Here is a 144179-nt window from a genome sequence, read left to right as displayed (position 1 = left end):
TTAAAGTTTATATCATTTCAAATTTCAAACATGTGGCATTGAACAAAACATTCATGATTTGTTTACACTTATGTGGGTGATTTTGTGAGATTCCAAGCTTTCATTATGCTTCTTTAGTTGATAAAAGCTGAACATTTATATCAGCTAAATGGATTGGTGTATAGATTCCTTGTTTAGTTGCTGTATAGTCATGCCTGATAAAATACTCGAAGTGTATTTTGAAAACAGAAGGGGGGGGTGGCAATTCTTGGCCTTGGCTAGCATTTGATAATTATAATTTTATTGTTTGTTGACAAATTTGAAACAATTTTTTTTTTTCTTTCCATGATTTGATAAATAAGCCGCCATTTCTACCATATTGTCTCTTTCAATGCAGGGCGCCTACCAAAATGGAAGGAACATCTGCAAAAGCTGTACGTAATCAGACCTGGTGGTATCTTTCCCATTTCCATTTTCACTTTTAAAGAAATTGCAAGTATTGAATGTAAAACATTCGGTCAGGTGAGGTGCACATTATGTCATGTTTAGCCGAAGTCCCCTTATCTTTTCTTTTTTTCTTCTTCATATTTGAACAAGTCATAAATTTTGATATGAAGTGGATGTGAAATTCTACAAACTATATTCCAAATGTTTAACATGTTGGTTTTTGTGTATGATAGCGGTGTCATATTTTTGTACTTGATTTGGAAGATGAACATTGTCGCACAATAGTTAGATAAGTGGGTGTTTAAATTGGGAAATGTCTTTTTGGATTATTAGATTTTTATCATATTATACATGTATCTTGCATTTTTATATGAAATACAAATGTTAGGAATAGTGTGGATGCTATTGGCATGTGGCAAATAAACTGGTAAGAACATCCAACTGACATCCCCCTCTTTTTTAGGGAGGGGGGGGGGGCGGCATTGGCATGCATTATGCTTCCGATATGTTTGTGGTAATTCTGCCCAAAGTGCTTATACTGATTATATCAAGAAAAACGCATCTACGAGACATTTATTGACCTCATATATTACTAATGATTTTTCCTTGGAGTTTTTAAAGATTAATAAAAAAAGACATGTATTTTATTTATTTATCAATTATTATTATTTTGTTGTTTGTTTGTAGTTTTGTGTCATGTGTATGAAATGCACCTGATCATTTAACTGAACCTCTTGCTGTTTTAAGCAAGTCTAGTCTAGTCCAGTCTTGTCTTATATCAAGTTTGGGATGAAAATTTTCACTGTTCTAAGTGAATATTTCGCAAAAATATATGATAAAAACTATTCAAGTTATGAATTTTCACTATGTATCACTGTTTTAAGTGAAAACTATTAGTAAATATGGGTATTCCTCAGGTCATTTTCTTTTGTAAGGTTAAACTACAACTTTCACTGTTACTATCACATCAGATCGTTGTTCTCATTTGATCTTGTAACATGATCATTTTCAATATACAATATGTGATAAACATTTATTTTATTGATCTCCAATATTAATCAATAAAATACAAAACTTGTGTTGTGTTTTCATTCAACCTGATATTACTTTTGGTATACCGGTAATGGTCATCGATAATGGGTGCATTGGTCATGAAATGGTGTGTTAGACTATTCAACTTGTATTGTTTGGAGCATTTGCCATATTTTCTTCAGAGACGATCAAGGTTAAGTTATGAGGGGGGGGGGGATTGTTATTGCTTGAATTTTTTGTGGAGGAAAAGGGAGAGGGTGGGTGAGATTTAAGATTTTACTTCTCTAGTATTGTGATAAACAAACAATGTACATGTACATATATATGTAGATGTGAAAATGTAAAGTACAAAATCAAGTATTTTTAACATAAACACAATGAATATGTAAACCAAGTTATTTCTGAATTTTCTTATGTGCGTCTACGGGCCATTTTCAATCATTTTGTTTCTTTGTTAATTTTTTCAAATTGTAATTTGTATGAAATGCATTAAAAAATGCAGTATTTTGATTGTGCCAGCCCAGGAGTTGGGTCATTGCTTTGTGGAAATTTGTTTTCTTATCGCTAAACTGATAATATTGAAACATTAGAAAAAGGTGTTCCATATGATTGTTGGTGTGAAAGCCTCAGAAAGGGTTTAAAAAACTGGGGTGTTCTTGGAATTGTAAAAAATATCTATATTTTCCTTTTGAAGGGATTTACTTTTTGAATACTGTTGATTGTGATGTTAACTCCTTGTGTTTACTTCTTTTGCCACACTGAATCCTTGATTCTGTGTGCAGTTTTCGTATGCACAATTTGATCATATCGAATGCTTCAAATGGTATTGTTGTGCAATCTTGTGAACTTTGATTAAGTATATATGATAGAATTATTTAAACGTCTGAAAACCGATTTATGTAACAAAGAGCAGATGCAGAACTTCTTTGACCTGTGGATATCGCATGTTCTAAGCCGTGGATCAACAAGGAGAATTCTAAGAAAATAAATTTATAAAAGGAATGAACGCCCGTGAAGCAATGAGCAGTGCGTAAATGGAGAATGTTTGAAGAAGCACAATGCGATTGGAACCTGAACGACATCGTTATTTAACTGTTGATCATGATGCACCATATAGTAAACATTATGTACCTTTATCTTGTGTTTAATCTTAACTTTTCTCTTTATCTCGCACACCTCATTTGTTTGTAATCAATCCTAAATGCCAGTACATCATGGCATGAAATAAATGGAGTATGTTGACATCGTATATTTTCGTTATGCTGCATGAAATTACTACTTGTCATGTACTTATGTAATTAGTAATGAAAGAAACTAGATGAGAATAGAAGATTTGATGTAGAAACCTCTTGAGACACAAGCAGTTGTAAGGAAAGGTCTTTAAATATTTTATTGATCAAAGATGCTTTCTTTCTTCATGGTATTTCATTTTGGCATGTGATAATGCCTGCCCCTAATAATTAGATTGAAATTAACACTAATAATACAATTAAACTATAAGCTAAAGGAAATTAATAAACCAATTGTTGTAATAAGCTATTAATAGAAAAAAATAGATGGGATGTGAGTGAAGAATTAATTTCATGCATATTTTGTTAGCTTCATAGCAATGTTAATGGTTGACATGAAATGTACATGTACACGATTCATATATTTATGCATGTGTACATGTACAAATGAATGCCATCTTTTTTCAACTTATTCTGTTGGCACTACATTTCTGAGATCTTCATTCAATTTGGCTTACATTAGAATGATTCATGAACAAAGTAATTGTGGAAGAAGTTTGATTCAATACATGATTATTTTTACATTGATTTTTTCATGAAAACTTGTTGACAATAAAATGAGAAATCTATTTGTAGGCGATGTTATGTTCAAGTTTCAAACCTTGTTCTCATTCCCCCCCCCCCCCCTTTCTTATGGACTTTGTTCATTGACAGTAAAGATAATTTCAATGGCAGGATGACTTAAAAAGCTGTTCATAAATGCAATCTTTCAGAAAATATGATGACCTGCAAATAATGTATTTATGAGGCTTCTTCTTGTTTGTTTGGTTTAAAACAAAAATTGCAACATGCACATTTTTATTTCAAGATTAACATCAATGAACGTGTATGCACAACCCTTCCCAAAATAATATCATGAATTCGAACTTGATAATGGCAGAAAGTAAAATGGTATTCTACTACATAACTTACAGATTGCTCATTGAAAATGTGATGTTTTATTTTGTTTTGAAACTCATTGAGGGAAGGGGGTGGGTGTGTAATTATGTAATGAAATTTTACGCTATGCAGTAATTTTCCAGGATGTTTGCATACTGAACTTTTGTTTCGTGAGATGTAGCCAAATCATTGCGTAAACTCTCATGTACTTATTAGATTGTACTCTTCACATGTTTATGGTTTTTGTTCATTGCATATCATTAATTTTGATGAAGATGACTTATTACAGATATTGATATCATTAAAGTTTGAACCTTTATAAAAAGTTGTTTTACATGTACCTTTGTGCTGTAAATCATTGATAATTTCTATTCAAAGCATTGATACTATTTTATGGATGCGCTAATCAATAAGGGTCACTATTTTCAGTGGTCACTTGTACATGTTAATGTTTTGTAATTACCTGTACATGTACTTGCTCAACTCTTTATAATATTATCACCATTGAACCTTTATTTTCATCTTTTGCTGCATTTCCATTCATAATAATGATGATGCACCATGCAAAGTTCCTAGTGTATTTTCTCCCCCAAATATCTTGATCTAATTAACTATACGGATGATAAAGTGACTGCATTTGACATTACATGCATTATTCCATGTATTTGTGTTCGTCTTTTAATTAATTTACACTTTTAATAAATAATCATTGAAAACAATGCTACTTGAAGACCATTTTTGTTGATAAGTTTTGCGCAGGCAGGCAGAGCTAGTTGACATGCCTTGCTAGAAGTATTCCATCCCAAGACTCCAAGTACTTCTATAGGCTCATGAAGGGTTCATGGCAACATCAATTATAAAAACCTCTGCCATTTCTGTTTTCTTTCCCCATAATATAGCTATTTATGAAACTATGCCCATCATTTTCTGAATTCTTTGAACATAAATGAACGTCTGTGTGTATGTGTGTTGGTTGTCTGTGAATTTAACATGCTTTCATTAGGGTTCCTGTGCCATTAGGAAATTTGTAGAATAATACCAGTGTCCCATCCACGCATCTTAAAAGGTGATTAATTTTTGTCCATCATTGAAAAGGGTATCCAAGCCTTTTGAAAAACTAACCTATTGAGTGCTGTTGGTATCTCTTTTCCATCCATTGCAAAAAAAGCACTCTGTTTTTATGTAATCCAGCTTGTGTCAACTTTAAATCAGTTGTGAATTTCCCTTCAATATTTTTAATTATCCTCAAAAGACAGTTGTTCGTTCTAGCCCTGGATCTAATCAAGATTCAGAGATATGTAGGTACAACATGTTTTTATTGAGCAGATTTTATTAGCACAATGATAAAAAACAGCTTGTGCAACTTGCAGTTTTGAGCGACAGAGAAAGAACATTACAAGGGATTATGTTTTTTCCCCAATTTTCTGCTTTAGAAACTTCTTTAGTTGATGAGAAATTGTACCTCTACTTGGGATAGACCTTTACCAGAAACGACTAAGTATGAGTTCTGCAAAGGCATCCCACAAGATATGAGCTGGTGATATTACCAAATTTGCAAAAATGTTGTTATAAGAGATGAAAACCACAATTTTAAAATCAAAATCTTCCTGGCTCAAAGTCCAAATTTTGGTGATATTTTCTAAAGTCAGATTGGCAACCCTCTTTCAACACTTATTTTCTCCTAACACCATTATACTCAACATATGACATTGAAGACAAAATACACCAATATATACATGGGATATACAGAGCTGCCAAGTGCCAACTATATGTTTTGCCCGGAATTATTCTGTTTTTTCTCAAAATTACGGTAGTATGTTTTTGATTTCATTAAACCTTTTTTTTTAAAATCAACTTTTTTGATTTTTTAAACATCCTGCACGTCAACCAAATGCCCTAAAACCTCTACTAGTCTACTTCAATAGAAAAATAAGGTTAAAACATACTTGATGAGAAAAATGTTCTCAAAAAGAATTCGACACCATATACCAACTAAAAAAAAAACTACTTACTGGTACTTGTAAATAAACTATAGGTCCCAATATGAAATTAACAGCATGAGGAATGGACATTTCTGCATTGGAAGTGTGTCACGCTTTTAAGTTGTAAGTTTTGTTTTAATGAATTCCCTTTTTTAGTTGCACAAGGTTGGCAGCTCTGGAAGCGCGATAGCTCAGTTGGTAGAGCAGTGGTCTCGTAATCCGGGGACCCGGGCTCGAACCAAGTCGATGCGCTAGTGCCCTTTGGTAAGGCATTAATCCTCATTACCAGGTCCCGCATTTATGCTTTCTTAGCAGTCTGGTAAAATGACCACCAATAAAATAACATATGCGGTATCCTGTCAGTATTGTCTTGGGAGCGACTGCCAAGTTTTATTTGTATTGTTCTTTACATGGTCTTTGATTCTGAGTCTAATGACTCCACTTGACAATTGTATTACTTGATAAAGTGCAACTTTTCAATTCTGTTTTTGGCAGCATTTGATTTGTTGCGCTCTATCATGCTCAACAATCCCCTAAAACCTGTAACATACATGTCCTGTTATGTAATAAAAACCCCTCTTTCAACACTCATTTTCTCTGTACACCACTATACACAACACATACGTCATTGAAGACAAAATAATTTGAAAAATACACCGACATATACAGTATGGCATATAGCCCGTCAGTATCAGCTAGAGTAAATAAAGAACTGGAAAAATGCTTTGATACTATGATAGGTTATCAGGGTTGCCTGAAATATTTAAATTAATCCTTTGCAACTGATCAAAGCTTTAGCACCTTTGTGATCTTGAACTTGTTTTCCAAAGGTTCAACGTAACCATCTTTAGCAGTGTAGGTTTTCTATCTGCCATTAATTTCCCATAATCTGTCATAGTGGAAGCTATGGCTGCCGTAGAGGCCCCGCCTCCCCTCATGTGCAAAGATATGTGAGATTCATAAATTGAAATGTCCCTGCATTTCATCCCTCTTGCTTTGTTGAATCTTAATACAACTGCAAAACATAAAACGATGAATGCTAGATCTCTCAAAAAAGCGATGTCCATGCATTCTGAGTATTCTCACATAACAAAACAATTTGCTCTGACATTATGGCGTCTTTCTTGTTGGTTGCTTTCTTACATTGACGCTTGGCAGATTCCACTAAATTTTTAATAAAGAAATTGTCGGTTAGGTCTTTGAGCCCCCTCAATTTGTGAGCCCTCTTTATCGCGTATACAGCTTCTTAACCTGATGAACTACCCTTACCGATTAGATGTGTGATGTATAAAGCAACGCGGATAGCTTCCACTGGTAGAGAGTAGAGACAAACAATTCTACGGACGAATGAAGCTCTCACATCTTTTGAAGGCTCTGTAGTATTTTTTTCTGGTTGTGTTATCGCTCTTGGATTTCACTAGATGTGTAGTGATACTCTAGGCCAACTGACCGAACTTTCCTGATGGGATACCTGCAGCTGCTACCTCCCCGTGCACAGCTGCCATGACATAAAAATACAATCTTCAATGCAATCATCTTCACTTTACACTTCAGTTCCAAAAATACAATTTTTTCCCATTCCTCTCATAATTGAGTATCTTTAATAATTCGGTCTCACGGACAAAGAAAAGAAAATCTCCCTGAATAATTTAGACTCGTTTTTTCATCCAAATTACGTTTTTTTTCTTCACATAATGTTTTTAAATTAATTGTGATATTTTTTTTTTAAATTTACATCCTGTACGTCAAACAACTGCCTTAAAATGTTATTTTGATCACAAAGTCAAAAGAAAACTAAGGTTAAAACATTCTAGAAGGAAAAGTATTCTCAAAAAGAATGAAATGCCGATAATACTAAAATAACAACAACAAAATTCCTACTTGTAAATACACTGTAGGTCCTAATATGGAAAAAAACTGCACATGGAATTGGCATTTCTTCATTGGAAGTATCTTGGGCGTGGTTGTAAGTTACGCTTTAATGAATTCCTCTTTTTGCCACCATGGTTCCTTTTTTCGTTCGCACAAGGTTAGCAGCTCTGAATGAGGGTGCTGTACCTCTCTCTACCACCAATTTGTGCCAAATGTCCACCTCTAACAAAAATGCGTTAATTCTACTTGTGTTTTGGCACCAATCATTTGAATTGAACTCAAAGCACTTTGCGTTGTACTATGACGCAAACCGGTCTAAATTGTATGGACCCGCGATATCCTAAATTTTATGCGTCAGTAAAGCTGGAAAGAGGAAAATTGCATACTGACTTGATATCAATATCGATATTCTTTGTGCAACCAGTAAATCTTGTTTTTTTCACCTAACATCACTGGTGCGTCCCAACTTGCTCTTGTGTTAATGCAATAGAAAATCTCTCTTGTTTTCAAATACACAATTCTTCCCATGCCTGTGTTTTTGATGGAATTATGCAGTGTAGTTAGTCTTGTAAACGGACTGGCAACATAATTTAAAATATATATCTGGCCCACCTGACAAAACGATTAAAGAACCACTTGCAAACAGGAATCCTTTTTGATACAGGAGACATTGAGATAACACCTTATTGAAGCATGGATGTGCATAGATTATTGTTTTCAACTGTTACGGTCACACGTTCATGCAAATCTCAGCCGAAAGCATGGTGTATGATTAATTTTGATTTGATCAAATGATGGCACCGTAAACATATAGTAGGAGCCCCATAGTTGCCGTCGAGCCAAATTATTTCCCAGCAATCGCCCCTTTTGCTTTTAGAGATTGGCCATATGTGCCAAGTAGTGCCATGTCTTCTTATACAATTGCCATGTAGTGCCACTCTATAGCATTGGGAAGGACTGTCTTCACATGGTAACAATTTATACATTTTTACATTCTTACTCCTCGGGTGGTCTACAAATAAAAATTCAAACATGTAAGTTGAAACTTTGAAGTAGATTGAACCGATGTGTTCTAATCTAAGTGCATTGTCTCGTCCCCGGGTTCCATTACTCAAAAAGAAAAGCAGAAGAAATTCATGATATTTAGTCTCGCCAAACGGGGGAGTTGTTTGTACATCACTATCGACCAAACCAATTTTAGATAATCATTTTCTCTGAATTTTTTCTCCTTTCATGAAAATGACTCATTTAAAGAACAAGGTTGGACTGCCCCTAGCATAAATCAAATGTTTTAGCAAAGTCCTTCACAAAATATTTTTATTTTCAAGTGCTATGGAAAGGAAAACAAATTATTTAGATGGAGCCAAAACGTGAAACTATTTTCTAAAACTCAACTTGCTTTTTGACTAATTATTTCTCTTCAAATCTAGACTACCGTGGATGGCAGTCAAGTTGAAATATTAGATGTAACAATTTGTACATTACCTGTGTAACGTTCTTGAGAATTCAATACACCAGTTATTGGAATACATATTGAAGATTTCCTCTTTTGAGATCTCTCTTCATAAATCTGATTGGTGGCTGTGTGACTGTTTTGTTGATGTTACTGTGCCCGAGGACGTGTGATGTTAAGTTCATCTTTGACCATATTCTCCGCTGATGTGTGAGGTTGTTCGAGAGTGAGAAAGCCAGGGTTTATTCATTTTCCATGGGTATGGCTGCTGGCATGATAGTTAACTCTGCAAATCTTGCACAAGTTAAAGTTTCCCCAAGTCAAATAAATTTTGGGCCCAAACTGCAAAACGTGCTATTTACACTTTGTAAGTCAAATTTTGCTTAAGTGTGACTATTTTTTGCCATCCCAACAGATTCCACTTATGCAGAGTTTATTGTATTTCTCTTAAATGACAAAACACATTGTGCTTGTGTTTTGCTTGCTTTTTTAGATATAAAACTAAATTGGGTCATCCATGTGGAGCATCGACCTGCTTGAAATTTCAGACAAATCACTTGTAAAAATTTTGAGATGGGTATCTATCTTATAAGGATGCTGCGCATGTATTTTGTGTGCACCTTAGCCGCGCAGGGCCAGCTGGTTATGTATTCACTATGCACAACGCCTGGAGTTCCTGGTATTGTGCAGTATAAATTAGTGCTGTAGTCAAACGTTTAACCGTCCGGTATCCGACCGCCCATGGCGGATTCCGTTTTCAATTGGACGGTTTCGTTTTCCCTTTTTTTTTTCTTTTTTTTTTTTTTTTTTTTTAATAATTTTCTTTTTTCATTTTTTTTTTTTAAAGTTTCGATTTATGCCCCTCCACCTGGCACTATGCCTGGCAATGTCTCCCAGCTCAGTAATCTCCTAGGTCCTCTACTGTTTTTAATTTACATCAATGATCTTACACATTCTTCTAAAAACGACATTGTTACTATTATTTGTGACAAGTTCACAAGCACAAATCGGCGCCTTCAAATGCACCTCGCAGTTAAATGAAAGTCCTTCCCGCTTTTTCACGCGAACCTGGCTTGCTGCCGACAGAGTTGGTCAAAAAAAAAAAAACGATATTTAAAAAAAAAATTTTTTTAATCGTTTAACCAAAAACCGTCCGGTTTTGCCTGGCGGTTAAACGGAATTGGAGATATCCGTGATGTTACAGCACTAGTATAAATACATGATCAGCTGGCCCTGCGTAGCTAAGGTGCGCACGACCATTGCTGCAGAATGTTCTCAATTCTTTACATATTCCTAACCTCATAAGGCATGTCTTCATAAGCTCGAGATTGCCAAATAACCCGGCATTATAACTATCCCAATCGCAAATTATCCAGCTAATTTGCGTTTTCATCAGCCCGAAGTTGCAATTAGTGGGATATTTGGTCAAGATAATCATCCCAATATATCCTGGGCTAGTTTGTAAAATATCCCGCTATTTGTCCGGTGCGTCCTCACCAGCCTGAAGACTAGCACTATGCGCGAACGCTGAGCAAAATATCTTGAGCTTATAGCTTGAGTTTAGAGGTCGAGTCTCCAGGTGATGAAGACGCAATTTGTAACTTCAGTCTTATTTCCCAAATCAGAAATAGCAGGCTATTTGGCAATCTCGAGTTGATGAAGACATACCTAATAAGTACCGAAGTGTGACGTCATATTGGCCAAGTTGTCAAGGTTGATGGTTCCAACAATTCTATGCTAGCTAACCCCCTGGCATGGTGATCACACCAGGGACCTGTTTCACAAACCCTTTTTTCAATGACAAATCTGCTGATAACCAATCAGAAGCAAGGATTTCTGTGGCTTATAACAAAAACTGTCATTTGTCACTGATGACAAGTTTTGTGAAACGCCTGCCAGCACCGGACACTGGATTCACCATACTCCAGCCTGTTACTTGAACGATGTCGCCTTGAACCCCATGTGCCAGCTCTGTTCTTTGGAACCAGTAAGCTGGGCAGCGTCTCATGAAACGGTCATAGGTACAAGTCTACCGAAATCCCATTGAAATGCGTGTTAAAATTAATACATGCATTTCAATGGGATGTTGGTGAACTTGTACTTATGACGGTTTTGAGAGTAGCTGCCCTCGACGCCGAGGAAAAAATGACGTTAGCACTTTGGTACTCTATTGAGTTATGGAAGAGGTAGATTTACGATGCCTTATTACCTATGGATAGGGAAATAACCTTGGCTTTAATGACAGAGAGGTAATCAAAGACAGAGCAAGAGAGAGAGGTTGTTGGAGTTATGGTTGCTATGTTTGAAGAGTGCTTCACAAAGCCAGAGTGAACATTTAATCTACCAATTGTTACTCACTACATTTTTACTCACTTTGTTGATGTTTTCTAAAGCATCCAAATTTCTTTTTTTATCCCCCTTTTTTCTGGGAACTCCTTCCAAATCTTTAGCAAAATAGAAATCTCTGTCGTCATAGATTTAAGTACCGGTACAGGTACACAATACAGGGACTACCGGGTATTTAGGAAGGCCTCGGGGGGCTATTGCAGTATCTGTAGGGTAAAATCACCCTGATCCCCCTGTGTAGTCTTCTGTTTCTCCCTCCTTCCTGACCCCACACTGGGCCTGATTTTGCTCCCTCTGTCAATCTCAGAAGTGCTTTCTTGTCTCCGAGCATATTCTGACCTTTGGCAACCCCTTGTGCCACTGTTGACCTCACCCATCCCCACACTCCCCCGTCAATCTCAGAAACAGAATTTATTTTGAAACTACTGTATCCACCCCAGCCCCTCAAACATGCACGTATCCCTGAACCTTTGCCAATTAAATTTTTAGATTGTATTGAAATTCCCTTGTTTTGGCGTAACTTTCTAAGGAGAGCAATCTTGGTAAGATCCTCTGAGGTAAGTATTATTAGGCTTTAGGGGATTAGTAATACTCCCAGGCAGCATGCCATACTGCAAATTTTACTCTATAGCTGTTCCTCAAAGGAAACTATCAGGAAAGATGAGGGTTTTTGTGGGTTTTTTTCATATTTGTTCTTTGGGTCAACCTATGATACATTTTTAGGTTTTTTTTCAAAGTTTATTTCATTTATCTGACACGACAGTATCAATCTTTCTTTCCTATTGCATTTCCGCTTTTGGTAATTACCAAATGCATTTTTCATCTGTGTAATCAACATTTTATTTACTTCATACAGGGTCTAAAGATGACTATAGCACAACTAAGCAAGGTGAGAATAATATTTCTTTGAAATAATTTTAATGAAAACAAAAAATTAATGTACTACATGCAATAGATTACTGTAAACGTAATATTGGCGGTGCTTTAATTTTTCGCAGATTTTGCGCTAAAATCGGTGTTTGCGAATATATAAGCATGACTTTTCATGCGTATTTTGAAAGGGCTGAATTGCGTGCAACACAAATGTAAGAACCCGCAAATATGTTTTGAGGTCGCTCAGCGCGAAAAATTAATCATGCAAAAATAACAATGTTTACAGTAAGGGCTTGCATAAAATAGGGCCCACATAGAACCCAGTTTGACTTGGGTTCTGTGTGTTCAGCTTTTTGTTACGTTTTATTTTCTTCATACTTCTTTAGTATCTTTCAGCCCATAAAATGTGGGGTGTATTTTTCTGAGGTTGATTTGATATATTCTAGCTATTCACTAATTATTTTTGTAGGTGATTGAACACTTAAGGAGCTTTGTCTTCCATAGACTTAATGGCCCGAATTTACAAACAAGGTCTGTAGACAAACCTAGGTTTATGTGAGTCATATGACACGTTTTTACGCGTTTCAGACCAAGGTTTGCCTGAAACGCATCATATGACGCACTCAAACCTAGGTTTGTTGACAAACCTCCTTTGTGAATTCAGGCCAGTTGGTCTTGGTTTTTGTTGGAATGAGAGACCCTGCTGCACATGCATTTTGGAAGACCGTATTCTTGAAAGATAGCAACTACAATAGTGATGATAGATCACCTCAAGAATTTGTATTAGTGTGGTTTGGGTTATGAAACTAATGCAATAAAAACAAGAATTGCATCATTAGTATTAATGGAATGATGATTTATGTTTAAAATGTATTCTAGTTACTTGATGGGGAAAAAAACATTCTTATGTTCCAACTGATGCCCCATTCCTAACCTTGTGCTGTTATTTCCGATCTGCACAAAATATTTCCATCTAGTATAAGGTTGCATGACTAGTGTGTTGAATGTTAATGGGTATGTTGGTGTTATAAAAAGGAAAAAAGGACTAGTAGTGTTAATCCATTTGTGAACGGTTTGTGAGATTAATGGTTTTTGAGACCGAGGTCCCTGGTCCAGTGGACCTTGTAAACCCTCTGGCTAGTCTAAAGGTCATGGGAACAGAACACATTGAAGTATGTTGTGTCATGGACCTTACAACCATGTAGGTGTAACAAACCTTCACTCTTCCAGGAAGTCCTTGTATAAACTTATCTCGCTTTGAACGAACTACAATGTTATTGATTATGTATTTGATACCTGTCCCATATTACAACCCCATAGAGAGCAGATCTGGTGTCCATAGATGCTTCTGAAGATGACAAGATATCCGCCATGGTCATGCAGGCTGGCCAGGAATACAACCCCTCAAGGTAAGAAATGAATAAACAAGGAGGCAATCTCACTGAGCGGCAAATGCTTGCGAGCTTAGCGAATTTGGGGTTTTGTCGCCATAGTTCATAATAGGTTGCAAGGCAGTTCGCAAACAGTTTTCATGTTTTTCTTGTTGCAATGCGAAATTGTTTTTCTGCAAACAGTTATAAACGTTTGCAAAACAGTCGTAAGCCTTTACAACCGGTAGTAAGACGTTGTCGCTGAAGTTGGAGAATCCAAAATTCAAACGATGGTAGGCATTCGAACGATGGTAGACATTCGCCGCTTGGCGAGATACCCCCTTTGGCAATATGAGGGGTGAAACCCTTCAAAAAATATAAGGGGGGAAATAATCATATGAGATAAGCTGGTGCTGATGGAGTAGGCTAGAAACAGGGTGGTGTAACGACATGATCGCCAAAAAGTTTAGAGATAAAGCACCTAAAGAGGAAGAGAGTACGGTTCTGATAAACACTGTTGGTCTGTGCTGGCCCAGATGAGAAGAAAGCTGCAATGTAAGCAGCAGTATTACCTGGGTCCAGATTTTTAAGTGGATGAGTCTTGTTTGATGAAATGCTAATTAAAATTCCAATACCTCGGGCACTGAAAGGAATTCATTCCTGCCAGGTACCCATTTACCTCGCCTTGGTCGAGAGTGGGAAATGTAGATTAATTTCTTGCCAAAGGTACTCGGAACAGTGAACCCTGTGATCACAGTCCGTTGATGTATCTACTAGACACGGCATTGCCACAATCAATCGCAACTCTTTATTAGACAGGGCCAAGATGTTGTCATCTGTTGTATCCCCAACAGCACCATATATAGGTTCTTTATGATGTTTATCATTTCTGTTTAATTTCTGTAGGTATATTGACACAAGGCAGCTGAACCGTAATGCCCCACCCCCACGAAACTACATCTGCCACAAGTGCAACAAGGCTGGACACTTCAAGCACAGGTGCCCCAATATAAATAATGTAAGTACTTAGTTTCTATGATAAAATAAAACATTGCCATCCTAGCATTTATTTAAAGCCTATCTGCACTACTTGGGGTCAGGAGGGATTAGACCTCCCAGCATGGTCACCGATAGGTGGTTATCTCATCAAATCGGCTCTCAATTAACATAAGAACAAGGGGATCATAGGGGACCAACAGGTACCGCTAAGGCATTGTTTGCTACATATATATAGGGGGCAAGTAGCTACAAGTAGTTCATTCCCGTTTTAAAGGATAGGTTGAGTTCTGGAAAAGGTGAAAAATAACATTGTGAGATTTTGCATTCTCTTCACATTAGTGTTGTAGAGTATCGCTGAAAGCTGATAAGTTAGAGAAACAGATTGGTAAAAGTTCGAACAAAATCGTGCAAAATAAATAGTGCTATTGGAAAAGTCTTCTTTATATTATGTTTAAATTGTATGTCTTCTTTACATCAAATAAAGTACTTTATATCATATCACCAAGGCGATTAGAAAGTTTTATTTTGTTTTTCTCATTTTAATAGGATGATGATAATAAGAGTGGATACACTAGTCGTCCTATGATGATGAAGTCCAGCGCAGGAATCCCAAGATCCCGAATGACAACATTGGACATCCCGATGATGGACCTGTAAGTTACCTTGGTCAACCCGTTCACTACTGAATTCTATAGGTCCCATAGGCTTAACACAGAGACCACCAGGTTCCCGTTAGCAAAGGGTTAAGAATCCAATTATCTAGTTCTTCTAAAATTGAAGATTTTTGTGTTTCTACAATATTTGTTCAGACTGTTCAGTGACTGTAAGCTTGAGTGGATTCTGCGAGAATGTTTTCCGTTATACACAAAAATGTACAGTGTATTGAAAGAGAAATTTTAAAAAGTAAACTAAGCTTTAAAATCGTTAAATTGGCAACATGTTGAGAGATTCAAAATCATTGATTTTTGATCGAAATTGTCCTCTTTCTTCTGTGAAATAAATTTTTAATTTTAACAATGTAGCAATTAAATAAAAATATTACTGTTGCCAATTTGAAGAACAATAAATGACAAAAAAAATCACCCCTTCATAAAAAAAATTTTAAAAAAAGAAAGTAACAAGTTGCATATCCTTTATCTTTGATCATCCAGACAAGCATACCTGATAGGCAAGAAGGAGAAGCCGCCCTTCGTCAAGAGCAGCACACCGGAGCCAGAGGAGGAGCAACCAGAGATTCCAGACGAACTGCTCTGTAAGCTTTGTGAGAACCTGATGACCGATGCTGTCCTCATCCCGTGTTGTGGGAATAGCTTCTGTGATGAATGTGAGTTTGATGCAGCGAAGCACCAGTTTGTTCTCTAAGACCAGGGGGGGGGGGGGTTTCAAAAAGCATTTTTTCAATGACAAATTTGCCTGATAACCAATCAGAAGCAAGGATTTCAATAGCTTATAACAAAACCTGTCATTTGTCATTGATGACAAGTTTTGTGAAACGCCCCCCAGGAACTTGTGTGTGTTGCAACAGTAGCAATTTTTAATTCAACAAGTGGTCGTAGAAGTAGTAGTACCAGACTTTATTGGATAACTTGTTTAGCAGAAAGCTTTACCTGCCGCAAGGTATATTCAATACATTACAAATGATACATTGTCAGATAACAACTGTCAAAAATTAAAAGCATGAAAATACATGCAAAAGAGAACATACAAACCGTGTCGTATCTGGACCACTAAAAAATGTTCATTTTTCACATGCAAGATGTTTCTGTTTTACGGCAAGCATTGGTTGTCTCTTTAATTGTAAGGAAGAAAAGTTTATTGCTTTTTTATCCTATGATCCTTTAATCTTATGAGGCAAAACTATCATATATGTCAATCAAGCAAGCCTTTTTTCAATTTTATTACAGTATTGTCAAAGAATTGTCAAGACTAAAGTTTTCAAAAAATTACTTATTTTTTGTGAAGGTGGGTCAGATTTTGCCAAATAATGTTGTTATGTTATCTGTTATTACTGGGAAAATATCCAATTTGAAATCATTCAGATGTATCAAGCAAGCACTTTTACTTGTAATTTTAACAAAACAATTCCTCCCTTTTGTGTATGTAGGTATACGTAACTCTCTGCTAGAGACAGATGATCACACATGTCCTATATGCAATGAGCAGGACGTATCGCCTAATTCCCTTGTGCCAAATCAGCAACTCAGAAAGGTAAGTACATTTGATCAAACTTGCAACCTTCAGCCATGGTGGGTTGAATGGTAAATAACACAAGAGCACATGTGTTGTAGCTTGAAATGCAAGACTGACAAGTACCCAAAGGTATAGCCTGCAGCTTTTTAGCAGTTCATTGTGTTCCTTCGAGTAAAGACTTGTCGAGGAAACTCTGAAATGATATTGTGTCTTTGCTCTAAGCGACAGTATAGAAGAGTTTAAATGGCTGTGTAGACACTCATGAAGAATGTGTTACGGTTTTACTCTTCTTAAGCTAAAAAAATTAATTTGGGAATTGCCAAACTACAGCCTTTCTCTCAGACACATAATTCACTAATTACACTGTCCACCAACCAACTTATTGTTAGAAGAACCTGCTAATAAGGTTTGATGCGGTAAAAACAATTGAAACACTGGATAATTTACTAATTACTGGTGGTGATTTTTCAGTTGTATGTTATCCTATTTGAAATTGTTTTGCTTTCTGTTTAATCATTGCTATTCTACCTTTTTCCTCATAGTCTGTGCTAAGCTTCAAGAGTGAGACCAGCTACGTGCGACGCCCAAAGCCCAAGCCTCAGCAACCTCCCCTACCCCCGCCCCAAACTCAAGAGGAACCACCTCCACCCCCTCCCCCCTCTACCTCTGCACCCCCATCAGAACAAAGAGGAGAGAGGAGCCACGGCTCCTGGGAGGATGACCGATGGCACTCCAAGGTAAGAATGATTTAGCTGGAATAAGGGTGGGACTCGCTGTACGAGAGATGAGACAAAAATGCCAGGCATCCATATCAGTGTTTTAGAATTGGTTGTACGACACTCGCTCCAGCGAAAATTGCTCTGCATTCATTTCCTACACTAACCAATTCCTAACTTCAACCCTGGACCAAACACTATACCTTACCCTAACCCTAAACCTAACCTAACCTAAAGCCCAATTGCAACCACAACCCTAATCCTATGCCTTATATGAAATAAAGCAAAAATCAATTGTGGCAGGAGCATCTCCTGAGACATACATGTTGGTTAACCTCATACCCATGTAGTCATTTGCTAATAAGGATAATAATAAACCTTTATATAGTGCATTCATGAATACTTCAAAGCGTTTACAGTACAAACCTTACAGTATATTTCCTGGGAACACTGGATTTTAGTGTGCACCATCTCCATTCCTCAGGGTTTTCCTACCATAGTCCTTTGATCTGTTTTTCTCATCTCCTTTCAACAACCCTACAGTAAGCATAGTTCAATTCAAAAGCAAGGAACTACCTTGCTCAGCATTAGTCTCACTTCTTGGATATTTGGTTGACATAATGTGCATAGCATCTTTGTCACAATGAATTTATGATAGTACTATCACAATATACAATAAATGACTGATGATTAAGAAAACACTTTTGTCTTAGTGATTTTTCTATCAAGCTCTTCTACCCAGTTATACAAGGTACCTTGGAAGATGATTTGAAATCTATCAATCTCTCTTTTTTCCTCACATAGCCAAGAAATGAAGGAGACTGGAAACGTGATGACAATTATAGGGGTAAGTTTAACAGTTTAAAAGTTGTAAGTTAAGTTTTAATCATCATTGACATTTTAGCAAATATCTTTAATGATCTATTTCCACGTGAAATTTTGTAGAATCTACATTAATTACACAATATTTGCATGACATCGTGATGATGTGGATGGCTCTGTTTGTATCCATTTGTAACAAGATAGCTCTTTTGTACATGTGAATGATTGTGAAACTAAACCGCAGATGAAAAAAATATCAGTGGAATATTTTTTGTAACGTGTCCTGGGTATTTACAATGGCAGTTGGTCTTTCTGGAGATGGGATACAGAACACTATTGACTCACCTTTTCCCTGCAGTCCATGAATCTTCAATGAGGATCTTGCTTTTGTAACATTGAATGTTCAGCTGTATTGCTAGTAGTGTTGCATACTTACGGTTGTTTTGTATGTTGTTTTATTTTTCAGGGGAGAGCGGCTCTTATTACAGAGGAAGAGGGAGAGAATCATACAGACCGTACAACTCTCGTCCATATCATCACAGGTCCTATAATGACTATAATGATAGGGAATACTCAAGAAGGGAATATGGTGGACAAAGCAATGAACAATCAGAGTCTAGTGAGTCAGGAGGATATCAGGCTCATCAACAACATCATCATCAACCTGAAGCCCCCCAGCATCCTCCTCCTGCAACATCGCTTGCCCCTCCTGTAGGGCATCACCAACAACCTCCAACCCTGCAACAACCTCCAACCCTGCAACACCCTGCAACACATCTTCACCAGCCTCCTCCGTCCGAGCAACATTCACAAAAACTTGGTCTGCCTTTGATACAGGCTGTTCAACACGTGCCACAGCCTGGTCAATATCTACCACAATCTGGCCAACATCCACCACAACCTATTCATCACCCACCACAGCCTGGGCAACTTCCCCCGCTACCTGGTCAAGTTTCCCTGCAACCTGGTCAACATCCACCACAGCCTAGTCAACATCCCCCACAACCTGGTCAACATCCACCACAGCCTGGTCAGCAAGCATCACAGCCAGGGCAACATCCACCACAACCTAGTCATCACCCACCGCAGCCTGGTCAACATCAACCACAGCCTGGGCAACTTCCCCCACAGCCAGGGCAACATCCACTACAGCCTGGGCAACATCCCCCGCAACCTACTCAACATCTGCCACAGCCAGGGCAACACCCTCCGCAACCTGGTCAACATCTGCCACAGCCAGGGCAACATCCGCCACAGCCAGGGCAACTTCCCCCGCAGCCTGGTCAACTGCCACCACCAGGGCAACATCCACCACAACCTGGTCAACATCCGCCACAGCCTGGTATACATCCACCACAACCTGGTCAACATCCTCCACAGCCAGGGCAACATCCACCACAACCAGGTCAACTTCCACCACCAGGGCAACATCCGCCACAACCAGGGCAACATCCACCACAACCTGGTCAACATAATTCACCAGCCCATACCAGCGCCATACCAACATCTGTACACCAAGTTCATCAAACAGTGCTTGCTACTGCTCATCCGGCACATGCCACAGCCCAAGGGACATCGCTGCCCCCTCCAACCCAGGCACCAACACAGACAGCTCATTCCCAGCCTCCACCAGTGATGGCAGGCCAAGCTCCTCCTGTTGTCGTAGATTTCACCCAACCCCCTCCAGGTCTCCAGGATGTTAGTGCTCCTGTCATCGTAGACTTCAGTAAGCCACCACCCATCAATACAGCACCTCCAGCAGAAGCAGCGGTAGTTGCAACAGCACCTCAGCCAGAAGTCTCATCTCAAGGTACAAAACTCTTCCTTTTCAGAACCCTTTTGAACTACTTAAAGTAAGTTCAGAGATGCCAAATCTCTTAATTCCTTGGGAGTTTTCTGAAAGATCACACAAACTCTGGACAAAATAAGTATTTGAAGAAGAAAAAAATGAAAACATGATATGATTTTATATTCTATTTTATTTCATTGGTTTACTTAAATAAAAACACTGAGCAATGCATCCAAATAGCCAAACTGTTTAATTTACAAGCAAAACAAACTGACTACGTACAAATCAAGAGAGGAAAAATAATAAAAGGATGAAAGAGAGAGGGGAAGACGTAGAAGGCCATTCATATTATTCAGTCTTGAGGTGTGTGCTCGTCCAAAATATTAAGAACATACACTGTAAGCAAAATAGTTTTGAATGATGTTTAAGAGTAAAAGGTTAGTCTGAATGTCCATTACTTTGTTTAAATTTTCTCTAGGTGCATTGTCCGGAAATTACATGTTACATTCACATCAAGATGAAAAGTACAGTGATGATAAATTCAAATAATGTTTATCATGTACCAAGATATATAGTCATTATAATTTGCTTATTCACCTTTTCTTTCTTTTTCTCCTCAGAAACCAAACCTCAAAGTCAAGACTCGGCATATTTATCTGATCAAGCAAAGAGTGATACGTAAGTGTAGTCTCACAATTACGATGACTTTTATAAGCTTTGTAATGAACATGGTTTCAAGAAAGCATTCATTTTATTGCTAACTGAACTTTAGGTTAAATTTTAGGTTAAATTTTACATGTTAAAGCCCCACTGTAATACTTAAAGCTACTTGTGCCCTCTATATAGCAAACAATGCCGAAGTGGTGCCCGTTGGTTACCCATGATCCTCTTTTTCTTATGTTAAGTGACAGCTGATTTGATGAGATAACCGCCTGTCAGTGACCTTGCAGGGTGGTCTTATCCCACCTGTAAACTAGTACAGATGGGCTTTAAGTGAAGATCTCTATCAAAGTGCAATCACAAGCCAGAAAACATACTTTTCCTTTCTCCTTTTGCAATATTTCAGAAAATAAAAGGATTTTAATACTTTATTGAGATACATGTACACCTTGAAGGGCCTATTCTACATGGTGATATGTTTCAACAACATGTTGGAAAAAAAGGAAAAATTGTGTTTTGAGATACGTTTTTAGTGGTGGCTTTGAATTTATTGTTCTTTCCTTCTTACTTCTTGTTTCTAGGCAACCTGATCAACCCGAAAAAGTGAAGGATGATGTAGCTGCAGAAATGGAAAAATTTTGTCAAGCTCAGAAGAGGAAATTGCGTGGCTCTTATTCCAGGTCAAGCAGTTCTGGGTCTTGGAGTAGCAGATCAAGGTCAAGATCAGGTTCATGGAGAAGATCACGGTCTCGCTCCTGGTCCCGCTCAGGATCCAGCTACAGGTCTTGGAGTAGATCTCGCTCATGGACACGTTCACGATCTCGTTCCTTTTCACGTTCTCGCTCTCCACAGCGCAGGGATAGACCACGGAGAGAAAGGTATAGATCAAGAGAAAGGTCATACTCCCCCAGACATCGTCAGATGTCAAGAGAACGATATATGCAGAGGGGGGATAGACCGTACCAACGGAGGAGAGACCACTCGCTATCACCGCAACCAGATTTCAGGCGAAGAGGAAGAGGGAGAGGCAGGTATTACAATCAGAGAGGATATTCATACCGAGGTCATCAGAGGTTTGGACCAAGGTTTCCTCGATATGACGATCGGAGTAGACAGTATGACCAATATGACCAGAGGAACAATGATCAACCTCCCTTTGACAGGTTCAATCCTCCAAACATGCCTCCCGGTCTTCATCCAGGTGGACCACCAAACGGACCTCCAGGTCCCCAGGGGCCACCTTATGGCCCACCAGGAGGACCCCCTGGACCTCAGAGACCTCCAAATGCTCCACCAGGTTTCCCACCCCATGGGCCTCCACAGAGACCTCCACAGGATCATCAAGGTCCCCAGCAGCAGGGCTCTCAGCAGCAGGGTCCTCGGCAAGGTGGTCCACCACTAATGCCACCACCAGGTCTACCCCACCCATCTACACTTCCACCACCACCACTTTTTCCCATGCTCCCCCCACCTGGTCTCCCTCCACCAGGTCTTCCTCCACCAGCTCTCCCTCTACTTAACTTCCCTCCATTTGATCCAGAGAGGGGACCACCTCCCAGACCATTTGGAGACTTCCCGTTTGATCCTAGATTTGAGGATCAGAGGGAGGATAGAAGGGACAATCCATATTGGGGACAGTCTCGGGATTCCAGGTACCCTCCACCAGACCATAGATACCCTCATCCAGATGGACCACAACCTGTTTATGCAGACGGAGATCCTCAAGGTAGAGAGCGCAGACATAGAGAGCGTAGGGGAAGAGACCATGACAGAAACAAAAATAGAAGTAAAAGTACAGACAGGAAAGCCAGAGACAAGGAAGGCAATTCTGAAGATCGAAAGGAGAGGGAAAAGAAAGAAGAACGTAAATCAAAGTCTCGTCAATCCAGTGAAGAAAAGAAGTCTGGAGACAAGAAAGGGACTCCAAAGGAAGAGTCTTGTCAAAAAGATGAGATTACAAAAGATGGTAGCAGGTCTAAAGACAGAGAAAGGAAACATGAACAACATAAAGAAAGAAAGAGTGATCATGACAAAGATAGGAAAAATGAGCAGGATAGGGGTAAGGATTCAACAGAAGACGGAGAACAGGGACGAGAGCGTGAAAGAGATAGGGACCAAGAAAAGGATAAGGGTAAGGATGCAACAGTAGACGGAGAACAGGATCGAGAGCGTGAACGAGATAGGGAACATGAAAAGGACAGAGGCAGAGAGCGAGATCATGGCAGGGATAGAGAAAGAGATCTTAGAAGAGTCAGGGATGATGAAAGACACAGAGATCAAGATAGGGAGAACAGACATGAAAAAGATGGATTACCTGAAGTGGATCAAGAACGTTATGACAGCGAAAAAGCCAGATATGAAAATGAAAGGAGGTACTACGAAAGTCAACGATATGAAAGGGAAAGGGAAAGAGCCAGACATGAAGCTGACCGGGGTTATGATAGGGAAAGACAAAGGCACCCTGACAGGGACATCCTCAGGGAAAGGGTTCGATACAGAGAAAGGGATGTTGATCGAGAAAGAGAAAGACCTCGTGATGACAGGGAGAGGGAAACTCGCCGAGATGGAGATAGAGAAAGGGATCGACCAAGAGAATATGAAAGAGAAAGGGAAGATGATCCAGACAGTGAAAGACTATATGATCGGGAAAGAGGACAACACCAAGAAAGAGAGAGAGACAATGATAGATATAAGGAAAGAGGTAGGAGTAAGGAGTATCCAGAGGATACCGAAAGACACAAGAGAAGGGATAATGATCTGGACAGACATAGGAGGACAGACAAGGACTATGACGTGGAACAGGAAGAAAGAGTACGTCATGAGCAGATAGGCGATGAGAAATACTCCGAAGAGAAGGAAAGAGATAGGGAATCCAAGCACAGACATAAACATAGGCACCGAGACAAGAAGAGTCAAGAGAGTGAACATGCAAGGAGTGCTGATGAGAAGAAAGACTCCAGAAAATCTGTGGACCGTTCAAAGAGTCCAGACAAGGAGGATCATTCTGAAAAGGAAAGTAACAAAGGTGATGAAGTTTCTAGAGAATCTAAAAAGGAACCTGAAGTGAAGAAGACTAAGAAGAAGAAGAAGCAAAAAGAGACGGAGGGAAAAACCAAGAAAACCAAGAAACATAAGATCAAAACTGATGGAGAGAAGAGTAAGGAGTCACACGATGAGGAGCCACCTGAAAAAGAAAAGAAGGGTGAGAAGGTGAAGAAGACAAAGAAAGTCAAAGATGCTGAGAAATATTCTAGCGAACCAAAAGTGAAGAAATCAAAAAAGAAGAAGCCCAAATCTGTTGTAGTTAGTGACGATCATGATAAAGGCACTGTGAAGAATTCTCTAAAATCAGCTGTGAATATTGTGGATTATGCAAGCACCAGTTCAGCGGGATACAGTCCAAAATCCAGAGTCCAAACGATGACAAACTCACCCCTACCCAAAGGCTCTAAGCTAGAGGGCAGACTTGGAGGAACAGTTGGCGACAGTAGGCGTGTTGTCGTAGCACGGTCACCAGACAGAGGCATGGACAAGTCCCCGGCCCGACACTCCAGCACCAAGTCCTACAAGAGAACTGTGAAACAGATTGATACTAAACCCATGAAAATTAAGGAAGAGAGGATTGAAGAAGAGGAACTTGATGAAAGAGTCAAAGTCAAAGAAAAGTCAAAGAAGACAAAAGTTAAGGTGAAGAAAGAGAAATCGAAACAACTGAAACGCAAAAGCAGTGATGTTAACCCTAACAAAGAACATGTCAAGAAGATTAAGGTAGAGAAAGAAAAGTGTAGTGATGATGATAGAGAAGCTAGTCCCGAGAAGAATCTCACAAAAGATGAAAAGATGGATATTAATGATGAAAAGAAGGTGGTCAAATTAAAAGAGGACATTAAAGAGGAGAAACAGGTTGATAGTGACAGTAACAAGAGCAAGATAGAAGATTCTATTGTTGATGACCAGAAAGTGACCAGTACTACAGAGAAGAAACCAAGCAGCCCCACCGAGGTGAAAAAATCCGGAGCCTTGATCGACTTGGGACACGATGAGGAACAGTTTGATCCCGACTACGAGGAGGATGCTGAAGACATGGATCACCACCATCACGAGGCCAAGAAACCACGACCAAGCGTCGATGAGGAGGACTCCGAACACTCCACGCAGAGCGAAGAAGAGGAAGAAGAGGACGACGACGACGACGAGGATGACGGGAGTGCCTCAGCCAGCCCTACCCGAAGCGAGAAGGACAGTCAGGTGAAAGAGAAGAGCCACAAGAAACATCGCAAACACAAGAAGCATCACAAGAAACACAAGAAGAGTAGCAGCAGCAGCAAGAAGCATGAAGAAGCGGAGAAGAAATCCTCTTCCCACAAGCATAAACATAAGAAATCAAAGAAGTCTAAAAAGAGTAGTAAATAGTTATAAATGAAGTTAATTCTGAATCCATATATAATTGTCGACAAATATTACATACTAAATTATTTTTGTTAAAAAAATATAAAGAGACTGAGGAGGAATTAAACAAGTGAATGTGTTACCGTATTTGATAAGCGATAAGGCCGCACCGCCGCATAGGCCGCACTCCAACTTTGACATTTCAAAGAGGGAAAAAAAAAAAAAAAAAGAAAAACAAACAAACGGACAAAACAAAATAATCATCATTTTCTCGAAAACAATATATTTTTTTTTTACAAACTGGTACTAAAATCATCAATATTCTTATAATTTACTGGAAGTTTAGCTAAAAAAGTGATCGCAGGCAGATTTGGTGTCCGATTTATACCCCTACCACAGTGTACGGTGTAATGCGAAACTGCATGAAATGAAAAACAAAATGGCGACTTCGGATGGATGTTCGTGTCAGCTCCGTTAAACGGTCCCTTCCCTTACTTTTGCAATGCATTGGCACGAACTTAGATCAATATCTATCGGCAAATGTTGTGTTAGGACGTTTTTTTTTCGTCTTCATGTCAACAATGCAAGATAAAATTGTTGGTAAGATGTGTAGAAATGTCCTGTTCCATAGTGGTATAGTTATTTTACCGTTCCCAGTCCCATATGTGCAAATTCGTGCTGGTTTTGACTTTCGGTTTTTTTATTTTTTTTTACTCTTTCGCCGTAAAGGCCGCACCCCGACTTTTTGATATTTTCTCTTCCAAAAATATTGCGGCCTCATCCATACTAATGATCACTAGGGTTTGGGCTATCTCAGTGTATGATGTTCAGCGTTTAAAGTAAATTTTGCTAAAAACATTCAATGTTTACAGTTGTGTGGTCCAAACATTCACCAATATGAAAAATTATATTAACCACATAAGCAATAATTCGAAACGTTTTTCTCTCTCAGAATACTATTTCATGTCCAGGGACCCGTTTCACTAAGCCTTTTTTTAATGACAAAAATCAGCTGATAACCAATCAGAAGCAAGGATTTCAGTAGCTTATAACAAAAACTGTCATTTGTCACTGATTACAAATTTTGTGAGATTAGGCCCATAACTCATGATTACATGGGTGCCCTGTTTCATCAGTCTTGATATCATTGACAAGCCAAGGAGTATTGAGATCTACTACTGAGATCATTGCACTTATGCAGGGCCCCTATATAATCATGAGTTATGGGCCTCATCTCACAACTTTGTTAACAACAAATGACATTTATTTTGGGTGAGCATTTTTTTTAAATGGGGCCTAGATGTCTTTTCTTTCCTTATTTTTATCTTAAAATATTGTCAAAAATAACTGAAGTGTGTGTTGACATGTGCTCGTTACCCCGTTATAATATAATACTTCACTATTTTTTGTAATAGTCAGAGCAAGTATTAAGTTGAATTTTACATATCTTCGTCAACCTTTTTTTTATATTGTTTTACAAGTTACTTGTGTTCTGTGCCTGACATTTATAGGTAATTCCTTTTTCAAGTTCTGTTAATACAGGCTAATCTTTTTAAGACCATCATATGTTCCTGAAACTCCTAGTTTAGGTACAACAGTGCATTTTTTGACATTTAAACAAGAAAATGTTGGATATATTTATGAAGTTTTTGATGAAAACGGGTAAAAAATTGTTTTGTGGTGTTCTGCGTTGGCTTAGACAAAAATTATGTGCAAATTAAATTTAGGAAATTTTGATTGACAAAGTCATTTATTATTGTGTCCATACTGTTAGGTTTAATAGTTTTCACACAAAATTTGAGCCTGTCTTGTACATCAAAATAAAACCATCTACAACATTTCGGTCTGAAAGATTGATGTCTTTCTGGCAAATACAAAACAGATTGATTTATGCACCCTGTCATATTTCATTATCTCTAAGATTATCAGAATTTGTTTGTGTTGAGTGTTTTGTGCAATGAATTATTACATATATGCAAAAGCATACATGAATATGTATTTAAGTTCCCCCTTTTTGCAGCATATACTGTTCTGATTGTACTGATTGTAATTTGTATTTATGAGTTATTTTGACAATGCAAGCTGTGTCCAACTTTGACAAAAAAGGAAGTAAGTGCTAAATGACACACATTTCTTTTCTTTTTTTCACTTAAGATAAGCAAAAGTAAACGTGGATGGGTTTTCCTTAATATAGCGGTATGCTCAATTTTATAGAGAAGGTCGAGTTCTGGTAACATTGAAAAATGAGTTGTGAGCTTTGTTATTTTGTTTACATCGGTTTTGAAGAATATTTGTGCTAGAAATGTCTCCTTTAAAGGTTTGCTCTTCAAATGCCCTCAGATTCGTTATTTAATGAATAATAGCTGAAAGTTTTAGGAGTCCTAAATATGGACCAAAACTTCATCCAAGATGTGTGTATGTTCCCATATACCTTTTTTTTTGTGTGTAGTTTTTAATCAAGATTGAGTCGTTTTATTTTCATTTCATCTCCAAAGCCTCACAATGGACATAATCAACATTTCCCAAATGTTTCTTTCACAATTTTCACAATTTCATGACATGACCAGCTCTCTACTTAATCTTTAATTCTCCAAACTTGTCCTGTATCATTTGTTTGACCATCATTTTCCCCATATTTCAGATGACAGTTGCTTTCTTTTGTCAAGTTGGGCATACTTTGATGTGTCCTATTGCTTTCCACTTGGTGCAAAAATCAAAAGAATGATGATGAAATTATGTAAGCCTTATGTAACATATTGAAAGAAAGGTATTTCTGTTGTATAATTTGTACATGCTTTATAAGTGTTTCTTCCAAATGAAAATGATAATCTGTAAGAAATGAATTATTTTTGTGGCATCGCTTTTGAAAATAGGTACTAACTGTACTATGTATATATATATATAAAATTATTTGTTCAGTTTGTATATAATTTCTCGAAATAAAGAAAAGAAAGAAACAATAATTTACCTTTTGAGAATTACTGTGTCAACGATGGCGTTGTAGTGGGAGATGATCTTCAGTTGTAAGTTTAATAGCCATTGCACCTTATGACCAAACTGCGACTCAATTTGGGAAGAATTTACTTCATGATTTTATTTTTATTTCAAAATGATGATTGCTTTCAAGACTTAAGGGCAGTTTCACTTTCAATACACTTGTATATTCCATAGAACTTTTGGTCAGATGACAAAAAATGTCCTGCATGGCACATTTCAATAGGTGATTATTATCGAAGCCTTTTGAAATTGCCTGATGTTGATTTTTGAAAAGTCTTTGCAATTGTCTCGGTGGTTTGTTTGTAAAATGTGCAATGGTCTTGCTATGATACATGGATGAATGGTAGCGAGAGAGAAAGAAAAATAGAGTGAGGGATACCGTAGTAAAGTCTAAGTGTTTGTGCCTGAACGATCAAAGAGGGAAGTAGATGTATTTATATAGGACAGAAGGAAGGAGGAGAGAAAGGATAGAGCAACAAAAAAAATGGATGTGGATTGTAGTGTGAGAGCAAAAGTGAGACGGAGAAAAAAATAAGTTGAAGAGAAAGACGGAGCGAGGGACCAAGCGAGCGTCGGAGGAGAATAATTGTGGATGGTAGTGAGGGAGCAAATATCAGAAAGTTGGAGAGGGAGAAGAAATGAAAGACGGAAGGGGGTGGGGGTGGGGAGTGTGTGTAAGAGAGAAAGCTAGAGAGATTGAATAGGCGACGAAGAAAAATATATGTGGATGTAGTGAGGGAGTGAAAATGAGACGAGAAGAGAACATCTGAGAGAGGGATGGAGAGAGAGCAAGCAAGAAATGAATTGAATGAGCGACAAAGAAAAATCAACATGGATGGTAGTGAGGGAGCAAAAAAGGATATCTATGAAATTTGTATGAGCAGTTTGATTCAGTAATTGTAACCTGTATGGACTTAACACATATTGGTTAAAACAAAATACAGATGTGTGTGAAGTCCATGTGGGTTACATTACAATTACACATTGCCATCAGGTTCCTGACAAGCAAAACAGAAAGCGAACATGTATAAACAAAGTTAAAATATAAAAGTCATGCATCATTTTAATTAAAATGGAGGGGCACAATATGTTTTAAACGAGTGGCAGGCACCTTCAATTCGCCAGTCATTTGGGTAACTTTTTGGCACAAAAATACAATTTTGGTTTCTTCTGATCAGGAAAGGAGATTGATACTGAGGCCTATCTTATGTTTTAAAAAAGCCCCAACAAGATGTTGCCCATGCCGGAGGGGCCGAATTTGTGTTTCTAAAATCTCTGGTAAAGGGGTACTTTTCTCGCGACAAAGTCCGCCCCAAGAATTGATTTTAAAAAGGGGTGTTTTTCCCCCCTCTTTGGACTCCTAGAAATTTAAAAACGGGGTTTCAAAATATCAAAAAAGTGGGTGTTTTTCTCTCTCTCTCTCTCTCTCTTTGGACTCGTGAGAAATTTTAAAAAGGGGATTATAAAACATCTTGAATATCATACATAGGGGGGTACATTGAGCAGTGTTTCGGATTTAGGGGGGCCCCAAAGCAGGAAAAAGCCCGCAATAAGCCTGCTAAAGGGGGGTTCAGAAATGTTGACAGTCCTGACATAAGGGAGACTTTCAAAGGGATGGAATGAGCAAACGCGTGCCGGGAAACGCGTACCCCAAATAACACTGAGTGGGGGGGGGGGGGGGGGACCATACCGATTCTTGACCATTGCAGAAAGTTGTCCAAGAAGATATTACGCAACTTGTAAGAAGCATCTCATTGCGCATGCGTATTTCACCTATGGACCGGTTTTGTAGCCTGATGTAACTCGGATGAATTTTACAAAATTGGTGTTCAGTTGTTCACGACTTATGCTTACAATACTGAACTGAGGTAAGATGCTTTATGTTTACTGTATTTCTCATCTAGCTGTATTTATTTCTACCATTAAAGCTTCGTTTTCGTGTACGTACATTATTTAGTCCGTATAAAATCAAGATTGTTTGGCACTACAGTCCCATACGTTCCGAAACATGTCGTGTTTTGTGAAAATGATGATGGGATGTGCAAAGTTCGGAGAAAGTTCTTGCACCTTTGATATTAGGAATGTGACAATCACATTCGATCCATGTTTTCTAATATTCTACATGAATTTGTTGAAATCAATTACTACCAAGTGAACATGAAAATTATAGACTAGTCTACAAATTGGTGCAACTAGATAAATTAATCGGAATAATTCCACTTTTTTTCCAGCGATATCATCAGGTTATCATTTATCAAGAATGCGTTACAACCTACAAAATACACGTCCTAGTTACAGACAAAAAAAATCCAATTTGCACACAATAGTTAACGGATAGTTTATTAAAAACAACAAAAACAATCTTTCAGATCTAGACTAGATAATTACAGAAATTGCCAAGAAATATATAGATGGAGTCTACAATCTTTTTACATTTACCTTTAGTACTACCGCAAATACTGGAAGAATGCTGAGACAGCAGTCGAGCTTCCAGGTCTATCTTCTTGGTCTATCTTCTTGCACTCATACTCTTTAATAATAATTCTCATTATATGCAAGGGAGGCAGAGGGGCAAGAGGTTGCATCTTGACTGGACAATGTACCATGTACAATGTCCCAGGAGCAAAGAAATTGAAAAAATCAGTTCGAGTATTGAGAGATATGACACTGTTCCTTCCAGCAACGATCAAGCCTGGTTTTGAAGGCGTCTATGGTGGGAGCCTGAACTACTACTTCAATTACAATTACAATTACTTTACAATTTTGATGACATCTGTCACGCCGCGGCCCAGTGCAAATGCAAAGGACAGAATATTCTTCATGCTTTTGATAGAAGAAGTTTGACTAGATCTACTCAAAGAATGGCTAAGGTGGAGAAAATGGATTGAAAATTTTAAAAAATCAGGAAATAATGTTATGCTTTTTGATTAAATTTCAAATGACAAGTCACTCCTGGCGCTCCCGATAATTACCCTGGCTTTACTTTAGCACGGTTGCCATTACGGCGCTCTAGCATTTTAAGGAATTAATTTCGGCGCTAGTGTAGTTCCGTATCTGTTTTCAGAGGCTTCCCGATGTCGGATGTGATCCAAATTCAGATGGAAAATGCAATATATGATTATGATTAAAATTAGTAAAAAATTGGGCTAAAATTCCTTTGCTAAGAATGGATATGAATCTGCTAAAAAAATGGATACGGAACTACACTAGCGCCTTAATTTCTACCAATATAAGACAGGTATGTGACTAAATTAGATTTCCAAGTCTGCAGTAGAGAAATAAAACGATGCATCAACTGCATCCAAAACCAATGCAGTTTATCATGGATCAATTTATATCTCTCCCTTCAATTTTAAATAAGTTTACTTTCAGAAGTTGGTTCTACAAAAGGGCTAAAGAGATAAATATATACTGGTATGTAGATAAGTAAGTGTGTAGTGGTGCAAAACTATCATACTCATAGTTAATTGTAAAGGTAGCTGGTGTCTGGTTTGAATTTTGCATGAGCCCAGAAGTACTGATAATTTAGTTGCAGAGTACCTGCAGCAGTAAATAGCTTTTGGAAAGACTTTTTCTTCATTCCCTCTGTCTCGTTGAAAACTTGATTTTTTGATTAAGATTGAGTATCAGTTGGCTTTTGCTTTTTCAGTTTCTCCACTACAGGAAAGCATTGGAGACATGATGCAGGTGTCATCAGCTCATCTCCTTGGTTTAGCCAGGACTGCATCATCTGTATCAGTTCCTCTGCAACGGGGCATTCTCCATAACAACCTGCTTCAGAGAATCACCTCCTTGAAATCTGATCATCTCTTCCACTCAACCAGTGCAATGAGGAATCCTCTACATAGATCCCATATTTCACTTTTCAAAGCCATGACATCACACCAAGGATGTGTAAGAACTTCTCAAAGTGCCCTCAAACCCTCGTCTCACTTTGGACAAGGATGCCGTCTAGCTCACACCTCCAAACCATTGGGTTGCATGAGTACCACATCAAGACTCTCCAGGCCCAATGAAGGTCAATATCTCTTCAGGAACTGTCCACTTTATGCCACAAGAGGTCTTTGCGTGGCAGAACCGGTGCGTTTCAACAGCTCGCAGAGTAGGAGCCAGACTAGGAGTGCATGGCGGGAGAGGAATAAATCTGTCATGCTCTATGTAGTTGCTGGAGCTGTCCTTGTGGTCGGGTTTTCATATGCAGCCGTTCCCCTCTACACAGTATTCTGTCAGGTAACGTACCAATACATGATTTTATTAAGTAAAAATGTGGTAGAACTACTCAAGAAATTCTTGCCTTACTAGAGTGTCATGATAAAAACCTTGCTATAAAAATGTTTACTTGGGAATCAGTACCATGTCAATTTCTAGTTTTGCTAACATTTTTAAAGTAATGGTTACCTCAAGTCAGCAGATGTGCATAATAGAGGAAGAACCTTGATTTTGAATCTTAAATCAAATTTTTTACATTTAAAATCAACATGTTAAGTTTGCCCTTGATAAGGTGTAAACTGTCATAATGCCAAGAAAATCTAATTTTCTGTTGGTCTATATTGACAAATGTATACATTAATAACGAATCAGATGTTGGTTAAGTATATCAGCTGAAAGTATATAATCAGGTGAACCAGATAAATATTTTCTAAATCTTACTCCAACAATGCCCACAAAGATTGGTCTAACTGTATTAATTAACCTTTGACCTTTGACCTCCAGGCCACAGGATTAGGAGGTCAGGCTACTGCAGGTCATGACACTGAGAAGGTGGAGACCATGGCTCCAGTGAGAGGTAGAGAGCTCGTGATCCGATTCAACGCAGACACTGCTGCCAGCATGAGATGGAACTTCAGACCTCAACAGAGTGAAGTCAAGGTTAGTCCAATCACAAAAGCATGTGCTTAATTACAGAATACTCCACCATGTGTCAGGACAAGTAAAGTGTCGTAGTCGAGTGGTCTAAGCACTGGACTTGGAATTCAAAGGTCGTGGTTCGATCCCGATACGGCACTAATGTCCTTTGGCAAGGCATTAATCTTCATTTGCCACACTCGATCCAGGTGAGGTAAATGGGTACCTGGCAGGAATTAATTCTTTGAAATGCTAGAGCGCTGTAATGGCAGCTAAGTTAAAGCTGGGGTAATAATGAATGCGCCTCGGAATAGAATTTTCTAGAGAAATGCCTATTATTATTATTATCATTATTACAATGGAGATCAAGACTAGGGTCAGGGCTTGAAAGGTGTTGTGGCCTAGTGGATAAGTCACCAGGCTATAGATCACAAGGTCCAGGGTTCGATTCTCTGCCATGGCACTAACATCCCGTAGCAAGAAATTAATCTACATTTGCCACTCTCTACCCATGTGAAGTAAATGTGGGTATCTGAAGCACCTTATGGAAGCACTGCTAAAGCCAGGATTATAATAGTATTCAATATTTTGTATCCTTGTGTAAAATTGTTCTTATTATTCTATGTACACCATTGTAAATAGAAGTTGAAGAATTTTGTATTGGAAGTTTAAATAGAAGAAGCATGTACGAAAAGATACAGCTAGAGCATTTTACATTTTGAACTCCAACCCCTTCAAGGTTGTACCTGGTGAGACCGTGCTAGCCTTCTATTCAGCTATGAACTCTACAGAACCATTTGATGCTATGAGAGTGACTACCAAAAAATCTTCTCAAAGTCAAACCATTATAGGGAATGTTTCCATCTACTGGTACATGTTTTATTGTTACCCATCATGATTTTATATTCCAGTAGGCCTAACCAAGGTTTAATGCCTGTTGGATTATCCTTCTCCTTATGTGATTGCATAAATATGCTCTTACTATATCCGAATTAGTTTGGTTATACTTCTTGTTTTGTTTTTGTTGTTATTATTATTGATATTGGTATTATCATCATCATCATTATTATTATTAATATTGTTATCATCATTATCATTATCATTATCATTATCAATACTATTATCATTATCATTAATCATATTCAAATCTAAAACCCACCTTTCCAGCTTGTCCCTGGTGAGACGGCGCTGGCCTTCTACTCAGCCATGAACCCTACAGACAAGCCCATCGTTGGCATCTCAACGTACAACGTGGTGCCTTTCGACGCAGGACAGTACTTCAACAAGATTCAATGCTTCTGCTTTGAGGAACAGCGGCTGAACCCTCATGAACAGGTATGGTTCTATTTAAAGAGAAGGTTGAGTTCTGGGACTACAGAGCCTTGTTGTGCCAGTATAAGCGATAGTGAGACCAGCTTGGGGGGGGGGGGTGTTTTACAAAGATCCTAAGTTGAACTTAACTCTAAGTTGGACTTAAAAGTTATGGAAAGCCATTTGTAGCCTTTAAATAAAATATATTCAAAAGCAAAAATTCAAGTATTTTAGGCATTTCATAAATTCCACATCAAGAACATGAAATCTTGATTTAAAAAAATATGAATGAGTTGAATCAACAATTATATGCCTTTTAAAATAAGTTTTACAAATATTTTCATAGATGCTAATGGCCTTCCATAACTGTTAAGTCCAACTTGGAGATAAGTTCAACTTAGGATCTTTGTGAAACACCATCCAGAGAAAATAGCAAAGATGCTTGGGGTGATAGAGAGAGAGAAGGTTGTGGAGTAGTTTTGATAGTATAGGTCAACAAGATGTTGTGATACAAGTTCAATGAGGGTCACATTTGTGGTTGGGTCAGGTCAACTAAAGTGTCTTTCTTGTGGTAAGACATTTCAGGTCATAAAAACCATGTGAACTTACAAAGAAGGTGAAGTGAAAGTAATAAGTAACAATCGAGTCTACTGAGGCTAGCATGATTTCTTGGTGTGGGTCATGGGCTCACGGCCCAGTCAAACGATATAGGATTCTAAGATATAAAGGTGTAAAGTTATTCAAAGTTAAACTAACTTAATCACCCTGAACCACCTGGAACATGCTTTTCAGAAAACTTTTTACCAAGACCCTGTTTTCTATCTCTCTTCTTTGATTGCTATCACATAGGTGGACATGCCTGTGTTCTTCTACATCGATCCAGACTTTGATGAAGACCCAAAGATGGCAAAGGTCAATAACATTACTCTGTCATATACCTTCTTTGAGTCAAAGGAGGGGCTGGAGCTTCCAGACCCATGGTCAAGGCCGGAATGACCATCAGAATGAACATCACAATGATTATCAGAATCAGCGATCATCAATTAGAAAGACCATCAGAAAACCATCAGTTTGACCACCAGAATGTCATCATTATTAATGGCCGTTGGACTGGCCGTCAGAGTGACCATCAAAATGACCATCAGAGTGAATATCAAAATGACCACCAGAGTGACCATCACAATGACAATCACAATGATAGTCAGAATGGCTATCAGGATTACCAACAATGAACCACCAGAATGATCAACAGAACGTCCACTAGAATGATTATCAGAGTGACCATCAGAGACTGACCATGAGAGTGACCATCAAAATGACAATCACAATGATAGTCAGAATGGCTATCAGAATGACCACAATGAACCACCAGAATGATCAACAGAACAACCACTAGAATGATTATCAGAGTGACCATTAGGCTGGCCATCAATAACGAAGATCAAAATGACATTTTTTAGAAGAAAAAGTTAATTTGATTATGAATTATTGTCATTATTCTGTGATATTCAGTAATATATATTAGACACAAATTGAATGGGTATATAACTCTGGACTTGCCCTGCAATGCTCCGTCCATCTTTTCAGTACATAATAAATACATCTACTGATAACAGTCTGTTTTCAGAGCCAGAAAGTGTGTCAATTACGAAGTATATGAGTTAACGGCTTAACGCCTTTCTAGCTCCAAACAGGTATGACGATATGACTGTTCATTCTCAGGTGTTTTTCCAAGGGCAGGTCCACACACGAGAGTCATCTGGGGCCCGTTTCACAAAGCCTTTTTTCAATGACAAATGTCAAAAATCAGTGACAAATCTGCTGATAACCAATCAGAAGCAAGGATTTCACTAGCTTATAACAAAAACTGTCATTTGTCACTGATGACAAGTTTTGTGAAACGCCTCCCTGGTTAGTTCTTTCTCCATCCCTCTTTACAATTAGCCTTCTGCTGTAATGTGTCATATGTTGTATAACTATCACATCGGACACCATCCCAATATTTTGTTGTTACTGGTCGTAAATCAATCTTATGCAAATTCTGAAAAGAAGGTGCTGCCCTCTATTGGTGAGCAAATGTGAGGATATGTTCATGTTTGGCTAAAATTTCATATCTAGCTTATGAGGTAAGATTTTTAATGCATGAATAGAAACTGTCAAAAATCCTTTAGTTACAAGGATTTTGATTCAAGACAACAATTTGAAGGAAATAACTGACTTTTAAGATTTAGATTGTTTTAAAGCTGATCTGTACTAGTTTATAGGAGGGATTAGACCATTCTGCAAGGTCACTGGACAGGTGGTTATCTCATCAACTCGGCTCTCAATTAACATGGTCACCGATTAGGCATTGTTTTCTATATAGAGGGAGCAAGTAGCTACAAGTAGGACAGTGTGGCTTTAAATACGAAGTATTTTTAGTGTGGGCATGTAGGTCTGTGTATTTAACCATTTTCTTGAAGTTTTCAAGGAGAAAATTAGTTTGCATTGTTACATATCATCTCATCCACTTTGACTGTTTTGTAAAGAAAGTGATTTTTTTAAAGGAGACTCTAAAAGGGGTAACTCAAACTAGTCAAAAAGTGGATTTAAGTTTTTTTTAAATTGTTTAAATGTTCATAATCAAATGTAAATCACCGCATCACAAAATGCAGGTTATTTCCTGACTTACATTTTGCATTTTGTTATAGATCACAATTGAGTAGTTTTCAAGGCAAGATGATTATTTCTGAAATTTCTTCAGGATTCAATAGGAATGTATTGATGGATCCTAAATCATCCATGAAAATGATTCTTGATTGCTAGTCTTACTAGTACGCTTCATCATGGTTGCATATTTTCTATTTTAATTCATTTATTTCGATTAATGGTAGTTTAAAAGTGTGTGAACTGTGAATAACAGCCATGGGTACATTATTTGAAGGAATAGAATACACTTAAAATGGAAATTAAATGCAAAGATTGTATCTATTTAATACTTGTCTTCAATGTTTATGTTTTGTGCTAATTTGATTTATAGGCCCACCTTACCTACCATTAAACATCCTAGCAAAAGCTAGTGATTTAAGCCAATGAGATGGGGGTCCCATTATTCATGGGATTGGTTTTGAAGTCCCCTGAGAATTTTTTTAATGCGTAACAGGTAAAAATGAAAATGAGGAGAAATTATGGCCGATTACTGAAAGCAATATCATTTAGTTACAATACAATATTTGATGGTGACTAGTAGAAATTATCTGCTGAATTACCATTTCAAAATGATGAGTTAATGTTTATATTGCCAGAAACGTGAGAAGTCTCTTAAGTCTAATAGACTCAATATGGAAAAGAAAAATAAAGATGAGAGAGAGAGGGGGAGGCATTATTATTTTGTTAATGATTAAGTCTAGAGCTGGTAAGGGAGGGATAAAGAGAGGTGGAGAGAGAGAGAGAGAGAGAGAGAAGGAGGAGGAGAGAAAGAAAGAAGGAAGGAGATACAAGAATCGGTTTAATGTCTACGAAAATATGAGGCTTTTTTTATACGGGGATGGGGTCGTCAGACCAACGCTTTTAGAAATTGACAAAGAACTTCAGACGGGGAATAAAAAGATTAATCATTGGATTTTTTTCTTTAAATCGCACCGTAGGAAATATTGACTATTTCTTGCAAACTAACACCTGGATCTTGTGTCGATGATGTGCTTCTGTTCATTGAGCTTATAGAGATGTATTTACGAAAAGTATTGCCAGTTTAAACCTCTGTTTTGGGGGTACAATTAGGTTTCCCAATGACCGAATTCCTCAATAAATGTTAGAAGATTCTTGCAAGTTTTAGCCATAACAATCCCAATATCCTTGGTAAGAGCTGTTTGTCGTATACATGTATTTACTTCTTTAGATCATTGCAGATTTTGTCAAATATTTGCAGTCGCTTCTTCCTGGTATAAACGAAGGTTTCATAACCTACCTTTACAAACTGTCGCCTTCCCGGTACTCGATAATGGTCAAGGTGATCGTAAAACTCTTGACCTTTAATGTAACACTTTTAAACGTAGGATAGCAACCGTAACAACGACCATATCTTTAATCAAGACGCGTTCATATTAGTCTACTAAATGTGTTAACTTGTGCATGTATGAATGATTCAACCGGGCTCGGAGTCAGATAGAGAACTTTAGTTTACAAGTGAGATTCAATTACAGATGCGGAGTTATTTCATCACCCGTATCTAAAGTAATTGTCGTTTCTATTTTGGGATATCGCCCCATATCGCAGATATAGGATACCAGAACACCTTTAGTATCAAATATGGCATATAAGTATATTTGATAAAACGTGAATATTAATTGGAACTATTTAGTAGAAAAGGATTTATACATGCCTAGGAGAGGTTTTGGTCACCTTAGATTAAAGGACCGTTCTTACAAAATATTTTTTTTCTTCTCAAAGCTGTTTGCAGAAAATAATTCTTTGGATAGACTTTCTTTGAAGTCCTGGTTGATAATATTGAATAAGATAATAGCGAAGGAAACGAGATTAAACGAAATCAAATGAAATAATCTAGTATTTTATCTAACTTGATATAGAGAGAGAAAAAAAACGAGAGATAGAGAGAGAAAGGGAGAGATAGAATGGGAGAGACAGAGAGAGACAGAGAGAGAGAGAGAGAGAGAGAGAGAGAGAGAGAGAGAGAAAAGGAAAGAGAATTTTATCTTTAATTGGTGTATCTCGATTTAAGCGTTGTCACTTTATCTCCCAAAAGATCTCCACGTGGGTTTTTTTTTTGTTACAACGCTGTTCGTTTATGCAGGTGATTTTAAATATAATTGTCGGAAACGAATGCAAATTTCTGATATTTGTATTGCTTATCGCTGCCGGTCACGATTTAATTTATAGCGATATGCCTGAAATAATACACGTTCAAGACGTATATTATACAGGCCCAAGATAACGCAAATGTTTAAAGGAATAAAGACAGTATAATGCACTGCTTAATACAACAGACATTCACGATATCAATCCATGAGCATACAGTGAATTAATGAGAATGATAATAAAGGACGGTCACTGCAGATTTTATTAGTTTTTGAAGATTAAATTTGTTTACATATTCTTGAATATGTAAATATTTCTTGAATAATATTTGAATAGAAGGGTGGTGACACAAAAATGGAATCCTCCGAACTGCTGAGGTATAGGTGAAGGGCTATGGACGTGGCCCCCAACCATGCCCATGACATTTATGAGCTTATTCCCCTTTTTTCTGTTTTCCTTCTCCTTCTTCTTTTTCTTTTCTTTTTCTTTTTCTTTTTTTTTTTTTTTTTTTTTTTTTTTTTTTTTTTTCTTTTTCTTTTTCTTTTTCTTTTCTTTTTCTTTTTCTTTTTCTTTTTCTTTTTCTTTTTCTTTTTCTTTTTCTTTTTCTTTTTCTTTTTCTTTTTCTTTTTCTTTTTCTTTTTCTTTTTCTTTTCTTTTTCTTTTTCTTTTTCTTTTTCTTTTTCTGTTTCTTTTTCTTCTTCTTTAGTAGTAGTAGTAGTTGTAGTAGTATTATTATTGTGTTATTTTCATTAGTATTATAATTATAATTTATAGTATTGTAATTATTATAAGCAGTAGTAGTAGTAGTAGTAGTAGTAGTAGTAGTAGTAGTAGTAGTAGTAGTAGTAGTACTAGTAGTAGTAATATTATAGTAATCTTAGTATTACTTATAACTTAATTTAAGCAGTCGAACAGGGGGGTTGGAGGGGCATGGCCCCCTATAGGCCCAATCGCTACGCCTGTGTTAACATTTCTCATGATAATCCACTGCACTGTATAGTCGCGATTACAATGGTAAGAAAATATTGATTGAGATTGGTCTTAAGATGGGGAATATAAATAGATACAATCCGGATTTAAGCGTTCTCCCAGGGATAAAACCGAGGAGACTCGATGTTAACGTATTGACAAGAAGAGCTCGTATTAATCATTTCTAATGATTTTTAATCCACATGGGGGCGCTTCGTGTACGTCAGAAGTGACCATGTAGGGTTTATTTATATCTGAATTGCTGTTGTTGCTTCGCCTTATGGGGAGAGGGAAGATTTCATTATCTAATTAGTGGAAAGAGGGGGCAGCGATCGACATGAGTCTTTTCCCCCTTTCTTCTCTCTTCTTTATCATCTTCTGTTCATGTCTCTGTTTCCACCCCCTCTCTCCCCCCCCCCCCTCTCTCTCTCTCTCTCTCTCTCTCCCCTCTCTCTCTCTCTCTCTCTCTCCCCCCTCTCTCTCTCTCCCCCTCTCTCTCTCTTCTCTCTCTCTCTCTCTCTCTCTCTCTCTCTCTCTCTCTCTCTCTCTCTCTCTCTCATTACCTCGCCTCGTATCTTCATCATCCTATGTATCTTCCTCGGTTATTTTACTTTTTCAGTTTTCTTTCCTTTCCCTTTTCTTTACCCCACTCTTCAATACTATCTTTCTCCTTCCTTACCTAACAAGATTGCAAAGTTTGTCGTAGTATATCAACCTCAGGTAATTGCAAAGTGTTCCCATCATCCATATATTTGCGTTTTATTGCACTTATTGTCTTTCCCATCTTCGCAATTCTACCCATTGAAAAAGCAAAGTGTATAGAAATAATATGTTTAATCGCGCATAAAGTATGGAAATGCGCACAATGTGTACGGTGAATGTTAAGGGGTAGAGAAAATATATGATAGAACAGGGGGGGAAAAAGTTTATATTTGAGTTGTAGTGGACTATATGATGTTTTTGTCATTTCACATTCCTGTAAATGATTGTAAATAGCCAGTTGGCTTTTATGTTATTTTTGAGTACCCAATAAAAAATAAATAAAAAAAAGAAAGGTATAGGAAATCGATCTAGCGTCAAGAATTATGTTTGAACATGTGAACATATTATTTTTCTTGCATGATTGTGTCGAAATGCATGGATACTGAATTGAATACTTGATTTGGGAGTATTGGCTCTGTGGTGATAATTTCCAAAGCTCTTTGAAAGCGCATAGAGACGTTATGCGCTATACAAGAACATTGTTATTGTAGTTTTTTTTTTCAGACATGAAATTCTGAAGTACTATTTCCCTAAAAATACCAGGTTTTATTTTTGACTGTGGTAGAATAATTCTGAATGAGAATTTGCTCCCTATATGCTTTATTTTATATTGCGTATTCAATTACTTCAACTGCTTATCTTCTTCTTCTTCTTCTTCTTCTCTCTCTCTCTCTCTCTCTCTCTCTCTCTCTCTCTCTCTACAGTGCATATAATAACTATCACTCCCTCTCTCTTCCTCCACATCTCTGTGCCTCTTTCCCTCACTTGATATTTTATCTCTATATATATATATACCCCTTCTTCCTCTACATATTACAAATGCAGACTAGCTTGTCAAGAGTTATGTGCAAATGCATACTTTAACCCCCCCCCCCCCTTTTTTTAAAAACATTTTCAGTATCTATCATTATAATTAAGATTCAATCTCATTTTTGCTTAATATGATTATCTCTGGGTTTTTTTTTCTCACACCTGATGCAACATTAAACTGGGAATTTTTCTGTCTTTTCCCCCTTCTTCAAAATCAGCCATTGATTATAAAGCATCTATTATTTCTCTCACGCATCGGTGTACTGTGTGCTTACATGTCACGTTGTCATGGTTACAGAGCATTTCGACATTCATTTGAACACACTGCATCGAAGATAATCAATCATTCTAACGCGAATGGAAATACTTAACGCTCTTCAATGAGGTTCTTTGAACAGGTTTGACAATCTTTTCTCCTGCAATTCAATTATGCACAATTCATTTCCAAGTGGAAGAAAATATTGAATATTTTCTAGCGAAGGTAATGGTTTATAATGTGTTTAAAGAAGACGTTGCCTTCATATTGGTACATTTAACAAATGTTTTCTGGTTGCAAATTGAAATAAATCCAAGGGAGCCTAACATGCAGAAACTTGTTCGAGGAAATTGCCTGAGGCCCTTTTCAAAGAAACTGTAGTTTGCTGCTTGCAAGTTTGCTGATGATATTGATATATCAATTTTGCTTTGTCATGATGAAAGGCTCTTAAAGGGTTATCGTCCAATTTAAATATGAATAGAATAAGCGGATGAAAGTCTGATAATGCATTGTTCTAAGTACCGCCTTTAAATGATTACACATTTTGAATACATTCAAAGGCGTAAGATCCGGAGTTGAGTTGAGCTTTGCAGACAGTGGCGTACGCAGGATTTTTTCAAGGGGGGGGGGGGGGTTAAAATCGGGCCAAAAATTTCGCAACGAATCAGCCAGCCGCTGAATAAGCGGGGAGGGGGGGGGGGGGGGAGGGGTAGGAGATTTTTGGTCTCGAAATTTGAAAATTTGACATGTTGTTCCGTTGGGGGGGGGGGGAAGGTACCCTTTTTTTAGGTCTGCCATTGACATTTTTTTTTCTTTTTTAATTAAAAAATAAATAAATAAAAACTCAAAAAGGGGGGGGGGGTTCCCCCAAAACATACACAAAACATACACATAAAAAAAAACTCAAGGGAGGGGTTTAAGCCCAACCCCCCCCCCCCCCCCTGCGTACGCGCCTGTTTGCAGACACCCCCTGAACATTGTGAAACTACCAATATTTCGTCAAACGTCAGAAATAACTTAAATTTGGAAAGCTTGACGTTACCCTTACCCATAACGATATGCTTGTGGGTAGAAGGCCTTATTTCAGAGACAGCTAGAAATTACACCAAAAGCTTTAAGGGGAAACAATGAGGCATCAACATTTTAATATTTTATCAACCGGAAAGTTGATATAAGGGCACAAGAAGCTATCCCATTCACCCCATCTTTTAGGAGGAAAGTATTATTCGGATGATGCACAACAAAGGCAAGCCATTACTGACTGACAGTGAATAAGATATACAGTGCGTATAAAAAAAGGTACACACTTTGAAAACTGATCCTCAATCAACTCAATTAGGGTAAATTAAATACCCTATTGCCTAAAGAAATCAATTTCGGATTACATAATGTCATTGCAATGTTTGCTCATTTCAATAGATGATGCGCAGGACAATTAATTAACTCGCCAAATGGACATTTCTTCGAAGTTTTGCGGTTGTGGTATAAAAATATTGTGTACTAATGTATAAAACAAAAGCGGTGTAAATATATCCCAGATGACTAAATTCGTGTTAGTAGAAGAATGAGATGTGGAGGGTCGTTTGGAGAAAGAAATAATGAAAATGGCTGACAACGAAGTTAGCACCATGGAGAAATGAAGAAGGAAAAAGAACATGTCTTGTGAAAGATACAAAGATGTATAGTATGAATACTAACGAGGAAGAATAGGACTATGAATAATAATGTTGTTTACCCAGGGTATAGCTTCAATACTATTTTCCTGAGGGCTCCGTTATCATTCTTATCCTAGCCACGTACAGTATCCATTTACATCTGGGCTGAGAGACGTAAATATGAATTAATGTCTTGCGAAAGGACGTTAGTGCAAGGTAGGGATTCTAACCTTTAGCCCTTAAGATGAGAGTCAATTGAATGAACAACTATTTTACAACATCTCCACAATATAAGGAAGAATGGGGGAGGAAGAGAGTTGTAAAGGAGGTGAAATAGATAAAATGATGCGATAAAGAACTTGCGTAATACGGATAAGATCTCGACTTGTTTTCCAAACATTGCCATCTGGGCGGAGAGACGTAAATATGGATTAATGTCTTGCCAAAGGATGTTATTGCAAGGTAGGGATTATAACGTTCAGCCCTTAAGATGAGAGTCAAGTAAATGAACAACTGTTTTACAACATCTCCACGATAATAGGAAGAATGAGGGGGAAGAGAGTTGTAAAGGAGGTGAAATAGATAAAATGATGCGATAAAGAACTTGCACAATACGGATAAGATCTCGATTTGTTTTCCAGACATGGCCGGTTTCATCAGACATCATTTAACAAAATTATGCCCTATATTTTCGTCTATTCCTGCCCCGTGTACTAGACACCATGTCGTGTTACTATGGCAACGTATGGTTTAGGAATATCTGGCGATGCAGATGTAGATTACCATAATGACGTATGAGTATTGTAAATATGTTATTTGATTATTATGTAAATCAATGTCCATGTCAGTTGCGTAACAAGATAATTTTATATGGTATATATAATTATATACGCCAAGCTATAATGCCTGTGGCAAAGGGATGAATTTATGTTAAGCTTTAAATTGAACGGACAAGAACAGTGTTTGACAAAATTTAATAAATTCATATGCGCGTATTCACATACATTCCTCTTGAACTTATTACCCCCCCCCCCCCCCCCGCCCCACCCCCTTCTCTCTCTCCTCTCTATTTCTCCGTTTCTTTCTTTCCATTTTCTTCCTTCTGTTTTCCTGTAGTTTAGTGTGTAATGTTTTAGGTAATGTGTTTTAAATGGATATAATTATGTAAACTTGTATTTATGGGGTGCTCCGTTTTTATCAAGCATTAGCTTTTTGGGGCATCCTAACCATTTATTTTGTATTCTTATTTGATTACGTACTTTGAATATTTTATTTTAAATGGTTGAGTAAAATAAACTGAACGGAACTGAATTTTACAATAAAGAGAATGAATAACATTAAAAAACGTAATGCACCCAAACATGATGGTTTATTGAATGTAGGGCGCATGGCCATCAGACGAATACTGTGCGTCACTGACACGGCACATTTTTGTCCAATTACACATCTAAATGAATATTATAAGAGACGTTCCATGCCGTATTTGTGACGCACAGCCTCCGCACCTAATAGGCTCCGCCCGGCCATTATATTTAACCTTAATTTTATCAACAGTCTGATACAACGTTCACATACAAAATACTCAAACTTCAGTTTCAATCAAAATTTAGTCACAATTTATTAAATTGAACATGGATACACATGTTATATAGAATACGTCGTGTTTCTCTAAAATTCAATCCTGCCTAACTTTATTTGAAAAGGGTAATTATTATTAATGAAGACTTACTGTGATATCGACAATATCTCCAGTTCAGTGTGAAAAAGAGACACATAATACATACAGAAAGTGGGATAAACGAAACTCTACAGAGAATTACCCTATACTTGGTTACAACAAAAAAAATCAGTACGTTTGCTGGGTAGAATTTTGTTTAGGTAGGGGTAGGCAAGGGCCATTGGAAGAGGCGAGGGTGTAAGCAGTATAATTTTATTTTCATTGTGCTCTCTGCCTTCCTCCCTTCCTGTCTCCCCCCCCCTCTTTTTTTTGGGGGGGGGGGGTTCGATGGGCAGGGCACGCCCCCATCCCCGTGGTCTCGTATCAAGGCTACTGCTAGTATATTTTCTAACCTGCTTCTGCCTGGAGAGGGCATACCGGCCCATAGCCTCCCCAGCGCTTCGCCAATAATTTGTCTGAACGGCGGAGTGCGTGTAGTTTCAAAATTTTGTTTGCCAAACAGACGAAGAAATCATGGAATTAAACTTGCCGTAACCATGGTAATACATGTAATTCTAAGAGTAAATCTCAAGTTTTTAGAGAAAACTGAATAATTTCGTATTTGTTTACACTGTCACTTCTATCTGTTGCCATGGTTACATTTTCAGAAGATTGTGTGCCCTGCCATTTTAATGTACTACTCTATGTTAAAACACGTTTATGATGGGAATATTTATTCAAAACTCTCTGGACGATATCAATTCGTTATTATGCATACATTTATGTTTGCCTTATGTAGCACCAGTGCCTTACAGTTTTACTCATTTTGATCGCGAGACTACAGTTGTATGTGCTTTCCTACAAAATTACGACCATTGAAACGAAAAAGAATTGTTCAATTAAATCAATATCCTCAAAACACATTCAAATCTTCCCTTGTCATACAGCTTAAAGGCTCGTTCAGATAATGACGCGGCAAACCGAGGCGGTTATTTTGTCCTCTTCTTTATTTTTTTTAAAGACGTAGAGTGCAATACGCTTTACATTTCAGTATCTCTAACACAGAGTTCAGTTTAGTTGCCTGCACATGCCATTAATTTACACGTTTAAAAAACAACCAGCGGCGGCTTTTTTGTTGTTGTTGCGGCGGTTAACCGCACCATAATAAGCCTTTACCGTCTTCGAATTTCAACGTCTTCGACTAACTGCTCAGTAAACCGCAAGCTAGCTAGGGCGCTAATAATGTGTCTGAAACAAATTAATCGTAGTTTCTATATCTCACAGTCAATTTTTGTAGATTTCCAATCTTACAATCTATTGGAAGTTCTTATGTGAAACGATCTCAACGATTTTCTGGTAATTATCTCAAGGGAAATTTCAATACCCTGTTTTAATGTCACATGATGGCATCGTGTTACCTTTTTGCATTAAAAAAATCCACTACTATTAATTTTTTATGATATCCCATTTGGAGATTATTTTTATTTTATATCAAATTGCATAACATTTCGTGAATCTCTTTCGGTCAACTCCACGATATCTAAAATTAAGATTATAACGCGTCAAAATTGTCGTACGACTTAAAGAAATAAAACGAAGACATGTGTATACAAATTTCATGAACGATATGAAGTGACGATCCGGGTGATCTAAATACCATACATTCATTTTTGCTGACATTGTGAAATCTCTACACCTCTACGTTACGAAGGCAACGTCAAACATTATTGACAAGCAGTTTCCGTCTCTAGGCAACAAATGACTCAATTCTACATTTATGACATACAGTATCTTACTTCAAAGTGATATACAATTGTATTTTGTGTTCTTGCTATTGTTCTGGTGACTTCTCATTCGACACGAAATATTTCCACAAGGTAAATTAATTATCATTCGTTGATAAAATTGTACGCCAACGCCATGTTCCAAAAAAGGTACAGTGCATAGCCTATTTTACAGTGTATTGAGCCGGAAACTAATACCAAATATCCCGCGGTCAATGAGGAAAGTCGAAGGGGTTAGTCTATATCTTCCGACTCAACCAAATTCCCTTTTGCTTTAAAAAAAGATAATTAATGAATGAAGAAAAAAAATCTTCCTTGGTATTATTAATGCCTATCTGAGTAATGTAAATATTCATATTAATGGGTAATCCATATAAATCATGTCCGGTTTACTTAATGTTTCATTGCAATGTTCGCACCTTTCAATATGCGATGGTCAGGACTAAATTAAAAGCGCCGCAATTTATTTTTCGAAAGTCTCTGCGATCGTATCTTACATTTTCAGACTCGACCAAATGCAATTTATACTTTAAAAAAGTGAATAAAATGATTCCCTTGGCATGGATGTCATGCTACGTTTTCTAAATTTTCCATATTAACCTTCTGTTCTGTTGCCTGGCAACAAACTATTCAATATTATGACGATTCCCACTGGTCTTCTTTCCACGAAATATGCTAAAGGCCGAATGAAAATACAGTATTGAATTACGAGTTTTAAAAGGACGGAATAGAAGGAAAATGACCTTCCATGAGCAAATCATGCAAATATTGAAAAGTAATGAAATCCGAGACAATGATTGATGCTGACAGGGTCAAATCCTCTATTACTACATTGCCCCTGTTAATAAGGATTACCTATGGTTTGGTCCTTATAAGAGGTTATCACGTAACCAGGCAACCAAATCACCCAACTCAAATTTCATGATACTCAAAAATCCAGGTTTGAATGGATATAAGGTAAATATTTGACCTTATTCTCCTATATGGTGTCTCGGAATTAGATAGAATATATTCCGAGACACCATATAGGAGAGTATTCTCATTTCATCCACCTTATTCACTCCTTACTTGAAATTAAACCTTTTAAAAGGATTGAGTGTCTTTGCCTCAGATTCTAAACAAAATCCTGGACTTAGCCGGGGACTTAGCTCATGCTGCAATCGTTATAATAAACCTTTAGGTCGGCCAGGAATCCTTTAACAAGCCGATCGCCTGTCTGATTATCAAGATATTTATGATTGGAAATCGAAATTTCAAACCGTTTTTCCAACGGTTTTTATAGCACTACAGTCTACTGGGGGAAATAAGTATGGTAAAATAGTCACTAAAAGATTTTTACTTTTTGAGGCACTTCTTGATCATTTTGAAGCGCAATTTTTTTAAAGGCTTTAATATTACACCATATCACAGACACTGAAAACACGCAGGGCCACGCATCTCAGATTTAACATTGTTGAACGATGCCTTTAAAATAATGTTAATATATTGAAAATACATTTTTGAAACATCAGTTATGAGGGCGAAAGGTAGCAATATTAAATGAGTGGCAACATAGGTGCGTCATTTAGGAAAATTACTAGACATTTATGATTATTCATACGATACGGCTCGAGTAGAATTCTTAGTAGGCCTATTTTCAATGAAAATGAACACTAATTTGCCCTTGGTGAGTGTTCATGACTTTTTAAGGACTTTTGTTTCTTTCATTCTTTGCTAAACTGATAAGCGATGCAACCCTTTTTTAGTTAGATCAGATAAAAGGATGTTTCATATACTCTGTTGCCAATCAATTTTGAATAACTTTCTCTTACCTCTTGTTCATGAAGTGATTAACTAAACTAAACTGAGAAGAATAAACTATTACTTTACGGCTTTACCTTTCTAAACAAAACAATAATGGATTTATAATACACAGTCCTACCAGTATACATTGCTTACTGATCTTGCATTACAAAGCATGAACATGCACGTGTATGTGTTAACATATAAATTCACCGTAACCATTATAGACTTCTTCTTAAAGGATTACGCTTAAGACGTGAGCGATGGAGTCACGGAAAGCAACAAAAAAAGAAATCCAGAATGATGGATATTAATGGCACACTATTTCGACAGGCAATATATCTCAATAACGATTCTAGATTCGTACAAATTTCATGTTCGTGTACACGATTAATATCGCCAATTTCAAATAAAGACACTTTTTAATGTCTGTTTTCACAATGCCTTTGGTCTGGACAGTGTTGTAATACTGTGATTGGATGTCATGCACGTCTTTAGTCCTATGAATGGTTTCTACCAGGCACTTGTTTCTCTTAATTCTTGTATACTCGGCATTTTCTTTCCATCATCGGATGTTCTCTGAACTTCGCGGCTGTGGACGGCTGTGACGTCAGGCCCGGCGAGATCCGTTGTCGAGTTCGACATCGCGTTCAACGTCGCAACGTCCGCTTTCGACGTCGTGGTTGTAGTCGTAGTCGTGGTGGTAGTGGTGTTATTGAGTTCCCCTGGGAAGCCAAGCAACGTCTTACTGGTGATCGTGTACTCGACGCTGCAACGTCGCACGGAACTACGATGCTGCGGCGTCGGTTGCGGCGTCACCTGCACACTGTCCGGAGTCACTTTACCAAGTTCGTCTTCCGTAGCAACGACTCCTGGTAATACGACCGTGTCGTTCGTCGCATCCTCATTCAATACAATCGCAGTTTGTACCGTTATAAGCTCGGATAAAAGTCGACGGGTGTCGAACGGCTGAGTAATGGCGTTGCCGACGCGTCGCTGTGACTTCGACGGGTAACAACTTGGCACGACGCCCATGACACTAACGTTCCCCGTCAACCGCGTTACCTCACCTCACCCCAGAAAAGCTGCTATCACTGGCTTACCACAACGGCAATCGCTCGAAAATAACGACCATGCCTTACTAATATTCCTTCCTGTCAAACGTTTAAGGCGACGTGGATGTACATCCGGCAATAAATGCTTTACAGCGAATTCAATTAGGCGATTTTATCGACGATTCCGCCGCTGGGAAATCACGATTGATCCTCAGCGCTCTTCTACACTGTTGTCTCCTGCACCTGTCTATGATTTACACACTCTAACGGGGGTACGTTCCTGCGGCTGCATACATAATGTATACTATTATCCGTCTGTTAGTATCCTATCTGCTTCCTCAGGGATGATCTGGAAGGAGAATAGATCCAACAAAAAACAACGATTAGCATAAACTTTCCGATCAATCATAAATAAGAAACTTGGGCAGGTCAACACGAATACTTAGTTAGTTTCAATCGAGATAGCAATTCCTTTTCTGAGATTTGTTTTGCATCTTCGACTATAAAAGTATAAACTTTGCGAGGGTTGAACCCGTCCCCCCCCCCCCCCCCCCCACTCAGTGTTATTTAGGGTACGCATATGCTCGTTCCCTCTTTTTGAAAGCACCCCCTATCTGAGGACTGCCAACATTTCCGAACCTCCCTTTCGCGGGCTTTTCGCGGGCTTTTCCTGCCTTGGAGACCCCCCTAAATCAGGAAAAATGCTCAATGTACCCCCCTAAATTCTGAATAACTTCTCAGGAGTCCAAAGAGATGAGAGAAAAAAAAGGAAAAACACCCCCTTTTTAAAGAAATCTCCGGGTGAAAAGTCAAATACAACCCTTTTTTTACAATTCTCGGGCCGGACTTTGTCGCACGAAAAGCACCCCTTTACCGGATATTTTGGCAACACGCATGCGGTCATTCCGACCCCTGAGTGGGGGGGGGGGGGGGGGGCCGGGGTTTGAAACAAATATCAATGCAAACAGAAGTACAGCAAAAGACAACTGAGATGAAGGTGACCCAATATTATACCGTAGGTACCACAAATACTTCAACTAAATTCCACGAGTTTTTCACGACTTTGTAACCCTGAATAATTCACGGGAAATTAATTGTACATCTCACAGAAATCATGTTCAGATAATGTAAACCGTCAATGTCACGTTCGGATAATGTTATACGTCAATGCCATGTTATGTTCGCGCATTTCAATAGATGACGCATAAGGCTATCGAAATTGTCTTAGGTTTATTTGTTGTTGTTTAAGTAGTTGAAAACGTGTTTTTCTTTCTAAGCCGCACCTTAAATTGTAATTATCATGACTCCTGTCATTGGATTCAATTGCTCATCGACACGTGACAGTAAACATGCTCCGCACCCTGGGGAGTATTCCTCCCAGGCGTAATTTTGACAAGTAAAGCGCGAACATGCTAATCCAATCACATTGTCGTTCGCATCCCACCGGGTAGCCATTTAAAACCTGGGTGAAGAGTGGCAAATGTAGATTGATGACTTGCCACTGGACACTCGTGCTGTGCCGGGGTTCGAACCCACGACCTTCTCGTTTCCGGTCAAGTGTTTAAAGCAATCGACTACGATACCTCATAAGGCAACCATAAGCTGATCGTAAGCACAATGAGAGGATTCAATTGATTAAATGAAATTGAATAGAACTGACTATGGCAGACACAATTATTAATGGCAGAAAAGCAGGATTTGTCAAACTAAAGACAAAGAGACGGCCAATGGATATTATTTTCTTTTAATTTGCCAAACTGTGCGGGGTTAAAAAAAAAATCCAAAGATTCATCTATAGTAATTAGTATGATTAGATCAATAAGAACACGTGAACAAGTTGATAAAACTTAATAAAACGACATTTTTCTGACCAAAGTTGGATGAAAGAGTTGCCTCCCTACCAAAATCTGAAATTAAAAGCTTAAAACTTGAATTAAAAACTGAGTGATCCTTTGGTCAAAACTGCTTCATAGTATTATGATTATTTTTTTTCTCGCAAACTGTAACAAAATCTTCATCATAAGAAAGTGAATGCGAATTCCTTTCTAAATGCTTTGTTATACATAGTAGAGAAATGAACCCCTCAACAAAGGTATATAAAATATGTCTAAATTGAGCCTTTCTTCTGTTTCAAATATAATACGTTTGTATTTGACGTGTTTGATGACCGGCACAGTTAGTAATAATTACTTTTCTTGTGCGATGTAAACCTACACCTTTTTTTTTTTTTTTTTTTTTTTTATTTATTTCCACATGTGGGGTGGATTGCCCTTTCAACTTAAGTTGATTTTCAAAGGGGTCCACACACATTTAAAAACGGTTACAAATCATCAACAAACAAGCAAAGAAATAAACAATTAGATACATGAAATATACAAAAAAATAAGCAATTAAACAATTACATTAATTAAATACATGAGATATACAAAAAACAAAAAACAAAACAAAACAAAAAAAAAATCAGTATCGGTACATTTGGGTAAAAATATGTTTCCAGTCAAGGGAGATAATGTACTTCTTAAATTGTTGAGCTGTGAGTGTGTATACAGATGATGATTTCCCGATTACATTCCATAATTTGGATCCCCTATATCTAAAACATCTTTTTCCATAATTTGTTTTTATGCGAGGTATGGAAAAATGCACATCACCAACCCTGAGACTGTAATTAAATGTCTGAGTTATAAATTGCATATAAATGTAACTAGGCAACTCTTTTTTGACAACTTTAAACATTAGATGAGCAAGGTGTTTACAAAATCGAACATCTAATTTATCGAATTTAAGTGAATCATAGATCAATTGGCTAGAATACATATAACCAACACGTAGTACAACACGGAGTGACCTATTTTGTAATAACTGTAATGTCTGCATGTTAGTCTTGCCAGTGTTACACCATACAAGAGAACAATAGTCAAAATAGCTTTGTATGTTACTTCTATAAAATAATAAAGCCACATCCTTTGAAATAAATGGCCTTATCCGTTTCAACAGATAAAGGTTATTCAGTGTTTTCTTTTTAACGTATCCGATGAGTGCATTCCAGTTAAGATGTTCATCAAGTATAACACCTAAGTATTTACAAGTTTGAACCCTTTTTATTTGGCTACCACCGATCATAACTCTAAAAGGTATATTATCATTCAATACTTTCAGTTTTCTACTAGTGCCCATTAATAAAATTTCACATTTTTCAAGATTCAATATCAGTTTATTGGATTGTAACCATCTATATAATTGCCCTAAATCTTCATTAAGACTTTGTTGAATTTCACCAGGTTTTTTTGAGGAATAATAGATGCATGTATCATCTGCATACAATGAAATTTTACATTTATTTATTACAAGTGAAAGGTCATTAATATATAAGGAGAAAAGTACCGGCCCCAATAATGAGCCTTGTGGAACTCCAGTAGTAATATATTTGTAATTGGAGTGAGCACCATTTATATTCGTAGACTGTTTCCTTTCACTCAAATAACTTTCAAACCAACAGACTGTCTGTTCATCAAGACCATGGGCACTCAGCTTATCAATAAGTGTTTTATGGTGGATGGTATCAAATGCTTTCCGTAAATCTATCATTACGGCACCAACAATTGCACCGTTATCAATGGCATTCATCCATTCTTCAGATACATTCAACAATGCCGTCTGGGTAGAGTGTTTAGCTCTGAAACCAGACTGTGTTTGACATAACAAGTCATTTGTATCAAGATAGTAGTATAACTGATCATAAATAATCTTTTCCATGACCTTAGCAAGTACAGAAATAATAGAAATTGGTCTATAATTATTGGTACTCATTTTATCACCCTGCTTGAACACAGGTGTCACCCTAGCAATCTTCCATTTTGATGGTACAATACCCTCAATGATTGATCTATTGATGATGTGTGTTAATGGTTTAACGATACTTGTGGCAATACTTTTCAGCAATTTAGCCGGTATCTGATCCGGTCCCATTGCCTTATTTGGTGAGAGGGATTGCAGAACTTTCAAAACATGACTTTCTTCAATTGTCTTCAGAGAGAAAGTACACCCAGCGGAGTAGACGATTCGAGGAACATCATCGGATTCTGATTCGTTATTTATACTATCATGCAAATCTTTACCAATGTTAACGAAATAATCATTGAAGTGATTTGCAATATCATCATTCGTATCATATTCCTTTCCGTCAATCACTAACTTAGGTACATGACCATCACGTGATTTACTTGGTGCAAGGTATCGAAGAGACTTCCAAATTTCTTTAGTGTTTTTATTACTAGATTCAATCTGCATGGGATCATTTTGCATGCAGGAAACGAAATTAATTTAGGATAAGTATCAGCGCGGTAGACGTTGTGCTCTGTAGTAGTAATAGAATACCGTGTCAATGATGTGCAATAACATCATGATGATGGCGATGTCAAAAACTTTAATTTAGTGATGGAGGGTAAAGAAAGATTATACGCGTCGCCCGTGGTTATACTTTTTAGTGTGTCTATTGATTTCCGGTGTATTCACATCTTAATCTGCAAGTAGCAACCCCTCGATACCCTCAATTCTCCGGTTTCCTGTCTTCATCAGTTCAACATATTCAACTATTCTATTACTAACGGGTTTTCCCCTCCTCCTCTTTTCTTTTCTCTTTCTCTCTCTCTCTCTCTCTCTCTCTATCCCTCTCTCAGTTTAATTTCACCATTTGCTCCCTTAATTACAGGTTCTACCTACTTCCGTCTTTAATCATTTCCCCTCATCTATATCCATCGATCTCTCCCCTTCCCCCCCCCCCTCTCTCTCTACCCCATCTTGTCATACATTTTCTATCACACAATAATATAGTAGGCCCATATCCTTTCTAAAACTGAAATGTTTTTCAACTTGTTCTCTGATGAATTTCACCCCTCCCCCTACTCCCCCCCCCCCCCTCTCTCTCTCTCTCTCTCTCTCTCTCTAGCTCTCTCTCTCTCTATTCTTCCTTTCTCATCTTTATCCGTCATTTCTCATTTTCTTTTTGAAAATCCCCCATATCCTTCCTCTGTATTTGTTTCTCAGTGTATATCCCCATCTCTCTCTCTCTCTCTCTCTCTCTCTATATATATATATATCATTTATCTCTCTCCCCTCTCTCTCTCTCTCTCTCTCTGTCTCTCTCTCTCTCTCAATAATATATATATATATATATATATATATATATATATATATATTATATATATCATTCTCTTCTTTTCTTCTTCTTCTTCTTCTTCTTCTTCTTCTTCTTCTTCTTCTTCTTCTTCATCTCTGTCTTCTTCTTTGTCTTCCTTACTGCCTCTCTGCTTCGCATGTGGCTACCTGTATTTAACAAAAAAATACATGTCTCTGTCTTTGTTACACACACAAAAAAACACATTATACATCCACCACGCGCATTCCCCCACACAAACCACACATTTCATCGGGAATAATACAATTACCCCGACATCTTACCCATTTTCAATGCGACTAATGCAATTATTATTTTTCTCGCGTCGACGGCGTTGTCGTATCCCCCGTAATGAGTACGGCGAAGCGGAAGAAAAGAATGGAATAACGCGATTTAATGAAAGACATCAAAAATTATACATGCTTGACAAGACGGACTGACTATAAAGAGTGTTCACACGACACAAAAATGACGATATTATGAAATACCCGATAACAAAGGCCTGTATGGTTACACTTTTCCCCAGTTTTTGTACAGGAATATTCAACCCCGTTTATGTTGTAATCGAACTGTTTGAATAAACTGGCAATATTATAGGCCCTATTTTCTATGAGTGAGCGAAACAAACAAGCAAAAATGTTAACGTCAGGTCTGAATAGTAATTATCTGCGATTGTTTCGTGTTTTCTCAAGCGAACATCATATTGTGTTGACTGTGGAGTAGGATGAAATCTAAATGATGAATTTTCATAGGGTATGAAACAAGAACATACTGGAATTGGATTTTTGTTTTGGGCGAGAGCAACGAGCCGACTCATCGTGTAGAGTAAATAAATAATGCATAAATGTTTAATCTTGTTATATACATACATTTACAGTTGAACCATAATACGTTTGCATACACATATTAAGTAACGCTTGATTTTGATGCAATAAATCCATTTTTAATGATAATATGTGATGCCTTTAAAGATCATTTTTTAATATTCTTGAAACTACTCGTGTGTTATATGCAATATTGATTATTTCCCCCTTTTAAAAAAGGCGAGTTTTTATTATGTGAATTAAACAGAAGTCTTCGAATTATCAAAATTACCGGAATATAGTTCATATTGTCGTAGGTTACTTGAAAAGCATGTGCCAACTTTACTTTATTTTGAACAAAAGAATTAACCTTTAATATCGAGTACAAGAAACCCAAACAAAATTAGTACGTAGTCAGATCTTTGATCTGTCAGTGTTTTCACTTATACCCCAAGGTACAAAATGGAATTTAAAAATGACCTTGAGATAAAATCTTAATGTTCAAACTCTCTGAAAAGTTTTTTAAAAATGCTGAATAATATTTTATCAACAACCACGGGCAAACATCTTAATGCATGAGACTCGCATTGAGTCCTACACACTGCTCACATACATTATTAAGACCTACCAGTTCTACATCTACAGTCATGTACATGTATTTCAATTTACGTACGAATTGAAATATGATGTCTTTAATGTTTAATTCAATAGTGGAATTAGAGAATTCTTCTCCATGCGCCGTTAAACGATGGTCGTGGTGTTATTGTTCAGATTCTATATTATGAATTTACTTCCTCTCTCTCTCTCTCTCTCTCTCTCTCTCTCTCTCTCTCTCTCTCTTTCACACACACACACACACACACACTCTCTCTCTCTCTCTTTCTCTCTCCCTCCCCAACTGTATATTTACCATCTATCTCTCTCACCTCTCTCCCTCTCATCTCTCCCTGTCTCTCCCCAGATTTCCTCAGTTTTCTCTTGATTCTGTAACAATAAAATATTCTTTGCTGAATTTACCTATACTGATTATTATGATTTGATGCGTAAGCGGTTTAATTCGTACGGAAAACTAAATAGTGATGCCTACCACAACTGAGAAAAGAAGCTGTTACCATGGAAACGCGATGAAATGCAATGCAAGGACAAGCCTCTAGAAATTGACAGGTGTTTCATCGCATCAGTATAAAAGTGCAAAGGAGTTCATGGTAAAATGGCACATGTTTGAAAATGGAAATCATTTGCTTGGATTCAAGGAGACATAAATTGAATAGGGTTGCTAGGGCGAAGCAAGGAAACCAGGAAAAAGGGGTAACAAGCCGACGAATTTACAGTTTTATGTAACAGAATTTTGGCGCTCGTGCCAAAATCCATGTTATAATCAAGATTGCCATATTTACTCAATCATAAGTCCTCTTAAAAAAAATATATTTGAGAGAAATTACATTTTTTAGATAATTATGACCCTTTTATCATTGTCCACGGTTTGTTAAGAATTTTCTCGGATTCATTTTCAATCAAAGGCGAGCTACTTTCTTTAGGGATCGTTCTGCCTTTTGTTGCGGGTGAAAAAGGTATTCAAATTGCGGGGCTCTAAAGTTAGCAGCAATTAGTTTCATCAAATATTATCAAATATGCAACTATTCAGTCTTAAACCTGAAAAATAACAGTATTTCCGTGTATGTTCAACTGAATGCCTACCAGATTACGGGCTTTAAAGAAATGAACTCAAACAGAATTGATTCTATACTAGAAGTCATAAAAATCCAACAGTCGCTTATAATCATTGCAAAGCAACTGCAGTGATTTTCTCTATAATAGACGGAAATCATTATCATCATTGTACAAAAATAGGACTTCTATTTCTACATTCCCCAAAACGCAATTCGCACGAGGATATCACGGTTCAATATTCCTCGGGGAAAAGAGCCCATTTCATCACTTTTATAGGGGATAATAAATGCTGACGGAAATTGGAGGGGCGACTCTTATTACATTACGATTTCGTAGAGAACTGACACCCAGATTCCATCATAGGGTTTTACTTCAAGAAGATGGATTGCTGGCCCGACGTCACAATTTGTAATGTCTTTTGCAGCGCGCTTCTGGGAATTTATTGTGAAACGTCTTGTGTTACGATTATGTGTGATGCATGACCATCGGGGGCTTGCTCGGTCCAGTTTAGAAAATGGGGAGATGGAGAGGGAGAGAGAGAAAGAGAGAGAGAGAGAAAAAGAGAGAGAGATAATAGAGGTGGGGGAGGAGAGTAGAGAAGTTACAGAGAGAGAGAGAGAGAGAGACAGATAACATTAAATATCCGTTTTGAATGGCGAACGTGTCTTTTCCATTAAATGATAATAATATTCCGTTCTTGTATATTGCAAATCACATTATAACGTCCCTTGCTATCCGCTTCCAAAGAGATGGAAATGTTTGACCTAGCTTTCGCTTCGGGAGCCGTTATATAGGTCAGGTAACGTGTAAAATACATTATTACTGAAATAAATACATATTATGTTTCGTTTTCTTTGTCCATTTTCATCAGACGCACATCGACATTATTGTCTCAACATAGACAGCTACTGCATCACTTGAGGCATCTTTTGCACAATATAGCCCCCCCCTCCCCCATCAAAAAAAAAAAAGAGAGAAAATGTTTAGGAGCTACACTACATTACTACGATCCGACTGCGATCTGATTTTTGAATAATTTGCAATAGCATGATATACGAACAACCAAACATGTAAAATGTTAACGATCGAGTATCTAAATAGTCACATAAAATTAATAATCAAATCTAAATTCCAAGGGATTTCAAACTTTCTTGAAGGAGACAAAGTAAACCGGTTCAGAATCTTAGTGACGTCAGACCAGTAATTTGAAGTCGATTCGGATTTTATTCTTACCGGAGGTCTGAATGTACTAAAATGTTGGTTACTTCTTTAATTAGTATTAAGAACCTACACAGGGAAGATGATGTTTATTTAGATTTCTGTATCTTTTATAATTGCTATTTCTTCCAAAATCGGATCGCGGGGGGGGGGGGGGGTGTAATAGTATGCGGTGGGATTTACACACGTCTTGGAGATATCAAATGCAAATCGTACGTTGGGACAGGCAAAGAGTATATTGGGTCGCTCTTCTTGATACAGGCCTATTTCATAAAACTCGCTATCAATAACAAGATATGATAATTGTCATAAGCTACTGAAACCCTTGTACAAGGTATTTGATTGGCTGACAGCAAAATTAATTTGTCGTAGAATCTTACAATTTGTTACCGATATCAAATACGACCATTGTTAAAAGCTACTAAAATCCTTGCATTTGATTTGCTATAGCCGAGCAGATTTGTCATAGAATTGTGGCAGTTGTTATTGCTAACAAGTTTGATAAACAGGAGTATGTTCTTTTTCTCTCGTCACTATACACCTAAATCAAGTAGAAAGAGCAAGTTTCTTGACTCTTGTCAAATCCCTATTTTCGAAGTTGAAGTGTATCTCATTTACATTATCACCGTCAACAGATACCGGGGAGCTTAGCGATTACGTCCTGCTCGTTCCGGACTCCTAAACGATGTACCAAAATAAGTGAAAACATGAGAACCTCTTCTCGTTAAATTACATCAGGATGTCATGGTAATTACTGTTTGCCCTTGTAACTGATCTCTCCCATTGACGTCAATCATTACGGAAAACGTCCCAACAATTTCTCTTTCCTGGTAAATTCGTGAATAATTGAAGATTCGGCCTTTTTCACCGCTCTAATGTTCCGAGGTCACGTAAAGATGCATTCCTTTTATAAATGTATAGTCAACTTGAGTACGCACGAGATGAAAAGTGGTGTGTTTTTTTCTTGTGCATTTTATATTCAGGTCTTTCTCCAGAAGAAAAAGATTAGACTCAGGTATATGAAGACAATGATGTACATGACTTGTATACATAATGTGGCATTTTAGTTCTGTAATCCTTATACGTTCCATTTTGGTTTTAATTTATTTGCAAAAATTCAATGATTGCATGAAACAAAGCATGAAAAAGGATCGTATTGTCACGATTACAAAGCGTAGAATGTGATATCCACTAAAACCCGAATTCTAAATTTGGAAGAACCCCTTTGGAGAAAATGTTTACAAGGACTACCTGGCAAGGAATAGATACAAACTTTGACAATGTTTTACTGTTGTTTGATACTTGTGTTTCATTTATATGGGACCATGTACGTGAAGAGGTTCGATCACGTATGTGGGGAGGAAGGTCTGCGGATCACAGTTATTTGGTTAACTTTTTTCTATAACTCGGGCAGCTCGACCGGATGCACCTGCTATTGCAATATTTATATAGGCCTATGCTTACTATTGTTTTTTTAAACTCAATTCATATTTGTTATATTGTTGTATTATGTGACTTGATTTGCTAAATAAAATAATAATAAAAACATAATAATTCATCTTTAAGTCTATTTTCCTCTTTTTTCTTCTCATTGCTATCAGGGGAAGATATGAAACTGTTTTCTATTATTTTGAGCCCTCTACGGGGGAAGTGGCATGGATGGTCTTCATAGAAGGACAGTAATCAAATGGTTTGCATTCGGGAATCGAAACTAACATTTGGCAAGATTTAGTCCTCCTTTGCGAGTGTTCACCTGCGGGAGGTGGGTTGGGGCTCACGGGGTCTGGGCCCCTGGTTATATTGCATATTTCTCCTTAAAGGTCTTTTGGTGCAAGTTAACTTGCAAAAATTAAAATCTGACTTGGGGAACTGCCCTATTCGCCTTAACGAAATCCTAGAGCCACCTCTCACACCCAGGGAAAATGAGGAAATTGGCTAATTCCACGGAGGACCAGAATATTCAAGAATTAAAAACAAGTTTGTACCACTTGCGTCAGTAGCGAACATGGTCGGATTATGTTTGCCTATTATACGTCGAAAGGTGAAGTTTGGCTGCGCTACATTCAGTTTCATGAGGGGACCGGGGACCTCGAGTACGACTAAACCACCCCCTCCCCCGCCTTCTCTTCCATGGAGCTACATGCATGGGAAAGGTCTCAAGTGTACTCTTAAATCCAATGTTCGTATCCTTGATTGTAATGCTCATGCCTCATACGTCAAGTCTATGTCATGTTTGTAGTCAGACCCTATCTTGATTTTAATGTAATCAAACAAATACAATATACGCCAGCTCGTATAGATAACGTCTGCAAAGAAAGAGAGGAATGTCCTTAATACCAAATAGGCCATTTTCGTAATGTAATCAAATTTAATGCACAAATCTTAGTAAAGTGCCTCGTATCATATTATTTAATTCACCTGTTACGAATGATTGTATTTCAATAGTCAGAATGCGAAATGCATACGTGACGTGTGGTTAGGAAGGACTAGCCATAATATTTGTCCCATATACCTAGCAACAAAATTGTGTTCATTTGTTATGCTTGTACCATACTTATGCTGACTAATAACTGGTCTAGCGGAAACGGAATAAAACGGATAATAAATTGCTTAACATCTTCTGACATCAAAAAACAAGATTTTAAATGGGTTTCCACCCAACCTGCCTCTGAGGTATTCCCTATCTCACATAACCGCAGTTAAACCCGCTCGTTTTCGAAAACTACGCAGCTTAACAGGGCAGTATTTGGGGGGGGGGGGGGGGGGGGGGGTCACCGGTCAAAAGAAACGACTTAGAAGACATTCGTAAAGCACTTCACGTAGCTACTTCAAGCTTCGAGTACACACTGCTAATGGTGGCTTTCTAAAAGCTAAGATGTTCATTGAAAGAGCCGCCAAATGCAAGGAATTTTCCCGGCAGTGCTTGCGAAGCGAGTCCGCTGTTTTTTGTCTTCCTTTCCGTTGTCTACTCTTTTTCTCCTTTTTAACCAATGTCAGTCATGGGGCACGGGCGAACCCAGGGTTATCTAGATGTTGCGGTCAATTTTTACTACAAATCTCAAAATCAAGAAAGAAAATGAAAATAATGTTTTTTTTCCAGGCGCCAGTTTTAGGGAAAGGAGGGGAAGGGGGGGGGGGGGGGGGGGGGGGGGGGAACGATCGATGATTATGGACCATTCTTGGGAAACAATCTTTGTTCGTGTGTACGACATAATAATTATACCATCCATCAGCTAAAGGTTTGCCGTGCCCCAACCCCGTGGCCCACCCCGGTTCCGCCAATTATCATAATGTAATGATTTGAGAAAGATTTGTGGTCTGTGTTTACTACTTATTTTGCTACTTCTTGAACAAAACCTGTCTTTTGTCAACTCCAAAACTTGCCGTAGGCTTGCCAGTCATAGCAACAACTAATGTAAGTTGGATTCCATCTATTGATAGTTGAATTCAATAGTTAGTAACTCGGAAAAACATGACAAATTCAAAATACAGCCAATGCATCAATATAATTCTATTCTATAACTTTTATTTGTTTTCACTTCATCCAACAGCTATCGCATGAAGATATGAAACTAATCGTCCATAAATACACCCATTTTTAAAAAGTCAACGAAAAGAGCGATAGAGCTTTGCTTCTTTATTTAGGCTCAACACATTTCACTTTTTTGTTGTTGCCTGTCGTATATCCACACTTCGCTTGAAACGCTTTGCATATTAATTTTTACAGAACACTTGGACTACGCTTTAATAACCGTACTTTCTCTAAATACTGTTCAGTATGTTTGAATCTTAATTTTTTTTTTAATGTAAATATAGAACAAATAAACTTCGAATTTCAAAATAGTTTTTGAGAGATACTTGCCGTTTGAAAACAAAAAGAGAGTATAGAGATTTACAGGTGATGAGACGACAAAAAAAGAGGTGACAATTTTTAAAAACACAATGCATCCATGCATGGTCATCTATAAATCATTACACTGAGAATCTCTTTATCACTGCTGTGTAATCATCTTAACCTCTATCCACATCTCAGCCCAGACACAGCGACTCTTACAATAACATGTTTATACTGTATATCCAATGTTGTCATATAGGCTATGATATTATTATGCTTCGTTTTATAGAATATACTTCCTGAGGAGGTAAAGCAAGGTTGAATATCAAATACCTGCATGCAGCGATCAGCCCACGGGGTGTATAAAAAGAAAAGTATTAAAAAAGAAAGGATTTGCGTAATGCCATCGAACATTTAACGAGCACCATGAAAGTAAAACATGGTTTTATTGAATAACTTAAATGACAAGTCGCTAACCGCCCGTGGCGAAAATCACATATCGCGTTTTTCTATCACCCTCGTTTCATCTATGTTAATGGCTGTTATTTTAATTACTCAAGGCGGGTGATTCGGGGAGACAAGATTTGTGGGGGTTGTGGAAGATCGAGAAAAGTACTTCACATTGCTCTTGGATGTTGCATGGGAGAGAGATTAATGTCTAAACACCGCAATATAAACAATTCTCAGGCATCGCTCGCGGGGACCATCAATTTTGTAGGAGTGTTGAAACAGCGTGGTAAACAAGCCAACTTTCTCTTATAAAAACCCGAGACGCGCAGCTTCCATCGTCGCTGAGATGATCCGTGTGCAATCTGGACTTGAAGCGCTAACGCAGTGGCATAGGCATTAAGCATATCTCCGGAAAAGGGGGGGGGGGGGGGGGGGCTGATACCCCTATTCCTAGTGCTGCAATGCATACTTTTTATCTTTTTATCGTCAATTCGTATGTAATTTTCAATTGTTGACAAGATCCCCCTTTCTCTCTTCCCCTCTCTTTACCTTTTCTCTCTTTCTCTGTCTTCCTCCTTCTCTCTCTTTCTCCATCTCTCTATCCGAAGTTCCTGCTCTTTCAAAATGGCCGACTTATGCTCTCGATCACAGTCCCTTGTTGGAGTGATTGTTGGGTGTGACAAAGAGAGCATGACAACAAGAAACATGACAGTCCCCATCCATTTATCAGTGATTATTTGCATCGATCTTGCACTCATTCCCTCTCTCCCTGTCTATAATGTCTGTCTGCCCCCTCTCCCCCATTCTCTCTCCCTTTTTCGTTCTTGTCTCTATTTGTCGGTCTGTTTATCTGCCTCTCTCTCTCTCTCTCTCTCTCTCTCTCTCTCTCTCTCTCTCTCTCTCTCACTGTCTCTCTAATTTTCTCTATGTGTCTGTCTTCCCCCTCTCTCCTCCCCCGATCTCGTTCTTGCATCTCTGTTTGTCTGTTTCTGTCTGTCTGTTTGTCTCTCCCCCCTCTCTCTCTCTCTCTCTCTCTCTCATCGAACATCTGTGCTTCTCCGACCAAATTCAGCCATCTTCCAGTTCCCTACCCGATATGTGTGTAATCACCAGAGTCATGTTAATAGCAAGTAGTAGCCAGGAGGTCGAGGCAGATCGAAGATTTTGTAAACGAGGTGGCACAATTTAAATTTGGAAAAATTAAGAGAAGCAAACGAATTTTAAAACAAGAATACAAACATAAAAACGCAAAACAAAATGATTGACCTCACACGGGGGAGGGCACAGTCTTTGAGTTGTGTTTTTAGGCATGTCACTTTGGTTTCTAAAGGGGGCACATCCGGCCCGTGCCACCCCCCCTCCCAAACCCATCAGTATACTGCCAGTAGCGAAGGGAAATTGGTTAAAGTATAGTGTGACAGCGAGGGAGCTGATGTGCTTAATATTTGACAAGTGATATATCGCGGTACACTTCCTGGTAACTGTTCTGAAACATTTAAGGATATGTTAACAACATTGAGTGGACGGTCGATCCTTTTTAGGAGGGGGTGGGGGAAGGGGCCGAGAAAAGACTAACGTTAAGAGTGCTCAAAATGTATTTTGAATGGGGCGAATGATGGGAGACTTGGAATAGATGATTATGATCAACGGTCGCGTTTTTTTAGTCAGCGCGACAGTTTAGGAGGTAATACTGGGCGCAGAAAATCATAACGGTTGATATTATGCCAACTCCAAAGATATCCCATGGCGACTTAAAAACAACATTCCATCAGAATTTAATTATATTTCAATCTTGCAAACCATGGTTCATATTATATTCACTCTTTACAGGGTCGTGCAACCTATATTATAGGAGTACCCCTCGCCCCTCCGACGAAACAAAACACGCGCAGAGGCGCTAAGGCAAAATAAAAATACAATTGTAGTGTTCTAGATCTATAAATGCAATTTATTATTTCCAACTCTCATAAACTTAAAACTATGACATAGTCAAAGTCAACAATTTCTATTTCGTATTAGGTCTATACCAAAACACACTGGTGAACTGAAGAACTTAAGAACGAAAACTTACCCGTTTTTCTTGAAGACGTTCATGACATGAAATGGCTAGCTGTTCTTGAACAATACTGCTCATTAACTCCACGTGAAGACAATGTTGATAAATCTTGGCAACGGGGATACTAACGAAGATACGTCGATCTTGTAAGCGCACAGACAGTCCACTAACGAGGGGGAAAACCGAAGGCTGTTCTTGTTAGAGACAATCTGTCTCTCACATGTTTCTTATTATTTTGTTTAGGTTGTAATTGGTTGAGTCACCTTTGGCTCTGCAAGCGAGCCAGTCCAGCCGTCTGTTTGGATTTTGAATATGTTGACCTCTTCTCAATTCCACGAGGAAAGAATTTGCGAGTTGTCAACCATACAGATAGTCGTGAGAAAATACTGCAACGTTGAGTTTTCTGATATATAGGCACATTTTGAAGGGCTATTTCGAATACATTGTTTCTGCCATTAAAAAAGAGTCAAATTGTTTTAAAGACAATCATGCATCTATACGAAGTAATAAAATGGACCAGATAAAAGTTGCGAGAATTAGTATTTAAGTTTGGAAGAAGATAAAATTCTAGGATTCGAACAACGAGTGTAAGATCAACGATGGCTCTTGAAAATTGAAGCGCAACGAGCACAAAAACTCCACCGAAATGACCACGTTTGATAAGAACGAGAACTAATATAGCCCGGCAATGCGCATCTCTGATCCAAAATCATTATCACAAAGATATTAGCTAAAATACTTCCGAGGCCATCGCATCAATTAAAAATGACGGCAACATTTCAAATTCCGATGACAAATCCTTGACAATTCGACGGCACATCAAATTTAACTTCTGGTCGTCTGCGGGTTTCTGCTACTGTATACTTCCAATTTTCTCACGCAAACATTCGCGCGCTAAATCCACATCTACGTTTGACGAACTCAATTGACTTAGTCTCAGCAAACAGGCTTTTGCTCGGTACAAATCAAACGACAAAGTGAAATGGCATTCATGACATTAGCCTTGGTGTCAACATTGTAGATTGATAGTAAGAAAACGACTGAGACAAGTCCTCTAGGCGCTGGTTTTGTGCAATGCTATCCTACCATATCTTGCATCTGTACTATTCTAACCTTGTAGCTATCAACGCAACTGTGATGCATCTTAACTTGGTTTGAAAGAGGGAAAGATGTCATTTAGTTTAGTACATGATTATTTGCTGACTTGACCAAGACCTGAATAAGAGGAAATGAACCTTACTGAGTTAAAACATTTACTAGTGCTCTAGTTGCGTTGACCTACTGCATACGGATGCAACACGGTACTATTTCGTTTAACCTTTCTTAATAAGGAAACCTTACATTCATTTGAACGTCATCAGGCTATTAATCTTCTTAAGTTTCTCATAGTGCTTTAACCTTGCCCTTTCCTCGTCTTCTCACCACTCTAAAAAGACGAGGAAAGGGCAAGGTCAGGCGCGTACACAAGGGGGGGGGGGGGGGTTGGGGGTTAACCCCCCCCCCTTTGGATTTTTTTTTCCATTTTTTTTTCTTCAAATTTCGAGACGAAAAAAAAAAATTGTCCTCTTACACCCCCCTCCCCCGCTTATTCAGCGGCTGGCTGAGTCGTTGCGAATTTTTCGGCCCGATTTATAAATGTTAACCCCCCCCCCCCCCCCCTTGAAAAAATCCTGCGTACGCGCCTGGGCTAGGTACAATATATATTATTAGACCCGTTATTGTCATCATTATCATCGTGATCATTATTATTATCATTATTATTATTATTATCATCATTATACAGCATCAACAATATCAATAATAATGATAATGATAATGATACTACTATTATTAATAATAACAATAATAATGATAAAATGATAACATTGATGATAATAATAACAATAATAATAATAATGAAAATAGTAATAATTAAAATAATATTACTAATAATACTTTTTGAATAATATTATTAGTAGTATACTTTTGATTATTACTATTATGATTATTATTATTATTATTATTACTATCATCATTTTTATCATTGTTATTATTGATAATAGTACTTATCATTATTATTATTATTATTAACATTGTTGATGCTGACATTGTAACTTCGGACAATATGAGAAAAGTGTACTTTGTGTTTGGCGTTTGTGTGTATGTTGCTTGAATCCCATAATCACGTTATAATAACTGCAAAATTCCATTTGTAGGAGATATTTGTAAAGGGAAGTCGTAGGCGCAAGAGGAAAGCCCCCCCCCCCCCCCCCCCCCCCAAAAAAAAAAAAAAGAGAGAAAAATATTATTCAACCAGGGAGGTAGCGGGACATTGATATTCTGGAATGTCAAGCGTGTCAGCCACCCCTCCCCTGACCTAATTGTCTTTATATGCCCCCCCCCCATCTCATATGCCAATGAAAATAATGATTTTCAAATAATTGAATATCGGCTTGGGCGTACATCAGGGCCCCGTCTTACAAAGAGTTCCGATTGATCCAAATCAATCTTAAGTCCTCCAATCAATCGCAAGTTTGCAGTCTCCTATCTCTTATGTACATAGTTGCGATTGATATCAATCGCAAATACTGTTGCGATTGATATCAACTCTTTGTAAGATGGGGCCCAGAACACAACCACTATAAAGAAAGCGTAATCAAGAGTGCCAACATTTTCGAAAAGTTGTATGTTATCTAAGTGTTCTTGTTTTGCACCCTTTTCTTTTCTTCTTTGACATTTCTTGTTTAGTTGACGCAATGATTATACATAAGTTCATGACCTATTTGCTCTTTAAAAGGTGTTTCCTTCATCCTAATACTACATGTACTTCGTTCTATGACGTCTATATTCCATTTGACATTTGGATAAAAATCATGTGAGGTTTCATCAATGACCTTTATACATACATTCTCTCAAATTCATGGCCCTTCAATGGATCTACAACCGTAGGTCATATAAGGAAAGTGATTTCATTCTGTTTGCCAAAGAATTTGTAAAATATGTGTGGGCTACATATCAAATGTTTTTTTCTAACCAATAAGTATTAAAATAATCATTACATTCACCCTTCTGGTAAAATGTTGAAGTTGTTTCCTTTATTATATGAAATGACAGTTGTATCGATTACGATACAAAAGATATATTAATCTATTTCAATGCTGAAGATTTAAACAAAGACAATAATAGAATCTCCGTTTCTGTCTCATTAATGAACATAGGTACGGAATACCTTTAATATGAGCTACTGGCGAGGGTTCGGTTGAGATATTACATCAACCTTTCTGTAAGGTTTCCTTAACCTTGATGATAAAGTTGTATTTTTGTATCCGGTAATACAGGTCAAGATAATTTAGAACAGTGTTACAACTTATGTGGAAGAAAACATTCAAATTCCAATTAAAACTGCATGACTGGTGTTTTGGGAGACAGACTTTGGTATTGGTGTGACTTCTTTTCATTAATCTTTCAAAACGTTTGGCAAAGAGCAACCAAGGATTTACATGAGCTGCCCCATTTACAAATAGTATTTTGTTATTATTTTGTTATCAGGTCGTGCATATCATATATATATTTGTGCATTCTACTGTTTATATTATGTATGAAAATATATATTTATGTTATGTTATGTTTTTGCAAAGTTGAGAGCAATATTGAATAAAGATGGTTCTATTATAGAAAAGAAAACAAAATAATGAAATTTATCCAAAAATATGACGATACATGATCTGTTGAGAGCCAGCAGAGCACAAACTATCAGGTAAATGGAACAATTTAACACCCTTCCGTAATAGTAATAGGTCATTGAAATGTTTGCACCCTGCAAAAGGTGATGCCCTTGGCTTGTGTTTAATACCTTGTGTTGTTTTTTGTTTTGTTTTTGTGTGTGTTTGTGTTTGTTTCTTTTTAAAGGAATTTGCATTCATGTTGTACGTAAGATTCAGTTGGATGTAATATGTACATGCATTAATGTTTAACTCATTGAAGATGATCAGTCTGATGCAAACTCTCCTTTTTCTAAGCATTTTAATAAAAATAGAAAATATTCACAATTTAATATGGGCAAACACCAGCATCTGAAGGTGTATTCACACTGTACAATATATCAAATAATGAAACAACACTAATAATCTAGGATGAATATAAACTTTATTAGTCTATTACATTTAAATACTCAGTTGACATAAACATATCAGAATGAGATTTTGCACTGAAAAGATATATTTACATGTACATTCTTATTTACAATATATACACAAGTTAAATAATATGTACCAGTAATAGGGATAAAATATTGAATTGCTGCAAGTAGGAGGGATGAGACACAGAAAAATATCAGAGTTTAGACATCATAGGGACGATCTCCCTACAGTATTACATCTACTTTAGTTTATTTCATCAAGGTAAACTCCAGCCCAAAATATGTTGCTTTTGGTACAATTAAGCAAAAAATCAGGGCATCATTCCATGAGATCCCTTGAAACATAAGGTTAATTTTAGGACAAGTGTTTTAATGGGATGTTGGTGAACTTGTCCTTATGGGGGTTTTGTGAAACACTGTCCTGACAAATGATTGAGAAGGTGGGGGAAATTGAGTCTATAAACAACAAAGTTTCAATGTTTTAACCTCCAACTGGTTCTACATCTCCTAACAGGGTAGGGGTTAAATTTCAATCAGTCCAGTCCAGTCCACAAGGATGGTATGAGTTTCTAGTCAATTTGGACCTACATCTCACAAGGGTTAGCATCGACTTTAATTGGACCAATAAGACTCGGACTATCAAGCGTATACACTATGCAGTTTACCTCTTGAATTACATTTTTGAAAAAATCCGAAAAATATCTCATACTGTTCAGAACAAAATATAATTACCCAGTAGCATATAAATTAATGAGAACAAAAGGGGGGAAGAGAGTGAGCGAGAGAGAGAGAGAGAGAGAGAGAGAGAGAGAGAGAGATAATAAAAAAGGGAGGGCAAAGACAAAGTGGAAATGAGAGGATACAACCCCCCCCCCCCCCCCCCTCAATGACCCTGTTCTCATGTATTTCATCTACTGAATAAGTCCAGTGCCCCCCCCCCCCCACCCCCACTCCCAAGATCGGCACTGTAGCAACTGCCAGAAAATGTATCATTATAAGCTGAGACAACATGTGGACACTCTTTTTTTCGACACATCATTGTGCAGCTTGGCTATTGACTACAGAACCATCTGCACTGTGAAACATCTCCTCATAGTATGATTTAATTGTCCTTATCATCCGATGATACTTAAAAGGCACTGTCCTGAGATTCAGTTGATCGGAAAGTTCTTCGTTGGGAGAGGCCACACAAGTTCTGTATGAGAAAGGAAGATTGAGAGAATATGATGGTAAGAGAGAAAGAGACGGTGAGAGAGGGGGTAGAGAGAAAGAGAAAGATGCAAGAGAGAAAGAGAAAGAAAGCAAGAGAGAGAGAAAGATGGAGAAAGAAAGAGAGAGACACAGAGAAGATGGGATTGGGATGGGGAAGGAGAGGAAAAAGATAGAGAGGGGGAGAGAAAGAGAGAGAGAGAGAGAGAGAGAGAGAGAGATAGAGAAGGGATATGTGGAGGGAGAGATTTTGATTTTAGAGAATATGACAGGACAAAAGAAAGAGATAGAGAGTGAAAGAAGGGGAGAGAGAAAGAAAAAGAAAGATAAAACCAGAGAGAGAATCACAGAAAGAAAGAGGGAGACAAGGAGATGAAAGATGAGGAAATGGGCATGAGAGAAAGACAGAGAGGAGAGTGGGGGAGAGAAGGGAGAAGAGAAAGGGGAAGTCACAGATGAAGGGAGTGGGGCAGGACAGAGAAGCAAGAGTGGAGAGAAGGGAAAGAAAAGGGATATAGAGAAGGGAAGAGAAAGGGAGATGGATGAGGGAGAAAAATAGAGAGAGACAATAAAGTCCAGAGGAGAAAGGGTGTGAATGAGAGAGAGGAGGAAAAGAGAAATGGAGAGAAGACAAAGAACAAATAAGAGACAGAGAGATAGAGAGGTATAAGAGAACGGGATGAATGAAAAATTGAGAAAAAACAAACAGATTTAGGTATAATTCAAAGACACAAATCAAGATTAGCGTAACATCTACTCCTGCGTTATAGAATACAAATTTATCTGTTGACAAAGAGCAAAATATAGGTAGCATACCCACATCTGAGCGTGTTTACAGCAGTTTTGACAGCAATAAGCCCAACCCATAAAACCAATCACAATAAGTGCTCTTCAGCACGTCAACACCATTCTTGATTTCAAACAATTCACCAATTTATGCGTTTGCGATGCTTCATTTGTATTGATTTTCGTCTCATCCCACATCACAACACAATGTGATGACACGATAAAGGGCAATATTCATGCATTTTATATCAATATTTTCTGTGGCAGGTAAATGGATGAATGCCCAATTGTTTAAAAAAAGTATAACTTTAGGAGAATTAAAAAGAAATCATTAACACAGTTAATCTATACATGTAATCAGTATGTGATTTGGGATTACTGCATTCATATGAGCTCACACAAATATCATTAACCTATTGTAACTGCAGGGGACTATTGCTTGAACTTTATGACAACAAAATATGACAATTAATGATATGATATATAACCTGTCATTTTGATTTGTTTTTATGGTACATCTGCATGTTTTTAATGGATGAAACAATCAAACCCCATGTAAACACAGGAATACAATGATTAGGGAAGGCATAGAAGTGAAGACTTGTCAGATTTGATTTAGGCGCGGGCTCAGTAATTGTATGTGTGAGTCGACAAGAAAAAAAAAATTGTCTGTGTGAACAAGGGAGAGCTGCCAATTAGCTAGCTAAAGACCATGATTTGAAAGCTACAGTACTGCCATTTCAGTCCTTTTCTTTTTTATTCCTCAACTTTTGTTATCGTACACCTAGATTTATTAATCGAGGGCTGAAAGCATTCCCAGCTTCATGCTAACTCTGCAACTCTCTTAGGTCATGTTAATTGTAAAAATGAGTAATTTTCTGCTATGTATTGTCAATACAATATGAGTATCATGTATTGTACTCTGAAACGTAAATTATATCACACTGACATTAATCAGGCCTGATAATTACCCGATTTAAATCGGTTTCCCGATTTTTTTTTCTTCCTGATTTTCCCCCAATTTTCCTGATGTACTCTTATTTTCTCTATTCTTCCCAAGTTTTTTACTCAAAAAGGGGGAATGTTCTTCGATGCCATTTTTTCCCCACAAATTCTCTTCTTTTTTTTTTTTTTTACTCAAGGGGAGCGTGGTAGAGGAAAAAAAAAAAACTTTTTTTTTTGATGCTCACTATCACCCCTGCATAATGTATGTTTAAAATATGTAAGTTTAAAATGTGATATAGAAATCAATAAATAAAATCAATTGTAAGAACTTGACAAAGCTCACCATTGTCTAAGACCACATCCATTGGCTGATCGTATCTGTTCAGGAACTCGGCCGGGGTGCAAAGGTCGGGCGTGAAGAGCAGATAACCGATCAAATCTGCCGTCAGAAGCAAAGAGCAAAGTCATCACTGATACATGTTGAGTCATTATGCGGCCCAAGAGAAACATTTCATCATGCGTTGCTAACAGAATGAACTCGACATGATGGATAGTTATTCATTCTGTATGCGCAGAGTGTTCCAGACAGATCCATAAGCACTTGACAAAGAGGGGCCTGGATTCGGGGAATCATTTTATTCTGAAAACGGCTGCATTATCAGCTACATTTTGTCAAAAACATGAACTAATGTCTCCTTTACTGTTTTATTTCTTAAAAGAACATGCACTTCTCCTTTTCTTTTTCTTTTCTCATTTCTCGTCATCATTAAGAGGGTGGGTCAATATAAGCATGCTGACCTATACAAGGTCATTAAATACTTTGCATTAACGGCCATTAATATCTACTGCAGATGAATCTGAGAGTAAGAGTTTTTATCGACTGAAGTTTATATTAAACAGGCCTCTATCATATGCCAACTATTATATTGTAGCTACTTTTACTGTACAATCATGGGCAGTGATAAAGTAATTCATTTCAGCTATTTAAAAGTAATACAAAGTTTTGGGAAATTTTGAAAATTGGATGGATCGTGATTCTTTACAATTTTGATATATTTGGAAGCCCCTAAAACACTTCTGCTTTTGAGAAAAATTGAATATAAACATTTACTGGTGCTCCCGGTGAATTTTGATAAATTTCAACTAGCGCCTACGGCCGTACAACGGTAGCTGCGACCATGAAAATTTCGGAATATGTAGTTGTGATATATAATTTCCAAACGGGAATAGCCAATCGGTCAATTTTAGTCAAGAAACATTATTTGATAGCTAAATTAATATCTTGACCTTGAGAGGGAGCTATACAACAATTTTAGTCAAGAAACATTATTTGATAGCTAAATTAATATCTTGACCTTGAGAGGGAGCTATACAACGAAAAGAGTGTATAATTTACAATTTCATCACTTTAGACTCGATTTCAACCACGACAACGATCACTGAATATTGTAGGATCGCATATGTTTCCAATATGTTCATTTAAACCAAATTCATGACCCCATACCAAAACTTTGTATTACCGTTATTAAAGTATAACTCACCTTGAGGGATCAGTAGGTCAGATACCTTTTCATGGAGCTGATCCATCACAGTCTTTAATGTGATCTGCGGTAAACGAGAACAAAAGACAAAATAGAGGTGAACATTTATCCTCTTTTTCTATCAAAGTGTTGATCGTATTTAATATGCACAGTAGCTTTCACATGTATTTTTTCACAAAATAATAGGTAACAATTGAGGGAGTGAGAGCTTTGTGCAACAAAGTGGCTTTATGAAATTACCCATTTAATACCGGTCTTGATTAATTTGATGACAACTCTTTCAAGACCGGTATAATAGTTGAATAATCGTAAAGCTTTTGATATATTTATCCCATGTTAAATACAGTATGGTGCAGGGAGATTATTTGTGTGGCATACCTTTAACCTAAAGGAAGAGTAGCAATATTGCACTGCTTTCAAAGGGGGTTTTGGGGCAAATAACTCAGTCTTAAAATTTAGAATGACCCTTGACCCCTTCAAATTAAACCCCCCCCCACACACACACACACACACACACACACACGCAAACACATGTTATATTAAGCAATTCTTTCTGTAAGAGATACATACATGATGTACATCAAGACCTTTTTCTTCTTTATTCTTGAAATTACCCCTTAACTTAGAAGTTGACATGGATTCCAGTTTACTGTACCACCAAAAAAAATTCTAGCGATGTGATCGGAGCAGCACAAAACTTTTGCAAAACTCAATCACGCGCAAAATTTGTGAAAGTTTCATATTTCACAGTGCTGCACAAAAATCTGGGAGTTGTCATGTACATGTAGGGTTGGGGGCATGTAGGCTCTTAAAAAAGAGAGTTTTCAAACAATGGGACATAAGACTGTCCTCTCACACAAGTTAATTTGTATGGCACTTTTCCACTGCACCTGAAGATGAAAACATCAGATTTTCTGCCCTTGGTTACAAAGCTACATTTCTATAAATACGACATGACAGTAAGACTGACAAAATTGCCCAATTATATGGAGTTTTTCCCTCCAGGCTAGGTAAGGAAGAGTTTGCTTACAAATTACAATCTCTTTCATCCATCTTTGTGGTTGCTATAGCAACCATATATTGAAAATGATTACTAGAAGTACATGGCTGCTAGGCATTGGATTCAAGAGCAAAACAAAATTAGTTCACAAGTTGCTGAATTCAATTTTGAGAAAATAAAAAAATCTTATGAAGTACATGTATCTGGATCATTCGAAATTGATGGCTACCAATAGATTTCTTCACTGATATCTTCAATATTTGTTGGAATACGGGCTGAACATGTACTTGGTTTTTTTTCTTCCAATTGTTTTATACTTATCTATGTATTATCATGTAAAGTTCTTTATGTACTACAGCAAAGATGACCAGTACTACTACTACTACTACTACTACTACTACTACTACTACTACTACTACTACTGCTGCTACTTCTTCTACTACTGCTACTACTAATAATATACTACTACTACTACTACTACTACTACTATACTACTACTACTACTTCTACTACTTCTACTACTACTACTACTACTACTACTACCTCTACTGCTACTTCTTCTACTACTACTACTTCTAATAATATACTACTTCTACTACTACTACTACTACTACTACTACTACTACTACTACTACTACTTATACTACTGCTACTGCTACTTCTTCTACTACTGCTACTACTAATAATATACTACTACTACTACTACTACTACTACTACCACTACTACTACTACTACTACTACTACTACTACTACTACTGCTACTTCTTCTACTACTGCTACTACTAATAATATACTACTACTACTACTACTACTACTACTACTACTACTACTATTATTACTACTACTACTACTACTACTACTACTACTATTACTTCTAATACAAATACTTCCCAATGAGCAACAACATTGCTCGGCGTGAACTGTTTTCTGCAGCACAGTTCATTATTCCTTAATTTCTGAACTGCTATGGTTTATTAACCCTCTAGCTCCTGAATTCTTTCATTCCCAATATGTTTCAATACAGGGACCATTTGGGAGGAGGGAGGCATTTCACAAAACTTGTCATCAGTGACAAATGACAATTTGTGTTATACTGTACATGTAAGCTACTGAAATCCTTGCTTCTGATTGGTTATCTGCAGATTTGTCACTGATTTTTGTTATTTGTCATTGAAAAAAAGGATTTGTGAACCCCCCCCCCCCCCCAGGTTCCCAGTGGACAGAGGTACTGTAGAATGCAGTCAACAGAATTATAAAAGAAAGAAACCATGTGTTCACATACCCCGGATAAAGAGAACACTTTGATGCTATTTAGAAGGACGTACATGTACATGTCATGTTCTCTCTATAAGATTACAGCACAATGACGTAAATGCAAGCCAAGAGTAGCTAATTGACAGTTGAGCCTGACAAAGTACAAAATGGGATTTGTCCAACTGTCGTACATTCAAATTTTTTCTTCAAAATCATGGATTTGAGAATTAGTTACCTTGGTTTTCTACTAGAATCGATTTGTTTTTTTGGGATAGATTTCTGTGCTTTTGACGTCAATGCCCAAAGTCTAGTTATTCCCAAGCATCAAGCTACTTTGCATGTTGATGTTATAGATGATAATTAATCGACAGTTGAGCCCAACAAAGTACAAAATGGGATTTGTCCAACTGTCGTACATTAAAAAAAATGTTCTCACAAACATGGATTTAAGAATTAGTTACCTAGGTTTTCTACTGTATGAATTTGTGTTTTGGGAGGATAGATTTCTGTGTTTTTGACGTCAATGCCCAAAGTCTGGTTATTCCCAAGCATCAAGCTCCTTTGCATATTGATGTTGAAGATGCTATTTGATGGCTAAAATAGATGGGTTATTATTCAAATGCAGGAGTACGGATGACTATTTGCGTCAATCCATCTCATGGAAAATGGTGGATTTCAGAACTAAATACGTAGATGTTTATAATGGCATTTGTTTTCAAAATATCTTGGCATTTCAATGTTAATGCCTCTTGCAAAACAACTTCAAAGAATCTTTCACAAAATACTTTGACATGTCTATCTTACAGTATGGAGTTGGTGCTTGGCAGCAAAGACTAATTATATACCAGTACACAGAGTTGAAAAATCAATAGATTTTGTTTTTTGATTATGAAAAATTAGTAGATTATGTAGATCTTTTTAAAAATTATATTTTAATCAATATTTTCACTCTTTTTACTTGAAGCCAATATCAAATGGAAATTCTTAATGATCCTTCCCTCATCTAATCTCCCTTTAACAAAATAAAAATCAAACAAATAATAGCAACAAAATACACCTTGGAGACTAAATCTTTGGCAAACTTAATTTTTAAACCCCCGCATATACCTACTTGAATTTATTTTCCTCCATTGATGATGTGCATGCAAGTACATATATGTTGTATGAAGTTGCTAAATGTATCTTGTTCAGATTGAGCATACTGTCAAAAATGTAGGTTACATGTCATAGTATCCATGACTACTTTTTTTCTATCACTGATATATGATTTTTGGGTAAGATTGAATTGGTGGAAGTAAAAGTTGTTCATATTTCCAATATAAGGAGAATTTTTTGAAAGCCCCTAGGTACTCCTTTTCCTTGATTTAGCTCTATTTATTACTATGCACGATCACAGATAAATATGAATAGGTGTCATCAAAAGCAAAGCTTAAATTGGTGTCCTCATCATAAATCAATAGTAAATCTCCATATATTTGCAATGATGCAACAGAACATAGAAGGTTAAACGAGAAGAGAATCAGAGAGAGAGAGAGAGAAAGAGATACACACACACACAAACGGACAAAGGAAGACAGAGAGACAGATCTATACACAGGCAGATAATTAATGAGGAAAATAAATGATAACAGCAAATGAATAATTGCCCCCCCCAAAAAAAAAAAAAAAAAAAAAAAAAAAGCAAGCAAGAAACAAAACTTCATTTATATCTTTGTCTTTCCAATAGTTCCACATCTAAAGAAGATGGTCCACAAATTTTCTGTGCATTTTCTCAACAATATCAAATGTCAAATAGAGTGATAGTGAAACAGTCCTGACAGAATTTATTTCCAAGAAAACACACCATTAATAGATAATACTGCAGTAGAATAATGATGAGGGCATTTGATGGGTGGATGATTAGTATGCTAGTCGACAAAATAGACACCATTACCAAAGCAAGGAGACAGTAATACTGGAAAAAATGGCCAAGGATGCTTGGCCAATTTGAAAGATGAGAAAGGATAAAACGAGCAAAACAAAGCTGTCAGTGAAACGATATATCATTAGAATGACCAGATGATGCCAGAGCATCGCTGCAAGAGATACTGGAATTAATTGGCAGATTAACTGGGCAATATCTTCTTGTTATAAATAGCAAATATGGGATCTAAAAAGTTGTATTAAAAAAAAATTGTGGTTATTTGTCTTATGTTAGCTGTATCTTTTTTGTAACATCATAATTATCTTTGGTAACTCGTTTCCAAGTCTTATGGAAGAACACACAAAACCAAAAAATAAATAAATGAGGAATCAAAAAGAAAATGACTGAAATGGCAGTAATGTAGCTTTTAAATCTTGGTCATTAGCTAGCTAATTGGCAATTCTCCCCTGTTTATACAGACGATTGAGCCCCCGCCCAAATCTACTCTGACAAGTCTCCACTTCTATGCCTTCCCTAATCATTGTATTCCTGCCTTTGCATAGAAAACTTTTGATTGTTTCATCCACTAAAAACACACAGATGTACTATAAAAACAAAATCAAAATCAGAATGACAATTTCGTTTGGAAATCGGTATTGCAATTACCTACGTCATACTACATGCATGTAGGCTTATGGTTGGGGTTGTTTATCTAACCTTTCATCTATCAACAAAGAATAAAATAAACAAAATTTCCTTATTTATACATGATAATTAACAAATAACTATGTGTGTTTCTCTTCACTTCTCTCCTTATTTTATTAGGTAATATTGATAGAGCATTTAAGAAATTTAAAAAAAGAGAAACTGATGCTTAGTAGACTGATCACTCAGTTTTCCCAAGAGATTTGTCCAAAAAAAAATAATTTAAAGGCCGCGATCCATCTCCAGCCTTACCGCTCACGATGGCGGTCTCCTGCGTTCTAAATTACCTCTCTGATTTACTGAAAATAGTTATCATATATTTCTTATCTTATTTGTATGTTTCATATAATATCATTGTACATGATTTTCTATTCAATAACTTTTATAAAAAGTGTATTCATTGTTTTTGCTATTGTTCAGATTTTTGGAATTTGAATTTGTATCTTTTTGAATGCAGAAATGAGACCAAACAAACAAACAAAAATAAACAATACATTAATACATTACATGAAGAACTGAAGATGTATCTATATGTACAAATAGGTTGGCTTGTAAATTCAGTCCTTGTGGCCTGTCACAAGGTACTGAACACGTTTACCTTTCTTTTATATAGCCAGAGTATTAATGGCCCAAATAAAGGCAGATTCCCTGCCATTAAATCTGACATTAGCTTCTAAATGGGCTACTACCTATGCAGTTAAAAGCACTCCAAAACCCATTAGTACTTTGCCTTCAGTAACCGGAAGATTCAGTTTACTCCATGAGTCCATGTACATAACAGGATCTCTCCTGTCTTTTTACTTGATATCCATTTTAAAAGGAAATATAGTGTGGGTTCTAATTTGTACCTGAACAAATTGAACTAGGAATTTATTTATCCGAGGTTATGACTAGTATTGAGTGAAAAAAAAGGAAAAGATGGCAATGTGCTCGCAGTAGTAGTAGTAGTAGTAGTAGTAGTAGTAGTAGTAGTAGTAGAAGTAGTAGTAGTAGTAGTATTAGTAGTGTAGTATAGTAGTAGTAGTAGTAGTAGCAGGTGTACATGTGTACATAGACAAACTCATTTATTATCTAACTTGTTTGGCACATTGGTTTATCTCAAGTTTCAGGTTCCAAAGGCAGCAGAATGCCTATATGAAGAAAACCTCTGGAAATTATTTGTTAACAGATGTACTGTAATTGCATTGTTCTTTTTGATGCTATTTGACTTGTGTAACTGTATCTTAATAAGATAATGATCATGGAAACAAATTAAATCAAATTAAGTCAGATCAAACTCGATGAACAGGGCATAGACTAAAAACTGTGGCTGTCTCATACAATGATAAAGGCAGATTCCATATGAAAGCTCGGCTTCCATGCAGCTCTCAGTAATTGATTAGCCCTAATGACGGTGACACGACCAGTCCATCAGTTGGGATCATCATTGGACGTAGGAAGAGTTTCCTTCTAAAAGGTGCTAAATCCACTTTTACGGCACAACCACGGAATGTGTCTCGAATGACGTTTATCAATTTATTTCATCCAAATATAAAAAATCTCTTTAAATGACCAATCACTTACCGGTATGTTTCTTTCTGACATCACCTATACAGTCAAACCTGCCTTAGTGGCCACCTCTCTTTAAAGGCTAACTGTCTAAAGTGGCCACATTTTCTGTTTCTCTTGGATGGCCTTAGTAGACAGGTTTGACCGTACTACTCAATGGTCATTTTTCTTTCTTTTTTTCACTTTTAGATGGAAATATCTTGTATGTATCGTAAGTCTTTGTCCTTTTGTTTTGATTAATTTTTTGCTTCTTTTTTCTTCACTGATGGACAATAAACAATGAATATGAACTAATGGAAGGAAAAAAGTCATATTGTATGTAACACATTGCAAGATATCACCTCCAGTGTTTTCAAAAAGATTCCTTTTATGAGCTATCACTTCCTTTTGAAATTTTACAACTTTATATGGTAGGGCTCTTGCCTTAAATTATTTTGAGGAAGAACATTTTTATCCAAATCAATTCTAGTAGTAATTGTTTATTAACATTTATTTTCAAGAAAAGATGCATTTTTTTCTCCAAAATAATGCTTTTGGACAGTTAATATGTTGAAATCCATCAAAAGATTGCACTAAGCATCTAAGACTGTCTACAACTGCATCATTTCTACTGAATTCATAAATTTGACAATTTTGTTATGAAGGATTTAACACCTTTTGGAATGAAACAGATTTCTATTGAGCACCCTTATATTGAAATATAATGTATAATAAAACTTAACTGTCTATCAACAACAAAAAAGACATTAGTGCTTTTGATTAAATGCAAAATGCTAAACATAAATATAATTGATTTTTCAGTTTGTATATAGCAAAAAAATCCAATAAAATGTGCTGTACAGGACAAATTAATGTTAATGACAAACAACACAACAAGGAAAAAGAATAGGAAATAAACATTCAATTATTGAAGAGGTGTGTCTTTAAGTCCTTTTTTGAAAGAGTCAATTAAAGTGGAAAAGTAGTCAACTGAAGTGGAAAAGTAGACAAAAGAAGGAAAGATACATATGTAGTGCATTTCATTCCTGTTTGTCAGATCCGCATATTCATCTAAAACATCAATTTATGTCAAAATTGGATTTAGTCCGTTTTGGAATTGAGCTGTTCGTACACTTCCTGAGTGCATTTTACATGGTTAGCCTCATTAATTTGTCCACAACATGTCGGGTGAGTATGCTCATTAGGGGGACACCAGGAGTGGGTTGTCTAAGAGCTCCCAGACCAGCTAGGGTCCTTCAATTACCTACGTATGTACTTGTTGAATTCATTGGCTGAAAATACCAGGGGCGATATTGTTGATGCTACTTAACCCACTTAATGCTAAGCTACAGATAACTCTAGCTAGAGCCTATGCACCGGGTGTGTTACAGTCACCATTTATTATCAGGTGAAATAATCGAATAGAGGAAAATGTGGCACTCGTGTTCAGATTGGTGGGCTATTCAAAAAGTCTGAATATTTGAATATTATTCCAAGGTCTACATATAGTTATAACAAATAAAATTCTATCCAAAGGTTTTATGTTCTGTTTAGCATTTTTGGGATTGTGATGGAATTTCATTCAAAATAGTTTGGAACAACAAGATAAATAATATAATCAAGTGAAACATTCATCTGTAAGAAGATTGAGGTGGGTTGGTTTTAGCATTTACCCTACTCCCCAAGTGTTTTTATAAAAAATAGCATTACTATCCCTTTAGTAATCAGAAATGATTCTACCGTAAACAAAAGAAACACCAAGAAATGCACTTTCTTGGAAAAGAAAGAAAAAAATTACAGAAGGGAAAAAAATTCTTTTCAACATACCTAAAAAAACTGATCTTTTTGCCTGTTATTTTTACATATCGTCTGTTTGGAGCCTCAAGGGCATTAACTCATTATGTCAATACACTGTTACTGCCCTTTGAGCTTTCAACCTGCAATATACTCCATTAAGCCATGATTCAAGCACTTCAACGGTTTTCCTAAGTTAAAATTGAATAGTAACCTCAATAAATCAGCCAGTTGTCATTCAAGTTGCAGAGCTAGTGGGAAGGTCTTTCATAGGAGCATGCACAACATATATTTGTGTAGGGAATAAAAACAAATACAACACCTATTCGTGATTTTGTTATTAATAAACCTGTCAATGACATGAACTGCAGGAACTTAAAGTTTTCAGAATATCACTATTCAGACAACCTCCAATGTACAGAGCATTAAAAACAAAAATCCAAAACCTAATTATATTTACATTAAATCATCTAAATGATAATTAGGGAAAACCCCACTAAAAAACAGAATTTCTTCAAAAGAAACTTTGCAGTAGCATTCATATGGAGAACAGAGCAACAAGGATATCTCATCTGGAATGTCAAATCCTCATACATCTTCATAACTCATAACTCATTTAAAACAGCTCAATGATGCACTGCAGACGGATCTGTTTCCATGGAAACATACCTAACTGGAACATCACTCTAAATCTACTTCATATCAAATTAAAACCTTATCATGCGTGTTCTCCTTTTTATTTTATCATAGATATCTTTGAAATTTAAATTCCTTTGATATCTTTCTCCAAATGGGCCTGTCCCAATAGTCTTTTTTTTACATTATTTGTTTAAAGATAGGGGTTTGAGGCGAGGCGATGGGAGGGGAAGGGGGGGGGGTGCAAAGTCTTCTAATGTTTGGGCAACTACCACCTCACACTAAATTTGGTCTGTTACATATTGTAAGTTTCTTTTTTTCAGTTACACAATCAACATATTCCTCTTTCTTCTCTGCCTCAAATTCTCCACACAAGCAGCCACTTTAAAGGCATTATTCAACAATGCCAAACCTGATATGCATGGCCCTACATGTTATCAGCATCTGTGATATGGTGTAATAACATGGCTAGTAACTCCATGGTTATAATGAAGCCCTAAAAAAAGTGCCTTCAAAAAGTAAAAATTTTTGGGTGACCGGTTTTACCATGTTTCTCCAATAAAATGTAGTGTAATAAAAACCATTGGGAAAGCGGTTTTTGAAATTTCAAATTCCAATCATAAATATCTTGATAATCATAAGGTCGATCGGCTAGTAAACGTCATGGGATTCCTGACTACCTGAAGGTTTATACTTGATACCCAATCCTTTTAATGAGTATAGATTCAAGAATATTCATGCATGCATGTATCAATGCATTCCAATTATGAGATCTTACCTCACAAGCTTTTACATATTTTCCATTTGTTTTGTTTTGTTAGGAATTGCTTCTTTTCCCTTCTGTGTATTATTAACTGCCATTTGAGAGAGGGTTTTCAAGTAGCTCATTTCATGCTAATCTCTAGCAGACATGTTGGATATATTTATCTTTAGGATTCTAATTATTCATGAAGAGCATGGATTTAAAAAAAAGTCATTAAAACTTCTGTTCACATTCTGAAGATTCATTCTTTTGCACCTCATCTTCTTTTGTTGTTGTTGGTTTTTATTGCGTTTTCCATCGTTGTTGGATGATTTTCGCCTTGACATTCACCATGATTGGTAAAGGAAATCGCTTCTCGTTCCCCTGTGAATTATCTTTTCTTTTCTTTCTGTCTTGTTCTCTTTTCATTATTCTTTTTTTTCTTTTTGTTCCTCATCACATCTCTCATATGTATATATACATGAGTGTATGTATAGGTGGGGTGGACTCTTTTTCTTTCTTTCTTTCTTTCTTTCTTTCTCTCTCTCTCTCTATCTCTCTCTCTCTCTTACACTTTGAAATCTAACATCAAGCGTGTGACAACCCCTTACCCACATTCATCCATAAATGTGTTTACCTTTTCCTCATAACCCAGTCCACTTCCCTCACCACCATCAAAGAGTCCACAAAATGTTCATGTACTATCCTCCTATTCCTCCCTATCTAAAAATCTTCAGCACTTATTTTGATCATCTTCTCCTATCTTATTTCATCCACACACTAACAATCTTCCATCCATCTTCATCTTCCTCTCCTATGAATCCCAAAGATACCTCAGAAAGAAACGTCCCCTACGGCACCTTACCCAGGTTGCTTTACGGATGACTGAAGCACTCGTCGTGCTAATAAAATCAAGCGCGCTTCCAGGCCACATTTAACCCAAAATTTATGTAAGTTAGCTCTACTCACTTGGCAAGATGCCAAGAGATCTCAGTGGAAACAGCACCTGGGAATTCCGTTTTAACTAATTTCTTTTTAGTTGTGCCCTTGTCCCGGCTGGAATTCCCAGTTTGAACAGACATTCACAATGTTCTTTGTGGTTGGTTTTCATGCTAATGAGAATGGGACAATTTTAAGAGCACTTTTCTTAAACCTCTTTCTCATTTGGGACCATAGCAATACAAAGCCTTCTTGGAAATGTTATTGCAAACTTGATTCTAATTTCATATAATTCATGCTTTTTTATAATGGCCGGGACTGTAGATTTAAGAAATCTAAAAGGTAAGGGAATTTACATAAAAAATATGAAATTGGGAAATAAATTAAATACATCAAGAGAAAAGATTAATCTCAGTATTCTATCATATATATATGCACAGGCAATTACACAGGAAGTAGCCTTCCCAGATAATTGGCTAATTTCCAAATCAAATAAATAAAATGCCACAAGCATTGGGATTCAGAGAGATATAAATGATAGGGAGAGTTTAAATTTACATATAGATATCAATGTGGGTATAGCGTTTCATGAAACCTTCATTAGTACAAATTCAGCAACATCCCATTGAAAAGCATGTGTTTTATTGAACACAAACTTTCATAGGATGTCCGTGAACTTGTACTTATGACTGTTTCGTTAAATGATGCCCTGGCAGACATTATATGGTCATTTATATGTATGCATGAAAACTTGTGGTACTCAAAACAGATCAAAAATTCATTCATCAAAAAAGCTAATGAAATTGAGAACTTACTTTGGGTTGTTTGCTCAGATAGGATCCAAGCTTCAGCATTAGGGCAAGACACTCTGGGGCCTGAAGAAAGAAAGATTTTGAAGGTTCATTATAGTGTTTCCGCAAAATGATCAATTTTCTAGGTGGATAGATCATAGAAAAAATGTAGCGTTTGCACTCAAAGCAGGGGAAATTCAGCATTTGAGGGAAATGAGCAATTACTTATCACTTGATGTGTTACATGGGTGAGAGTTATTATAGTATTTATCAATGTTTAAAGTCTGATGATATCTCAAAATTGGAAATATAAGAGATGTATACAGGGCCTTTTTTATTCCATATTTCGTCGCGGGTTTTACGAACCAACGTAATACGTAATTTTGGCCCAATTTTTCGATATTGACTTTCTGTTATAAAATGAAAGTACTATGAAAACTCTACCAAATTGCAAAATTTATGATTTAAAAAATATATATATTTCAAGAAATTCTCAGAACTACGCTTCGAGAATACCCGAAACATCGTGAAGTCGCGTTATTGGGTTTTACGAACCGACGCGCATACGATAAGCGTCAGTTCGTAATACCCAACATGCACTATAAAGGAAAACATGATGCGCGTACAGGGATGGGATTTACGAACCGACGCAGTAAAGATTACGTCAGTTCGTTATACCTGCGCTTAATTACATACAACACACAGTAACATGCGCGTGCAATATTGTTGGGTCTTCCGAACCGGCGCAGTGTGTACTATGTACGGTTCGTGATACACGTAACTTGCTTAGCTACAAAGCCTATGAAAATGCATTAAAAGATGGGTCTTACGAACCGACGCAGTATGTTTCGAGTAAGAAATTTCACGTATTTCAAGAATATACATCACAATTTAAAAACGAAAAGCAAGGGCAACTTCCACTTTCATTACTCTATTAAAATGTTCTTAACTGGATAAAGGTAAGACACAGAAAACGATGACTGAAAAGTTCAAACGCGGTTTTCTTGGATTTCTATTTTCGGTCTGCGCGTGCCATTACGTCGGTACGTAAAACCCGCGACGATTTGTCATGGATTAATAACCTAGTCTGCCATACATTATTTGGAGTACAAGTATATCATATATGGCCAGTGTACTGTATGTGCCAAAGGTCAAGCTTGGCACTCCTGTATCTGTTCCATTAATCGACAAAGACAAGTAAAGAATTATAATGCAGATTCCTTTTTAAAGCCTATCTCCACTAGTTCAGCCCAGAGGGATTGGACCTCCCTGCAAGGTCACTGGCAGGTGGTTATCTCATCTAATCGGCTCTCAAGTGACATAATAATAAAAAAATAATAATAATATTGGATTCTTATATAGCGCAGGTATCGACCTTGCAAGGTCCTCAAGGCGCTCCAACATTACCCGGCTATGCTAGGCTGCCAATTTCGACGCTCACAGCATTTTAAGGAATTCCATAAGAAAAAGGGGACCATGGGGGATGAACAGGTACCACTTAGGCATTGTTGGCTGTATAGAGAGCTCAAATAGCTACAATTGCAGTCTCGCATTAAAGGCATCGTTTAACAATGTTAAATCAGAGATGCATGGCCCTACATGTTATCATGCAGTGTCTTTGATATGGTGTAATATTGAAGCCCAAAAAACGCAAAATTTGATTTCGATTTCCAATCATAAATATCTTGATAATTAGACGGGCAATCGTCTTGTAAAAGTCATGGGGTTCCTGACTGACCTAAAGGTTTATAACTATCATTGCAGCATGAGCTAGATCCAGGATTTTGTTTCAGAATCTGAGACAAAGCTATGTACCAATCCCTTTAAATTCAACTCCATCATAATAAAATTCCATGACTGACCAGTTTCTCGATGGGCTCGGTTGTCTCATACTCCTGGAGCCTGGAGGCCGGGAGGTTGAGCACCCTGAAGCTCCACTGGGAGAAGAGCCTGGTCGGAACGTTGCTGGAGACCACCAGGATCTTACTCTGCTCCACCAAGTGATTCTCCTGGATCAGGTCACGCAGGTCACGCACTAGGGCCATCAGCATCTCGCTTGAGGACTGATAAGTGAAAGAAAAATTATCAATTTTAATAATAATAATAATAATCAAAACGGTGCTAGGGCTACCACAGATTCGTCTCTAAGCCCTATAACAAACAAAATACAATGATAAACAATTACATATTAAACAAAACAAAAAAGTGCAAATAAACCTACAAATTACAATACATATGAAATATACAGAGTAAGTTAGGTAATCATCAAAAGCAATCTTGAATAAATGTGTCTTGAGACAAGTTTTGAATTGGATACTAACAGTTTGCTTTCGTTCTATCAATAAGAATACTAACAGTAATACTTAACTACTATAACATACTACTATTATTACTAATGATGAAGGTGATGATGATGATGATAATGATACTGAGGATAATAATGATGATGAAAATGACAAAGATGATAATGATTTTCTTCAAATATATAGTAAGCTTATCCTTCACATTAAATATATCAACTATCAAATTTAATCAATATCATTATAATGTAGTATTTATATTAACATACCATTTTATCATTTACAATTGTATTTTTTTCATGATATTTTTCCTACTTACTGAATTTTATAATCTACTGTTTGCATTAAATACAACTTTTTATTTGGTATATTTTTAATAAAACCGAAAAAATTGAATTGTTTTAATAATGATGATGATAATGGTAAGGATAGATTATAATGATGATGATGATGATGATTATAATAATAGTACCGGTAATAGTAATAATGATGATGATAATCGTGCCAGTAAAGATTATAATATTAACTAGGATGAAGATGATGGTGATAATAAACGATAATGAATGTAACAATAACGATAAAGAAAATGATAATGAAAGTTAAATACCAACAGCGTTATATTCATTGTTTTCAATAACAACTGCAACTGTGACATGGAACCCTTTACAAACAGAACAAAATATTATTTTGTGATTGGTAGACCTTTAATAAGAGACACACCCACCTCGACAAGATGAACAAAGTGATTGGGGTAGACCAACAACATTCCCGTTGCCCCTTCACCTTGGAAGTGATTCTGCCAATTCTTGAACTGTTTTTCATAATGAGCTGGTGGGAAAAAAAAACAGGAAAATAAACCAAATAATAGAAAAAGTGATATTCATAAACATGTAAATTAATTAAGTAACAATTAACTGATAAGATCATTCACATATTAAAAGCACAATGAACAATGAACAAATAAACAAATAAAGTCTGGAGATGCCATCAATAGACTGTTTTTATGCCTCCGCCACCGAAGGTGGTGCCGGAGGCATCATGTTTTCGGGTTGTCCGTCCGTACGTCCGTACGTCCGTCCGTACGTCCGTCCCGTTTGACCGTTATCACAATATCTCAAGAACCATTTAAGATTTAAACTTAAGACTCGGGAATAGTATTTATCACCATAGGAAGACGATCTGATTAGATTTTGGAGTACGTAGGTCAAAGGTCACAGGTCACAGAGGTCAACTTATGAAATTCCTTGTATTGAGTTTGTTAGCGCGATATCTCAAGAACCATTTGAGATTTAAACTTCAAACTTAAGGATAGTATGTATCACCATAGGAAGACGATCTGATTAGATTTTGGAGCACGTATGTCAAAGGTCAAGGGTCACAGAGGTCAACTTATGAAATTCCATACATTGAGATTGTTATCATGATATCTCAAGAACCACTGGAGATTTAAACTTCAAACTTAGTGATAGTGTGTATCCCTATAGGAAAACAATCTGATTACATTTTGGAGCACGTAGGTCAAAGGTCAAGGGTCATAGAGGTCAACTTATGAAATTCCATACATTGAGATTGTTATCATGATATCTCAAGAACCACTGGAGATGTAAAAACTTCAAACTTAAGGATAGTATGTATCACCATAGGAAGACGATCTGATTAGATTTTGGAGCACGTAGGTCAAAGGTCAAGGGTCACAGAGGTCAACTTATGAAATTCCATACATTGAGATTGTTATCATGATATCTCAAGAACCACTGGAGATTCAAACTCCAAACTTGTTTAAATTGCTCTATGGCGGAGGCATCATTTTCGACTGCGCGCAGTCAAAATTCCATCTAGTTTCATTCTGTATTACTTTTGTAAATAGATTTCAAACAAGATTGGAAACAAGCAAAACAAAATAACACAATTGCTAGCAACTGAATCATGTACAGTATGGTGTTAGTGCATCCCCTTTAAACAACTATACATGTCAGAATTAATTGAACAATATAAGTACCTTGATGTATGAGCTAGCATTTGAACTGTAAATAAACCTATTGTATTTGAACAAATTTATTTGTCCAAGAAATAGTGATGATTTGACAGAACAAAAATATTTTAATTTAGGTTATAAGAATGCCTTTTCCTACTCCGATTAATATGATTTAGGAATAAGTAAGAATTTTTTAGTAAAGTCATTTTGAACTATGAACCATTAAATGGGAGAGACTGTACTAGTTTCTTACCTCCTAAATCCCTCTTGTCTTGCAATGAATCAGTAAGTTTTGCTACATATACCAGTCTGTGAAGAAGGGATTTCTGTAAGGCAAGAACAAAAAAGAATAGTGAGCATATCATTATTTACTAAAATAATTTCATGAAATTTCCACTTTATCCCATTTGATGATGAATAAACCAATATCCATCTCCATCAAAATGATGTTAAAATCAAAAGATCAGAAAACTGTGGTTTGAGATTTTAAAATCTCTTCTTAAAATGCAAGAACGACACGCCTTTGCATAAATCATTCTACACATTGTAAATGAGAGTTGTGAATGCAGAGGGTTATATGTGTGAGTGAATCAGGTGAGAGCATTCAAAGATCGAGGATAAACTGTATGATCTTACACAACTGAAATGAGGGGGGAGGGGAGGCTTGGTATAGTTGGCCTGCTGAAAACAGCCTCTGATATGTATTAAAAATGTGCAAACATTTGTTGCAATGCTGGTCTTTTAGCTTCAAATGAATAATTGCATATATGTATATTACACATCTGTGACAAAGTAAATTTAGTTCTGGAAAGCTGTAAAAAGAGCTTTAAAAAAAAAGGAAGATTAAACAAATCAATTATACCTGTACATGAAATCACTTTATTGAAATCTCGCTTGTACTAAATTATAGGCAAAGAAAGAAACCCCCACCCCCCAAAAAAAAAAATTAAAAAAAATCAACAAAACAAAACATAATTTTAAACTAAACAAGTTTACATATATATTCTTATATAAAAAAAACCATACACTGTATCACACTACTCAATAACATGCAGTAACTTGAAAACATATCTGTCCATCAAATATAATCAAATACTTTAATATGCAATTCTAAATAGAGTGCAGTACCCGATCAGGGTCCACTTTACGAATCTTTCCGAGGATCGAATCTAGAACACTGTGCCTGGGTCGTGTCAACACCTCGGTTGGGTCAACCCATCGGTACTGAGGCTGGGTCGTCGGCTTTCCACTGTTCTGACTCGTTGCCATGACAAACAATACTTTGATAGATTTGATTGGTATATAGCCTGATTTAGGTCAATCTAAATCACTATTTTTTTCCACATCAGTCTTTTCCAAGTCAGCCTTTCTCCAGTCGGTCTTTTCCAAGTCGGCCTTATCAAGTCTGCTTTTTTCAAGTTGGCATTTTCCAAGTCAGCTTTGTCCAAATCAATCTTTTTCAATTATAAATCAATACCGAACTGCTTCACGAAAGAACAAAAAATTCTATCTTGCTTCCAAGCGCAAAAATATAATTGATGTCAAATCAAAGATTATGATACAACTCCCATCAAGCTGAAACAAGCATTCAAAGAAAGTGCTGGTGGTTCCATCTCCATGAAAACTAAGAGGAAAACAGTGTACAGAATACCAAGTTCAAGTTGAGATACATTAATATACATGTAGATAGGTTAGTATCCTGTCAAAGACTGTCCAAGAAGGGTAGTATTCAGAAGAGAAGTGCTCCACAATCAGGGTAGACTTGACAAAGCAGATGATAATTTTCTGACTCATATATATTGACATGTACATCATAAACATGCTAGGTTGATACTGGTCAATATTACTAATAAAGAGGCTTAATATTTCAAAAGCCTTCAATTAATTATTCCTATCATATAGCTCAAATGCAGGTGACATCTACAAATACATCTCCCATAGGCAGCTGATTTCATCTGGTTCCCATAGCAACCATACAAACAAGACTGTTCATCCAGGAATTTCCCACAGAGATGCTAACAATGACAGTGACACCTACATGTAACTTTACATCTTCTCCCTGTGAGGTCATGCACTAAAATATTGATTATTCTTTTCATTCCTACAGTATTTGCACATTTTCACAATCAAAATGTTTTATCTTTTCTTTTGTACATGAAGTGCAAACATTAGTTTGAAAGCTTTTTTTTTCTTCACATGTGTAAATATTTCACAGGGAACTGTTTATTTTACTCAGCAAATTGAGATGACAATCACTTTTCTTATGTTCCATTTCTCTCTAAAAAAAAAAAAATCACACTAACGATAGAGTTGTACATTAAATTATCAAAATATTGAACAATATTGACTATTTCAGTGTTCCCAATTCAAGTTCAGGCGCGTAGCCAGGGGGGCGGTGGGGGCGGTTGCCCCCCCCAAAAAAAAAACGCCGGCCAAAAAAAAAAGAGAGAGAAAGAGAAGAAAAAAAGTAAGAGGACGTAGAAAGAAAAAGGGAAAAGGAGTCGAGAACGGTACAACAAATCGTCTTCTTGCTCTAATAATTTAATAAAACTTCAAAAGTTTCCGCGCTTGCGCGTGAGGGGAGGAAACTGAACTCAGATAAAGATTAAGAGTCGAGAATGGTTCTTCGAGTTGTCTTCTTTCTCTAATAGTTTAATGAAACTTCAAAAATTTCCGCGCTTGCGCGTGATGGGAGGAAACTGAATTCAGATAAGGATTAAGAGTCAAGAACGGTACATCGAATCGTCTTTTTTCTCTAATAAATTAATGAAACGTCAAAACTTCCGTGCAATGCACGGAGGGGGACTGAATAGAGATAAGGATTAAGGGTCGAGAAAGGTACAACGAATCGTCTTCTTTCAAAACTCCCCCCTCCCTGCACCCACCCCCCTAGGGAGCGCGCTACGCGCGCTCTTTAAGTGATTCGCACGCTTTGCGTGCTCACTACCGCCCCCCAAAAATGAAATCCTGGCTATGCGCTTGTTTAAGTTTGAATTGTGAGGTGCCTGGATGTGGGACGTCGCTCGTATTGTTGGATGTAACACCATTGATGTTATGTTGTTATTATGTTTTATAATTTTAATGATTGTGTACATTGTAATATACACCTGAATCAGTGAACAACAAATTTCTATTTTAGTGGACAATAAAATCAATTCAATTCAATTCAATTAAATTCAAAGGATTTTCAATTCATCTCAACTTGTGTTTTCCCAAAAGTCTATTTTATTGTGTATTTTGTCTTTCAATCCAGATTGAAGCATGCAGTATAAATGGCATTTATAATGCAAGCAAACTGAATATTGTTACAGTGGGGAAGTAGAATGGTTTGGCCCTATTAGTGGCTGGAAATGTTCTAATTTTTCCCTTTAAAAAAATCATACATAATTCTGATTTACATGTAAGTAAGACCTTACTTTGTAGGGGTGGCTCCAGGATTTTTTTAAATGGGGATCAATCCCCCCCCCCTCACCCCCCCCCCTCCCCTCCTCCCTGCTCCAAATAAAAAAGTATGCCATTGACTTATATCCCAAAACAATAACTTCCCAATTAAATGTCTAACTGAATATATAATCTGGATGAAACTATTTCATTGAATCATTTCATTTTTGTTAGGGGGAGGGGGGAGGAAAGGGGGGAGGAAAAGGGGGATCCAATCAACTTTACTTGTAAAAAAATAAAGAATATTGAATTTTTTGCTTGTGTACAGCAATATATAAATGTAGTGATCAGTTCATCTTTTCTTCTTCCTCATTCGCTTCTCCTTCTTCTTTTGATAATAATCCATTCTTACATAATTTGTATACCATTCCAATGCATATCTGATTTAAAAACTATTATGCTAAACCTGAAAGACACAGTATGCCCTATATTTCCATGTACTCCTATATATATCAAGGATAGTGTATTCAGAAGGCTAGTGTATTTCATGCACTGAATATTACGAGTTACCTTGAACATAAAACTTCTCTGCCTACTGGTATAGAAGATACAGGTTGGATCATAATGACTCGTCCTTTGACAAGGAATTATTAATGGCGTATTGATACAGGCCTGTGTCTAGGCCATCATCAGGGAGACAGGTGCAGCGTAAGTGTAATTATTTCCTGAATTAGGATGGGGGGGGGGGGTTGTCAATGGAAGTGGAAAGAAGATATGAATCTTCAACACTTGCCCAACAATATGGAGCGGAGGAACCACACTAGCAAGCATCGCAATTTAACTATTGCTCACTCAACAACAGACAAACGACACCAATTACACTCAAAATCCAATGTCGAAAAGATACAAACCAATTCTAGATCTAGATCTAGCCTCTAGGCCTAGATCATGATGTAGATCTATTCGTTTTCTCTCAGTGAGTCAGTCAATTTCATTCATCCATGGCATAGGGTCTAGTCTAAATCTAGACCGAAAACTTCAGTCTCTCTAATCGTCGGTTGTTCCACTGAGACTACGTCTGGCTCCACTAGACCTCCGATTACAGAGACTGAAGTCTGGGGACCTCTTTCTGTGAGGCACTGTACGGAACAAATGGTTCGGTTCGACCGGACCGCGATGAATGAGATATGCAACGAGATTTTCACTCTTTACATCCTCATACATGCTGCAATATGACAATAATTTAGAGTCTAATTAAAAATAACATATATATAGCTTATTTGACTTACGATAGCTTGCTCATTTAGATCCTAAATTAATGATTAATCCGAGAAAGTCTCGTCGTCAACATTATCCGTCTTGGTTTTAGTTGATGAATATTCATTTTTTCTTTTCGAACGTCCAATAGCTACCGTAGCTACGTACGAGTCGGCCCAGCTTGACCAACGAACTCCCACGAAACGAGTGCTCTGATTGGCCATTTGGCTATGTTTAGGTAGGTGGACCCGGAAATATATCGGCCGCCGGGTAATATTTCGAATGCATAAACGTACCGTTTCACAGTTCGGAAATACAAATTGGATAATTCATATAAGTAAGTCCGTAAATTATACATTTAATATTAAGTTATCAAATTTTGATAACTGTAATTAGGACAAATGACATACCGACCTAATTTACATCTGATTTAGAAATCAGAAAATTAGATCTAAATAAAGAAAATCGGGGAGAAAATGTTTTGACACAAAAAGCTGCCATTGTTGGCTATAGCTACCCCCACGGTACGAGATCTCTGGGTTGCCATCTGTATTGGGGAATGACAACAAATGTCAGTTTTATTAAAGAAATGACCCAAATCAGATGGTTATTGCTGTCTAGTCTAAATCTAGACCTAGAGACTCTAGATCTATTTAGGATCAAGCTAATCTTTTCTTTATTACCTACATAAAATTTAATTTCAGAATTTTAAACCCATCGACGGAAATTAAAATGCACCCGAGAAAGTGGGCTGCCCAATTAATTCCCAATCAGCTGATTGACCCTCAACTTTCAAACATTTCCCACCCGGAGCTCAAGCGAGGAAGGTCCATTAAAATCTGCTACACGATCGACCGAGAATAACTGAGTCGATTTTTTTCAACCATGTCATACATTTTCAACATGGGATAGTATCATTGCATTCCTTTTTATATTCTCACCTTGTTAAGGGCACGGTTTCTCTCCTCTATGACTTCGAGGAGATTTAATCTGGTATTTTCGTACATGGATTCGGGTCGTTCAGTTGCCATTTTAGCGTGTGGTTGTCAAAGCAACTTAACGTTTTCGGACACTAGCTGGCGCTAGAGCTAAGCGATTTCACGCGAAATCGAGTCTGCAAGTTTGTCTTTTCAACTTCGAACAGATTTCTTTTTCTTTACTCAGGACGATTACCCCTGGACAATCATCCCTGGACAATTACAACCCCATAAAAAGACAATTACCCCCCCCCCTCCTGATAATTAACCCCTAGAAAAATCGCCTCCAAGGGCAATTACTCTATGGCAACGCTTAATATCATCATAATTATCATTATCTTCATCCCCCCCCCCCCATTCAGTGTTATTTAGGGTACGCATATGCTCGTTCCCTCTTTTTGAAAGCACCCCCTATCTGAGGACTGCCAACATTTTCGAACCCCCCTTTCGCGGGCTTTTTGCTGGCTTTTCCTGCCTTGGAGACCCCCTAAATCAGGAAAAATGCTCAATGTACCCCCTAAATTCGGAATAATTTTTCAGGAGTCCAAAGAGATGAGAGAAAAAAAGAAAAAAACACCCTCTTTTTAAAGAAATCTCCAGGTGAAAAGTCAAATACACCCCTTTTTTTACAATTCTCGGGCCGGACTTTGTCGCACGAAAAGTACCCCTTTACCGGACATTTTGGCAACACGCATGCGGTCATTCCGACCCCTGAGTGGGGGGGGGGGGGGGGGGGGGGGGGCCGGGTCTTCATCATTGATTCATCATCAGTACCAATAATGTTTGATTTCTAATTCGATACCAGTGATCTACAAATGTTGCCAAAATGGCATGATTTTTCCCCTCTGCCCCTGGACCCCTCCAGATGCTCATCTGACCGTATTTAAATGCCTTAATTACCCAGGGTGGAGGGGGGGGGGGTGTCTCACATATTGAGACATACAGGGGTGTGCCCAAAGGGTGCATGTGCCGCTCAAATGGATCATTTCTCACAAAAAATCCCTAAACATGGGTCCCATTTTTAACAAAAATATACTCAAACATGGGTCCCATTTTTAACAAAAATATACTCAAACATGGGTCCGTTATTCAAAATTTTGAAATTTTTAAAAAAGGCCCTTTATTTCGAGAAAGATTTTGAATGCCTCTATCTCCTGAGCTTTATGCCCGTTAATATATGGGGCTCTGCTTCTTGACCCCCGCCAGAGCTTTGCCAATTTACGCTCCACTTGCTTCGCTTACTTTGCTCTACCTGATCATAACCCCCCCCCCCCCCCCCCCCCACTTTGAAAGACGATCCATGGGGCCTGCATGTAATTGTAAGAGTGGTGGTGATGCAGATCATTTTTTTTCTGCCGCCCAAACCTTTTTTCTCCCTCGATCCTCCACCTCCTCCTCTTCCTAGAGTTATCATTTCATCAGCATCAACAGCAGCTTTATCAGCACCAAGAATTACCATATTTTGACATTTCTAGGCCTTTTATAGAAGTACATTTTGACAAATGCCCCGGTCGTAGACAAATATAATTTTCCCACCCGCTTATAAATCAATTAACGAATTTTAAATTATAGGATGCCACCAGAGTATATAGCTTTATGGATGCCACTCAACAAAATGTTGATGTTCAACTAATAAAATGGAATTACTTGAAATACATCTATCTCAATTGATTAAAATCATATGTACCCTTTCTACATACTTGGACTATATTATGGTATTTACCCCATCCCACCCCCTAAAATTATAAAATAGTTATTAAATAATTAATAATTAAATAATACAAAAATATAAAAAAATCGTACGTTGCGACTTTCTGGCGCGTATAGCGTTCCATAATTGAGTCACAGCTGAGATTGATGGTAGCATATATTGGCACCAAGATTAACGGCGATATGAATATTCATTATTCCCTACGTCACAGACGTGCGGCGCGCGTACTCTGTCTATGGATCTACACAGGTACATGTACTGTACTAGTACAAGAGTACGTTCGCAAGCATTACTACATACATGCTCCGGAATGAAGAGAATCATTATAAAGGACGAATTACTCCGTGAAGCCAAGTACAAGCAGGGAATTGAAATAGCAAACGTTCCTCGGAGCGGCTATACAATCCCTAATCTAGCTAGTTTTGTAATGACAGTTTATAGGAAAATGGACATTTAGTAGGCCTACTGTTTAGTTGTTCAATAAAATCACTCAGTTTGATTTGATTCGAGATATATCTCATTAATAAAACAGTATAAAGGCTGTATGAGTCTCGGACGAACCATCGCCACTAATCTTGGTGCCAACACCGTTAATCTATGCTCCAAATTTAGTAATACATTTTGTGTGCCCTATAATGACCCGGGGTTGGATTATTTAGGAGAACAGAAGATTGATATTGTTAAGTTGTTTCATAACATCTCTCAGTTTGATTTGATTCGAGATATATTTCATTAATAAAACAGTATAAAGGCTCTATGAGTCTCCAAGAACGATCGCCACTAATCTTGGTGCCAACACCGTTGATCTATATATGCTCCAAATTTAGTAATACATTTTGTGTGCCCTATAATGACCCGGGGTGATTATTTAGGAGAACAGAAGATTGATATTGTTAAGTTGTTTCATAACATCACTCAGTTTGATTTGATTCGAGATATATCTCATTAATAAAACAGTATAAAGGAGTCTCCAAGAACGATCGCCACTAATCTTGGTGCCAACACCGTTAAACTATGCTCCAAATTTAGTACTACCTTTTTTGTGTCCTATATGCTAAAGACCCATGCAGGGTTGGATTCTTTAGGAGAATGGAAGATTGATATTGTTGTTTCATAACATCACTCAGTGTGATTTGATTCGAGATATATCTCATTAATAAAACAGTATAAAGGCTGTATGAGTCTCGAACGAACCATCGCCACTAATCTTGGTGCCAACACCGTTAATCTATGCTCCAAATTTAGTAATACATTTTGTGTGCCCTATAATGACCCGGGGTGATTATTTAGGAGAACAGAAGATTGATATTGTTAAGTTGTTTCATAACATCACTCAGTTTGATTTGATTCGAGATATATCTCATTAATAAAACAGTATAAAGGAGTCTCCAAGAACGATCGCCACTAATCTTGGTGCCAACACCGTTAAACTATCGCTCCAAATTGAGTGCCCTATATGCTAAAGACCCATGCAGGGTTGGATTCTTTAGGAGAATGGAAGATTGATATTGTTGTTTCATAACATCATTCAGTTTGATTTGATTCGAGATATATCTCATTAATAAAACAGTATAAAGGCTGTATGAGTCTCGAACGAACCATCGCCACTAATCTTGGTGCCAACACCGTTAAACCATGCTCCAAATTTAGTATAACATTTTGTGTGCCCTATAAAGACCCGGGTTTGGATTATTTAGGAGAACAGAAGATTGATATTGTTAAGTTGTTTCATAACATCACTCAGTTTGATTTGATTCGAGATATATCTCATTAATAAAACAGTATAAAGGCTGTATGAGTCTCGGACGAACCATCGCCACTAATCTTGGTGCCAACACCGTTAAACCATGCTCCAAATTTAGTAATACATTTTGTATGCCCTATAAAGACCCGGGGCTGGATTGTGTAGGAGAACGGATGATTGATATTGTAAAGTTGTTCCATAACATCACTCAGTTTGATTTGATTCGAGATCTTTCTCATTAATAAAACAGTATAAACGCTGTACAAGTCTCAAACGAACCATCGCCACTAAACTTTGTGCCAACACCATTAAACTATGCTCCACATTTGGTTATACATTTTGTGTGTCTATAAAGACCGAGGCTTCCCAGGATCATTTAAGAGAATGGAAGATTGATATTGAGAAGTTGTTCGATAACATCACTCATTTTGATTTGATTGCGCATTATGTCTCTTAATAATGGTGTAAAAGTCTCTAAAGAGGAGAAAATAAAGAGAGAAAGAGAGAGAGAGAGAGAGAGAGAGAGAGAAAAAAAGATGTGAAAGGGAAAGAGGAGAGAAAGGAAAAGAAAGAAGAGGAAAAAGAAAAGAAAAAGGGGGAGGGGAAGAAAGAGATCAGGGGGAGGGGGGCCGAAATGGGCCTTGCCTCCCATGATGTTGCTTCCACTTCCCCCTCCCAGCAAAACAAAAAGAGAGAAGAAGGAAAGGGAAAGCAAAAAGGAAAAGAGGAGATAACGGAAAGGAAAAAAAAAGAGGAAGAAGATAAGAAAAGAAGGGGAATATCAGTTACTATTTTTTCCGCCAACAAGTTGTGGATCCGGGGGGGGGGGGCAAAAGGCCCTTGCCTCTTCCCCCCCCCCTCCCCCACCGCCAAAAAAGAAGGGGGAAAAGGGGAAGGGAAAGAGGAGAGCTAAAAGGGAACAAAAAAGAGGAAGCGGGGGGGGGGGGTAAGAGGACACTTTTTGGGGGTCTCGAAATTCGAAAATTTGACATTTTGTTCCGTAGGGGGGGGGGGGGTGTTGAGGTCACCTTTTTTAGGATAGCCATTGGCATAATTAAAAAAAATAATTTAAAAGGGGGGGGGGTTGCTCCAAGATACACACATAACAAAAAACCGAACAGGGGGAGGTTCAACCCCAAATCCCCCCCCCCTCCGTACGCGCCTGCTCTTCTGATTACAGTTTTCGACTCTTAATCCTCGTTTGTTTTCAGTCCCCCCCCCCCCTCCCGCGCGAAGCGCGGAAGCTTGTACATTTCATTAAATCATTAGAGAAAGAAGACCATTCGTTGTACCGTTTTCGACTCTTAATCCTCGTCTGAATTCAGTTCCCCCCCCCCCCCTCCTATCCGCGCGCGCGAAGCGCGGAAGCTTTTACGTTTCATTAAATCTTTAGAGAAAGAAGACGATTTGTTGTACCGTTCCCGACTCTTAATCCAAACCTCCTGCGCCAAGCGCGGAAGCTTTGACATTTAATTCAATTATTAGAGAAACAAGACGATTTTGATACCTTGTCCGCCCCCGGAAACTCATGGGTTGAAGGCAAATTACGGTCAGATAAGTATTCAGGGGCCCGCCTCAGGGCCCCTGGTGGGGTCGAGAGTGCGGAAACCCCTGAATCTCAGGGGTTTCAGGCATTTGATTACGGTCAGATGAACATAATTTTTATACCTTATTTGTGAAACTGGCAGGACACTGATTTGCGTGAGGTCCAGCGAGCGGAGCCCCAAGAAGCTCAGGGGTTTTAGGCATTACATTGCCGTCAGATTAGCATCCAGTAGGGTCTAGGGGCAGAGCCCCTGGAAGCTCGGGGTTTTAGGCATTTGATTACGGTCAGATGAACATATTTTTATACTTTATTTGTGACACTGGCAGGACACTGAATGGCGTGAGGTCAAGCGGGCGGAGCCCCCAGAAGATTAAGGGTTTTAGGCACTAAATTTTGGTCAGATGAGTAGGCAAGGGGCCTGCCCAAGTGCCCTTGGTTGGGTCCCGGGGACAGAGCCCCCGGAAGCTCAGGGGTTTTAGGCACTAAATTGTGGTCAGGTGAGTATCAAGGGGCCTGCCCAAAGGCCCTTGGTTGGGTCCCGGGGACAGAGCCCCCGGAAGCTCAGGGGTTTTAGGCGTCTAATTACGGTCAGATGAGCAATTTTTTGATACCTTATTTTGTTGTGACACTGATAGTTAACTATTTTTTCTTTCTTGCTCTCTTTCTTTCTATTTCTCTTTAAAATGCTTTTCCAAAAAAAAAATTGTGGGGGGGGGGGGGGCTGGAGGCTCCCGATCCCCGCCGTTCAGCGGGCCCTGACATGTAGGCATCTTAAGAAGCATATTTCTTGCCTGGCTGTTAATTTACAAACACATACAAAAGTATAATTTACTAAAGAATGAGGACAAATCTCGGAAAATTATGTCATTTCAGCATTATTTGTAAACCACCGTTATGGAATTAGAAATAAACCACGTTTAAATTTTATTTCCCCCGAGCCCCCTCCTCGATCAATACGCCAGTTCCCCCCCCCCCCCCGATCTACTCTTTGTTGGCGGAAAAATCGCAACTGATCTCCCTTACCTTTCTTATTTCTCTTTTTTTCTTTCCCTTTCTCTCTTCTTTCCCTTTCCATTCTCTTCCTTCTCTTTCTGTAAGATTTGATGGGGGGGGGGGGCGAGGGGGAGGTAAGGTCATTTCGGCCCCCACCCTTCTCCACATGTTGTTGGCGGGATTAACTGCAAATGATCTATTTCCCCTTCTTTTCAGCTTTTTTCGGTCCCTTTTAGCTCTCCTTTTTTCCTTTTCCTTCTTTCTCTCTTTTTTTTAGCGGGGCAGGGGAGGCAAGGGCATTTTGCCCCATCCCCGCCCCGATGCACAACTTGTTGGCGGAAAAATTGCAACTGATACCCCCTTCTTTCTATTTCCTTCCTTCTCTCTTATTTTTTTGATTGGGGGGGGGGGAGAGGGGGAGGCGAGGCTCTTTCGTCCCCCCCCCGATCACTTCTTCCCCTTTTCTTTTCTTCTTCCTCTTCTTTCTTTCCCTTTCTCTCCTCTTTCCCTTCTTTTCCTTTTCTCTTTCTCTTTCTTTTTTTGTCCTCCTTTTTTCCCCCTTTTTTTTCCTTCTTTTTTTTCCCTTCTTTTTTTTTTCCTCCTTTTTTTTCCTTCTTTTTTTTTCCCTTCTTTTTTTTCCTTCTTTTTTCCCCAGGGGAGGGCGCCCGGGCCCCCTGGATCCGCCACTGCGGCCAGGCACTAGTGTAGGAAAACTTCAAATGTTAATCAGTTATATGATAAAATAACTTGTCTGTGGCCTGACGAAAAAGTATATATTTAGTCAGGCCTAAATTGAGTTGCAAAACAATTATTGTGTTAAAAGGAAAAAACATATTTGATGACATTCGCAATACCACAATTGCCGATACAATTGGATTACTCGTTTTTGTTCTTTTTCAAAACTTACTTGCTGAGCCCCATGAAACTCAGGGATTTGAGTCATTTTATAACGGTCAGATAAGCATTCAGGGGCACACCTTAAGCCCCCGGAGGCTCAGGGGTTTAAGGCATTAAATTACGGTCAAATGAGCATATTTTTATACCTTATTTTTGACACTGGCAAGGTCACTAATTGCGTGGGGTCCAGGGGGCGGAGCCCCCGGAAGCTCAGGGTTTTAGGCGTTTAATTACGGTCAGGCAAGCGCGTAGCTAGGATTTTATTTTAGGGGGGTCGGAGCACGCGATGCGTGCGAATCACTTACAGAGCGCGTTCCCTGGGGGGGGGGGGGATGCAGGGAGGGGCGAGTTTCCCCTCCCTCATACGCGAAGCGCGGAAGCTTTGACGTTTCATTAAATCATTAAAGAAAGAAGACGATTTGTGTACCGTTCTGGACTCTTAATCCTTGTCTGAATTTCAAAATTGTTTTTTTGTCTGCTCCTTTTTCTTCCTATGACCTCTTCCCTTTTCTCCTCTCTTTTTTCTTTGGGGGGGGGGGGGACTTATTGTGACACTGGCAGATCACCAATTGTCGTGGAGTTCAGGGGGCGAGGCCCCGGAAGCTCAAGGGTTTTAGGCATTAAATTAAATGAGTATCAAGGGGCCCGCCTTAAGGCCCTTGGTTGGGTCTAGGGGCAGAGCCCTCGGAAACTCAGGGGTTTTAGGTGTTTAATTACCGTCAGATAAGCATTCAGGGGCCCGCCTTAGGGCCCTTGGTTTGGTTCAGGGCCAGAGCCCCCGTAGGCTCAGGGGTTTTAGGCGTTTTATTACGGTCAGGTTAGCAATGTTTGATACCTTATTATTTTGTGACATTTGCAGGACACTATTTGGCTTGGGGTAAAGGGGGCGAAGCCCCAAGAATTTCCAGTGGTTTTAGGCATTAAATTACCGTCAGATGAGCATTTAAGGGCCGACCTTTGGGCCCTAGGTGGAATCCAGAGGGTAGAGACCCCGAAAGTTCGGGGGGTTTAGGCATTTAATCACGGTCAGATGAGCATATTTTGATACCTCGTTTTTTCTGTGACACTGGCAGTTCACTATTCTTTATTTCTTGCTCTCTTTAATATACTTTTTCAAAAAAGAGGTGGAGGGCGAGGGAGCTCGAGGCTCCCGATCCCGACCGTTCCGCGGGCCCCGACATGTAGGCATCTCAATAAGCATATTTTTCTTGCCTGACTGTAATTTTCGGAATATGTCATTTTCCAACAAACGCATAAAAAAGTATAATTTAATAAAAAGTGAGGAACAATCTCGGAAAATGATGTCATTTTAGCAACATTTGTAAGTCACCGTTATGGAATTAGAAATAACCCCCCCCCCCCGAACCACAACTTATTGGCAGGAAAACTGATCTCCTCCTTCTTTTCTTTTCTTCTTCCTCTTTTATTTCCCTTCCCTTTATCTCCTCTTTTCCTTTCTTCCCTTCCCTTTCCTTCCTTCGCTCATATTTTTTTTTGATTGGGGGGGGGGGGGGGGCGGGGAGGCAACAGCCTGGAAGGCAAGGCCATTTCGGTCCCCCCCCCCCCAATCTCCTTCTTCCCCCTTTTCTTGTCTTCTTCCTCTTCTTTCTTTCCCTTTCTCTCCTCTTTCCCTGTCCTTCTTTTCCTTTCTCTCTCTCTCTCTCTCTCTCTTTATTTTTGCGGGGGGGGGGGCGCTGCCCCCCCCCTGGAACCGCGCCTGTGTTATAGAGCAACTTAACAATATAGGAATATTCCGTTCTCCTAAATAATCCAACCCCGGGTCTTTGCAGACACACAAAACGTATTACTAAATTTGGAGCATGGTTTAATGGTGTTGGCACCAAGTTTAATGGTGTACAGGTAAGTTAGTTTGAGACTATAGCTTTTATATATATATATATTTTATTAATGAGGTATATCTCTAATTAAATCGAACTGAGTGATATTATGGAACAACTTTACAATATCAATCATCCGTTCTCCTACACAATCCAGCCCCGGGTCTTTATAGGGCATACAAAATGTATTACTAAATTTGGAGCATGGTTTAACGGTGTTGGCACCAAGATTAGTGGCGATGGTTCGTCCGAGACTCATACAGCCTTTATACTGTTTTATTAATGAGATATATCTCGAATCAAATCAAACTGAGTGATGTTATGAAACAACTTAACAATATCAATCTTCTGTTCTCCTAAATAATCCAACCCCGGGTCATTATAGGGCACACAAAATGTATTACTAAATTTGGAGCATAGATTAACGGTGTTGGCACCAAGATTAGTGGCGATCGTTCGTGTGAGACTCATAGAGCCTTTATACTGTTTTATTAATGAGATATATCTCGAATCAAATCAAACTGAGTGATGTTATGAAACAACTTAACAATATCAATCTTCTGTTCTCCTAAATAATCCAACCCCGGGTCATTATAGGGCACACAAAATGTATCACTAAATTTGGAGCATGGTTTAACGGTGTTGGCACCAAGATTAGTGGCGATGGTTCGTTCGAGACTCATAGAGCCTTTATACTGTTTTATTAATGAAATATATCTCGAATCAAATCAAACTGAGAGATGTTATGAAACAACTTAACAATATCAATCTTCTGTTCTCCTAAATAATCCAACCCCGGGTCTTTATAGGGCACACAAAATGTATTACTAAATTTGGAGCATAGATTAACGGTGTTGGCACCAAGATTAGTGGCGATGGTTCGTTCGAGACTCATACAGCCTTTATACTGTTTTATTAATGGGATTATCTCGAATCAAATCAAACTGAGTGATGTTATGAAACAACTTAACAATATCAATCTTCTGTTCTCCTAAATAATCCAACCCCGGGTCATTATAGGGCACACAAAATGTATTACTAAATTTGGAGCATAGATTAACGGTGTTGGCACCAAGATTAGTGGCGATCGTTCGTGTGAGACTCATAGAGCCTTTATACTGTTTTATTAATGAGATATATCTCGAATCAAATCAAACTGAGTGATGTTATGAAACAACTTAACAATATCAATCTTCTGTTCTCCTAAATAATCCAACCCCGGTCATTATAGGGCACACAAAATGTATTACTAAATTTGGAGCATAGATTAACGGTGTTGGCACCAAGATTAGTGCGATCGTTCGTGTGAGACTCATAGAGCCTTTATACTGTTTTATTAATGAGATATATCTCGAATCAAATCAAACTGAGTGATGTTATGAAACAACTTAACAATATCAATCTTCTGTTCTCCTAAATAATCCAACCCCGGGTCATTATAGGGCACACAAAATGTATTACTAAATTTGGAGCATAGATTAACGGTGTTGGCACCAAGATTAGTGGCGATCGTTCTTGGAGACTCATAGAGCCTTTATACTGTTTTATTAATGAGATATATCTCGAATCAAATGAAACTGAATGATTTTATGGAACAACTTAACAATATCAATCTTCCGTTCTCCCAGATAATTCAACCCCGGGTCTTTCGTAGGGCACACAAAATGTATTACTAAATTAGGAGCATAGATCAACGGTGTTGGCACCAAGATTAGTGGCGATGGTTCGTTCGAGACTCATACAGCCTTTATACTGTTTTATTAATGAGATATATCTCGAATCAAATCAAACTGAGTGATGTTATGAAACAACTTAACAATATCAATCTTCTGTTCTCCTAAATAATCCAACCCCGGGTCATTATAGGGCACACAAAATGTATTACTAAATTTGGAGCATAGTTTAACGGTGTTGGCACCAAGATTAGTGGCGATATGGTTCGTTCGAGACTCATACAGCCTTTATACTGTTTTATTAATGAGATATATCTCGAATCAAATCACACTGAGTGATGTTATTTAACAACTAAACAATAGGCCTACTAAATGTCCATTATCCTAAATAAACTATCATTACAAAACTAGCTAGATTAGGGAGTGTATAGCCGCTCCGAGGAACGTTTGCTATTTTCAATTCCCTGCTTGTACTTGGCTTCACGGAGTAATTCGTCCTTTATAATGATTCTCTTCATTCCGGAGCAATGTACATGACCTAATGCTTACGAACGTACTCATGTACTGAATACATGTGTATATGACAGAGTACGCACGCCGCACGTCTGTGACGTAGGGAATAATGAATATTCATATCGCCGTTAATCTTGGTGCCAATATATGCTACCGAGATTGATAAACGTTTACGAAATCGAGAGCAGAGCCAAAGAACTAGATTCTAATTTATAGTGAAAGTGAAATAATTTGATAGGTAAGTAAGATTATTTGAATGCTAATTGATATGTTGAGGTATGTCATGAACATTTAGCCTTCTCATGAAATGAGCCAGTGGTCATCACTTGCCTTTGAATGGGGAATAGAAGTGGAATTCCAACTACTGAGCTGAGCCTGTTTACACGCAATGAACTGCCACAATGTTAATAACGTGAATGAGCGGTGTGCGCGGCCGCGGTGGCCGGTGGCTTATTTCACGAAATTGCCAATATTTCATTCATTTTATGTGTAGACTCTAGTAGTCTAGATCTGTCTGTAGTGTAGATCTAGTTGTTTTGACTTTTGATTACGCTGTTTGAAGTTTGTGTGATATGATGTTCTATGCAATGTCAGAGTGTTTGCTTGGATGGACCGCATGCAAGAGGAGAGAAGAGAGAATGTTGGTGACTGCAGCTGGGGAAGGCGAGTTGGCTCAGTCGGTAAAGCATCTGCCTGTCGAATCAAACATCTCGAGTTCGAATCCCACCCAGGCGAATGACTGAAGCCTGCATTGTGTGTTAACGTGCCCCTGCCGTTGTTTCATAGTTGCAGGCTATGTTAAGTGGAAAACACCCCTTCCCTAGGATAAGATGTTAAATGGAGGCCCTGTGTAAAAAGTACAAGAATAAGAAGGACACAAACGTGCTATAAGCCTATAATAAACATTTTCCCCCTTATAATTCTCTATATCTACTATTACCGTGTATAAAGGCTGAAATGTTTGAGCAGTTTTCTTCTTTTCCAAGTCGTTTTTTTAGGTTACTGGTACATGCAGGTTAGGTTACGTCATTGAGTGAATAACACGATCACACTATAATACAATGCGATCACACGATAACATACACAGGGCCAGCGTGCAGCGTGATTTCATGGCAGCAGGCTATGTATTAATACGTAGTCTGTTGCCATGAACAATCACTCTTCTTTTTTAGTTCAGTCTTTTAGTATAATACATTCAACAATTCACATGAGCCTAATGATAGTAATAATAGGTACCGGTACTTACTTTCTGTTTTTTGTCTCTGTTAATAGAATTCATGTTTATTTGCTCCACTTACTTTGTGAAATTATTTCGAAATGTAGACCTATGTGAAATATGAAACAATAAAACTGAATAAACGGAATAAATTGAAAAGACGACAATATATTACGTTTCATTTTAAAGAAAGGTGCGCGGACATTATCATTAGTTCAAAGCATCATGACAATGCAGTCACTCACTGGCAACAGGCATTGACAACTGTCACTACTATTGCACTGCCGTCTGCCAGCATGAGGACAGACAACGGCAGTATTGAAACTAAAGTTATTCCTGTCTAACTAGGTCTGAATAGATTTTCCTAAACTAAAGTTTTAGTTTATGTGTTACTTCCTTTCCTATGTCATTGCCATAGTCTTCAATGAGTGGGAAACAAAATCTTCTTTTCTACCATTGTCTGTACGTCTACCAACTAATTTGATTTTTTTTTAATTGAAAATTTACTGTATCTTTAGTAAGTTTAGTGCACTTAGGTTACCATAACTGTATCCCATGTGATCAATCGTTTGGTTATAATAAACCATGTACATTTAGATCTACTGCACCTGATGTTGATCTTGTATTTCTCTTCTTTCTTTTTTTTCTTCATGATACAGATGATGACACTTGACCAACCATGGCGTATCTGGGGAAAGTGAAACCAGTGGATTTTGTGAAAGCAAAGAAAAAGAACTTGGAATCTCTGCAGGCAAGGAGGTCATATGATCAAGAAATCAAAGGAAAGCAGGAAATTGCGGGAAAGGAAGCAAGGGAATTTTATGAGAGTCTTATTGCTGAATCTCCATCAAGTCAGAAGAAGTCATCTGATAGTACATTAGAGGATGATGGTGATCGTTACTGCCAAAAGAAACCTGAAACCGGGAATAAACAAGTGAAATATAAATCATCCAAATCAAAGCTTCCTGCTTCTGATTCTCCCAGGACTAACAGCTTGACAAATTCAGTGCATAAACCCAGAAGTGAACAAGGTATTCACCTGTTACTTAGGCTCTGCCAAGAGGGAAATCTTAGCGAAATCAGGAAAATTGTCAAAGAAGGGAACAGCAACTTGGACAACGCTGATCGGTTTGGGTGGAATGCACTGATGTGTGCTGCGTACAGTGGCCATGTAGATGTGGTGAAGTACCTTGGAAGAAAACATCCTGCAGGGCTGACACACAGAAACAAGCAGGGGCAGACTGTTCTCGAGTTGGCACAAAGAGCAGGCCATGATGAAGTCGTGGAAGCGCTAGAGCAGATGGAGAGGAAAGAGAGTTGTTTTGATCGTCGAACAAGGAACATTGAGGGTTGTTCTCGAGGTCGACAACCTATCTGGTGCGAAAAGTGTGAGTCTGACTTTAAGGACGAGATTCGGACCCATCGGCACTCCACCGCTCATCTGTTCAGCTGCGGCCATGGCCCTCGGCCGACCCACTACCACCTCCCTGAATCCAACCGCGGTTTTCAGATGATGCTTCACGAAGGTTGGGACAAAGAGAAGGGGCTTGGAAAGGAAGGTGAAGGACAAAAGTTCCCGGTCAAGACAATCTTGAAGAGAGATCGCGAAGGTTTGGGCTCGGCAGACAGTGATGTGAGGCCCAGAATTACACATTTTAAACCCTTTGATACCAGTGCTGTGAAAAGACCAAAGAAAAAAAAGAATGAACGTAAGAAAGCCGTTGCTGTAGAAGATACAAATAGAGCCAGACACTCCAAGAGCCATAGACATAAAGCTATGGAAATTGACTTTAGGATGTCATTTCATGCACAACCATAGTTTATTTCAGATTATGACAGACATTGGCTGGAAATATTTTTCTTTCAAAACAATGGTTTCTTCCCTCACTATAATTACTTCTCATCAACCTGCTTATTAGAAAATGTGATTTATTCAATAATGACCACATATTGAACAAGTGCAAGTGCACTGATAAAGGTTTCTGGCAGGTATATTCCATTTTTTTGGTGAAAGCGTTATATATAATTATTTGAGACACTGTTCATGTAAAAATATAGTTAACCTTCTATTAATCCTCTCAAAGGAGGCAAGAAAAGTAGTCTGTATGGGCAGGTGTTCTTTATGTACAGTTTCATTGTCAATTCATTTACCTACATTTTTCGATGAGAAACTACATATTTTTTTTAAGGGAATCAGAAAATGTGGTCTTTACAGGCAGGTGGTCTTTCTATTCAGATGGTCGCTAAAACAGGTTATACTGTATATGACATATCTTTGTAATTTATCAAAAATGAATCTATGACTACCTTGAAAAATATCTTTCTAGAATTCTTATGATTTCTGATTTACCCATGTTCAGGTAGAAGCAACCCATGTGCTTTAGAATATCTGCATTCGTCACTAATAATTATGATTCTCAGATAAGGTTCCGTCAAAGGGGTTAATTTTTATATATAAAGTGTCTAAATATGCTGATTTGAATGCTATTTCAGAAACAGATGTAGTTGATCTATTTATGTTTACTGTCCATGCTAGAAAACCAACCAACATTTGTTATCATGTGTCCTTAGCTCGCCATTGAGACATGAAAAAGCAATAATATGTGCTTGTCAGCCAGAATACATGTAGTATATAGAAAATAGAAATTATTTATTGTCTTTATATCATTCATACACAAAAACTGACAAAAGCTGATTGCTTGGGGTATTTGATATATTATGATATATTTTGACTGTCTATGTTGTAAAAATGATGAAGTATTTGTTAAGGCTGTGCAGGGTAGTCGAATGCTCGAGTACCCGCACGGTTGACAACTACTCGGGTACGATTTCTCGTACCCGAATATTCGGCAATTTTTTTTTTTTTTTTTTTTTCAACTGCAACTCAAAGTAAAATTGCATGCGTTTTCGGCGACAGAACTGGGATACTGCTCCAGTGGTATGGTGGTGGCAAAAAAAAAAAAAAAAAATCAAAAAAAAAATCAAAAAAAAATAAAAAATCAAAAAAAAAAAAAAAAAAATCAAAAAAAAAAAAAAAAATCAAAAAAAACATGGCGTCCGAATACTCGAGTATTCGCTTGTAAGCATAGGAGTGTACTCGGGTACCTCATTACACTGTTGTGCACAGCCTTAGTATTTGTACTGTTTACATGAATAAAGATAAATAAATAACTGCTGGTGACTGGGTTACAGATCATGGTAAGATTTGATATCTTAAAGCATAAAACATTTTATTGGTTGATTGATTGATTGATTGTCAGATGGATTGATTGACTTATTGAATCTAAAGTGATTTGTTCATTGACTGTCCGATTTGCTGCCTGATTTCCTGACTAACTGATAAAAGAAGTAATTGCTTGATTATTGATTGATGGATGGATTAACTGACTGACTGACTGATTAAGTAACTGATTGATTGATCGATTGACAGATTGATTAATTTATCAATTGACTGACTAATTGAATGTTTGTTTGACTGATTGATTGATGGATGGATTAACTGACTGACTGACTGATTAAGTAACTGATTGATTGATTGACTGACAGATTGATTAATTTATCAATTGACTAATTGAATGTTTGTTTGACTGATTGATTGATGGATGGATTAACTGACTGACTGACTGATTAAGTAACTGATTGATTGATTGATTGATTGACTGACAGATTGATTAATTTATCAATTGACTAATTGAATGTTTGTTTGACTGATTGATTGACTGTTGGTTGTTGTTTTGTTTTTTTACCTGACTGCTAAGAAAGCATAAATGCGCTATTTGATTTATTGATTGACTGACCGGTCAATTCTTTTAATGATTGGGCTGACTGATTGATTTGGATCTGCAATGACCGATTTAATACCCAAATCCTAATTGTTTTATTAAAACATTACATAAGCAACTTTGGCGCAAATCGATTTTCGCACTCTCGCAAACATTGCCTCCTGTTCATCCAAACGTGAACACATACCACACAAAAAAGATACCAAATGATTCGGGATAAAACAGTCTTTTATAGGATGTATAATAATTTACCGTTCATAGATGATTTTTTTAATAATTAGCAATTTTCTAGGTGTAAACTTTTTTTTGACTCGCACTGTATATAACCATGATTTTCAACAAGAAATTTCTTGGCATGTACATGGAAGAACTAAAGAAATAATGCATTAAGATGTGAATCAAACAAAAGACCAATTGGATACAGAACATGAATGAACAATGCTTTGCTTATGGGGGGGGGGGGGGGTTAAAACTTGAAAATCAGGCCGAAAATTTTGCAACGACTCACAACGAATATGCAACGAATATGCGGGGGGGGGGGGGGGGGTGGGGGGGGGGGGGGAGGTGGTAAGAGGACATGTTTTTTATTTTTTGTTGGTCCCAAAAATTTCGCAATAACTTAGCCAGCCGCTGAATAAGCGGGGGGGGGGGGGGGAGGGTCAGCTTTTTTGGGTCAACCATTATCACAATTTTTTTGTTTCTTTTTCTTATAAATAAATCAAAAGGGGGGGGTTCCTCCAAAACACACACATAAAAAAGTTAATGGGGGGGGGGGGGTTCAACCGCCCCCCCCCCTCCCCCTGCGTACGCGTTACGCGCCTGAGTACAGTGTAGATTTAAGTTTATTTAGGACATGACAAATTCACTTCTCAGAAACCCGTGACGTGACATAGTTGACGTTTTCGCAAACCAAACTTATCACGCCGCCGGCGCCCTCTCTCGGTTTTAACTGCAACAGTTGACTTGTACAGATTCTAGAGACGAACATACTTCTTCATCATGGCTGGCTCAGGTTTGTAAAATCCTCAATAACATGTGTTTCCGCATTATATTATGTATTTTGATTATGGGAAGAGTGATGTGATTATTGATCCTTGTTTTGAATGTGGTATTAATGTAATAATATGTACACCATACGATGAATTTGACCAGCGAACTTGTCTCTAACTTTGCAATTGCTGTGCTGAACTCCGCCCGGCTCGGGTCGGGGACTGGCTGAAGAGCTGCGGGGTGTGTGTGCTAGCAACCGTGCACGGGTGGCACAATTGAACATACTGCACTGACTGGGTCCATTGGCCACTGGTCTACAGCCAGGTCTATAATCTATGTCCATGTACTGATTGTAATCTAATGAGTAATGTATGTTTGACTCTTAGGCCTAAAAGATTTGAATTGAAATTTAAGAAGAGATGTTACTTATGGGCAATAATTTGGCATTTTCATGAAGGAAGCCACCTCTCATTTTTGTAGATTAGAGTCTAGACTACTCTGCAGCTGAGCTCTGACTGAGTCTAAGTGAATGCATTCATGATTCAGTTGATTTCGTGCAATGTTGCACTTGCAGTACATGTATCTCCATTGATTTTACACATCAGCGTATATAATGAGGGGGGAGGGGGGTAGATTGAATCTAAAAACATGGCTGGGAGTGGTCACTTGTCAGGCTTGCGCAATTGTGTTAATGTGACCATGATCATGTACATGTAGAGCTAGGGAGTTTTTATAAACAGTTGATTGGATCGTTATCAGTTGATTGGATGGCTGTAAGTATCAGTATGACTATGATCATGTTGAATTTAAGCTTCTTTCATACTTTGGTCATGCACTATTGCTCATGCAAAAACCTGCGCTCACTTAAAGTGTAAATCTATTGATTATTTTTTGGGGAAGTTGCTCCAGAACATTGATTGGTGTGGATAAACATGTACATGTTAGAGAGGTTATTGTATCTCTTTGAAAATATGAACAAGGAGTGGAAGCAAAGTGATATACTGTATTTGCCGGCGTAAAGGCTGCAGTATTTTTGGAAGAGAAAATATCAAAAAGTCGGGGTGCGGCCTATCCGACAAAAGAGTAAAAAAAAAATTTAAAAGTAAGTAAAAAACAGCACAAATTTGCACATATGGGACTAGATCTATGAACGATACAATAACTAAACATTTCCACACATCTTACCGACAATTTTATCTTGCATTGTTGACATGAAAACGAAAATAAACTTCCAAAAACAACATCTGCCGATAGATCTTGATCTAAGTTCGTGCCAATGCATTGCAAAAGTAAAAGAAGGGCCTGTTTAACGGAGCTGCCGCGAAGCATCCAGCACGCGAAGTCGCTATTTTGAATCCATTTCAATACACAAGAGAGAGGTGCAATGTATGCATCACAAAAAACTACCTAAGCTAGCATCAGTGCGGGATGGCCAGGCGGTCTAAGGCGGTGATTTTAGTCAAACAACATTTAAACGCAAGAGATCAAATCCCGACTTGGACAAAAAGTATACATTTTATTTTCTGATTTCAGCAATTACATTCCAAAGATCAACTGGGCAGGAAGTTTATGTCTGTTTTTCTGTCCTGTATATCTGTCTAACCATCTAACCTATCTCTCTCTACCCCTGCCCTGCTGATTAACCATGTTAGTTTTCTAATGCTTTTATATTTAGCAGTTTGCAAAATACATGTAACTCCAGATTGAACCCTCATCATGCTGGGAATTTGTTTGGTGCTCATAGTATAGAAATTAAAAAGGGTTAAATCACAAAAGTTGGCTAATATTAGAATGCAAATTTCACACCCCATATTTTGTTGATATGGCATGATATGGACTCGTTTGTGAGCTGTAGTCTTGAGGAGTGTCTGTGCCTAACAATTTCTTCCAACCTGCAGTGTAGGCCTACATTACATATTTGAAAGGGACTGGTATTGCATGAGCACTCTAGGAAGGATTCCAAACCCGTATTCACTCATTGCCCTATCGCCGGTGGTAACTGGGTAGTCGCTGTGTTCAGCCCATGGGAGTTTAGAGAATTCAGTAGTGACCAGGGAGTGTTTCACAAAGACTAAGATCTACTTTAAGTTGGACTTAACTATGTCAGGCCATTCATGCCACTGGTTGCTCTCACCATTATGATCTTTAGATAATATTCTTTCCTTCAATAATGAACTCTCCAAAAATGTTAATTCTCTAGATTTGTGACCATGATTTGTACGTCCCTTGAGAGACCAATGCCAGTAAATGGTGAGAGCAAACAGTGGCATGATCAGCCTGCCATAGTTAAGTCCAACTTAAAGTCGATCTTAGTCTTTGTGAAACACCCCCAGGTTGATAAAATGTGACAGACATGTTATTGATAAAATATGAGATGTAAACCTAAATGCTATGCGTGGTGTGCTGTATGATCTCCATGTCCGGATACTACTGTAGTCCCCATAGATACAGTGTAACATCATACCCCCCTGTATTTACATGTATGTGTTGCCAATTTGCCGTTGAGTCATATTTGGTACTGATCTCGCTCTTTTATAGACTCCGGGAAAACTACCCAAGAGGGGAGTGGTAACAAAAGTGGTAAGAACATTCTTACTTCAAAGAGTTCTTTTTCCTCATATACATGTAGCTGGGCTATATTTGTTCAAATTCATTACTTTCTTTTGCTCTTTGTTGTTTAATCATCATCATTTTAGAACTTCTTGTTCACTTCTTGTTCAGGTTGGATAACTTTTAATGGTATTGATCATTTGTAGATTTGAGGGTAGCCTAGGCAAAATTTCTTGTAATTTTGGGGGGGTTGGAAAAGAACCCACCTATTTGAAATCATGCATGCATAATTCTTTTTGGGTGGTTGGAGTTTTCCATGGCTGCATAAGAGCATAGAGTTTGATGTTGAATTCAAATGTATATAGAGATTTTTCAGTAGCGTACATGTAAAATGAAACAGTATTTCCTTTAATATCTGATCTTTCATGAAACTTTATAATTATTTCCTTAAAAATTATATCATTATTTTAATAGAGAGAGAGAGAGAGAGAATGGAGAATGTATGTCGTACTAAATGTGCATTTCAAATATATCAAACATCAATATCATCACTGCAAATAATGGACGTTAGTCGATTTCTGTGCGTTTGTCTATGTATGGGGGAGGAATGGTAACAGGAATACAAAAAGTTCAAGAGGAACACAGTTTTGCACAATTTTCCTATGTTGCCTTTGCAGTTCATAATTTAGCGACAGATTAGAAGGGAAAGCCTGAACAGAATAGACTTTGTGAAGTACTCATGCATCAGGGGAAAAAATATTTTAAAAATTGGGGGGGGGGGGGGGCGACTTTTCAAGCTTACTTGCATTAAGATTACACTCTTTAATTTGTTTTGCATTGAACTCTATGCACAAAAAAATTGGGGTTCTTTTATGACTTTCGGGGGGGGGGGGGGGGCATTTGGGGGGCTAATTTGCCCCGAACCCCATGTATTTTTTTTCTCCCTGTCATGCATCGTATAGAATGTCATTGTATGAGATGAAATATCGTCATGCTCTTCCTGAAAAGCACAATTTTCACATGCTTAAATCTGTGTGATGCTCTGATATGATCATATATAGAAAATCAGCTTCAAACACTAAGAATAGAATATAAATTTTGAATGTCAATGCTCACAAATGTGCAAAGGACGAAAGCAATTGCTTCTATCAGTTTGACAAACATACAGTACGTGGGCAATGTAGACCTACAAAGCAAATGATGTTTTTTTTAAGTGAGATATAATAATTTCATTTTCATGAAAAATTTCTGTAGTACAGCGGCATAGCTCCAAAATTTGGCTGAATTGTGCACTTTTTCTCTAGAGGCACCAAACTTGGCACAGTTGTGCAATGAGACGTGAAATGTACATACTGAACAATAAAGGAAACATAGGAATCACAATGATTGTATCCTATTGTGCATTGAATGATGCAAAATTATTACCCATGTTTATTAAAGCTCAACCATTTAATATTAACACATTTCAAGAAGTAGTGTGTACTCATTTGTATGTTTGCCACACCTTTCTCAACAATTATGCTTTGCCATAGGACATGCACATGTAGTCACTTCCTTTTGACTACTGTATGTAGCCACATGTTGCATCAAGAAATTGGATCACATTTCAATTTGAGCAACTTTGTTAAATCCTTTTGAAATACACAACGCCAGCTGAGTGCCAAAAGGATGTTACAACTTACATCTATTACTTTGAAGAAAAAATAGGAAAGAAAAAGATTGTAACACCCTTCTGGCTCTCAACAGACTTTATGATTGATTAAAGCAGTCAGTCATTAACTTTAGCATTCTAAACTAAATACAGCTGTTGTATCTTCAAATCTATTGATCATACTGTAGTCCGGTTAATTTTAGTGCAAACGTTGCAAAATATTTAAAAGGCTAGTTAAATGTTGGCATTGATATCAATTATTGTAATTAACAATCCATGAATAGGATAGTGAAACCATGTGGGGACAGAGAAACTACACAGGTTTATTCTGTATAATGTACAATCCATCCAATTTTATAGGTACTTCCCCTCCATCTACTATTACAATGGGTTGGTCAACTTAGACTGTTGACTTAGTAAACGTTTAGCCTTTTACATCATGTGTCTTCTGTAGAATCCTGTTAATGTCTCACTTGTAGTATAGTAAACTGTTCTTCATGTCTATTCTCCTTCCTAGTTCTGTTAATGTCCAACTTCTTGGTAAACTGCTATTCACATTTGACAAGGAAGCAGATGCAGTTTCAAAGAAGCATGTTCCATATTTGCCCATGCAATAATCTGTTCATCATGTATGTTCATGTTATGTTGTATACCTTTAATTTGGTAAACGTGCATATATACAGGTACCATATGTTCATTTTGGTTTTTTAGAACAAATCAACACTTACATGTACAGTAAATACAGTTTCACACACTACACTATTTTGACATTAAAAACACTGGAAAGGGGTAGAAAAATCTTAGTAAACTATGGTGGGAACAACATCGTGCAAGTTTGGTGTGCAAATTTGTTACTCAAACACATCCTGTTTTTTTTTCTTCTCCATTTTGTGTTTGTTTTATGAGATTTTTTAGTTCTTGCTGTGTTTACTTTAGTTTAATTTGTTGCTTTTTTTTATCATTGTATTTGTTTTTGTTGTTGTTGCAATGCTTGACTTCTTGATATCAATCACTAATAAGTTCCGATTAATATCAACTCTTTATCAAGACAGAGCCCTTGTATCAGTTCTTAGAGGTACAAGTAGGCCTTTACAAATACATATACAGACTACTGTTCTGTACTTCCTTTTCCCTTCACTTCCGGGTCACCATGAGGTCATTATCATACAGACTGATGTACATGTGCAATGTGTATTCTGCACCTCTTTTTTTTTTGGGGGGGGGGGAAGAGACCTTATCTATATTGTAGCAGAACTAAATGCTGCTGTTTGATATGTATGCTCAAAGCTGCCTGTTGCGCACGCAGTACACGTACACGTGTGCATGATGTACATATTTGAAGAAGCCAATGTCATAACATTTTTTGAGGGGAAGCTTTTAGTACAATTTCATAAAACAATAATCTATTCCCAGAGTATCTGTATAGCTATTTCACTAAAGTCGTAACCTATATTACCTATAAATGTTCGACAGTGTAGGTTGTACAAATGCAATATAGCACAACCTACATGTATTTCAGCAGCTCCCTAAAGCACGCTGCCAGGTACATAATTTTTCAAGAAATGCTCAAATATTTCGCCCACCGTTTAAGCATGTTGGCATTCAGCAAATATAATCTACATCCCTCACTCACCCTTGTGATGCTAACACGTTTGGAACAAGTTGGAGACTATAGTAGTGCACGTTTTACTCGCACAGACTATGCAATGAAATATTGTAAGGTAAATATTTGTCAGAAATACTACAAACATCTCTTTTTATTTTCTGTTAAGTGTACATGTAGTTGATGCCCCAAGTCTTTGAGTGGTTGAGAGTACCTTTAATTCATCCACTGGATCCTGCAAATAAGAATACAGGTCGGTAAACTTGACCTCAGCTCTTCCAAAGATGAATTTGCACAGCAATTTCTTTTTAAATTTGTATTTTTATGACACTTTTTGTAGTACATGTATGTGTGATGAATTGCAATATATGTTTAGGTCCTTCAATGCTATGTTCCTTTTTGCCTAAACCATTTCCAAGTCAATTGCTCTGAAATACAATATTTTCCCAAACCACATTTTCTCAGAATTCCATCTGTTTGGGAGACGACCCTTTTCATATTTCTGTGCGTTTCCATAGCAACAATTCTTACTTTTGAAAATGGGCAAAATATTTTCCTTTTATGTGACCCATGTTTGAGATATCTCAGCTTCTGAGTTGGATGACAGCCAAGCCACATTCCCTATTAACATGAGAACATTGATAGGGTGTACATCATGTACCTACAAAATGTAGTTGATATGAATTGCTGTCGATAGTCAAATTGAAACCCAGGTCCCTCTCAAAGGCATTGTTTAACAATGTTAAATCTGAGATACATGGCCCTACGTGTTATCCATGTCTGTGATATGGTGTAATATTGAAGCCTTAAACAAATTGTGATTCAAAATTAGTGCTGTAGTCAAACGTTTAACCGTCCGGTATCCGACCGCCCATGGCGGATTCCGTTTTCAATTGGACGGTTTCGTTTTCCCGTTTTTTTTTTTTTTTTTTTTTTTTTTTTAATAATTTTTTTTTTTTTTTTTTTTTTTTTTTTTAAAGTTTCGATTTATGCCCCTCCACCTGGCATTATGCTTGGCAATGTATCCCAGCTCAGTCGGTGTGATGACTCACCACTCGGAAAATAGAACAACACTCCAATTTGTCTGTCATCTTGGTTTGAAATATGTAGTTTATAATAATAATTCATCCAATTTTTACACATGGTGTTCCACAAGGTTCTATCCTAGGTCCTCTACTGTTTTTAATTTACATTAATGATCTCACACATTCTTCTAAAAACGACATTGTTACTATTCTTTGTGACTAGTTCACAAGCACAAATGAAAGTCCTTCCCGCTGTTTCACACGGACCTGCCGAAAGAGTCTGCCCACAAAAAAAAACAAAAAAAAACGATTTTTTTTTTTTTTGTTTTTTTTTTGTTTTTTTTTGTTTTTGTTTTTTTTTAAATCGTTTAACCGAAAACCGTCCGGTTTTGACTGGCGGTTAAACGGAATTGGAGATATCCGTGATGTTACAGCACTATTCAAAATGATCATGAAGTGCCTCACAAAAGTAAAAATCTGTGAGTGTCCGGTTTTACCATACTACATACCATATTTTCCCCAATAGATTGTAGCGTTATAAAAGCTGTTAGGAAAACAGAAAATTTGATTTCGATTTCCAATCATAAATATCTTGATAATCAGACAGGCTATCAACTTGTAACAGTCATAGGGTTCCTGGCAGACCTACATGTAAAAGTTTATGATTATCATTGCAGCATGAGCTAAATTCAGGATTTTGTTTCAGAATCTGAGACGATGTTACCGAGTCACTTTAAAAGACCTCTAGATGGTAAAAAATATTGACTAATGAAAATTAATGAGCTAGCCCTCAACCTGATCAAACTTGATTTTCCATACAGTAAATAACCTATGGCACGAAAAAGGAGGAAAAGGAAAAGGAAAGCTTGATTTCTTGGGAGAGGGATAGAATAATAATTTCTGCCACTATTGATGCAAGGATCTTGTCACAATGTCAAATTTTATATGGATTTATTACACTTTCATTCATGCGATAACAATTTCATCATTCTTCATGTAGATTTATGTACTTAAACTTACAGAACCTTATGGCCACTCTTTTCACAGTATACATTTACATGCAAAGTACATACAGTCCAGTTTGAACACCTGTTTCAATACGTAAGGACTTTTGCACCTGTGTTAATAGGTTTTGTAGTGCCATATCGTGTTGCACTTTGTAATTGAGAATGTCTTCACGTACATACAATACATCTGTTGATTTTTTTTATAAATCAATTCAGTGGTCCTGCCAGCCCGAGTTACATATTGTAGTTATGTATTATTTCTGTGTTTATAGCTCAAGTGCTCAGTTTTCATTTTGTTGGGGGCCCGTATTCAAATTTGGCGAAAATATCCGTTTAATGATCCCATATCTTTAAGAATGGATAAGGGTGCGCGAGACTACAACTTAAGGTATATTAGTGAGTATATTCTCAATGATTGTGGCATACACATGCATACACAATACATATTCCGTGGTAAGAATGAAGGAAACAAGGGAAAATGAAGGCTATGACAAACGAGAGCGACAGAGAGAGAGAGAGAGAGAGACAGAATATGGCCGGGTTCAAATTAAGTTTCCTTTAAATCAGACCCAGTACTGAGAATCTTTCAATGTGCCATGTTTTCGTTATTTGATGGCTTTTGACGCTACATAGAAATGGCGTCTTTTGTCACCAAATATTGTTCAAATAGCATTGTAGAGATGATGAATAACTACTAACGCAAAGTCGTTAGCCATGAGAATATCAATTTCTATCTCGTTCTGCTAAATAACCCGAACAATAGAATCAACCAAGTGGAATCAACTGTTAAAGGGAGTGGGTAGTCAGTTTCCATGTGCAGAATGCCATAATTCGCTGACACAAGACTTGGTGGAAATACCATTAATGGGAGTACAAATCTGCACACAGCAAACCCGTTGGCCCGTCAAGAATTACCCCCTAGTCTCTCGGAGCATGCTCGAAGATTCTTCGGGCGAAGGGAAAGCAAAGCATTACATAAGGTCTAATGGTCGTAAAACTCAAGGCTAACCCTGGTGATTGACAACACCTGTTATTGGGTAAACACCCGAACGGTGTCGAATTCCCCATAAGAGCTGACTTCTATGTGACTTTAAACAAATTTATCATGAGTTCTGAAATTTCAATTTGTTACTGCACGTCATAATAGTATTAAAGAGCAGCAAAGGCGAACGATTGTCGCTAAAATTCAGAAATTGTTGCTTAGATTGCTTAAATTACCATGAGGCAACAAGCTACATAGAACTATGATCGACAAACATGATATTGTTTTGAAAACAGTCTGAAAAATTTGAGGTAGAATGAATAAGAGATAATGTGGTCATGTAAACAAGTGCATTATGTCCATGTTAATCCCCTAGTTCCAAAATCATGATTGTATTCTCTATTTATTTCTCCTATATAATTTATTTCAATTTAAAATAGAAATTCTAATATTCTTCTTTTGGCTTGATAATATTTCATCAACGAATTGACAGTTTTGGTAGACATCTTGGATGTATCATAGCAATAAATTCTTGGCACATGACGTACATGTATTGTGTATACGATAATTATGATCAAAAGAAAAAGCATACAAATAACTATAAGAATGATAATAAAAAATAAGCTTTATAATAATGATTATAATTACGATATTTACTATAATTATAAATATAACAATGATTATTATGATACTGCTGCTATTACTACTCCAACTACTACTACTAGGAAGTAGAATATGAAGAAGAACGGGGAGGAGGAGAATCGTTTCAGCGAAATTAGTGGTTATATTCTCTATATACGATTGAGGCATACACTCAAATTTAAATCATAATCATACGGGCATCTGAAATTTTTAGATGCTTACTATTTGCTTCATGTTGTTGAGAATCGTCCCCGGCTGGATCGCAGCCTGCTTCCCTGAATCAACAAACAAACTTTGAGAAAAGATTTTTTGTCTCCCTTTAATTTAAAGTCGTTTTACAAACTTTTGACCATCGAATAATACCCGCATTCATTCAGCTAAACTTGACACAAGGTTATTTTCGGCTAATTGTTTATCGTGTATTTTGTAGAAAGATACAAACCCTCGTGTAATTTAAATAACGTTGGAAATTTGGAATTGAATTGGGGCCTTGAGCGAAGAATACACGTTAAGATGACCAAAAGTGCGAGGTAGTTTCCACTGCCCGTTGAATCATAAAATATGTCATCTAAATCGTTTGCCTGTAGGTCTGGAGTATCAAAGGTCGATAAATTTAAGATCAGACCTGCGAAAGGTAATTTTATCCAATTTTGATTTGACAAATTTGAAGCATGAAAAAGAATCAAAAGCAGTTAGAGAAAAGACATCTCCAAGTCTCCAGCGGTAAGACAATTAATGACGAGCACAATTGAAGACCAATCTAAGACGCGTTTATAGTGACGGCTGACTTCTGTGGGACGTTTAAAATTTTACTGCGATCATTTGAGTTCGATCGTCATCACAAGTGCATGTAAAAACTTTGATTTGGACTCGTCGTCTTTGACCACAAATTTCGTCATGATCCCGTCATCAAAATGGAAAATAAATGTCACAAGTAATTTAAAAAATAACCTCAGCAACAACACAATAATTTGTTTTGAGAAATTCGAATAAAAGTGAACGATATATGGTCCAACGTGCATTGTCATTAATTACTTAATCAATTAAAATCTATTAAAATTAAAAGTTTCGACTTGAACAAGCAATATGATGATATCGGAAAATCCGATGAGCCAAAAAGATGTATGGAATAATATATATAACTCATACTTAATCCACTTATTAAAAGAAATTGGATTATCCGGGCACTTATAGAAGTTATTACGAATTAAACATAGACATGTTTTTGTTTTAAAATTGCAAATGTGTGCGCGCTCGTGTTGTTATCTTTGACGCCTGCTTATTACATCATTATGTGTCAAAATTGACTGAAATTTACAGGTATTGTTGAGGAAAGTATCAGGAATCCAAAAAAATCCAAAAAAAGGAATTTCTCCGTTCCACGTACGTTATGCGTGCAAATACGCGCGCACCGACCTGGTGCTTGAAATGCTTAAAATTGTCTGAAACGTATGGAAAATTACTTGGTTTGGGGTTTTAAGCACTTTAAATTCTTATTTCTTTTTGACGCCCGCATATGCGCACGTTTGAAATGGAAGGCGCATATGCGTGGGGGGGGGGGGGGGCAGAACATGTATAATTACTTCAATGACAAGTAAGATTTGATTATGAAAGGTAAAAGTACCATTCAATTTTTTGTTTCAATCACCAGTACAAGATGTACATTTAGTCATTAATCAGGCTCTTTTTTTTAATCATTCTCTTTTTGAAATATTTTTTTATAAATATAATGCATCAGTATCACGTCCCACTGCTAATATTGTGTATTGTAGTTGTAGTGATTGTAATAATTCAATGCATATGATTTTGATAAGCTTATACCAGTATGAGGAAATAGTTAATATCAGAGCCAGGATTCAGAGGTTTTTGGCATACCAGTAATTGTTTGTTGCTATGGTGATTAATGTAGTTGTATGGAATACATACAAATCCTTTCCATTTTCAAACTCTGTGACTCACATTAAAGCCACAATTATTATTTCTCTAAGTTGCATGCCTTTACTATAATAGTCATCTCAAACCATTACACGTCTTTGTATACAACAGTCAGATTGGATTTTCTCGAGTAATTTAGTGATATGTTTTTGTAAAGATTTAAATAACACACGCTTGAACCAACCTTAAAATTAACTTGGCACACAGGAGATTTGTGGCTGGCACAATAGGGATTAGCACTGTGGCACTGGGTGCATTGTATGGGTGGCAGCTTAAGAGTTAAACGAGATGTAATATTAGAGGGAAAAAATCCACAGCATTGACCTGTGTAAATATCAGTCACATTCTCCCAAGTCGTTTACCGATAGTGCATATCAAAGTCTGTTACCATAGTGATCTATTCATGCAAGCATAGCGAGAATGTGTATGTGGCAGGGTAGTATCTGGTAAAAATGTTTTGTGGAAAATGGGCTCTCTTCCAGGGAAAAAATTAGTATTTATTTTTTCGGGGGCTACTTTTCAACCTTGCATGCATGAGAATAAAATTTAAAAATTTGTTTTGCTTTGAACTCTATGCAAATTTAAGGGGGCTCTTTTGGGCATTTCGGGGGCTATTTTGCCCTGAGCCCCCCGTGTATTTTTTTCACTGCTCTTTTCTCTTCTGTATATTCGCTTCTTGCCTGAAAATGTGCGCTGAAAATGAAATAAGTCGTCGATCTTTGGACTTTCATGGGCTTGTTTGTGTGTTGGGAAAGTTTTAGAGTGTGTACCATGAATCACCTCAAATATAATTTGTGAAAAGCTAGAATATAACCTTAAAATCTTCACCCCACATTGTATGGGGTATTAATATTATGGTCACAAAGGTTTGTACGAACGATAATTTCGTATGAATCTCCCTGTTTTTCCATTGTCTGAAAATCGTTCGTACAGTGTTCGTTGCAGTTCGTATTGGCATTTGTGACCGAGGCTTTAGGAAATAAAGAATAACCTTAAACTGTCCGACTTTGTCCGACTTTGACAAATTTCATAAACTTTCATTTCTTAGTTGATCACAGAATAGATTCGAATCATTCAGGGGTTGTATAAAAACATACCAGTATTTGCAATAATTATATTAAGGGTGTGTAGGCCCTATGATTGGAAATTTTCTTTTTGGCAAAAATGTAAATTTATGATTTTTTTTTTAGTACAGAGCAAATGGGAGGGGACATCGCAAGATCATCACAGAGTTGCCAATTTGTCTTTGATTGGTTGGAACTTTAACAGTTCATAACTTTCCTATTTGATATCAGATTTTGCTCAAACTTGCACTGATTGATTCCTCTCAGTTTTTAGCTTCTATTAAAACCAACTTGATATCAAGGTGGACTTCCCCTTTAAAGAGAAGGTTGAGTTCTGGGAGAGGTGGAAAATAATTTGTGAGCGTTATCATTGTTATTATGCAAATGTGGAAGAACATCAGAGAAAAAATGTTCCCTGAAAAGCATGGCTCTTCAAATGCCTTCATATTCTGAATATGACAAGTAACAGCTTAAAATAAGGCTAGATTTTTATGCCACATGTTTGTGTAGTCCCATATACATGTACATCTTTCTGTGTACAGTGCTTGTTACTTTTAATACCAAGACTGGGCCAAATTTCTTATCATTTTGATGACTCCAGAACCTTGCAGTACACACCAATACTTATATCCTACATGATCAACCTTTTCTGATCGATTCCACAACATTTCTTTCACAATGCAATCGCATGCCCAGAACTCAACTTTATCTTTAATTCAGGACATGTGTACCATTCTTAATACTACACCTATTTGTTCAAGGTTGGGGTAGACTTGTCAGTGACTCAACGGGTTATGGTCTTTGTCCCAAAGATATGTCAGTTACTCTAGTGCAAATAGTAGGAAAAATAGAGACAAGCCACATAAAGCTAGCGCTTTGAATCCAAGAATCAAACAAACGAGCAGTTATAAAGACCAGAGGCACAACTGCCGCACAAACCCATAACTATGCCTCTCTGATCTGTGGATGTGTCTGCCAGTCCAAAATTAGCCTTTTTAGCCATCAGAGGTCACACAGGAAACTCCCAAACCACCTGTAGTAGTAATAGGAATATACAGCTTCATTTTGTAGCCATTCATGAAGACCTGATGCTTAAAAAAAATGAAATTAGTTATACTTTCATTCACCACAATTTGGCGAGTTATCTGTGACTACAACGCATCCCATTTACAAAATTACCAATTTGAGATTGGCCTAGCTATACTATAGTAATCTCATATTTCAAACAATCATAACTCTCTTTTTATTGGTCCATTATATTTATTTTTTCTGCTTTCATACAAATGAACTTAAATTAAGTTAATTTCAAAGATACAAATTTATATCTTGGTTGTAAGGTCAGTCATCATTATTTGTGGACTGCTGTGCTAACTGCTCTGCAATATAATGTAGTTGTAAATGTGAATTAGATCTGTTTTGGGGTTGAACATTAGTGGGAAATTCAATCATGACTGCTAATCTATGACCTCTCTTTACAAAACATAATATTCTGCTGCCCCCTTACTGCAGCTAGTTTGCATGCGGCTGTCAGCTTCCTGTTATGGCCAATGTCTGTGGGAGATTTGATCTCATGTGAGGAATTAAGGAATAAGGGATATAAACTGCACAGACACAGACAAACACCAGACATGATTGTCGCAGAGGTCAAGGTTATAAATGTAATTAAAGGGTATGAATCAACTCAATCAAGTGGACAAAAATACAGCTAGAATGTATCCAATCAACCAAAGCGGACTTTACCCAGCTAGTCATGCCTGTAGTGTAAGAGTATGAAGATAATAAAACATGACACAAGACCCTATGCATGGGACCCTAGTCGGACTTGAGTGACGTTTTAGTCCTATGCTATGCAAGTCCTTACGGGTTCCTTCACCGGTGGTTCTTGTTGTTGTTGGTAGTTGTTTTATGGTGTTCATTCAGTACTGAATATATATATGCCATATCATCCACCAGTGTACTCACAAGTTGCCTTTGTAGACTGAGGTCACATTTGAAGCAATTATTTTGAATATAGTATAGCAACATAGAAACCCCTAAACATACAGAGCAAAACGTCTTATGGTGCTTGGTACACTTTAATGTAATTTTCATTGCAAAGATAACAATATTGGTTGTCTGTACATCTTGTTGTTTACTTTATGTAATGTACATGCATACACTGTATATATGAAGCTTACCATGTTAACATTTTTATTTAGAGTCATTTCAATCACTCCTTAGTTGCTTGTTGTAAAAAAAAACTAATGCATTGTCAACGATGCCCAATGTTGCAGGAAGAAGCTTGAGAGAAATACAGAAACTCTGTTGTGATTTAATTATTTCAGGGCATTATATTTTTTACTTATTTCTTCCACTCTTGATATTCAGGAGAGATTCTGGTTTCAGAAGAAAATTATTGGTTTCGACTAGGATCATGAAATGCACTCAATCTGTGAGACAAAGTTCTGCAGATTTCTTTTGTAAACAAACTTGAAGTGAAGTGAAGTGATGCTTGCTAGCCCATTACGTTTGCATGAAAGTGGAAGTAGAATTTGTTTAGCACAAGATGCATGTTACAGGCCTGATAAAAACCTGATTTAAATCGGTTTCCCGATTATTTTTTTTTATTTTTCCCGATTTTTTCCTGATTTTTTTTTCTTCTTCCCGATTAATTTTTTTTTTTTTTTTTTTTTTTTTTTTTTTTTTAACCAGATTTTTTTTCTTCTTCCCTCTTTTCTCCTGATTTTACCGATTTCCCCGTTTCCCCATTATTTTCTCTAATCTTCCCTATTTTGCCCTATTTTTCCCAATTTTCTTACTCGAAAGGGGGGAATGTTGTTAAATGCCATTTCTTCCCCGCGAATCCTCTTCTCTTTTTTTTTACTCAAGGGGGGCGTGGTTGAGGAGAAAACAAAAAACCTATTTTTTTTTTAGTGCTCTCTATCACCCCTGATGTTAGTCCCTGATAAAACAATCCAAGTAATGGTGATGTGGTGGTTGATGGTGGTGGTGGTGGCAGTGGTGGTGGTGGTAGACAACTTTATTAGATAAGGCCCAATCTGCTACATTGCACAAGTTTAAAAACAATTATGATCAGATACAAACATGAAAATATAAATATATGTCGATAATAAACAATGATATGTCCATTTATATAGTGCATCTAATGTACTGCACTTCATACAAAGTATCACAAATCATTAAAAGCATAGAAAAAAAGAATTCAATAGCTAGTATCAGCGATGATCTGGTAATTGAAATACGAGCAGAAAATACTTCATATTCATTGCCAATTTATTTACACTTAAATATGCTGGTAACCGGATGTGTAGTTGACTGCAAACAGTTGATAAGATACCTCATTTCTTTGTTCTACAGTATATAGGCACTAGAAGCCAACTCTTGAATGTAATACAGAACATTTAAAGGAAACCTTACCCAAAGAAATAACTTGACTTATTCTGAGATATTCATTATACTCTTGCCCATTAATCTACAAGATTCCCCACCAAAGTGTATGAGAGAGACATAGAGCAAGAATAATGTACACTTTCTCAGATAACATGGCGTTCTAATGTGACGTCGTTTAACAAGTAAATGTATTCAAAGTCATGGATGCTTTCTTCCCAGGTGTGTTTGGTGATTAAAGTAGATATTCATTGATTTTAAAAACTAACTTTATTTTCATTATTGCAAAGTTGAAACTTTGATTCGACAAGGTTATCAAAATTCAATGCTTGGAAACATTCAAAGTAATTATTATAAATTACAAAACGCTTAAATACAGCCCCGGCATAGCACCTGAAGAGCTCTCCGAACGCTGCTGAGATGTGTGAGATCACAGTATGGACATGATTTGCACAAGCAGACGATGTCCCATGACATCTCACACATTTTCAGTGCCTGTGTTTTCATCTTCTCTTGAGTTCTTTCTCTTACTTCACTACCGTCAGGCTAAATGTATAATCTATTGCCTCGCTCTAAACCCCTTGCATGGTTTTATTTTGATGACAAATGCAGCGATACAAAAATAAAGGAATCTGTAATGTTGCTTGTAAATAAAATAAGACGCCATTGTATATTCAACTGCACACACCGGGGTATGTTCGGCGTTTCAAGAGGGAACAAATGCCGTCCTTAATATCATTCCGGGGGGTTTTCAATTTAAAAGTCTGGTTTCTTTGATTGTTAATTAACCCCTATCCTGTGTATTTTTTACAAGCAACAGATTTTCGTTATCAGAATCGGGTCATATCCCCTTTTGAATGGTTTGACATGCCCCTGGACATGCCGTTACATTTATATACACTAAATTCATTATAATTTGACAAATAATAGCTTTGCAATCATGTTCATTCTTTATGGGATGTCGTCTGCTTGGGCATTATTGGTCCATATAGTGACGTCATTAAAACATCGTTATTTTTCCGGCGAATCTCTCGTATATCCCAGCTGCTATGGAGGTGGTTGTATTTGTATTTTTATTAATCACCCGATATGTAGTTGACCTAAAACTTGTAGGATGGCCATCTGTTAGCTTACCAGTTTCTAGTGATACATTAGTTGACATATTTGTGATTTTCTTTGAATTTCACCTTTAAGCATTTCATTCACCTGCTATTATTCTTTGTACTACAATTCCCAGAACGCAAATTACATAAATAAGTTATTAAGTGCCATTTTGGAGTGAAGGTTTCTTATATAAAATGTAATAGATTTGTCAACTGCTATATTTTAGTATTTTAAATGAAAAAGTTACAAGTGTTCCCCTGTTATCTTCTCGGCTATGATTTTCCTCATTGAAAAGTAAAGATTTTGTTATTGATTTGTATAAATCTTTCCAACTATCCTTTCAACTGTCTTCACAAGCTCGAGTTTGCCCAATAACCTGCTATTTTAACTATCCCAATCGCAAATTAACCAATTAATTTGCGTCCTCATTAACCAGCAGTTGTATTTAGCGGTATATTTGGTCGAGAAAATATCCCAAGAAATTTTGAACTTGTTTTAAAAATATCCCGCTATTTGGGAAATAGCGGGCTAATTTGCAGCTGTTGGAGCTAGTTTGTGATGAGCGTATTGATCTGGGGAAGACGCAATTTTGAGCTTCGGGATAATATCCCGAGTCCGAAAATAGCGAGTTATTTGGCAAACTCGAGCTGATGAAGACAGGCCTTTTGAAATTTGAGAAACTTGAGATTGAGGAACTCTAATGGCATGTTTTGTTTAGAGACTTTGATCCAAGATAAACTGACATTAAGTTACAGTCCATAAAAACAGAATGTAATAATAACCATTAAAGAGCATAGCAAGCATCATTTTCAAGCAATATTATTCTGCTGACTTTGGCAAAGTGCCTTGAGATTATTGATACCCTACCAGATCTCTTCAGTTATAAAACACTATGCACAGTCACTTGGAATGTTATATTTGTCATAAATTTTACATTCACTGTAGATACTCGGTCATATATATCAGAAGGAAAAACAAAAAATTAAGCAAGGGAGAATAACTACTTTCTCAAAGTGCAAAAAAAAAAAAAAAATTGGCAAGTTCTCTTTCTATTTGCAAAACGCACATCATAGCCTTGTGTGAAATATTACATACATGTAGCTTACAGCAGATTTCATTTCAGTTCCTTTTCCCCTCTTTGTTAATCATATCAGCCTGGCTGTCACTATCACTTTCAACTGCTATTGAGTACATCTTGTCGGTGATTCTATATTTTGCTCCGGCAACAATTGTTCAAGGCTTTAATTCTTAAAAAGTATAGAGTTAGGGTTGGGGTGGCAATTTGGGTACAGTATGGTTTGCGGTCAGTGTAGGAAATTACCATGCATCAATTTTTGCCGGGGGCAACTGCCCAGAGGGGCGTTTCATAAAGATGTGCGTAAAGTTACGCATGACTTTATGAATGAATGAATATGAAGAGCCAAATGGGATGCCCAAAGTTTTTCCTGACATTTTAACAAACTGTGACTGTATTTCCCATAATCTCAATTAAATAGTAGCCAAAATTACACTTTACATTAAAATGTTTTGTTAATAATGATAAGGTTAATGTAAATCTGCATATTTCAACTCTAGCTTATGCAATTAAAAGGATTTGAAAATCCTGTTTGGCTCTTCATATTCAAGTCATTCGTAAAGTCATGTGTAACTTTACCCACAGCTTTATGAAACACCCCCCTGGACCATCTTGTCTTTATATTGAAATGTTGATTCAGGATTTTTTTAAATTGGGATGTGTTTGTTTACATGCACCTGGAAAAAAAAACATTTCACATATATTTTCACAACTGCACTCATTTATATTAATGTCTCAGAGAGGTTAACTTGTCTATCTTCCTGACAGGAATGAGTGAAGTTGTGATAATGTGTATGTAAGCTTTCGGGCCCCCAACTGTCCATGTATATATAATCTGATATGTTCTGTCATGTTTTGATTCCAACAGATGGTGCCAGTTTTGGCTTCAAGATGTACATCTTGTTGGTGCTGACCCTCAACGCCACCGGGTACATCCTCCTGATCCGCTACACCCGCTCCAGGGACGACGTACCCATGTACTTCAGCACCACCACCGTCCTCCTGTCTGAGTGCTCCAAGCTCTCCATCAGTCTCATCCTCCTCATCAAGGAGCATAAGAGCGTGGTAGGGATGATCAGGGACGTCTACCACAACGTCCTCTGCAACCCTTCGGATACCTTCAAGATGTGCATCCCGAGCATCATCTACGCACTGCAGAACAACCTGGCCTTTGTGGCCCTGTCCAACCTGGATGCTGCAACGTATCAGGTAACCAGTCAAATGTGATGACTGGGTCATTTGAAGAAATACAATTTTTGGTTCTTATAGGGGATTCTAAGCAGTTTAGGTACTAACCTAAAGACAAATTTTATTGGTCTGAGAGATGTGAACCTGGCCTTTGTGGCCCTCTCTAATCTGGATGCTGCAAAGTATCAGGTTAGTCAAATGTGTTGACTGAGTCATTTAAAGCCCCTCTACACTTGTTTGGCCAGGAGGGATTAGACCTCCCTGCATGGTCACTGACAGGTGGTTATCTCATCAAATCAGTTCTCAATTAACATAAGAAAAAGGGCATCATTGGGGATCAACAGGTACCACTTAGGCATTCTTGGCTGTATAGAGGGCGCAAGTAGCTATATGTAGTGCAGTGGGGATTCTAAGTGGTTGAAAGTACCCAATGACAGATTTTATTGGTCTCAGAGATGTGACATCAGTCTGGTTAAGAACCTGAACGATGTCATTTTCCCTTGGCTTTAAGAACCCTACATAATAGTGCTTTAAATATACATATTGATAAACATGTAGGAGATTATTCTTTTAGAGCTTTGTAAGTTACAAAGGTAGAGAGTAAACAAGAAAGGGGTAGACAACAAACCACTTGGTTTGATGATGTCAAGAAATGGACTGGTCTTAACTACGGAGAGGTTAGAACAAGGGTACATGACAGAAAGCGATTCTGAAGGGACGGCACTAGATGATGATGAATTTACCCATATAAAATGCGATCTTTCTTTGGGGCAATTTTGGTGTTTAAAATTGCTTTCCAAAGCCACCTTGCACCATGCATCCATTAACTTTTTCCATTGTATAATTTTGTTACTGAACTAGATTCATTTGTTGTTTTTAAGATCTAAATCACCCTCTTTGATGTTCAATTTAATTGATATTAAACAAGAAAAGCAGTTTGTTCAGTGGGAGTTTTTTAATAGCAATGAAATATGATTTTCCTGGTGTAATCTTGATGTTTCAATTAGTTTTCAAGGCTAACTTGCTCAATGCATGCATTTCATATCTCTGCAGGCCTGATAAAAACCTGATTTAAATCGGTTTCCTGTTTTTTCAGATTTTTTTAAAAACCTGATTTTTCCCTTTAATATTTTCTCTATTCTTCCCTACTTTATTTCCCAGTTTTTCTTACTCAAAAGGGGGGGGGGGGGAATGGTGTTAGATGCCATTTTTTCCCCGAATCCTCTTCTTTTTTTTTTTTTTACTCAAGGGGGGCTTGGTTGAGGGGAAAAAAACTATTCTTTTTAGTTCTCACTATCACACCTGTCTCTGTCGCTAAAACCATAATTTTTACTCTTTTTGTTGTTTTTGTTGTTTTACAGATAACGTATCAGTTGAAGATCATCACGACGGCGGTGTTCATGGTGGTGATGATAGGGAAGAAGATCAACCCAATGCAGTGGCTGGCAATCTTTCTCCTCTTCGCCGGTGTGGCAGCGGTCCAGGTGGAATCAGCAAACACAAAAGAAGATATGAAACATTATAATTACATGAAGGGATTAATATCGATCATAGTCTCGTGTCTCTGCTCAGGATTTGCAGGTGAGGAGGAGGGTAGATTAAGAGAAAGAGATAGGAAGGGGATGGGGATGTTGATTGGGTGTGGGGGGTAGGTAGGGTGGCAGAGATAAATGAAGGAACACATTAACCCTTACTGTACTGGGGAGGGGGGTCCTGGGAGGCCCCCTCCCCCCTCAACATTTTCGGAGATCGCGCCGCAACCGCTTAGAATTTTGAATTGTCGTTTCATGACTTTTTTTTCCTCAAGTCTTGCGTACATTTTGAAACCATTTTCGTCAAAATCGGATATACCTGTAAGGTGTTACATAACAATTAGTATGCGCATGTCATAAAAAAAGTGCTATAATTGCATATATTCATGTACAAGCAGAAATGTGAAGATATGAATTGATATCGAATTGCTTTTATATGTTTCTCAGAGTAACTTGATGTATTCCAGAACAAAAGAATACATGATAAATAAAACAATAGATATAATGATAAGAAATAAAAACAATAAAATACATAAGAAAATAGATAATTGAAAATCGCATCAAATTTGCATAAATTATCATTATTAATTACATCAAATAACTATTTTGTGTTAGAAAAGAAGTTTCATATGAATAATGAGTTTCAACATTCAAAAAGTGGAGTCTGACAATTTTTGTAATGATTCTAGTTTCCTAAATATAGTTCCCGATTTGATATTCATGAATGCGTAATTTGCGTATTCATAATTTATGCAAATTAACCTATGCATTTTCAAATATCATAAAAATAATGAAACCTCATGAATTTGAGATGAAGGAAACATTTATTCAATACATTTTCAAGATTCTTCACAAGTCTATGGACAAATATGTAGAGTTTTCTGTAAAATGCATAAAATTAGCATTTTGCATAATTAATTAGGCTATAACGACAAAAATGTGCATATTAGGAAAAAATTAATTATACCATCTTGTTCCTTACGTAAATATCTACAAATATGCAAATTCTCGTGTTCATCCGAAATTCGACGGCCGAGATCATAGGGGGGGGGGGGGGGGCCTCCCACCCCCCCCCCCCCCCCCCCCCCCCCCCCCCCCCCCCCCCCCCCCCCCCCCCCAGTCAGAGGGTGCTCAAAATAGCCCAGTACAGTAAGGGTTAAAGCTACATGAAGGGATTAATAGCTATCATAGTCTTGTGTCTCTGCTCAGGATTTGCAGGTTAGGAGGGTGCAGATTGGTTAGTGTTACGATGAGGATTAAGGTGAGAGATTAATCTACAATTGCCACACTCCACCCAGGTGAGGTACATGTAAATGGGCACCTGGCAGGAATTAATTCTTTAAAATGCATAGGGTGCTGCAATGTAAGCTGTGTTTAAGCCGGAATAATAAAACATGAGTGCCAAGAGAGGCAGTCTGCCAGACATGAGCGCTTTACAAGACTCCACTATTGTTTTGGTATTGTTGGTCGTTGTTATTAGAATCAGGGTAAGGATTAGGGTTGTTGGATATGACTGATATATTCCTAATATTCTGTTATGCTTTTAAGAATTCTACAGGTACCTTAACATTCCTTTCTCTCTTTTACAGGTGTATATTTTGAAAAAGTTCTGAAAGGAACAGAAACGACGTTATGGATACGGAATGTTCAGATGTACCTATTTGGGATCCTGAGTGGTCTTGTAGCAGTATTCACCAAAGATTATAACAACGTCATGACGCATGGATTCCTCTATGGCTATGACGTATACGTTTTTGTGATTATAGGTAAGCAAATCGTCTGTTCAGGGCGGAAAGGGCATTAACTCTATGGTAACAGACAAAATACAGTGTTGTAGTACTGTAAACTGAATCTTTCGCCATTGGAAAATGCCAGCAATCTTCACAATTTTCACAGCAATAGACTTATTGAACTGCAAAAATTCAGTGTGGCATCATTCATTCATTTCGCGGCATGCAAATCCAAACCACATGCAAGTATGTTAACATGCATGCCAATGTATTTTATTTTACAGAGCATCTTTTTATGTATTTTCTCTGTTCATCAGATGGAAAGGAATGTAGTAAACAAATTATGGCTAATGCACTTGTCGATGATTTTATGTTAAATGAAATTCATTGTTAATTTAAATTTTATTATCATCATTGTATAACACTGGTGTATTTGTTGTATGTGCTTACAGGAATGGCGAGTATAGGAGGCCTATACACCTCCATTGTAGTCAAGTACCTGGACAACATCATCAAGGGTTTCTCCACCGCTGTATCTATCGTCATGGCAGCTCTAGGATCGTTTCTGTTCTTCGGAAAGTCGTTTGGCTATCTGTTCATGGGCGGATCGGTTCTTGTGACTGTCGCCATCTATCTCTACAGCCTCCCCAAGCCGGCTGCAGGCGGCCCGCAGAAGGCCCGGGGGCCACAGAACGTCTAGGGGCTCCGTCGATGGGCTAGTCTATGGACCGAAGGGGGAAAGCTCCCCATGATTTGTAAATCAGGCTCTGTTTAAAGTCACGCACCGCTGCAATGCGGCCCTTGGATTTACAGTTCCATCGAGCCACTTGCAAATGGATTCGTTGGGGGTAATCCCCTCATTAGTGCAGCGGTCACCGTGGAAATAGTGTACCTCTGATACCTCAGTTCTTGGTGCTTTTAGAGCAACCACCGAAAGAGAGAGAAATTGGTGAATCTGTCGTGTCAACTCCCTGCTCGAATGTGTCACTGCTTATCTAGGACTGTACAATGCAATCTCGCACCTAAAAACCAACATCAAAACATTTAGTAGTGTTATGTATACTATAGCATTTGGCAAACACTGTGTGTTTACGAGGTGCGGTTGGAAAGCTGTGTATTTTTAGTGTTATAAAATGTATATCAAGTGTATTTTTGTTTGTAGTGTGTTTCCATTTCTCTCGGGAAGTTTGTACTTTAAATTATTCAAGTAGACTAGTACTCATATTGTCACATCTTGCTATTTGTACCTATTTAAAGACTTAAGCCTTTAATCCATGTTCAGATATGACGCGGCAAAATGTTTCTTGATTAAAATGACAGATTTTCTATTCCGTTTGGAAATTATAAATCAGAACTGAACATTGTGAGATTTTCATGGTCAAAGCTACCATTGAATGTTATATTTCAATTTTTCAAAATCCTTTAGAGCCCAATTTTTTTATTTTTTTTATTCTAACACTAGGTTTCACAATGGTATGCAAATTTTAAATTGCATAATCCAATCCTGTTGAAATATTACCAAAACTTTGTATTACCTTTTAAGTAATTGCAAGGTAGTTACATGTGCAATTTTGCTCAACCGTGAAATATGCATAAGTTTTATGAAATTAAAAGATTAATTTGAAAAGATCATGTGCAAAAAATGTACTCCCTATTTCATAACTCAATGAGTCAGTGATTTATTCTAATGAAGCCCGCTCAAAAGATTTTATCATAAATATATATTATTATTTATGACTTTATAAAGCCGGGTTAATAATATCAAAAGTCCTTTGTAAGTGCATAGGAACGTGATATAAACTATACACATACAAAATATAATATTATTTGGAGTATAATTGCAACTTTTTTTGCAAGAGCTCAAAACAACACCTATTGGTTTCCTTTATTTTCATGTCCTTGTTCTGGTTCATTGGGATGTTTGTTTTGTTTTGTTTTGTTTTCTGTTATTTGATTTTTAGAATTTATAAGGTACACCAGGCAAGCAAGTGCCAGATAACTCTAATATAATGTCTCAGAAAGTATTTGAAATGACTTCCAAATTGAAGTGTGCAAGATGGAATGATAAAACTTAATTTTGAAAGTGTAAGATAACTTATTGATACAGACAGTACTGGAAAAATTAGACAAAACTGGACAGATATGCTTAAAACCCATTGGATGGGTAAGGCATATTTTGCAGTTATGACTTGTGTTTAATACAGAGAGTGGTATTGCCACACAAATCACAAGTCAAGGAAAAAGATACAAATGTATATAATTGATTAAAGGGTGAATATTTCAGATTTCAGAATCTTTTTTACTTCAAGTGTAAACTGAAATAATGTATGTGATCATTGTTATTATTGATGAAATACTGCCAAGTTATAGTCATATTAAAGCACTTTACATTGAAATATGCTTTACTGGTTGTATATTAATGAAAGAAATCTTAGCAATTAGCTTTCATTTCTTCAGCTTTTAATAGTCACGTACACGCATTGCAAGAAAGCTTGACTTGATTTTCTCTAGAACAGCAAATTGCATGATGGCTATGTAAGCTCTGTGTGTATAATTGACATTCAGTTATTTCTTAACTCTTGTCAACTTTTATAGATTTTTGTCGGCGCTGCATCACCTGCAAGTCTATGATCACCATATTCCAATTTGTTAAACCTAGTCAGAGGTAGATTAGATGTGTCATGGTCCAGGGGTTATGTCAACGGACTGTGGATTACATGGTTCATGATTCAAGTCCCACCGCAGGACTAATGTGGCCTTTGGCAAAACATCAATCTACATTTGCCTCTCTCCACCCAGGTGATGTAAATTGGTACCCGGTGAGAAGAAATTCCTCGAGTGCTTGAGCACTTTATCATGGTAACTGGGCTAAAGCTTGGGTAATGATATGATTGCAGGACCCTCAGGAAGAACAGTATTGATAATGGTGTGGCTACCCTGGGTAATGAACTGAATAATAAACTGAATTGAATACCGTAATTAACGTTGTATAAACCGCCTCGTGTATTAACCGCACCCCTCTTTTTCGCCCTAAAAAAAAAAAAAAAAAAATTGTTTTTTGCGACATTTTTTTTTGCCGACTTTTCTTTTGCCGACTTAAAAAACAGTAGAGGACCTAGGATAGAACCTTGTGGTACGCCGTGTAATAGAAGAAAAATTGGAGGAATTATTTTTAACAACTACATATTGAAATCTATCTGAAAGATTACTTTCAAACCAAGATGACCCAGACAAATGTGAGTGTTCTAGTTTCCGAGTGGTGAGTCAACACACCGATTACCGAGCTGGGAGACATTGCCAGGCATAGCGCCAGGTGGAGGGGCATAAATCGAAACTTTAATTATTATTATTTTTTTTTGGGGGGGGGGGGGTGTACCATGTATAAACCGCACCCCTGACTTTGAATTTTTTTCGGCGGCAAAAAGGTGCGGTTAATACACCGTTAATTACGGTAAGCCAGTTCACGGTTGCAGTCTAAGCATGAGCAGATAAAGGTCGTTGCAGAACAAATTTTGAAATACACTGAGATGAAATACTGGATACGTGCTCATGAAAGTTATGTAATCATTATTCATTCATGCACATTCAGTGCACTCCATGATACACAGGTGAAAGTATCCTTTGTAAAGGGGAAACAAAGGCTATTCATATAGCACCTCCATTGCTGTAGGAGTGATTATTTCAAAATGTACCAAGTGGGACCTCTTCATATTTTGAAGATCTGCGGATATTCGGGGTTATTGCAGTAAGGTGCTAACTGTGAACTGGTCTATTGAATCAAGACATATTATTTATTATTTGATAGATATCCAAAGATATGTTTGGTTTGACTATGTTGCATGTATTTGTACATGTTCCAGTAAAGCTCCCTGCCCACCATGTATATCGCATTGTGACTGAGGTATGTGTATTTATGATTCCAATAGATAGTATTTGAAGAAGATTTTGCAGGACAGTTTGAAGCAAAGTGGTATCGAGTTTTAATGAATTATCTGCTCTTGAAAGATAACCCGACATATCAAAGTAATAATACTGTTCCTTTTTGTTGTTATTGTTGTTGTTGTTTTACGTGTGTGTGTGCTTTGTATAGTGTCTGCTACATTTTAATCAATGCATTTCTAGCATGAACAACATTATAAGCAAATAATCATTCCCGTCATTGTATATGAAAATTCAATCTGTTTCCTAGCTATTGTGTGACCAATATGAAGCCCTGACTTATGCTCCATATGCTGGGGTAACATTTAATTGTGTTTTGATGATAAAACATTATAATAAGCCAAATCAAATATTTCTGATTTAGGGTCATTTTCGACATAAAATGCTTAAACAGAGCTGCCAACCATTCCGTTTTTGCCGGAATTACTCCGTTTTTTTCCTCCAAATTACGGTATTACGTTTTTTCTTCATAAAATACGTTTGTTAAATAAATTTTTTTTTTTTTTTTTTTTTTTTTTTTTTTTACATACCGCAAGTCAAACAACTGCCCTAAAATGGTGATTTGATCACAAATTCAATAGAAAAGTAAATTTAAAGCATACTTGAAAAGAAAAATATTCTCAAAAAGAATGAAATGCCGATTATACCAAAATAACCACCCTAAAAAATTCATGCTTGTATGGAAAAAACAGCATGATGAATGAACATTTCTGCATTGGAAGTGTGTCGCGCATGGTTGTAAGTTTTGTTTTTATGAATTCCTTTTTTTTGCTTGAAATTCCTTTTTTTTGCCATCATGATTCCTTTTTTTGGTCGCACAAGGTTGGCAGCTCTGCTTAAAAGTATAGACCAGTTTTGGAAACGCCCCCTCTCAAAAAAATGAAATGGAAGCTCTTATTACCAATCATGTGAAAGAATATGTTTTGACTAACACGTGATGATACAAATTTTGCCGGGAAACCGCCTACTAATTGATATATTTGGTAAATTATTATATCTATCCGGACCGAATAGATATCGCGCACGTGTCGCGTAGTCCCATATACATCTTTCTGTGTACATGTAACTTTACCAAGACTGGGCCAAATTTTTTATCATCCAGAACCTTGCAGTACACACCAATACTTATATGCAAAATGATCAACCTTTTCAGATCGATTCCACAACGTTTCTTTCATAATGAAATCGCACGACCAGAACTGGTCTTTACCTTTAAACCCCTTGCAGCTTTTGTCAAAGATTTGCGTGTTTCTACTATTCATGAAATTAATCCATCAAGATTCCCTTTTTAGACTATCTGGGGTCACATTTAAAGAGATAGTTGTTTCAGACCGCAAACGCCTTCAGAGGTTATTGCTGTTATTCTTATTTATGACATTTCTAGTGCCCTTGTTGAACCTAAAATTGCTATGAAGGTAATTTTAGACCCCAAAATGTGTGAAATTTAGCCAATAGGATCCTACCAATTCAGCTCCACTTTCAAAAAAATACGGTGACCGTTAATTTATTAATAATAACAAAAAATACGTGGGCTGGCCGTTTCTGCGTTTTATAACAAACACGAAAGTATAAAAGCCAGACAGAAAATTTCAGTTTTAGGCTACTTAATATTTTCTGCCAAAAAACTGCTGAACTGACAGGTTCTGTCAAAATTGGCATTTTTCCACTTTCCAAGAAATTTGCCTTGAAAATCTTTTGTTGTAGATCTGGGGTTGCATTTAAACATGTATTTATGAAAAAAATAGCAAAGAGACCAGATTTAAATCCTTTAATTTTTGGCCTGAAATACCGGACTAAAACCCTTGCACTTTTTTGTCTATGCACGTGTAGTTTCTCAAAAGGTTGCCCTTTTTTTTTCCTTTGAGAAAATAATTTTGTTTCGTTTGCTATGAAATAAATTATACTGGAATTAGCCAGTAGAAAGGAATTTCATGTAGGTACATATATGTGTTTACACACAAGCTTGATAGTCATCAATGTCCCACATCAAATCAAGGTCTTTACGTCTGTTGAGAGCCTGATGAGCGTTTACTCTAAAACAATACGAGTCAGCATCCTAATAAGCGAGTTCGTAATTAGGATTCGCGCATGGGCAGATAATGGTCATTCGTTCCCAAATTCTAAAACTATTGAGCTGAATAATGGTATCATGCTCATGAAATTTATGTAATCAGTTTTCATTTATGCAACAACAGTATATCGTCGGTGGGGTGACAAAACCTCGTATCTCAAAAATCATGAATTTTCAGGAGAGCGAAAAAACTTTCCTGTCAGAACAAATTTAGTGCTGTGACACCGTCCTTTCTTTTTAAAACTGGAATATTTATACAATTTTAATGTCATTGTTGAAATACAGTAAAGTAATTGTTTTTATATTTAAAAGTGAGTTACAAGGTTTTTGCATGTATCTACATTGAGATACAAGTTTTTAGTTTTTATTCAAATTGAGATACAAGTTCTTACTTTCAACTCTGAATGAGTTACGAGGATTTTTTTGAATAAGTTACGAGGATTTGAATACACTAACTTCGGTACTGTTAGGCCGTGTGTGAGTTACGAGGAAAAGGAATTACAAGGTTAAAGTTACGAGGTTTAGTTTAAGGGTGTTTGTGTGGAACTTGTGAAAAAACCGAGGAGGCGTTCCATGGATTTATCAGGTGGTGTCGTAGGCCATTAGGTACAAAATTAATAAAAATCTCAAAAAATACAAGGTTTTGTCACCCCACCAACGATATTTATCTGATACGATACACAGGCAGAAGTATTTCACTCATATACAAACTAAACAAGGCAAGTCATATACATTTCAATTTATCGTTCATGAATATTTATTTCAGACTACATGATATACACTCGTGTCCTTCAAAATAATAATAATAACAAAAAGAGAACAAAGAAAGAAGAAAAAGAAAGTACAATTCAAGCATATTCTTATGTCTACTCAAATGTACAAACAATACAAATTTTACACATAAATAAAAGAAATTGTTTGAATATATTTGACAATTGGTTTAATTACAATGAAAATGAAACATAACCCTGTCTATAGTGTAAGTCTACATAATGCTCAAAAGTGAAATACAAAAATGACTTAATACATGTATGGGCCACAGATGGTTCAGGCTATAAATATTAGAGCCATAAAGAAGGATATTTGGAACCATTTCTCCATTTACTGCGGCCATTTTGTCATGGATTTTTCAACAGAGTATAAACATATTTGTATTAATATATATTTGTGTTGTATTTATAATATAAACAAGTGAATAAGTTAAGGAGACATTCCAACATGTTACAAATATCAATATACAAAATACAAAATGGTGATTACAATTTACACATTTTCATCAAAACCTGTAGTAGAAATCCCCCTCCAAGAGATTTCAAATTGCCCATAAATATAAGATGGATTGTTGGGGGAAAAGGATAGGAAAAAGAATAAGTTTTGCCAGATATTTTTAAGGTGTTGCTATCATTTTTTTTAAAGAAAAAAATTATTTGCAAAAATGGATATGCTTGGGACCGGTCCCATATGATTCCAAACTAAAATCTGAGGAAAAGGTATTGGATGATGGTGATGAAAGCAATAGATTCAAATGTTACCGATACAGAAGTATTGGTGATATGATATGCACTTCATTTGTATCGTTATAAAAAGAAATTCAGCCTTCATCAAATTTAGATACCGGTATTAAAACTGCCCATTTGCATTCCTGTTGGTTTGTAAATATCTTGGACATCAACATAATAACTGATATAAAGAAGGGAGCTCATTTCTAAACTTAAACACAGAGTTTGACACTCTTTTAGCTGTGAACAGACGATACATCAACCATTGTCTTCAACCATTTGCTATGTGAAGTCATAAAATTAGTACCAGTACATGAAAGCAACCAAAAGATAAACTAAATTTGTTGCATATGATCGTTACATGTATGTGTCCACCCACAATCATGTGCCATGATTTTATTAATGTTATCACAACAAAGCCTTTGAGTGACAAAACATTAGTTTGCTTGCAATTTCACAATTTGATGTATTTCCTGTATTTAGGGTTTAAAGTCCATATTCAGGTTTGGTGGCCTGATGAGACTTTTCTTCTAGCGATTCTATGCTACTGTGAAGTGTGTTTTTCTTTTTCTTTCAGGGTGGGGGGGGGGGGGGGGGGGTCATCAACTTCATTGGAGTATAAAACAAATGAGAGGTAAAACATGATTTAATCCTGGGCGCAAAAGGGCACTGACAATAAAGGTACATTTATATGATAGCCTCTGAGCATATTACATATAGCACAATGAAAAGAGAATGACCACACCTAAATCAATCTCAGATTCCTTTCCTCTTCTCGAGAGAAATACAAAATACAATATAGAAAAATATAAATTAATAGAAAGAATAAAAAAATGAGAGATTAAAGGAAGAGAGAGAGAGAGAGAGAGAGATAATGAAAGGCAGAAAATAACAAGAAGAGATACTAAGACATAGATTGAGAGAGAAAGGATCACAAGGGTTGCGATAAAAAAGTAGTGCAAAATATTTGTAAAATAAGCAACACTTACTTTACACACCAAAATATGATAAATTTCAAATTTGTAAACAACGTGATTGCCAAACAGAGCATACACAGTAAAAACTTGTTTGAATTGAGCAAAATAACATATGTATGTTCAATACTGGTTTGATCTTAATTATAAAGTCAGCAACTCTAAATGCACCTGTATATAACATAAAACATGTGCTAAATATATCCACATGCTTCCCGCCAGCAGAATTTATAGCTTTCCAAGCAATCAATACTTCATGAACTAAATCGCCATTCTTATGCTTCCTCAAAACACATCCAGTCGCCTGAAACTGGCCTGGCTACAGCTTAATTTTTCAGCCACACTCAGAATTCACTCCTCAGGTGAACAAAAAAAAATGAGAAGAACAAAATTAGTGTTCCTATTAACATGTCGTTAATCTAATTATAGTTATTAATGTTTTGTCTTCCAATATGGATTCAATGAAACACTATTAATGGCAATTTGTCAGGTTGTATATCAATACATGAATGATGTTTGTGGACATTAAAATGAATGCTCCCTTAAAAATATACAAAACACAATTCAACTACCGGTATTAAAGAGAAACAATAACAATCTTTCAGCACATACCAGCAGAATTTCTGTTGACGTACACGCCGGCTCAAATTTCACAAACCGGTAAGAATATTTAGGTATTGTAATAACCAAATGCTTTGTCCTACATTCATGTAATCAAGACGTTTTTTCTCTCAACCTGTATATGACAAAATCATTTTCTGGTATGGGCAAGTTAGCTGGAATACAATAATGTAATCACATGAAGTTGACAATGTTTTTAATACAGGTTTGTGATGGTAAACTAAACGCACTTATTGAGACCGTGCCTTAATTCTCATCCATTGCTGTTTGCTTGTGGAACTCACTCCTGTGAGTCCCTTCTTCTTTTTATGAGATTGATGGTCTAGAACACTTCATATCCTGCCTTAAAACTTTGACCTATTTCATCAGAGGAGCCTGCACCTTTGAATTATTATTGTTTAAAATATGACAAGAAATATAACAAGAAAGTTAAACTTACAATCAAACAACGGGGAAAACATTTCAGTAAATAAAATTTCAACTCTGAACGCAGCTCAACATAAGGCAGATGTAAGGAAAAAACAACAAAATTGTCCTTCGCTCAACATTTCAAAACAAACTAACCCTTTGCAAGCTTTCCTTCACAACAAACACAGAACATCTGCTTGGAGCACTCAATGAATAATTGTTCCTTCATACAAATGGTACGATTCCTTTTGAATAATGCCCTTTTGAATCTGTACTCATCTTTTCACACCAAGTTCTACATTGTAAGAGATTCATCATGAAGAGTAAAAATATTCTTATGATTGATTGGAATACAAAATCTGGTTTGGCTAGAGATTATACAGCTATACATGTAGGTGGTGTCAGATACATTAAGGGTCACTTCACACCTGTATTTTGAACGGCTAACATAAGCAGAGGTTCCCTTTACATCCGCACTTGAGATGCAATTATTTGTCGAATACTAATTTCTTCAATAAATTATTACATGGTTAGTA

At 37.2% G+C, this 144179-nt stretch overlaps 5 protein-coding genes across 6 annotated transcripts in view; 4 read left to right on the top strand and 1 right to left on the bottom strand.

Moving 5' to 3' along the window:
• Positions 1–25289, top strand: part of LOC105441897 (protein piccolo-like) — a 26708-nt gene extending 1419 nt beyond the window's left edge. Inside the window, exons 3-14 of the mRNA XM_030984720.1 lie at positions 377–413; positions 12136–12168; positions 13473–13561; positions 14429–14540; positions 15068–15174; positions 15673–15845; positions 16626–16729; positions 17254–17448; positions 18232–18274; positions 18716–20059; positions 20659–20716; positions 21280–25289. Of these exons, the coding sequence (XP_030840580.1) occupies positions 377–413; positions 12136–12168; positions 13473–13561; positions 14429–14540; positions 15068–15174; positions 15673–15845; positions 16626–16729; positions 17254–17448; positions 18232–18274; positions 18716–20059; positions 20659–20716; positions 21280–25111 (6127 nt within the window). The 3' untranslated portion in view covers positions 25112–25289. The remainder of the gene's footprint in view (positions 1–376; positions 414–12135; positions 12169–13472; positions 13562–14428; positions 14541–15067; positions 15175–15672; positions 15846–16625; positions 16730–17253; positions 17449–18231; positions 18275–18715; positions 20060–20658; positions 20717–21279) is intronic.
• Positions 25290–29828: 4539 nt separating this feature from the next.
• LOC579165 (cytochrome c oxidase assembly protein COX11, mitochondrial) lies at positions 29829–36072 on the top strand. The gene is made up of 5 exons (XM_011673523.2): positions 29829–29952; positions 31734–32314; positions 32798–32953; positions 34097–34264; positions 35090–36072. The coding sequence occupies exons 2-5, from the start codon at positions 31763–31765 to the stop codon at positions 35234–35236; spliced, it is 1023 nt and encodes a 340-aa protein (XP_011671825.2). The 5' UTR covers positions 29829–29952; positions 31734–31762; the 3' UTR covers positions 35237–36072.
• Positions 36073–70040: 33968 nt separating this feature from the next.
• Positions 70041–94832, bottom strand: LOC579291 (testis-expressed protein 47). Its single transcript, XM_030984719.1, has 8 exons — positions 94718–94832; positions 89392–89464; positions 87888–87991; positions 86726–86926; positions 84888–84947; positions 73572–73635; positions 72374–72469; positions 70041–70285 (listed from the first exon to the last, which is right to left on the bottom strand). The coding sequence occupies exons 1-8, from the start codon at positions 94805–94807 to the stop codon at positions 70242–70244; spliced, it is 732 nt and encodes a 243-aa protein (XP_030840579.1). The 5' UTR covers positions 94808–94832; the 3' UTR covers positions 70041–70241.
• Positions 94833–105825: 10993 nt separating this feature from the next.
• LOC115918602 (G patch domain and ankyrin repeat-containing protein 1-like) lies at positions 105826–108716 on the top strand. Its single transcript, XM_030984718.1, has 2 exons — positions 105826–105906; positions 107544–108716. Exon 2 carries the CDS (start codon positions 107564–107566, stop codon positions 108701–108703), a length of 1140 nt encoding a protein of 379 aa, XP_030840578.1. The 5' UTR covers positions 105826–105906; positions 107544–107563; the 3' UTR covers positions 108704–108716.
• Positions 108717–111589: 2873 nt separating this feature from the next.
• LOC592955 (CMP-sialic acid transporter) lies at positions 111590–135483 on the top strand. 2 transcript variants are annotated; one of them, XM_030984715.1, is made up of 6 exons: positions 111590–111678; positions 114195–114236; positions 130550–130890; positions 132231–132450; positions 133991–134167; positions 134584–135483. In XM_030984715.1, the coding sequence occupies exons 1-6, from the start codon at positions 111666–111668 to the stop codon at positions 134829–134831; spliced, it is 1041 nt and encodes a 346-aa protein (XP_030840575.1). In that variant the 5' UTR covers positions 111590–111665; the 3' UTR covers positions 134832–135483. The 2 variants fall into 2 exon arrangements, with proteins under 2 accessions (XP_030840575.1, XP_030840577.1); XM_030984717.1 differs by lacking the exon at positions 114195–114236 and having other exon boundaries at positions 111600–111678.
• The last annotated feature ends 8696 nt before the right edge of the window (positions 135484–144179 follow it).

The sequence above is a fragment of the Strongylocentrotus purpuratus genome, unplaced genomic scaffold, assembly GCF_000002235.5.
Source record: "Strongylocentrotus purpuratus isolate Spur 01 unplaced genomic scaffold, Spur_5.0 spur5_scaffold_14, whole genome shotgun sequence".
NCBI classification, from domain to species: Eukaryota; Metazoa; Echinodermata; class Echinoidea; order Camarodonta; family Strongylocentrotidae; genus Strongylocentrotus; species Strongylocentrotus purpuratus.
Note: the sequence above shows the minus strand (reverse complement) of the source record. Positions and strands in the feature narration are given on the sequence as shown.

What these genes read in the sequence shown, in the direction of transcription:
- LOC579165 (XM_011673523.2), top strand. Translation starts at nt 31,763, where the DNA reads ATGATGCAGGTGTCATCAGCTCATCTCCTTGGTTTAGCCAGGACTGCA. An exon ending in TCTACACAGTATTCTGTCAG is followed by an intron (nt 32,315 to 32,797) that starts GTAACGTACCAA and finishes TTTGACCTCCAG; the next exon opens with GCCACAGGATTAGGAGGTCA. An exon ending in CTCAACAGAGTGAAGTCAAG is followed by an intron (nt 32,954 to 34,096) that starts GTTAGTCCAATC and finishes CCACCTTTCCAG; the next exon opens with CTTGTCCCTGGTGAGACGGC.
- LOC579291 (XM_030984719.1), bottom strand. Translation starts at nt 94,807, where the DNA reads ATGGCAACTGAACGACCCGAATCCATGTACGAAAATACCAGATTAAAT. An exon ending in GAAACCGTGCCCTTAACAAG is followed by an intron (nt 89,465 to 94,717) that starts GTGAGAATATAA and finishes CTTGCCTTACAG; the next exon opens with AAATCCCTTCTTCACAGACT. An exon ending in CCGAGCCCATCGAGAAACTG is followed by an intron (nt 84,948 to 86,725) that starts GTCAGTCATGGA and finishes TTCTTTCTTCAG; the next exon opens with GCCCCAGAGTGTCTTGCCCT.
- LOC115918602 (XM_030984718.1), top strand. Translation starts at nt 107,564, where the DNA reads ATGGCGTATCTGGGGAAAGTGAAACCAGTGGATTTTGTGAAAGCAAAG.
- LOC592955 (XM_030984715.1), top strand. An exon ending in GGGGAGTGGTAACAAAAGTG is followed by an intron (nt 114,237 to 130,549) that starts GTAAGAACATTC and finishes TGATTCCAACAG; the next exon opens with ATGGTGCCAGTTTTGGCTTC. An exon ending in TCTCTGCTCAGGATTTGCAG is followed by an intron (nt 132,451 to 133,990) that starts GTGAGGAGGAGG and finishes TCTCTTTTACAG; the next exon opens with GTGTATATTTTGAAAAAGTT.